The following is a 144179-nucleotide window of genomic DNA, read 5'->3' on the forward strand; positions in this document are numbered from 1 at the left end:
ATGTTTTAACACATTCTGGCCAAATTGGTCTCCGTGTTATATCGAAATCGTGTAAAAATGGAGTTCAGTGTATTTGTTTGTTTAATTTTTATATGCTTCGTGGCTTGGGACAAGTTGCTTTAAATGATATTTGAATATAATTTTCTTTAGTAGGTAAGAATTTTGGCAAGTGAGTTTCTGGCCCTTTGTTTTTAAAGAAAAGCCCTGAGTATGACAAAAGTGTTTATGTCAGATCCTAAGCTCCACCCTTCGCTACTGCTGGAACTATATGGGTAGACTACATTTAGTCAGAGGGTGTAATGGAAAAACAAATGAAACACAGAAATAAAATTCACAACTTTACTCATTCTAAGGCTCACAATATTTTCATTCTTCTAATTTATACTAGTATTCTGACAGTAATTATAAATGATTTCGCCAAGTACCTATAGTCATTACATCGTTTTATGGCACTGCTTTTTCGAATACATATTACTGGTATGAAAAACCATGATTCTTTTAAACACTATTAACTACAATCGACATGACAAAAAATAAAAAGACAGTATTGTTTCTCACTCAAAACTTACAAGATCGCCACTAACAAAATAATATAACAAGTTTTTTTATTCGAGAAATTCCATCTGGACTTTTAAAACGCATAGAAATGGAGGGAAAATCATTTTGTGACATATTGGTAACATGTGTTTCGTAAACTAAAAGAGTGGCAATTCAATTAAATCATATAATACAAGAACAAGTGGCTTCAGAATCGTGTCAGGATATCAGACGAGAGTCTTTAATGCTCATCCCGCGGCGTTTCAATTTTGTTTTTGTATTTTTTTTAGTTTTTTTAAATATGTTTTTTGTAACAAACTCTCGGTAAAAAAATGTTTTAAACACATAAATGTATCGTTTACATAACAGCAAATATGCCACGCGAACGATTGATTCCCTGCGAAGAGGTGATCGCGCTTTAAAAAAATTAGCCGATTTCCATCGCAGAGAACTACTTTCGCAAGAGGTAAATTTGGGAAGAGCATTACAGATAGAAATTTCACTTAAAAATAGTATATATAAATTACAATTAATTATTCAATACGAGTGATATTCGCTAGGTTAATATTGTATTTTATCTTATTATTATTTATAATATAATAACAACATGAAAAGTGGATTTAACAAGACAGCCTCCCACTCCTGACTGCACTATAGAGTCCCGTGTATTGGCAGTGACACTTTAACGAGTTGAGTCGATCCGACTCAACTCTTATAAGACGGTTTACCGCTAATCAAGTCACTAAAGAGGATGGGCTAATAATATAAATGAGAATAAAATTAATATTACATAATCAGTTTTGTACAAATCAGAGCTCAGGAAATAACGGTTTATGATAAAAAAAAAAGGTAAACTAGCCGAGGTCAAAAGTTTTATAAAATTTACCATGCTATGTTCATATTACAGGACCTTACGGTGTCGAAAATACTTAAAGACAGTGGCCTTATGTAAAATATAATATATCACATTAAAGATAAGAATATATGATGGAAAATTAGATAAGAAAATCGATTGTGCTGTGCGCAATTTCTCTATGGGAGGTTTCAAAACCGGGATAGAAAAAGAATTTCATAGTAAATACCGAGCAACAAACAAATAATAAACTGAATTTTCATCACAAGAACACAACCATTACGCGAATACAAAATTTTTTAAAAGTCAAATTACCTGACTTCTGGTTATGAAACAAAATTAAATAAATAGCACGTAAATTGCTTCAATCGATGGATGGTACGTAACATTAGCAGGATTACAACTAAAAGTAGTGAACTACAGATTCACCGGAACGAAAATCGTTCCACAATAAGGATTGCTGTCGTCTTTGGGATTTCACTTTCATCAGTGAAATGATTCACCGTTGAGAGCTGGATCGTTGAATTGCTGAGAATCATCAGTATTATATTACATTTAAGACTATAAAAGATTGATAAAGATTACTGAACCGTTGTAGGCTTATTGAATGTACAATAGATAAAGCACGTAGTCAGTGAACATTTCGCTAACTAAATATTTATTATTTCAAAAGTGAAATGTGGTATATAATAATGATAATAGAGCTAACTATACAATAATCATTTGAGCAACTTTGTTTTGCCAAAATTATTTATATTCCATATTGTCTAGTAACGTGCATCAGAACACCGGTACGTTCGCATTGACACAAAATCAACGGTGAAAATATAGCAAATCAGGTTATATCAGTCGGTAAACTGATTAGGTTTTCTAATCGTCACCATTTAAATTGAAATAAATGCTCAAAGGACGTGGGCATCGGAGGAAACTAAACAAATCATTATATACACATGACTATGGGGAGAAATACCATTGTGAAAAATTAGTATTGTTACATTTGCGAAACTATCTACGATAACCTACAGTAATAATCATCCGAAATAGGTTTTAGCATAAAACTTTTCTTCATTTTTACAAACTGTCACTGTTCGCAATTCTTATTTAACCGGTTGAAATAATAATATAAATCAACGAGCGTACTTACAAAATAACAAATAATAATAAATGTAGAATTAATACCACGAAAAAAGCTAACATTTACACCGGCAAATTCAAGAAAATAAAAACACATTTCTCATTTCTTTATATTAAGTATAGACAAGATTGGTTTTAAAGCCATATTTTACTTCGGAACTATTTTTGCCAAATATCCTCTTCTATTTATTAAATTAAAATTTTTGCATTATTATGTAGGTGTTTCCCACAACGCATCGTTGTTTGGCATGCAACAACTTGCACGAAATATCATATATCAAGTTTTTTTTTTTTTTGAACAATTTGTTTTATTTAAAACTCGCGTGTTGTTGCATGCTGAACAAAGACATTTTGATTGCCATGTAGCAAAACAAGAATACATTGATTAAAAAATAACTATTTAAGTAATGCAAACATATACACGTAAAGAAATTGCTTTTAAATGGGAATCGTATTAAGTAATAGATTAATGATCATATTTTACAATAATAAAGGCACATTGGCTCACAAATGTTACGTCGCAACTGTAACAGGTAACATTTATTGATGGAATTAATGGAGAGTTTATATTTTACTTTCATATAGAGAGGATTGCGACATTTTTTTCATATAAATTTGAAATATATGAAAAAAATGTAGTGAATTGAGTGCAGAACCACTCTCATGGGTGCTGAAATATTGTCTGTGGTAATCTAAAGATGTACTGCGCTAAATCATTATTGCTTACGGTCTCCAGTCATTCGAAATGACTGAAAGTTTTATGTCATAAGTGCAAATATATTCTTGTCTACAGTTAAAAGATATAACTCGAGATGAAAACGGATATTTACAATGAGAATCTTTCACTAAATTCTTACTATTTTAATTATACTGAACACATTTATAATACACTGGTTTAATCATTTAGGTAAAATGGGCGGAAGAATCAACAATCCGAATCGCTTCACACTTTATAATGTTTGAGGAAACTGATTTCTCGACACTTCAAATAGTTTCATTACAAGATATTACATTTTATAATACGTACTTTATTATTTCCACCTTGTAGTGTGTATATTACATTTGGACCGTGTTACACGTTTGAAGAACAAGTGACATTTGTAATGCTGAAAGCTGTATGAATTTTATTACTTACATATGCGATCGGTGATGTGGCTAAGTATTAATTATTAATCAATTTCTCTGAATATTATGTATGTACAGTACACTCTCAGTAATCCGAAGCTTGATTATCCGCTGTTATTTTTACTAGTTGAAAGCACAAAATCAAGCTCTATAATTCGCCGGTATTCGATTGTCAAATTCAGTAGTCCGCCGCGTACAAGTATACAACGCAGATGAGACAGGTTTGTTTTGAAAACTTCTCCTTCGTAAAACGTACGTTCATCGCAAAGAAAGTAATGTACCAGGGAGGAAAGTGGCCAAGGACCGCATCGCAATTACACCATGCTCCAATGCAACCGGAACACCCAAAATGAAGCTTTTGGTCATAGGGAAAGCCAGGAATCCTAAGCCATTCAAGAATATCTGCCTCACTGAACAACTGGTTGGGTCAAGTGATTTACTGTTTAATATTTAGTTAATAAATATGTATAATTTAGTAAAATACTTTATTTTGATTATAAATAAAACCGTAATTTGCTAGTACAAATTTCTCATAAAAAAAAAAACTATTTTGACGAAATACCTGTTTTAATTTTTACCATATTTTGTATGTATGCACTATAATCCGCCGCTTTCACTAATTGGACACTTGTCTGGTTTTTGGGGTGGCGGATTACTGGTCGAGTACTGTATATGTTTTGCTATAAAAATAAACTTTCATTAACAATAAATCTTAAAGGTTTCACTATTATTTGCCATTCATAACTCAGATTGTGATCTATAAATGCATGACACGGTCCATTTTGTCAGATAATTAATTATGTCGACGATAAGACATGTCTTTCCTGTTTTTCCACCAAGAATCAATACTATTAAAGTGATCTCTTTCCACGGGCAAACTGATATAAATTTTAAATGTTTTGAATGCTGCAATGGAAAAATTCAGTCTTGTTATTATAATATATCAAAATAAATATTTAAAAAATGCTAGATTTCCATTTTTTATTTTCATATTTTCACAAATCAAAAATAAAAATGTAGTAAACACTTCTGCCATACCGAGTATAGATAGTACGTACTTTGAGAACTCTGTGACCAAATTATTGAGATGGTCACACCAACAGTTTTCAAGAAATCTTAGTGAGCTTATTATTTCACATACCTCCTCTGCGGAAGGAAGGCTTTAGGAAGGCAGTAATAGTATGAATATTGAACATTTAATTGTGGTTGAATCAAAAATAAAAATCTTTTGCAATTGAAGATGGTGAAATTTAGTTTTTCCAAGCTGTTTTCAGTATTTATAATTGTTATTGACAGCAATGCAATTACCACAACAAATATTAGATAGACTAGATAGAGAATGAAATCATAAAATGCATCACAATATCACACATATCCAGTTAAATTATAACATATCTATTTACTTTGTAATTCTTTGTTAATCGAAAAGAGCAATGAAATTAAACATGATATAAAAGTTGAAATACAAGTGATGCATTAAATTTAGTATTGTCCCAGGTATCCAAAAGAATTAGATTACCCCTACCTAATGTAAATGAACATCAAAACAAAAATTGATCGAGACATTATTATCATGAACATGGATAACATAACATCAATTGCCTTACTAAGAAAGAATACGGTGACTTATTTATAATGTATGATTGTATTATTTAATATTTTCACTCGTTAGATATGTTTTTATTAGATTGCTTTGAGTGTTGTAAACCAAATTCATTTTTTAGTATGGCAGTATTGAGGCACGTGTGTGCCCTTTGAAACCTGTTAATGGCACCCGCATCTTTCTATCACTGATAATACCAAAACTTGAATGGCAAACCGAATAAACTAAACAGGAAAACATACGAGAACTTCTTCATTAATATTTTTACGAAAGACTTTTAGTTTCAAATATTTATACAAAAATAATATAAACCTTTTAAATGTTTTATAACATGCAAGATTAATTTTTATTTCAATATACTTATTGACCGCTCTAGGGATTATAACAGGTTTCAGTGGGCAACATTTCAAGACAAATATTGATATTCATAATAGAATACGGTTGATTTTGGTCTTTGAATAGTGACATGGTGAAATTATTTGAAAGCACATGACGTATAAATGACAAATATTTTTATTAGCTACGTACATAATAAAAAAATAAAAACAACACTCTTATTGCTTGATAAGGTCCAGGAATCTTGAAAAGTGGCGTGTAGAAGGATTCAAACGAGGCCGGAGATTCATTCCCAGGAGTTTTTCACATTGTCAGTTTCCACTACTCACAAAATCCCACACTGCGGCATCAAATTGTTCGCAGCTAGCAACCGTGCGACACTTATTCATCACTCGAACAATCGTATTACATATTATATTATACAAACAATAATATAATACATCGGGTTATCAGACTTATTCAGTGAATCTGAATCCACATATTAATATTAACTTCAGTTGGATTTACGAGAATTTATTATTGCGAGGTATAAACAGTTCAGTTAATTTTATTCGGGGAATATCTTTGTAAGGATTTCTGGCACAAGTTAAATTGATTACTGAATTTAAAGAGTGAAATTAGTACGTAATATTATTATAAGCTTGTTGAATTATGAATTAAGACCTCAGACATTTTCAGAAATCTTTTTTGAAAAAATGATAATTCAACTGTCGGAAAAAAAAAATTAATCCTTACTGAGATGGCACCCGAATCGAATAATAAATGAATCGAGAAGATTGCATCGGCGGGAATTCGAGTTGGAAGATTGTCTGAATATCGATAAGGAGACGGGACGAGACCGAAAAAGATGTACGTCGAATTACACCGGCACCTCCTCTTGTTCTTTTTCTCTCTGGCGAACGGCCACAGCAGTCTCGACGAGCAGGTAGAGACATTTGAATTTGTCTCTATCAGCAGAGGCGGGGACAGGGTTGTCCGCGAGATGTGGCTGGTGAGGGATGCAGTCCGGTGAAGGCGACGGTGAGGGTGGAGAGGGGGAAGGTGGGGTGGGGGGCGGTGATGAAGGTAAACGAGGGGGGGAGGGAGGCCGCGCCGGCATCACCTGAAAAACAACAAACACAATTCATGAGAGAACTATAAGATGTTTCATGTCACAATTATTTTCAATATTGTACTTCGATAACTTGCACATAATAACTAACTTGTCTATGTCTACAGACAGGTTGATTTGCAAAATACTTCTGGTGTTAATAATTATCTGAAACCGATTACATATATTATTGTTTTTAATTAATGATATTTAAAATAGAATTGTTGATAAATGATCTTAATCAGGATGTGTAGAACTATTATTTTTTGACAACTTTCAGTATATATTCTCAAGAGGCTAGATTCCAGCTTGGTGGCACAGTTTGTCATCATATGGCGCAACGCACACAGCCAAGACACTGGTATGAGGCAAACTCCTGTCAAAGCAGATAAACGTCATTGTACATGCACCCGACAAGAAGCACAATTTGTATTGGCAAAAATATTGGGTACATTCATTATCAGTTAGAAGTACACAAATGCATAGTGTTCCAATTGTTTGCAAGTTATTTCTGAACCTGAAATGCCATTTCATTATAATCACCACCATTAATTTTCATTTTCGCTCTCTCGTGATCTGACAAGGATATGCCCACCACAGGCAGGCGATTATGTGTATTACTTTACTGGTTTGGAAGGCGACTCACGCGCTGTCTAATAAATGGTATGGTAGTGAGTACTTTTTTAACTACACATAAGCGGCATTCATGATGTGTACTTTGAAATATGTTACACAGAACATTCAGCGTGTTTTTTCAACCAAAAATGTTACAACGGTACATTAAGTTGCATGTGTTTTGTAAATGGCAACCTAATCACATTAATAATTTTAACGTGTTGCAGTTGAGACAAGTTCTATGTGCGACCCGACTTAAATGCATTGTATTGGAATACATATTATTATTGTGGAACAAAAAATATATTACCATCGCATTGAGAATCCTCAGAGGAGGGAGAGGGGAAGGACTCTTAAACACCATTTGATTGGACAATTGCTAAAAAGGAAAGGACACGCAAGGGGTAAAATTAAATGGAAACTTTTTTAAATGTAACTTTCAATATTATACAATAAAAAGAATATAATCTTTAGAGAAAAAACAATTTATTAATGAACCACAGTCTACAATATGTCAATTACATTCAAGTAACAGGCTACAATAACTTAATGAAAACAGAAAAAAAACAATACAACATTCTGAGCAGTGTTTGCACAGCAAAAATAATAAAATGAATGATCATTGTTAATTGCAACACAAAATAACATTTCAAATTACTGAGTTAGTAATCGACTCAAATCAACGGGGCAAAGAATAAGCGAGTTCCACTTGCTTCACATCAAACACATGAAAATCTTTTTTTTAGATAAATTACTCAGCAGGAACATCTCAACTTCTCATAAGGACAGTAGGTCTTGAACATGAATCCTCGGGATGGCGGGCGGATCTTGTAAAAACCAATTCGGCTAACCGACACAAAAGGGAGCGGCCGCTGCAATGGTGAGCGGGCGTCAACAGGTTCAAGTCCTTTTCTGTCCTTTACGAGGAGTTGGGATGTTTCTGCAAGTTATACATTTTCATGGAAAAAGATGCATTAGAAGAAAAATATTCATACGGGGCAGACTGTAACATTCAAAGAGATTACACTTTTTAATTCAAAACCGAAAGCATCTTTTGCTACAACAATATACGACATATTACATACTACTGGAGTTCACTAAAATATCTACTCTTTCATAAGGGTGTTTAACATGTAATGCAAAGATATATTATCCGCTAGCAGAACATAATGCGTTATCCAGTGTGCTGGATACTGGAGTTGTTTAATGGGCCATAATCCAATGGAAGCAATAATTTAAAGATGGTTTACCCCAAAGACAATTCATGCTTTATTGACCTTTGACTTGGAGTATGTATTTCCGTTAATTAAGGATGTCCGCCATGGTTACACAATAGCCGCGCGGCTTAAGCGTCGGCCTATCGCGTCCTGGGTCCCAGGTTCAAATCCTGGGTCTGGCAAGTACACATATTGTTTTTCAATTTGTGTGTGAGCCACGAGTATGGACCTTATAGGTTGATCAAGTGGCTGACATCCATTTCTCGTAAAAAACAAACCTCCATTCTGTGAAGGCCCATATTATGATCTTATTAGGAACGGACATGGTCGGATGATTTAACATACTAAATCTGTACATCTTTTTGAAAATACTATATTAATAGCACCAACCAAAGATATTTATTATGATCTTATTAGGAACGGACATGGTCGGATGATTTAACATACTAAATCTGTACATCTTTTTGGAAATACTATATTAATAGCACCAACCAAAGATATTTATGCAAATTATTGCATTTTTACACATTAAAAGTTAAATAAAAATAATAAGCTGAACAATTTTGCAAATGCATGAATGAAATTTATCTTTCACTAATTCAGTGGTTTTCAAACTATCTCACTTCCGAATCACATTCAATAGCTATTTTTTGAGGTGTTTGAAAGTGAATTCAAAATCGTCTTTGATTGCGAACGTAATGTCAGAAATACTGAGAGAAGAGCAGTTTAAATATTATTATCGTTTGAAGAAAACAATCAACGAGACATACGAATATCATTGTGAACGTGCATCAGCGCAATGAATGAAGTTTCTTGAACCTTGGGGACTGCTCACACACTTTGAATACCACTGAACTAATTGATAACAGATAATATGTCCAAATAAATAATTGGGATTCGAAGGATAGTTTTGTACGGAGGGAAACTAGAGATGAAGTGAGAATGCGGGAGACCAACCTGTACGCGAGGATGTCGGCGCGGGGGCGGTCCGGCAGCCAGCGGATGCGGTAACTGGGGGAGGTGCGCGAGCTGCGGGTGTGCGGAGCCCCAGAAGGGCGGTCCGCTCGGCAGGATGTTCTCCGTACCCACCACCATCGCCTCAGAACTGGAACTGAATATTCACATCATTATTATTAAATAAACTCCCGAGAAAATCATCTAGGGATTTAATATACGAGGGTGTGGGTCAATAATTCCTTAGAAAAAAGCATTAAAACAGTTTTTATTTTTGTATTTTTTTTTATTTCTCAACATAATCTCCTTGGAGCTCAATACACTTGGTTAGACGTTTCTCAATTTTTTTTAAACCGTCAGAAAAATAAGTTTTCGGAAGGTCCTCAAAATAAGCATTTGTCCGATCGATGACTTCTTCATTTGAAAAAAAACGTTGTCCACTTAGCCATTTTTTTAAGTTTGGGAAAAGGAAAAAGTCACTGGGGGCTAAATCTGGCGAATACGGTGGGTGGTCGACCAATTCGAACTTCAATTCTTCAATTTTAGCCATTGATCGTAAACATGTGTGAACACGGGCATTGTCCTGATGAAAGAGGATTTTTTTCCTGTTTAAATGAGGCCGTTTTTCTTCAATTTTGTTTTTTGCTGGTCCAATAAAGATGCATAATAACCCCTGTTATTGTTTTTCCTTTTTCCAAATAGTCAACGAAAATAATTCCACGTGCATCCCAAAATACAGTAGCCATAACCTTACCAGCTGATTTTAAGGTTTTCGCCTTCTTTGGACATGGTTCTCCTTTCGCAATCCACTGCTTTGACTGTTCTTTCGTCTCGGGAGTATAGTGGTGTATCCATGTTTCATCTACAGTCACAAAGCGACGAAAAAATTCATCCGGATTGCGTTGCATGAGCGACAACAGGGCTTTAGAGGCCACCACCATATTGCGTTTATTGTCGACTGTGAGCAAACGCGGCACCCATCTTGCAGAAATTTTTTTCATGCCCAATTTGTCATGTAAAATAGAAATGACGCTACCTTTTGAGATCCCTGTAACCTCAATTATCTCACTCAACTTTAATCTTCGGTCACTTAACACCATATCGTGGATTTTATTGATCATTTCTGGTGTAGTCACCTCTACAGGACGTCCTGAGCGTGGTTCATCCTTTGTTGATGTACGACCACGTTTAAATTCATTTAACCAGTTATAAATAGTTGCAAGTGAAGGAGCAGATATGCCGTGAACTAAATCCAACTCATTTTTTATTTCCTTTGCTGTTAACCCTTTTATATTAAAATGTTTAATAACAGCTCTAAACTCAATTTTCTCCATTTTTGTAAACAAGAAAATTTTTTTTTAAATGTACGAGAAACACACAACAACCCGACCAATCTGATTGAAACTTCGCAGCATACTGAATCGGTAGTGCCGCTGCATGAAAACAAACCGCTTACAGTACTAGTCGCGCCACCTGTCGGCTTTTCTAAGGACTTATTGACCCACCCTCGTACAATTTATGGGGTTAGATTATTTAAAATGTCATCTAACGCGTTCCAAAAGTATGCCATCAAGAGTTATAGTCTATTCAAGTTGCAAATTGTCATCAACAACTTTCTTGCTTAGCACTGTCGATATTGTAAACATTTTCTTTTTATGAAAGCAATGCAAAATTATATAGCTTCCGAAACACTCTGAATATCCCATTACCAACAGGTAAAATACCTCCTCCAATTCCCATGCAGCATCTACACCGAACAGTGGTGAAGGGTGGAGGTAGGCTGTGATGATCCGACATAAATAGTGCACACTAAACTTTGCTATACTTATTTGTTTTCATTTTCATTTTCATTTCAGAATGCAGATGGTACTGGTAAGTTTTTTAAATTCAATTAAACCTGTAAATTATTCAATTACCCTCTTGGCAAAAAAATGCTATCAAATTAAATGTAGTTTGAACAGATCACGCCGTTAAAATTTTGTGAGGTTTAATCAAAACAACACTCCCATGCGTAGTCACTGTTTGCACATGTTTTCCATTTGCTGTAGTATACAAAAAACATGGGCATTTAACATATTTTTACACAATTTATTGACAATATTTATTTGTTTGTGGACGGGTGTATGTAGGTCTGTTCATGACTTTAGATTCATATCTACATTCCATTTACTTGTAGGCAAATAGTCTATGGAGGGGCATAGTTAGTTACTACAAAGTTTTAAGTGTCGATTTTTGGCAAAAAGACACTAACAATGAGGTAGTGTTCTACATTGCTTCATTATATAATATCATCATCATCAGCCGGGGTCAATCCACTGCTGGATGAAGGCCTCCCCAAGCTTTCTCCAACTCTCTCGGTCCTGTGTCGTTCGCTGCCACGTATTTCCGCCGAACTTTACCAGTTCATCAACCCAGCGGCTTTTAGGGCGACCCTGTGGCCGTTTCGTACCCCTTGGGTACCATTGGATGACGGCATTTGTCCAGCGGCCGTCCTTTCGGCGAGCAATGTGCCCCGCCCATCTCCATTTCAGCTGTTTGGCAACGTCTATTACATCGCGTACTCTTGTCTGCTTCCTAACCCATTCGTTTCTCTTGCGGTCCTTTCGCGTGATGCCCAACATGCACCTCTCCATGCCTCGCTGTGTGACTCTTAGCCTTTGGACATCTCTCGTGTTGAGGGTCCACGTCTCGCAGCCGTATGTGAGCACGGGTAGCACACATTGGTTGAACACCCTACGCTTAAGACATAATGGTAGGTCACTCTTGAAGACACTATTCAGACGTCCGAAAGCACTCCATCCCAGCTTTGTTCTTCGAGCAATTTCATCGTGCATGCTTCCGTCTATGGACACCTGCTGTCCGAGATAGACGTAGCTGCTGACTTGCTCGAGTAGGGTGCCAGAAATACAGATAATCGCAGGGTCCGAAAAACAGTTACTCATCACTTTTGTCTTTGAGACATTTATCTTTAGACCGACCGTTTGACTGACATCCGCGAGTTCTTGCATTCTACCTTGGAGGTCTTTCGGGTCCTGTGAGAGTACAACAATATCATCTGCAAAGCGCAGGTGACTGAGGTGCTCTCCATTAATTGGAACACCTTTTTCCTCCCAATCAAGTCTCCTAAATAAGTCCTCAAGAGTAGCGGTGAATAGTTTAGGTGAAATGGTATCACCTTATAACCTAACACCTATATAATATAACACACAGTAATTTGAACCTTTTAGTATTACGCTCGTGATATGTATAGGAGTAAAGAGTGTTGAACTTACCCTCTAGATGCGGGATGATTTTCTTTATCGTTTGTACCATAACGTATGACAGATTGCCAGACAGAAGGATCGTACTTCACTTCTTCCTCGCTGGGAGTTGAACTCGAATACTCTTCCTGTTCCTCGTCACTGCTGGAGAAACAAAACAAACAAAAGTTAAATCAAATATGCTGGACACAACATGTCGTCAGTGAAATTATTGCTACAATTGGTGGCCAGAAAATAAACAAATTTGCAAATGATACTACACTAATCGCTGCTGATAAAAGACAACTCACAGAGCTGCTACACCGGGTAGAGGAAGAAAGTCACAAATACGGCCTCCTTATTAAGAGCATACTTCAGTAAAACGGCAAATAATTTTCAACTATAGGTGCGAAGAAATTTCGGACTCGCCGCCAATCGGAGAGTGAAAGCGAGCTGTGAACACGTCTATTTGTTTTGTGATGGCGTCGGGGGAATTAATTCTTAAATCATGTAAAGATAAATAAAAAACGTTATCCATTTACTTGAAAAAGAAAACATGTCAATGAATTTATTATTATTATTACTAATAGAACAATAAACATAACATTAAAATGGACGCATGTTGAATTTTTATGACAAATTATGTTTTGTTCTGCATGCGTCGTTTGCACAATCTTCGCGTCGCGTAGTCACGATCGTTTTAGACCGTGCTCCAGCTGAAGTGTAGCCTTAATAGGAATAAGACTAAGTTAATGGTTGTTGATCAGGCTAACTTTCTACCAGCAGCAAGCATACTCTAAAACCTAGAAACAGTGGACGAGGTTGTGTATCTCATTTATGGAAAAGGCGGATGTGAAGCAGAGATAAGAAGATGAAAATAGATTGCAAATCGTGCGTTGACACGTCTTACCACTCACTATACGGAAGAATTGGGGAATTTCAATAACCACGAAAATGATGCTTGTGCAAACATTAGTGATATCCATATTTTTGTTCGGTGTCGATCGGATAACGGTAGATCGGATAACCTGGAGAGATTGGTGGTTTTGGGTAGCCTCCAGGGAAAACAAAGCAGAGGAAGAGCGTCGGCGCGCTAGAGCTTACAGAGGGGGTAGACTTCGCTCAGGCCTGAGAGAAGCAGAAGATTGAGTAGGGTGGATAGTCTTGGTCGCTTGGAAGAAGACGGAATTTCAAGGTGGTCATGATTCTCAGCCACAAGGGAATGACCAAGAAGAGAGAGAGTGAAAAATAAACAGCTGATCCAGAGTTCAATGGGGTTTCAGAACTGTCATGAGGAAAACTTCTTCTTTCTATGCCATATCTGTTATTGGCGCTTATTTCGGTTATTTTTTCCAATTACACCAAATGGCGCGAATTGATTTATTACTCCATCCTACATAAAGAAATTAAACGTAAAAGACTAATGACACCATTAAATACTACGAAATTATTGGGCATGTAATCATTACTAATATTTACATCAGCATAGTAAATAACAAAGATTAAATTCTATAAGAAAACAATATATTCAGTTTTTTCTGAAATTGTCAAGTTGAGCTGATAATATGATAGAATAAATGGCTATACATTACTTAGAATTACTAAATCTTGCATAATATAACATATTATTAATACATTTGATCACTATCTAAGTGTGTAGGTACCTATTATTATTATTTTGTTTATTATAATCATTTACTTCCCGTACAACAGGCAGTCTTCTCTACTGAAACAGACAGTTCAAATATACTGCAAGTATTTAAAGCACATTTCTCACAAGGTTAATGATCAAGTACAAGTTCTTTAAGCATGCCCACAGATGTCAGGACTTAATACAGTGTGGAGTTTTAGTGCCTACGACTAGAGTTGGGTTTCGAGAATTTCCCGACGGGAATTCTCGAGATTTTCCATCCCGAATCTTAAGAATTGAAATTTTTAACATTTCGGGAAATCCCGGATCTCGAGAATCTTTTCTCGGGATTCGGGATTTCTTTATTATCACATGTTAATTGAAAAAAAAACGATTTTATATATGAAAAAAGTGGACAGAAACCACAAAACGTTCAAGGACTGATCGGGGAATTTAACGCAATTAAGCCAACGTCGACTCAAAATGAGCACAATTTTTGCATCAGGGAATTTTGTTTTCCTACTTCTATTTTGTTTGTCTTTACATAAATAAAAGAAATCATATTTTTTTGGAATCTATGTTTTACACTGATTTTAGGATTTTTAGAGGCTTTTTTTAAATTTCCAGATTCCGAGATTTTCTCGGGAAATACCCAACTCTACCTACGACAGCATTCAGTATGAAAAGTTGCAATGTATCACAATGGATTTGTCATGTTCAAGGAGTTGAGAATTATTTACCTATAGGCCAGGAGGCCATCATCGTAGTCATGGTCCTGCGCAAGCTGCGCATGTTTGGCAGAATGTGAAGAGACATTGCTGGCGGCGTCCCAGGGCCTTCGAGGAGCAGGCGCAGCCCCTCCTCCCTCACCGGCTGCAGGACCGCCTCCACCTCCTCCGGAGCCACCCCCGCCGCCAAGCTTCTTGCCCCGTCGGGATATGGTGTAGTGCAGAGGGTCGTGACCCTCACGTCGGATCATCTCCGGCAGAATGCGACGACGCGCATTTATGAACCAATTGCACACCTGTTAAAAGAATCACAATACATAGAGTACCTACATACACAAGAGCTATTTTATCTCTGCAATAAACATCAAAATCGATTTCGGGAGATCCACAAATTTCAAAAGGTTGGAAGTCACTGTTTAAGATCGTTCATTCATGTCACATGAATCAGTGTGTGGAATCAAAATTATGGGTATGTTACACACCAATCTGTAATCACAGTGAGCCAAACATTGGATAATTGTGTTCAAGGTCCACATGGAAGAGTAAAAATCTATAAAACTAAAAGAACTCGATAATAATTATTGCACTATTTCATAACTACCTAACTAATGAGTAGAGTAGGATCAAAAAATAATATTCGTTATGCCTGACGACTTTCAATGTTTACTGACCAAAATAAATACCATAAATTTACAATGATGAATCGGCAAAAAACCGCTTTTATGATCACAAAGAGGGTGGAGAATTATTTAAAATACCCCGGCTGCCCTCGAAGATAGGAAAGCATGGGATCAAACTCAGAATTGAGATAGTAAGTATTTTTGTTTGATGTGGCTGCATCAGGGGTACCATGAAGATATCTTGGGCTGATCATATTACTAATAAGGAGGTCTTAGGCAAGCCAATAAGATACGAGAATTTATAGCTACTATTATCAAATGCAGGAAAGCTGCATATTTTCCGCGCGAGACGTATGATTTAGTCGTACTCATAATGCAGGGAAAGGTAGACGGCAGCAGAAGCGTAGATATAATCATATTCTCTTGGCAATATAACATCCGTAAGTGAGTCAATGTCCAAGGCTTTGGGGATCTAAGACGACTGGCATAGTGTAATGCAAGTTGGTAATTGAGTTGAAGATTGAAACAGAATTTACTAAGTTTAATAGAAGATGGCAAATACTTGTTAAATAGTTTTGTCGAAGTATGAATTTTCAATAAGTATTAATATTTACCTGCAATACTGTAAGGTTAGCCTCTTGACTGAGCGTCAGTTTCTCCGCATCCGAAGGATAAGCATTGTATCTGTGGTCGTACAGCCATCGCTTCAATATTTTGACCGAGTGCTTGGGGAGGTTCCCGCGCCGCTTCCTCACGGACGCGGACGACGGCTGGTGTCCTCCGGCACCTCCGCTGGAGCGCCCGCCGCCAGAACCCCCGACCCCTCCGACGCGGCCTTCCTGAGAGCCATCCGACCCCGAATCATTGTCGTCTGTGGAGGACGTGGACGGAAATCTGTCCCGTGCTAGAAAGAAAAAGAAAGCGAAACGTTAGTGAAGAAAAGCTGAGTCAACTAGCCGCCACACGAGAGAATCAGTTACTAAATACTGGAGGATACAATTAACTTAGTAAGTATTCTAAAACCAGATCACTGTCACAAAACCTTCAAAATGACATGTAGAATACGGTGTTATTGTCGGTCCAGCGATTTGTACGTTCGATTGTAAGTGGCGAAGTCAAAAGCAAAAAACAAATAAATCGACACACGATTTGTTTGATATTTTGAATTCCACCCATTATCTCGCCGAAAATGACAACACAGTACAAAAATCGATCAATGGGCCATATCAAGCAATCAAATTTAACGATGAATGAATACAAATGTTTTATGGTAAAACAACCACAAAGCCATTATCTTTTCTCATTCATTCATCTCGCGCTGTTCATGACTTGAAATTCTAAACAAATAATAAAATAATCTGAACGTTTTTGATGATTCCAAAGGTCATCCACAATTAGTTCGATAACTAGGCCTGTTATAAAATATTGTGAAAACTTATTCATAAAACAAAACACTGAATCTATTTATCGGCTAAATATGACCATGGCGCTAAAATAAAATTATCTTCTTGATAAGATAATACATATTTTCAACAAATTATACTAAACGTCAACATAATAATATATTACTAGTGGGGATCGTCGTCACGCCAGCTACCATTCCTTTGCTAGACGGGCACCAATGCAAAGTTCCATTATCTCAGATAGTAACCTAGATCGACGACACTCGTGTTTTTTTTTAATCAGGAATCTGTCCGCGATGAAGATTATTAGTAAAGGTGTGAAACCGAATAATAAAAAAAGTTAGTTTTGTGTGTAATGAACTGTACTAAATAAACCACCCCCAAATTGTAATAGAATGTATTGTCATCGCATTAACGTATGTGTACCGAATTTCAAGTTTCTTCTGTTTGTACGGGAAATAGGCGAAACGAGACCAGGAGAGCAGATTTATAGCTTACTCTTTTATATTATAAAGTATTCAGTGGATTAATAATAGCAACATAAAATGGGCGATTCGTCTTGAAAATGTCAGTAGGTAAACTACCGATATGCTTTGTGTCGATGTAAATATTATAAATGCTGAAATAACTGAAGAAAGGAAATTTAAGTAGAACCGCTCGGAAAATAATATACTTTAAAGATGAATTTTCCCCACAGTTTTCGCATGCCAATAACTTCGACGGTGGGGCTCCTTTTAAAGATTGCGGCAAGGAATGAAAAGTAGGAAAAAAAACAACTCCGAAGAGAAGGAAGCGCACAGTGCCCGTCTGCATCGCAAACATTCTTTAAACGTCTTCTAGTTCTTAAATTATATCCACCAGACCAACGAAAATCTATGTACGACAGTGGTGGAGAACCTATGACACGCGTATTGACGAGAAAAAACCTATAATAATAATAAATGACAGATCACATTGTATAAAAAATATCAGGCAAATAATCTTTAAGAATAAGCAATACATACGTTTAATGTAAATATATAATTGTATATATAGGTCGGCCCTTAGACTTTATGCGTCACATATAATATCATCGCACTAACCTTATCAGGCGGCGGGGAATGCCGCGCCGCGAACCTCTAATTTTGATCGATTTACAATGCTTGAGACCACTGTAGCGAGAGAATGCCTCATCTGATCGGAGGGATTTTGGCGTCAATTTATGCGTAAAGAACCAAACTAATAAATACATTAATAAATAATTCCATTTCTACCCACAAAAATGACTGCACAAAATAAGAAATAAAAACTTGGTGAAGCTGGTAGTAGTAATTCTGGCAGACAGTTTCAAAATTGGTGGACCGAAATGTATGGCGTAATTGAAAAAAGCGATAAAGCTATATGTGTGCTATGTTCTGTGAGTGGTATCTAGAACATCAACCCTTTTTAAAATATATTTTTTAAAAACTATTTTCCTCCATAACTGTCGGCACGTCAGACAGTCGAAAAATAATATTTTGGAAATTTTGGCACGCATACGTAAAAAGGTTCGCCAACGCTGACGCAGGACATAGGAATTGATAATACATACTTACGATGTATTTATCCAATGATTATCAATTTCAACGTACAGAATAAAGGTTGTTGCTCGACTTTTTTTCAACAGCAAACCATTTCTTTTTTATACATATCGTACATATCTTAATATTATTGAACTATGTGTTAATTAATAAAACCATGTTCATTTCGAAATTAGATCGCTGAGACATTAATGCAATCTTCGATGCGATTTCACATTCCGTTTAGCGTTTACTTAGAAGCGTTTGTCGAAGATTACAAAAGCATGACTAAAAAAATATATATACGCACTCAAAAGAGATAATAACGTATTGAAACTGCTCTTTGCCTAGGGTAGTGGTAGTGACAGGTCCTCGCGGTCTTATATGCGAAATTATGCGGGAAATGTTCCGAGAAACACATAGCATGGAATATAACGGGATGAAACTATCGGAAAAGTTAGTGCATCCGGTGCTAGATGCATTTCCGGGAAATTTCATTACATCGCTGAACACGCTACACGGTGTTTGCAAATACACTGGGGTGCCATAATATTCTGTTAGGTCAAAACCTAATTGCGAGTTACGATGATAGTGCTAGTTATTAACTATTTACTTGGTAACCTGTCCACATTAAATAAATATTTTCGTGTGCGGGAAATCCAGTCTGCTAGGTGTTTGAATGAGACAACAATGAAAGGTGTGTAGTTATAAAACATATAAGTAGATAAGATTGTATAATTTATTCATAGTTCATCTTTGTATGGTGTTGGTTTAACTAACTAATCATATCTAATGAAATCCAATTCGTATGCATGCAGCTATATTTATGTATATATTTATGTACTACCTACTTATTATTCTATATTTAATAGATAATATGTCCACATTTGTGGATGTCCATATTCTATGATAACTGTCATTTTCCCATAGTGATAATCTCTTCATTCTTTTTTTATCATATCCGCCCCTTAGGTGGTGTAGCACATGGACACTACACGGCACCTACAAGAATCCCTTGTATGACGTGTTTGTAGAGAAATTAATTAAACATGTCAAAAATATTAATATGGTGAACCTACTTAGTCATTAGGTGGGTACTTTAGAAAAATATAAATATTCATAAAAAGAACAAGTTAATAATGAAACCCACGAATGATAAAATTCAATCAGTGGAATGGTGCTAAAACGAAATTAAAATTTTGGCCTTCCCGATGAATAAATTACTAAAGCCGGCAAACGAAAGCAAAAAAAAATCGAAATCAATCATAGCGGAATAGCGCAGTGGACTGGAATGAATAAAAAAAACTGGATAATATTCTGGCTGCGTTTGCGCGTAAATGAAAATGCATATTTCATAAAAAAAAACTTCCAAGTGTTTTCCTCGCCGCCGAGGTGAAATGCCTAATGGAAAAATGGAAAAGGAACGAAAAAAGGATATTTTTTAGTCGAAGTGGAGAAAAACAATTTTAGCAATCGAAGAAAACCATTAAGCAATAAGGGGTCGCTCGATCTGTACCTTTTCGAAATAATATCAAGTTACCAATATGCCAACAAAAATAATATACCGGATTCGTACTGTCCCAGCCAGAATATGAATATAACACCGAATCCACATACTTGACTAATATGTGAATAATTACGATTCGATTCCAGATTGACAAGCCATTTGACAATAATTTATCTCTTTTCCAATCGGCATTTCATTACATTCAAATTAATCTACACAGATACAGCATAATAATAAAAATATAAAAATTAACGTTATCGTGTTTTAATGTTTGCGGTATTTGTCAGATGCTAGCGAAAATATGCAACAAACGAATCTGCAGTGCGAAATTAATTATGACTAATTTTAACAGATCCTGTCTAGTAAAGGAGAATTCAGCCTAAAGGAGAGTTGAGCCTATTGATTTCCTACAACTTGGCTATGAGTTACTAGAAAATAATTTGTATCCAAGACAAATTAGGAATGAACCTCTACCAAAGTATTTAGTTAAACCAAGCAAATGTAATTCTAACTGGCGTACATTATCATGCAGTTAAATAAATCGGCATTTGACATGTATATCATTGTGCAAATGTGTAAGTAGTGTTTGTAAAAACTGTGATCATGATACTTAAAGCAGTTTGAACCAATGATCAATGGTTTGAACACTTGGCTTGTTGTCTCTTTTTTTTTTTAATAAATGTGTACTTAGCGGTTATCGTTATTTCATTTATTCACCTACCTATATGTGCAACCTACACTGTTTCTGGATTAACCATAATACTAAAACTAATTAAATATGCATATATATGGTAAAGATACCAATCTGGGTGATTCTATACAAAAATGCTACTAAATAAAATAATTTAAGCCAAGGAGGATCCAAAGAATCGACAATTTTGAACACATTGCACTACCCGCTATTTTTATTTTTTCAAATGGGACGAACCGTTCTACGACCATGCCAATGGCATGGTACAATTATTGCATTTTCAATCAATCCCTGATTCGGTCTTGGTTTTATTAAAGAACTCAGAACAATTTTTGGTGGGTTATAAGAAAAAAAATTAAAACCTCGACAAAAAAAAATTGACCTTATATATCTTTGTGACCCCTAAAACCTATTCCAATTGTCAGAATGCGTTCCGCATATTATGTATACGAAAAGTCTATGGGATCCTGCACTAGTATTTGGTTTCAACGCAACGTTTGCGTTCCGGGCGAGATCATTCAAGTACAAATAATAATATTCAATAAGATAAATGCATTTTCCATTCAACTGTGATAAATATTTATCAGTATCAATCAGGCTAAGCAAAAAATTAAGAAATAAGTAAGTAGGTAGGGTAAGGTAAGGTATTTTGGCAGTATAGGTAATTTGGCAGTAGTTTTTGAAAAAATGACTTTTAAATAACTTATCGCTATATATGCTTCAAAGACTCACTGATAGATGGAAAAATATCTAATAATATTAAAATAATTTACAGACGACGATTATCACACGCGTCTTCGCTGGTACAAAACAGTAAAGCGTTTGTCTTGTTGAAACATACGTATTTTGTTGATTTCAAAGAGACCTGTCTTATTTAATTTACTGTAATGTCATGACTTTTACAACTGAAATCAATAAATTTATACTAGTGCGATTAAAAAATAAACGTAGTTTTTTTGTTATGCAACTATTTTGAATGTAACATTTAGTGTTTTGCTATGATTGCTTAGCTAATAGTGTGAAAATATTAACTTTTTAACTTCAAAATTATAAGTGCCCGTTATAATAATTTTTCAAAGGTAAAATTTTATTGATTTTATTTGATTTCTAGATAGTATAAAATACTGTTGTATGTATTACGACATATTTAATGATATTTCATCACAATTGAGTGAAATAAGACTATTGCCAAATTACCTATCATGCTTATACTACACACATTTGCTATTTTTTTTCAGCATAACTTTTTTTTTTTTGCCTAATTCTAATAAAATGCTGAACTATTTGAAGAATGGTTGAGATTTTTCATACCCAGTATCTCTCAGATGTCAGAAAGAATAGTATTACGTAATGGATTCAGTGTTCGTTTTGCTATGTTCCTTATAATGTACGCTGCCAAGACGAGTTCACAGAAGAAGATATTTTCATGTGTGATAAGTGCAGTGGATCCATGAATTCGGATAATGATGAATAGTAGTTATAAACGAAATAATATTTTAAATATTTGTATACTTTATCATAGTGCCAAATTACCTAACCACTATTGCCAAATTAAATATACTATTGCCAAATTACCTAGTCATTGATGATACATTAATAAGTTTAATATTACGTTTAAACAAATAACTTTATCAATATTTTCTTCTACTCATACATTTTTAACATTATAGTCTTTATGTGATTCCTTAAAAAGAATAAAACTTTTTATTTTAAAGTGTTCATTTTTTACATTTACTCAAAATACTGCCAAATAACCTTACCTTACCCTATCATAATATATTTCTAAAGATTCCAACGAGTTGCATGTCAGCATAAAATTGCACCGTTCAATAATATCGACTCCTGCAATCTATTGCAATTCCAACATTGCATCCGGTGACCGCTATACGTACCCACAAACACTCAGATTTAATCATGATAATTTCACAGGCAATTTTCAACGAAAAAACTGGCGAGCTGTCAAATGCAACCACTTAATTCGATTAAATTGCTCACATGATAAAATAAATAATAATATGTACCAACCAGTGGCGAAGGGTAGGCTGTTAAGATCCGCCATAAATATTGCACACTAAACTTTGTCAGTCATACATACTTGTTTTCATTGAAATAAGACTACATTTTACAGATGGTGTTGGTTAGTTTTTAAAATTCAATTAAACCCTGCGAAAACGAAGCCATAATAGATAATAGTCAAAAAATACTCGTACCTATATCTATAAAATATCTAAAATTATGCAATTAAATCATACATAAATTTGGATATTTTATAGATAGAATAATAATTTTTATCTAGTATAGTTTGGTTTAGGCATAGCTTGATGAATTAAAAAAATGAACCAACAATATGTGTAATACGTATTCCTAATCTAACGAAAACAAATAAATAAGAATGAGAAAATATGCACAATTTTGTCATATCGCCTAAAATATACCAATACTATTACGGTTTAGTTAAGACAGGGTTTAATTGATTTTTAAAATCCAACCAATACCATCTGTAAATTGTAGTCTTATTTCAATAAAAACATATACATTTGACTGAAAAAGGTTAATGTGCACTATGTATAGCCGATCTTAACAGCCTACCTCCACCCTTCGCCAATGGTACCAACATTACGAGCCAACGACATAACGGAACATTTTAATGTCCAAAAAACATAATGACAAAATAATGTGTTTAAAATATGATACTGCAACCCGGGTTTCGCCTTTCGGTATTTTCATGCACTATGCGCACTCACCAATTGCAAATGCACACTGATAATGGATACAATCAATTATTGTTTATGTAGCAATTTAATACAACAAAATAAGGAAAAACCTTATTAACTTACTAACGTCACAATTACGAAAAACGATGTAATGGTAATGTAACATTCATTATCACAATCGGTACTAAGTCTGGACGAGAGTTTTGGCCGTCTCCAAGAAATTTATCCACTTGAATTTGGGGATGCTGTTTCTTCTACACAGTCTATCGAAGAAAAGCCTCTTGGTGTTGTTCGCCCTTGAAACATTTTCACGTGCGCGACGACAGCAGTTAGATTTGCCGAATTTATGATTGATTACTGTTTTCCCAATAAGTCGATTCACACAACACATCTACATGACTATTGTACAACAGTAGTTTTTTTTCTAATGGGGATTACAATAATGTTATGAATGAATGCCGCTAATGAATGACTATCACTTTACTATCAAAGCAATTATGTTCACGCTTTATAAATACAATCATAAAATTGTAGTAATATTATTAAACGTGTCCAAGCATATGACCAGGCTGCTTATCTATCTGTTTGTTTACATGACAAGTAAACATTGCGCACTATTTCATTACAGCTGGTAATAAAGAGCTCATTCATAAAAATCGGAGCAAAAATGAAACGTTGCAAAAAAGTGCACGGCGGCGCAGCGAATCGACGCCTTTGCGTGGTCGTCACTCACTTAATAGCATCGCAGTAGTTTATAACTAGGGGTCGCAGTGAATGGCAAAATGTGAGTAGTGCGATGCAGAATTCATATAAAAATAGACATAATGTCGAAGAACAAATATTCTGGATAGGTAATGCCTTCCAATAATATTATACTTATAAATTTTGCCACATAATATATTATGGAAGTCTTCGCAACAGACATTTACACGCTTTATTACAGATAGAGACATATTAGATTTGTTTGTCTATCTATGTGGTGGTGAATATTGTAAAGTACGTGTATGTGTTTGCGCATCTCATTCATCCGCACGGCGCACTGATGTCCGCCGTCCAATCTGTGGCGCCGAATCGTCCTACAAGAACCATGATTTCATTTCCGCATATGTGAAACACTCAAGATACTATAGCCAGGGGTGGCCAACCTTTTGCATACCATACGCCATTTTTTTTCACAGACGAGTTCAGATGAGCCATACAACGCAAGCACCCTTTCTACCTTCTTACGTTCACGGTTGGGGTTGGAAATGGGGATAGGGGTAGGATCCGCTTCGCTTAGGGGAGGAAAAAGAATATCTTAATCACGCAATTAAATTAATTAATTTATGTTAGTTCAAAAAACACATGTTTGTTGGAGCACCAATCTTCAATAGTCAGAAATGACCTCTTGGACGAGAGGGTGATCGCTGTGATGGTGCTACAGCTGCCGGAGAGTCTCGTTTGGTGAAGATAACTCTGGACCACAGTTGTTGGATGTGTGTGAGAGAGAGAGGTTTGGATTTCGCTAGTCTTTCAATGTTTGGTGTTAAATTTGTTACTGAGAGCAGCAAAGAATTCTTCTAATTTGAATCAGTTATTCGCGACCTTGTTTTGCCTTTAATCAATTTCATGGATGAAAATGCTTGTTCACATCTGTATGTCGATCCAAAGCGACATATATAATTTTTTGAAAATTTTCTTAGCTCTGAGAGATGTACACAGGGTAATGAACGCCAGAAATTAATTATATCAGAAGCATTTTGATCAGGAAAAAGCTCATCAAATTTCATTTTCAATAATGAATTTGTCTTTAAATCAATCAGTTCCATTTGTATGTTACTAGGCATCTGCATTACATTATGTTCACTAAGTGAAATGGGTTTATAGATGCGGCATGCAGTTTTCTTCTTTAGAAAAATCATGAAAACGACTTACAAATGACCCTTGCAATATCTTGATTTTTTCAATATATTTAGTAAAATTGCTATTATCCGCGTCATATTCATTCTGCTCTTTCAAGTGTGGAAATTGACTCAAATCCTCATTTTCTAACTGAGAGATGAACAGGTTTAATTTAATTTTAAATGAACTGATGCTATTTACTAAGCTAGGAAATAATTTATTAAATTTAGATCATTGAGATGGCTAATATAAATGCGCCACGGTTTGGCTACCACTGCTATAGACAATGACTTTGAAAAATTTAATAATGACACTCTGAATTACTTCTAAAAATATATTTTGCAATTCAGAGCAAGATTGCGCTGTTTTCACTAGTAATCCAACGTTAAAAAATGTAGTCTCCGCAGTTCTGCTGCAATTTACTTTGAAATTAAACGAGTGGGCGTCGCGCCGCGTCGAATCGAAGCAAGCGACGACCGGGTCCGCGGCAAGCAGGTATTTCAGGACGGCGATTCCTGAATGAAGCAGTGCAAAAAACGTCACCGAACCGCTTCAACTGAAGCTCGTAAAATTTTTAGTTTTACAGGAGATATTATGTGTACAGAGCTTCGAGTGAAACGGGTAAACGGCATATAAGTGCGAGTGAGAAAGCATTCAACATGCTTATACCTCATGTCCATGCGTTAGAGTAAGATAGAAAGTAAACATGTCAAGACGGCACTATTGTCAATGTCATGAAATTAAATAACATTTTTATCCATTTTGGTAATGACTTCATATTTAATCAGTACTTACCGTTAACGTTGCATGATTAAATCATTCATTGTTAAAAAACGTAACCAATTAATCTTTAAACACGCTAGTTACGTCTCCAATATAACAATATTACAACAAGATTACAACACGGAATTTCCGTTGTATTTTGCAAACAAACATGTGTGTTTCTGTATTACAAAATCACAATAAATACATCCTTAAATGAGAATTGAAACACAAAATAATAATTTTAGCGGTAATATGTGGTAATAAGTGGTAAATGTAAAACAATAGATCAACAGCTTTCTCCAATATTACGTACGATACGAGATCTGACGTTTATTATGTCAAACGGAGAGTTGCAAGCGCCCCTACCGTCAAAGTATGTGTACTACCAAAGCCTGGCCTAGTGACACCCAGCGGTTGACTTTTTATATGCTACAGTTGAAGTATGTTGTGTAAATGTTTGCGCAACTGGTCACTTGTGCTTCATAATGCTTCAGTCGGGAATCGCCCTCCTGTAAGAGGCGATTCGCGAGGCGAGATCGTGCGAAAGTGCTGCTCGGCGAACATTATTTGTTTACTTTACGCAGAGCGGTATAAAAACGCAGTATGTTTGTTATGAACGATCTGGGTCAACACTCATGGCGATTTTAGCTAAGAGTCAGGTCAATCGGAAACACTAATCAATTCGGACGCGGAGTGTGGTGGCCGGAAAATCAGATTTCCGTGGATCGCGTGATTAGATATTTTACTTTGTATCGCTTTTCTCAAACAAAATAATATATACAATTCGCCTGACAATTAATATAAAAAAGGAACTATGTACGTTACTCGAAATTAACGCAGTCACCGGTACTACCTGAAAATCGTAAATCGTGTTTATGTCACTGATGTAATCGCATCCTGACAGTTTTCCTTCAAGCGCGGGAGGCGATCGACTGTCAGATAGTTCTAAAATCTTAAACTGACGCGTATTTTGCATAATGTGAGTGTTTGAAGTGTAAGAAGTCATTGGAGCATTATCCATATTCTTAACACTCAGTGGATTATCTTATCGCACAGGTTAAACGTTTCAAGGGAGGCAAATAAATAATACATTAAACAAATGCGTATGTAAATCAATTTACTTACGCAAATTAATTAAATATGCATTTACATATTTTTATTTTAAATGTTGATTCGCTGAATTTCTATCGTAGGGGGCCTCAACATCGGTCGACGCACCAAACCGCCACTGACTTGTGATGATGGCACCATAAACCTACACAGTTGACAAATAACACAAGTTCAATGGACCGGTTTTTAAACTGAATGTTATGATTCTTCATATTCCCCACTTAAATTATAATTAAATTACTTTCATTAGGTCGATTTTAATTCTGTAATGTCAGTGAAGTCACAATATAACGTAAACACAAGGTAAACAAAATATACCAGATTGACGTTCTGTCAAAATGAAAATAATTTCGCCCTGGTTTGAACCCATGACCTACTGATTGCTAATTGCTAAGCTAGGAGTATTTATTATGTTATTGTATTATCATGTTGTCTGACTTGCATAATGTGATTGATGTTATCGGTTGACTGCTATCAGTGTGCAAAAATTATCTACTAATACGAGGCTATGCACATATTACTTCAATATATTTATAGCTACGATCAGATGTTAATTAACTCAAGATAAGCTAACATGATTTCTAAATTGTATCGTAATTAGTAGGTACGTATCTTGTACAACTCATATAGAGTTTATCTTCAATTTCATTTAATTATATACATAAAATCATATTTATTATGGGCGGAAAGGGTTTTTTTATTTTTGAAAACAATAAGTGCTATATGAAGAGCAAGGTTGGAAGTTGGAAGCCATTCAACGTTAAATGGTTAGGTTCCATTTTTATCAGAGCGTTGGACCAGACCCTTTTTTGAGTTGCTCCGCTCCGGGACCTAAAACTTGCTCCGGCTCCGCTCCAGGGTCAGTTTTAATAAGTATTATTATTTGTACTTATATGTACAAATGTTAAATAAAAGTAGTTTTAAAATAATGGTCATTTTATTATTAATTCTATTAAACAAAACCGACAGCAAATCGGCTCTCATTATATGTCTCTTCTGTCAAAAAAGTGAGGTTATTTATTTAATGTCAAAATATACTAGCATTTTCATTGGATTTTAGGACGAAAATTTAGTAATAATAAAAAAAACATCCGGTGCAGTGGAGCACTACAAATTTTCGGTGCTCAGGCTCCGCCCCTGCTCCGGGTAAAATCCCATTACTCCAATGCTCCGTGCTCCTCTCCAACGCTCTGATTTTTATAACTCTGATAATGTCATCAGTGTGCTGCTGCTACACTTTTGACTTCTATTCAGCTCTAACGTCTACAACTGATTGAAAAAGTAGTTATCGTTTGTACACGAGTAATAGATCTACTTTATTCGTATATTATGTATGCATATTATAATACATCGCATAGGCTAAGGGCGAAAATGAAATACAACACGGTACCCACACAAAAATACAGTACCTACTTTTTTAACCTAGATCATAGAAATCTCGGTTGGTTGGTAAGTGCCGATTTCATTTGAGTTCTCCCCTATTCCTAATCAAAGTGGCATCTATGTAGGGCAGAAAAAAATAAAAGAACACTGGTCGAACGGCACAACCGTAAATTAGAGTTGTTACGGCGTAATAGCCTTCGCGGAGGTAGTTAATGTTGCCCGGTCAATTACACAAACTGACCACTAAAATCATAACGCCAAGGTTTCGCGATGCTGACTGCACCCTCGGGGGCAGTCAAAATCGTTCATTATAAATACGATCTAAAAAGCAAATAGGTTTCAGTATGCTCAAAATCTACATACAATTTTTAAACAGAATTAATAGAATGTTACTTTACAGATAATTTTAAATATTCGGACAAGTTTTGTTCCTCAATCAGATGTTTTCAATCGATTTAGTAACTTACGAATTAGTGTAGAATAAGTTACATTACTAGATTTTTTATGAAGCATAATTGGACGGTATTATGCAACACTCCCACGATGGTCGCGCGGATCAAGCGTCGGCCTATAGCGTCGCGGGTCCCAGGTTCGAATCCTGGGTCTGGCAAGTACACTTATTGTTTTTCAATTTGTGTATGAGTCAGAGTATGGACCTAATAGGTTGAACAAGTGGCTGAGATCCATTTCTCGTAAAAACTAAAATCTGTTAATAGAAACTCCCACTCTGTGGAGGCCCATATGATCCTATTAGGATTGGACATGACCGAAAGAAAAGAAAAAAGAATGCAACAAGGAACCAACCCTTAACATGTTAAAATATGAGTTAGTGCTATAATGTGGTTCCCATGGCATAAGCGTTAATTCGTTAGGAAAAAATGCCACGCGTGTAGGATCTATCGTTGTAAGAAGCAACCAACATTCATCTATGCCCTATGGACTGTTTCAAGTTTGCAACAAAGAACCAATCAAAATGTTTTTGTTAAAAAATGCATTAATTTCCTCAGATAAAGAAAAAGCTAAGTACTCAATATAAATAAATAATTACTTTCAATATTTTTGAACTCCCAAAATTCGTTCATTAATACCACATTCTTTACCAACACATACAACTTAAAGGCATTTATCTCAGAAGTAGATTTTTGTGGATTGGTTCTTTGTTGAACAATGCCGTCCAAGCCATTAGGCCCTTGCAATGGATCATAATATACACATTGAAAAAGCCAAACCACATTATCGATATAGGTATAACTGCATTGATTATAGTTTTTCACGTGGATATAGCAGGTTAAAAATTCAATAGTTTAGAATTCCTAAAAAAGGGATATTAATAACTACGTAAAACACATCTCCCCGTTCATCTGATTATGTAATGCAAACTCAAATTTAACACATTGATATTGCTAACTAATTGAACGAAAACGCATAATATAGTGTACCAAGTGAACGCTGAATTTCTGGAATAACTTAATATTTTTAACTGATTGTATTTTACCTATACATGCATACGCAAGTGCTTACGACGTCGAAAGGCAAAGTCATGAATATTATGGTGTATAAATTTTAGATTTTCGCATGCTAATAGCAGTTTAATATCAATAAGGATTCCTTATAATGTGGAAGTAGGTACCTACCTACATTAGTAGTTAATATAATATAAACTATAGAGTTATTCCGGGTGCAAACATTAAAAAAATTGACAATCAGATGTATAATTGTTCTATTTTTAGAATTCGTTGGATTATAAGTGAATTTGAAATGTTTATACACCATAATGTTATTAGATTTTATTAAATTTAACAAAAAAATACATATTCTATTACATCGCGTGAACAAATTTAATGATAATTAAAATAATGAATAAAATTAAATTGTCAGATCGCACACGCCTACGCGCGGAATATCACCTGGCCTTGCACCTATATCTTCCCCCCACTCCCTTCGCATTGTATTTATTTACATTTACCTGCCGAAAATTTTCGCTAAGGTCAAGCCGACGCAGTTCGCAGTCGGAGTGAACGACCGACTACTCCAAGTTACGAGTCCGTTTCGCCGAGCGACTCCGGTCGCTTTGAAACGAGCCATTTGGTTATTTTAAAAATATGTCTTAACTTTGATAGAATAGATAAAATAGGAATCACTAGGAAACTGTATTAGCAAAATGAGAGGACCATAATTAATAACCCACATGTAAATATTTATTTTATGATTGTTTTTGATGTTTATTCGCTCCATTAAAAATGTTTATAAGGTAATGGTAGTGACTGGGGTCGGGTTATTTCGAAAACACAAAAGAGGGACGTACTTTAAAATGTGAAAAGTGCCTAATACCATTAAACAAATTAAATTAATTAGTAGGCTACAGGTGGACGATGATCAATGTGCGATAGATCGGCATCTTAAGCGAAACGATATATATTTAAAATTACAACTCGGTTTCCTTGAAAAATACGAGAGGAAATTCGCCGAATTTTATAGCTATAATAGAGCGAATAATCATGTGATTAACATTGAAATCAAAGTGTTCACTGACATATTCATTTGAAGCCATTGACAGTGTGACAATATTCGATATAACTTCTGAGAACTCCTTCCCCCATTGCCGAGAATCGTGATCACTGTACGTTATATAAAAAAATAAAATTTATAATTACTCGTAACAAGACTATAGGTAATGCGTTTTATTGTATTTGTAAATACACCTAAATAATTATACATGTCTGTATTTAAAAAAATGCGCTCAGCTTTCGTAAATAGTTGCTTACTGTCACTTTCATCCACTGAATACTGTTGTACAGTTCTGCAATGAAATGAATGAGTGAAGAGCAAAAGTATTGGAGAACTTCACGTACGTTCGTAATAAAATGGAATAATACGATATGTCACTATGTTATTTCTCACTAGTCCGTGCTAAAAAATTACAGTGTTACAATTACTCAGAAATATATAATATCACCTATAATACTAAACTTGAGAATGTCAAGATCGTCGAACTTTAAAAGATAATAGTTTTTTCGCCGGTCACGTTTTCGGAGACCTTGGTGGTCTGATCGATTAAAGCGTTGTTGTTTTTTTTTTTGTTGATGTAAGGATTTGAATATGACCACGTAAATTGACAAGACAATAATTAGATTTTAGAAGTGGTTAGAAAAGAACCAGTGATATCCTTTGTTATGATATGGTGTACGCCGTACGGAAATCACAGTTCTCCGTGTTCGGAAAATTGTACGCATACTGCTCGCCGTGACGAATCGGCTGTATAACATTGAGATGAAATCCACGTCTAAATATAACACATGATACGTAATAAAAACCACTGGAATATAAGGGAGAGGCAAAAGAAAATATGTAGGTTATTAAATTATAAATACAATCATATCGTATATACAATTCAGAATGATTCAAAATTAGGTTAGCAAGTACCTAGGTGCTCGCGAAATTCTCCACAATCAACGCGCCATTTTTATTTCAATGCCTGTTTCCGGTACGTACAATTTACATGTAACCTCAGTTCTCGTGAGACTTACCGCATTTTCACTGTGCACAGGATTTTATAAGACATGGGATGGTAAAATCAATAGTATTACAAAGCCAATGGACAAGGCCGGACCTGATCTGAGACATAGGACAATTTTCCTGAACCGATTTTTTATATACACATTATTATTTGGCGTTAATGGTATGATAACGTAAATCTTAGTTGGGGAAATAAATTAATAGAGGGATTAATTATTAGAACGTGGAAATTGTAGACAGCATTTAGTCAGATACTGTGGGAGAAAGAAAAAGGTCAAGAGTTGGAATAGAAGTGGCGTCGAGTGTGGACAGTGCGAGATAAAAATAAAAGCGAACAAGAGCCATCAGCGACAACGGCGTTGCGATAGCAATAAAGTCAAGTCGGGACAAGAGCCTCCGCTTGGCTAGTGTTTGCGGGGTGAGTTTGGTGGAAGTGGGCGAAATATGAACCCGGTATACTATTGTCAGTGGCGTTTTTAGACCCCCTCATTCATTTAAAGAATAATATAATTGCTACAGTTTAGTGAAGTCATTCCCAACCGGGTGCCGCGAAAATTCGGAAAATCTTGTGAAAAAGGGTAATAATCACAAGATTTAACGTGACCTATTTTAAAACACTACATTATTTTGAATGTTCAGGTGAGATATTGCGCTATAGTTATTATTGAAGTGGCGAGAATTTTGTGGTAGGGATATTTTTCGAGCAACAAGGAATAAGGAATAAAAAATAGATGTACCAACCTACCAAATTATTGGATTTAACCGCCTACTACACACTGATCGCTTTTCAAAATCTCGTTAGTTTTGAACAATAATTGAATAATCGTTCAAGATTTTTATTCGAAATTGTTAATTACCTACATAAGAATTTATAACAGTAAAATCTCCCATGCGTTGGTTCGGAACGGCACAAATTTAAGGGAGGAATGTAACCAAAACTTCATTTTTAGGAGTAGATTCCATGTTTGTAACATTTTTTTGCCTGCGACGATATGTATTAATTTGCATACGAATTGTGACTAAACATAGTAAGAGGTGGCATTCTGAGTGTATTTTTCAAACTTTCCTTTCCTTTTAAGTTAGGGGTTCCGCGAGATTTTACAAAATGCTTAATGGGTTTCGCGATACAAAAATGGTTGGGAATCACTGCGAATAGCTTGCTTAATCACCGTATTCTACTGTGCATATGGATGAAGATAGTTTAGTCATTAATCATAACACTTTTGTTTGAATGAGTCTCCGGATGCTGTGACAGTCCAACGAATCTTTTAAAATCAACTGACATCATTATTGTCATAATAAATCATAAAATTTAGTTTCCGACATGTTACTTAACGCACCAAATTGCTTATTTTCCGTATTATTTCATTTGTTGAAATGTTATTCCGGAGAATCGTTCGGCAACTACGCCACTGGTAGCGAATGTCAGGGGAGAATAGGAAAACGAACGGGATCGCTTATAGTAGAAAATGCCCCGGGAAGTAATAAGAGGTTTTCATCGTGCATCGATTATTATTGACTGAAGGAATATTAGGACAATCGCATCACAACTGAGAGAAGGATTAGCCCTGCAGTTACCATAATAACTAGATCCTAGTACTTAAAACTGAAAAACTGGTTCGAGGGTTGGATTCGAGTTTTTTATAAAGCATATAAACTATAAAGATACTTATCTACGTATATACCTAAATTTAAGTAGGTACATATATTATTATTTTAGATATTTCATAACTCAAAAAGTAGGAATCCGTGCTATTTTTTTAAAGAATCTTTACCAAGTGGAGCATGAGCTATGAATACCGAATATGATAATTTATCGACTTTCCAACACATTAGTAAATTGAAATACGTCACAAATACATAAAGGTATAGAATCTATATAGGCGAAATCGACTCTACTTGGACCGGAAACGAAGAGCTTATTGATACAGTCGTCAACAGATAACTATTTACATTCATTTGTATAACGGCAAGGTATACTATACCCAAAGTAGATGACAACATATACACGTTAAGATAAACAAAACCGCAAACATAACATTGCACTGTCAAGAAGTTGTCAATAGAGAGGACCGGTAGAGCCTTAACTCGTGTGCCAGCGTGCCTTCATCAGCTTGGTGAATGGCATCCAGAACATCAGTGGTTTATATTTCTTCGCATATACACACCACCTATTTAACGTTATACTGAATCCTGCATGGAAGTTGTTGATATATTATATTTAATTATAATATAACAAATGACGAGATTACTCGCAGAACTGAATTAGGATATTGTATAGAGCGGATGTGGGTGCCTGAATAGTATCTTCAAGTGACCTTCCATTGAGTGTTCAACCGATGTATGCTACCAGGGATCACGTAATATAGATATGAAACATAAACCCTTAATACCTATAATCCTAGTGGATAAGGGAGACAAGAGTGCGCGATGTGAAGGAAGTCGTCAAGCAGATGAAATAACAATCGGCTGGACATGTAGCTCGACGAGTGGACAACCGCTGGACAATTGCAGTCATACAGTGGTACCTACTGGGCATTCGACCACATTGACACCATAAAACCCGCTGGATCGACGTAATCATAAAGTTTGTTGGACGTATGCGTCAGGCAGCTAAGTACTAGACACCGATAAGAGTGGAAGGAGCTAGGGGAGGCCTCCATCAAGCAGTGGATCGACCCTCAGTGATGATAATATTTGTGAAATAGATTTGTATAATCATTCTAAAAAATATGTAAGTACCTATCTTAACTCACATTATTTTAAAAATAAGTATTTCATTATATGGGGTTTTAATAAATGTACCTACTCTTCAGCGATCAAATTTATAAAAGAATGCTACTTCTGAAGAAATTAAAGTTTTTCAGATTTCAGGCGAAGCGAGCTTCGAATACAAGACGTATAAAAGCACCGAGAGAAGATAGTTCCAAAGTAGAAAAGCTCCGTGGAAAGTCTTATAAGAGGCTGCCGCAAATTGCGTTTCCGTGTTCTTTGATCGTCTTATATACCTATATATGGAGGAACTCGTTCGTTTTCCCGGATGCCCTATCATACATTTACATATTATCATAGCCCTTATAATATTTTATGAATTGCTGCTCATTCGTTCATGATACAACACGTATGGTATGAAAAATTATGCGATTTAAGTTTAAGGTGGAAACTTCGGAGATCTCTTTTTTGGGTATTCGTATACTCCAAGCCACTGTGGAAATTTTCTATCTGTATCTATTAATTAATCTGTAACGGAATATGACGGTGTCTATATGCGAGCTAATGGTTCGTACAATATGTGACATTTGGTGTATCACTGTACATAATTATTTTCAAAACCATCAGATGCAAACCGAAACAAAAAATGGACCATTTGACATTCAAACTCACAACGCTCACCCTTTTGATACATGTCCCGTCGATCGTGACGTCCATCAAACGAAAAACATTAATAATCACGCTTTATGAGATGTCCTAAATTCCTGTGAATATTCCTCTAAAACTGGATTGGTAAGTTAATGGATAGCAGCTGTCATATGTGAAGTCCATGGAAGGTAAAAAGGTGAGTTTAAATCCCACTGGTCCATTTTCGTATAATTTTATAGGTATATATATACCTATATTCAGTATTTAACGTTAAATAGCGGAAAGAATAAATACAATACTGACAATAATAATATAAGAATCCAGAGAAAGGGTTTTAATTAGGTTACAACGAAGGGAGAATTGTATTAATGGCCGACAGTAGTGCACTGTCTGTTTGCAAGATACATGTAAATTGTACGTATGCATTATGGCCGTAAACACGGATTCAAATACAGATGGCAGAATATCATTGTGACCGGACGACACGTTTAGTTCATCATTTCACCGAGCGGTAATTTATACGCGTATTAAAAGCATCTGCCGTGTATTTGAGATGCTACGCTTATCGGTAGACACTAATGTTATAATTCGATTTAATTAGAACATTCGTATCAAATATCTGGTAATATTTTTGTACCGAGTACCTACTCACTTACCTGCTTTTGGATCGTTAAATACGTCGCATCTCAAATAAGCGGCAGAAATTTAAAAAATGCACACAAATTAACGCTCGGTAAAATGCTGGATCACCGTGTCATCCGGTCTCAGTGATATTCTGCCACCTGTCATTCGAATAAATGTTCATTGTCATAACGTATACGTACTTACTGACAACTAGGGATGTCAAAAAAGTAATAATACTTTCTTTCAATATGACGTCCTCACCTACAACTATGTACAGCATGGTTTCCCAAACTATGGGTCGCGACCCACCAGTGGGTCGCGAGCGAATATTGAGTGGGCCCTCGCCTGAAATATTAAACATTTGGATATATTAAAAAAAAATACTGAATATATTAAACATCTACTGGACGAAGAATTCATTCTCAAGCTCACTTATTTGGCGGATATTTTTTTGAAATTAAATGAACTTAATTTGTATTTGCAAGGATCAGACATTTTTGCAGTTCACGATAAAATTCGAACGTTCATGAAAAAAAAAGCTTATGTTGAGGAAAAGTTGTATTGAGAATGGCAAGTATGATTGTTTTAAAACACTTGAAACTTTTATTATTAAAAACCAAGTGCAGCCTAAGATGAACGTACTGTCTGAAATTTCTAGTCATTTATCACTGTTAATAAATAACTTTGACGACTATTTTGGGGAAGAGATGAAAAAGTTTGATTCGTTGCGTTGGATTGTAACCCATTTCAAGACGACTTACCAACTAGTATGTCAACAAAAGAAAGTGAAGAACTCATTGATTTATCAGAAGACACGTCACTGAAAAATAGTTTCAATCGTAAACAGTTAACGAAATTCTGGCTCTCAGTTGCTGATAATAATAAAATTATCCTTGCCTGTTCGATGAAGCTATGAAAGTCCTCCTCCTCTTTACTACCTCATATCTATGTTAGGTCGGATTTTCGGCTATGGTTAACATTAAAACTAAATACCGAAATAAATTGGATATATCAAACTCACCGCGATTAAAAGTAACTAAAGTTGAAGTTGGTGCTAAAACTGTAATGAAGAAAAATAAGAAACAAATACATCCTTCCCATTGAAATAACTTTGTAAAAAAAACCTTGCAGGTGTAGGTATAAGTAATATTTTTTTTTTTATTTAAGTTGTGTTTCTTATTTCAACAGTCTTTCATTCATATTGGTAATACTTATAAAAAATATTTTTTTTATTTCAATTAGAACAAATAAGACAGCATTAAGTAGTTCCACGACTCGCCACTAGGGAATCTGAGCATTACCAATATTTATGCCCTCTTTTCTCTAAGACAGCTAAGAGGTGGGTCCCAAGATTGGAAATTTTTGTTAGATGGATCGGAGCCCAGTCAACTTTGGGAACCACTGATGTACAGTTTACTGGACTTGCTACTTGCAATAGTATGATAATATATGGCATGCTTCTTGTCTGGGAGATAGTGCAAAGCGAATAGTTGTCGCTGCTAGCTAACGTGATTATATTACCTTTATCCGTGAAAGCGCTTTTCTGCTACAGTAAATCGTCTCGGAATAGCGATTTTACTGTACGTTAATACTTTCTTAGATTATTCACGCCTGAACCTTCCATCACTCACAATAACTACAGTTAAATTAAAAATATATGTATAAAATATATATTTATTCCGTAGAACAGTGTTTGCGAACCTTTTTGCGTACGCGTGCCAAAACTTCCCAAATATTATTTTTCAACTTTTAAAAATCCTATTTATAAAATGATGGTGTTCTAGATACCACAGACAGAACATAGCACAGACACATTTATCACTTTTTTCAATTACGCCATCTATTTCGGTCCACCGATTTTGAAACTGTTTTATGTGAAATTTTGAAACTTTCTTATTTTGGTGCAGTAATTTTTTGTGGGTAGAGATGAAATTGTTTGTTAATGTATTGATTAGTTTGGTTCTTTGCACAAAAATTAACACCAAAATCCTTCTGATCAGATGAGGCCTTAGACTATAACATCTAGAACGCCACCCATTGCATTGCTAAATGAAGCTGCGTGTCGTGCGTTTGGTTTGTGGACGAGCGAACGCATTCGTATACAAATGTTTGAGACCATAGACCATTTCGCTGGTGTTCGCCCAAAGTGCTCGCACTAGACGCTCGGAATAAAAAAATATAATTTTCTATTTTTTTACGTTATATAGTATTTTTAAGCGGTCAAAATGCAAACATTAGGTAAAAATATCCATAATTTAAGTTATTTTAAAGAAACACTAGATCACTTGATATTAAAATATATAATAATATACAAATAAATTATCACGAAAATGTATCAACTTACCTATGAAACGTGCTTATCAGTACGGCTACCACATTTTAATACAACACACATAATCATCTTTTCTACTTAATTAACTAACAATATTTACCACTGACGTTATGTTTAACACAACAAATAGCAATTTTAGCAACACGCGCTCGCAGGTTATCGACGCTTAGTCAAGCAACAAACTAAGATTTGGCGGCGACACCATAGCAAATGATCTCACACATCTGTAAACCTTTTATCTTACTCTAGCGCGTGTCGCAGAGATTAAAGGGTGAATACTTTCTCTCTCGCACTTATGCATCGTTTTTGTTCAGGCCTTGGATGAGGCATTCTCTCGCTACAGTGGTCTCAAGCATTGTAAATCGGACAAATTTAGATTTAGTTCGCGGCGCGGCATTTCCCGCCGCCTGATGAGGTCAGTGCTATAATATTATATGTGACGCATAACGTCTAAGGACCCACCAATGCAATTATATATTCACATTGAATGTAATTCTAATTTTTGAAGGGTGTTTGCCTGCTATTTTTTATAAAATGTGTGCTGTCTTTTATTATTATTATTATTATTATTATAGGCATTTTTTTCTCTTCAAAGCGTGCCACGCAAAATCAACTCGCGTACCACTGGTGGCACGCGTGCCATAGGTTCGCCACCCCTGCCATAGAAAATACCAACACACCAACAGCACAGCGCTGGGATTTTGAAACACAACTACAGAGACGTTGGTACTGGATTACGAGTATTACAGCATCCCTAAATGGGTAGTCGGCTCATTAAGCGCATCCACTTGTATCGGTTTTTGGCGCTGTGTGCCCTCTGCGGCCGGGCCATTAAATTACAACAAGAATTAAATTACTGTCTGTCGCCGTGGACTTTCTTTATATTGATGCCATTACATTATCCAAACTGCCGAAACGGGAAACAACGCGAGATGTATATGTGCTGTAGTAGTGCCTACTTACATTACCGGGAAAAAAAGAAACCCTTTACGACCATACTGAATATGAATAGACTGTGTTACGTACTAGACACGTCAATATAAGTGTTATCAATTTAAAGTTTAAAGAACACAGTAAAACAAATTCACACCCTTCTTACATCAGGAAATATGTAAATAGACTTCTAATGTTGTGTATTACATATATGTATAACTAGGCAGATATTTGAAACAAAATAAACATTTATAACACGGAATAAGTTTACCTATGAATGACCAACATATTGTATAAAAAAACAATGATTATAGATTACTCATGTGCATTAGTTGTTTCACTCGTGAGCGGATAACATAAAGTCAGCTGAATGCAGAACTATTCTAACTCACATTTGAAATCTTTTAGATGGGAGTTCTTTGAAACAACCTATTTAAATGATTTATTATTTGTATATATAAGTGTATACTCATATTTTGGTAGGACTATTGATGAAAATCATAATAATTAATGTGTTTATACAAATAATAGATAACTTAGATAAGATGTTTCAAAGAACACTTCTGTAAAATATTTCAAATGCCAGTTAGGATAGTTCTGTATTCAACTGGCGATGATATTGACTTTTTTTGAGAAATGGGACCAGTCTCAAGAAATACAAACAAGAATTTATAAAATATGACCTTCCTCAAAATGAGACATCTCCTCAGCAATAGAGATCGTAGCAAAGGACGACGTCGCATGTAGTCGCTTAATAACTTCCATGATTCGTATGAGTGCAGCTCCGTCGAAGAAAAAGACGAGTAATGGATGTTAGCCGTCCGCAAAACTTCTTGGAAATTAAAACAGAAATTGACAAAAACCAATTTTACCCGACGCAGCACTCGGTACACCTGTCACATAAGAAATTTGGACAAGGAATAAAATTTAACATTCCAACTATTCCCACTCATCAAAATATAAAGCTTATAGTGAGTACTCTCGATCTGTAAATAATACCCAGTGCTGATTTCGCCTGTTAAGACGAACATTTACTACTGTTCTAAAAGACTGTAAAACCATTAGTATAATTTATGACGAGATAATTTTAGTAAAATATTTACGATAAAAAATTATATTGACAATCTCTGTGATCGCAAATTTGACAAGAATTAGGCATTTTATTATTCAAAAAATCGGCAAGATTAACACATTTGAAGATGATTCTAAAGATATTTATTATAAGCTATGTCTTTGACCATTCTAACTTTACTTAAGGGGGGACATCCCCCCTTAAGTAAAAATTGATTGAAATCCTTCATCTAAAAACAGAAATTTAAAATCGCAGGAATATAATGCGAGACTCAAGAAAGAATCTTTGATTCCCAGGGTTGACCGTCGGGTCGGGTCGCAGATATGCGGACATATTAGGGATTCCTCGTGGTGTTACACAGCCACAAGGCCATCGGAACGCCTGCTATGTATGTTTTGACCGATTACTCATAGGGACGGGGAAATTTACATAAGGGCGAACAATGTATGCGACAGATCGTGCATATAAAGAAAATACACTTCAGAAAGCGGATATGAAAACAGTAAGTGTCAAATTGATATTTTTACTCTTACTTTTTATTTATGGGGAGAGTAGTTTAATAAACTATTTTTTTATTCAATGAATAATTCACAAGTTTCGAGAATGTACCATCATTATAATATTATTGAACATACACAATTTGAAAACTTGGTGTTTGACTAGAAAAAAAATCTTTTTGAAAAAAAATACAACGCTCAGCGCGACTGGATCCCGCATCCGCCGGATTCGCGCCAATGCGCTGTACCAATTGAGCCATGTACGTCCAATCTAATTACGACGAAATTATAGAGTAGTTGCATTAATGTTTCGGGTAAACGAAACGTGCATTCGATATTGGTAAAATTTCAGGACAAAGGGTATTTCTTGCGTTAGTATATGCCCTGGTTGTCATTAAGTCATTAACCAAAATTGGCTTCAAAGTATTGGTCTATGACGAATGGCTTTCGCATTTCTATTTTATTGATATATCATGTAGTTTTTTCTAAAGATGCCTATCGTAAAAATAGTTTTAAATCTATGCATGGTCAGGAAAATGGTGGTAAAATATATCACCGACAAGGTCGTATATGCTCGGCCGCGCGACTAAATGACGAGTTTCGATGTTAGTGCTAGTTATTGCTTGGAATGCAATGTAACGTCATGTTCCCAGTAAATGAAGAAATTATTTAATTTATAATATAAATATGAAACAATCATTTTCTACAAACAGTTTACCATATTGCATTCGAGGTACAAGAAATAACTAGGACTACGATCTAAATTCAGTTTCGTGCTGCGGCCTGAAAATAGTGGGTATTGTACCGCAGAATAAGCTGACGAGTCGACTTATATTCAGTCATTCACGCTTGCATAAAATATTGCGAATAACGGTGGAGCCATCATGTTACAACAATAATAATTATCAAAGAGAACAGCGAGTGGTCTCTTTCGCGGAAGGAATAACCGGTCCATGCATGTCAGTGACTGGTTCCAGGCTGGAGACGCGAAGTATTTTACTTCTGGATTCCGGGCGGTGGGCCAAAGGCCTTCCTCCCTCGCATATTATTTACAGTGCTCGACGATGCGTTGCTCGAGTCGATATAATGGTGGGTATAAATGTCATTTTTAGTACATAATTACCTCCTTATCATAACGGATGACACATAATGAGATGTTTATAACAGGTATGTAGGTACCTATACTATATTCACCTTCCTTCACTTACTAGGTAGTTCGCAATGTAATCCGGCAAGATGAATCCTCAGCCTACCAGAGGCACCCAGCGGAAAAATAGGAAGTTTACAAAATGACACAATTTACTAATAATTTATAAGTACCTAAAAGTATTTTAATTAATCAATACGGACCTGACTGAAAACATTAAAAAGGAAAGAAAACATAAGACAAAGATGAATTTAAAATTTGAATTTGTTTAATAAGTATCCCATCTTATCATATGGTTATGTTTATTATTAAAATTTATTTTATTAAATTTCCTCGTATATTATGTAGTTATTATGGCAAACATATTTTATACAATTAATAATTTTAATGTATTTTATATTTACGATAATTAAAATAACTTTTTTTTTTATTTATTCGAATCTAATTTAGGTATAAATAAACTAACAATATTGAAAAACTGGATTAGTGAACCTATCAGGTGAACATAATTTTGACATTACCAATTTTCGTAAAACTACATCGAAGTGGTATCTATGTATAATGTGTTATTGACTATTTTTTTAATAAGTAGGTCAAGCACGAGTGAACGATGACCAAAGGGAACTTCCGGAATCTTGGACTTTTTAATGGGTCCCGGTTCGGGATTCTCAAGATTCAGATTCCCGGTTCCAAAATAATTAGGTCCTCAGGGTTCAGTTCAGGTTTCATTTTCAGCTCTGGTGAAAACTGGTCCAACATTCCATATTTAATGATTTTGCAAGAATGATTAAACCACGCTTATATAAGTTAGCGCCGGCGTCTAAATGTATACCAGTAGGTACAATTTATTATTACGTCAAGTATGTAGCTATTTCAGTTAACGATCTTTGGCTAGCGAGGTGATACAGACGAAACGTAAATCAAAGGAAATGAATAGAACGATGAAGTAGTCACTATTGTACATAAAGGTAACTGCCAGTATAGTACAAACTTATTGGGATTATGCAGTGATTATTGGAGCTATATCTAGTAACAATAAAAGCAGACATAATAATAATCACAGTGAATCTAGTTTGGACAGTGTCCAATTGTTTCAACGAGCAGTTTCGATTATTGCAACACTGCCAATGGATTTAGCTTTATTAGACATTAAGAATGACTTCTCCATACTAAACAAGTAATTGTCCAAATCTTGCATTACCATCAGGGAACCTAAAAATAATGGGAAGTGGGCTATTTTTTTCAGGTGGAACCCAGGTGGAAAACTTTATGGGTTAGGTTAGGTACGCGTGTTAAAGAGTAGGTGTTATTTTCAATAGTTACTTCTATATTCTTGAATCTATATCATAACATAATCTGCATTCAATTTTGTCACGCAAACGAACCGCGTATTCAATATTGGTAATATTTGAGAACATTCCGGAGGCTTTGTATTTCTAAGGTTTTACTGCCTGACTGTCATTAAGCCATAAGGTGAGTGGCTCCACATTTATATTTATTAATCTGTTCTGTGATTGTGATTAGATTACGATATATATTTAAAAGAAAAAAACTGTCGGCAGTTTTGATTAGTGATCGTTCATAAACGACGTCACACGATTTTTGCAACATCGTCTCACTTCGTTGTTTGAATTCATCTCAATCGCTAAAAATGATTAATTTCAGTTGCATGTAGATTATAGAATATTTTATTCTGAAAAATTAGTATATTATGTAGGTATATTTATTATGTCAGTTTTGTGACGTCCATGTTCCTCAACCAACAAATGCCACATTATTAAAACCCTATCCCCCCCCCCCCCCTAGAATGCAACGTCATAATGGAAGAAGACCCCCGATTATGACACGCTCATGATCATGATCGCTTTCACAGATTTTAACCCAATACATAATCAAGAGTTTTAAACATTCAAATCAAAAATCCAGACTCATTATTGACACAGTGTACGAAAACAAAACGAGTTCTTTTAAATTACATTGGATGTGTTCGTTGGAGCAAAGTGAAAATACCGCACGCCTTCGCAGATGGTGTTTGTTCGATACGCGACATGCCAACACTAGCGCGCTGCACTCTCCTGGCAAGTAGGCATGCAAACAAAATAAAAACAAGCAAGGCGATGGACCTGCCGAGGCACTGCACGACAGGGCAGCCTTTATATTGGATATGGATTTATATTGTGTGTCATATTGCATAACATGAATCGGATTCCCGGATACATCTGAAGATGATACACGATTATGTACTCACGTGACAATTATTAATTGATGTTACCTATGCATTAGTTTTGATTGATTGAATTTCTTATAACTTATAACATAAAGCTCGCTCAAATTTAAATACCTACATACTATTTATATTAATGAATTCTGTGAAGCCAGATATGTTTGAGCATATCATTTACATAATAATCAATAAAATTAGCTGTCATAAATATGTACTAGACAGAATGTTTTTTAACTAGTGTAAATAATGCCCTGTTGAAGCGGACGAAACTTATTTTTTATCAAAATAAGTGTACAAAGTATTAAATTATACATAAAGTATGTATTTATATTCGATTACATATACATTTTAATTAATGCAATGTCTTGCGGCCAAGAATTGTCAGTTAACAAACACCATTAAAGTGGCCCTCACATTGGTAATATTGTGTAAAAAACGTGACGTTGACTATGTAAATAGATAGAGTATTTATAGACCGATGGTCAAGGCAATGACAATTCTGAAACCAAAAATACCACTTAGGATAGAAGGGTTGATGTTCACGACCTGCGACATTTTATACCTACCTATGTAATAATTAATGTCAGTGGCTTGGTGATATAGACTGGCAGGGCCAACGTCTTCAATAAAGAACTTGTACTATGAATCACACCTGACTTTTGCTTTATCTGTTTATAACAATATTCTCAATTATTGTCATGTTTCTTCTCATTGCGAACCTACTTAATTATACTTGTAATAATTAATGCACGTGTGAAAGGAAATGGGAAACGGAAAGCCAAAAGAACGTTGAGTTTTGGCCAAGTTTGTACATTATATTATTATAATTTAACATATTTCTGTATAAAATTCAGTAATCCAGCAGATTTCATTCAGATCGTCACATTTCTCCTTTACGCATTCATTTATATTATGCATTATGGGTAATTTGGCATTTTCAACTAATATTTTGAATTTCCAGTCATATCTCCCATTTAATTTAGAATACACCAAGCCATGTTTTCGCCAATCATACAATCATTACCATGGTGGACAATCGAAAATTTTCAAATTAGCATTGATGCATATTTATTGTTTGATTGTTTAAAATTGTTTTATTTCAATCAAAATATATATATATTTATTTATATATAACGCAGTCTCTCATCCTGTCCATCAAAACCGAAAAAAGCTACTGTTTTAGATACTACTAATAATTTCTCTTTATTACACAATTCGCTGGCAGTAACTACATACAGTATACAGCAGTGGTATACAATCTTTAGTCTATCTCGAGCAAATTAAGAATTTAAAAATTTTAGGCGAGCCACACAGGCGATGAAAAAATCAGCATTTTTTAAATAATTTCCTTCTTATTTTTAAATTCTTGAAACAATGTTACTGATGCAGCAAGCATTGCTTCTTCAATTATGTTGCCGTCGGCAAAGGGTTTTTTGTGCATTGCAAGTATATGTGCAATCTTAAATGAAGCAATTGTAACAGCTCTTGATTTAGTTACAGACCGATGTAAAATGTCGTTCTACGTTACATTTTTTTCCAATAGCAACTGTTGAAACGCAAATCAAACAAATACATTTGCTCTTCCCAATCTTCTTGAAAATTGTAAGTGTATGTCCGTTTTTTTTCTTTTTCTCTGGCTCATATTTAGACATAATTATTTGGGTAACTATATGATAAATATAATTGTCAAACTGACGCTTGTGTCAGAACGCGCTTCGTCTCGCCCATAGACTAATATACCTCTTACTCTCGCCTTTTCGCATATCGTCGTTTCCATTGCAAAATTGAATATCTGCAAAATCTCAAGTTTTCAGGGGAGCACAAAAACAGTTTACAAAATGTATGGCACTTGAATCAATTCAAAAAAGGTTTTCATAATTTAATCAATAATGCAACTTTTGTAAATTGTGTTATTTTGCATGTGTGTAAAGGTGATTTTTGCGGTTTTAATTATACAAAAATGTCAAAAACGCATATTTTGCAGATATACAATTTTGCAATGGAAACGACGATATGGTGATTGCCGACGAGGTGTTGCCACAGTGAGTAGCAATTTTGCCAATTTTTGACATACACTGCGCGCTTAATACGTAATCTGAATACGCGAGCCACATTAAAACGGTACGGGTTGGGCACCGCTGCAGTATACTATACGCATACAGTATGACAGATTTAGCTTTAAGCGGAGTGGTAGCCCTATCGTAGACGACGGGTAGGTATGTGTAACACATTCCTATGGAGATAGTATGTGTGGGTGAATTGGCAAGAAGTGTCGCGAATTTAAAGCATATGGGGCGTGAAGCAGGCAGACTCCAGACTCGCCCCCACTCGAATAATAATAATATTTTCTACGCCTCTGAGCCAGACGATAAAAATGTGAAGTTGAGGCCATTACAAGACCTTTATAATTTTAATAATGGGCTGTTTCCTCGACCAAGAAAAGTTAACGTGGAAAAGGTCTTTCACGAGACGCGCATCGCATATTTTCAGCGATTTGCACCCAATAAGTAAGCAATGAGCAATATTAACAAATTTTACTGGATAATTTTCTAAGCCATAGAACTCATGTCTCTCCATTATAAATGTTTCAGCTTTAAATTGGTGGCAATTCATGATACATAGAAAAATGCATTATCACTTCTTATAACAATTAATTTACGACACACGCATCGCGACTTACACAGTGAGCTTTATCAACTGTGCATACAAATATTATGTACGTCGGAGTTTACGTAATATTATAATTACTTATACTCAATACTGTGTGGGAGAAAGAGCTTAAAGACGTAGAAAAAAAATATAGATATTAGGAAGCAACTGATAGTTCAAAATTCCCAGAAATAAATTAAAATAAATTGCAATTACATAATTATTCAAGCGTTAAAAATCCTCACCAGTTCGACTGAATTGTAATTTATGATGTAATGAGTGTGATCACCTATCTTTTCCCATATAACCTTATTCTACCGCCTCCACACAGGACACATTGACAATAAAATAATTATAATATTACAGAAACCCAAATGAAAATTTTCAAACCCTCACCATGTGAACCAAACACGTGTCGTCAAATATTTTGTAATATGTCACCAAATGGTAAATACATATTTTTGTTTATAAATAAATTTTGTTGGTATCTGCCCACTATAAAAAGATATAACATTACACTAATATAGGAAGAGACGAACAAATTTGCCATACACATAATAATAACCGGAATTATTAGGATTTTCCCAATTTTATAATTAAATTGTAATTAAGCAGATATGTTAATGAATGTATATCTAAAAATCTAAATCATAATTCATGCACACAATGAATAGAATGGGAAGCGAAGGGACAATGTAATACCAAATTCAATAAGCATTCAAATTATAAGCTAATGCATTTTTAACAACCAGCGAAAAATTGTACACATTTATTGTACAATAATACAATAAGCAAACTTATATAATTATTATTCGTTATGATTCAATAATAGTTTAAGAAAAAATATTTGCACTTACAAGTATCCTGACGCCGTTTAGCAATAAAGTTATCTAATTTTATCTAGTTCAAAGTCACAAAAGATAGTCGCCGATATTAACGAAATTGGTAAAACACATTGCCCGGAATTAGATGGATGCGGGTGCGTGTCCTGCCCGGTACCAATATTTTTTAATTTAACATTTCCTGACACCCCGGAAGACAAATATTTAATAACATAATATTATGAAATTATAAACTTTACTATTATGATTTGCTAATTGGTTTCAATTTGTGTTTTAGATAATTCTTAGGTTATCCAAGTTTAAACAGTCGTTACTGGTAATTACACAACTTATTCATAATGGAAACAACATTAATTACTAGCAATGGACCTATATAAATAAACACAACAAGGCCACGGCGGAGTTGTCTGTTTGCGGTTCATTTCCTGCGATGATTGAATAAACACAGTGAAGTCCTCTCGAGAAAGCCCCAGCCGAGGGTCTTGGGAGCGAGCGACGATGATTGCCTACGCCCTACACAGGGAGTGGGGCACAATCGTAATTAACCCGAGCCCTCTTCAGTTTGCTGCCATTTTTATTCAAAAAGGCCACCCGCCGTTTTCATTCACGTTTTCTAAAAGAAAGTGGTGTTCGAATAAGACAGGGGGACAAAATAATAATATGCGTTAGAAAAAAAAATCATTCACCTGTATTCGTAAGCTAGAAGATACCGAAATGCGCAAACCGAATAGGTATATTATTTATATGTAATATATAAGCGAGTAATTGAAAATTTTCGCGGTTTTGGTGGTTCATAAAAAAGTTGTAAAAAAAAAAAGTGTGGGAAATAAAATCGAATGCATTTTTTGAATTGGAGACTTGTTAAAGACACAATAACAGTAAAGGTGTCATATTTAGGACATGAGAAATAATAGCATAAATATCAAAATAAATGATATACGAGCCTAGTTGGGAGAGTGTTATTCAAAGAGATTGGACTCCTCCCCCAGAGGTAGCACACAAATGTCAGTGTGTACTCGTTTTGTGAGAGAAAGTTCTACTTCTCTGAAATTAGGTACACTTTGCTGCAAATGGGCCATACTTGGACATAAAAACGCCCCACTGAGTATTTTTTTTTATCAACACAAGCTTACAACCAATTTATGATAAACGTATTTTCATTATAAAAAGTTCCCGCAATAAAAACTTTATTAGGATTCAGGGTAACAAAAAATTATGCAAATGGATGTAAGTATTTTATTTTTAATAACACAAAAAACACAATAATATTATGAAAAATTATACACAAATCAGTTAATAGCAAATGGTTAAATATTGGAATAAGAAATATGGTCTTGTTTTTACATATTGTTCTATATAAAATAACATAGCATTATTGTTTAGATAAAACGGTTAAATAAAAAAGACAAATAATTACAGTTAATTACAAACAAAAAAAAAAGTTTATTATATTACCTACGTATTTACACATGTGTATTTTGAAAATATTTTATGAAATAAAAATATAACATGGGTTCGTTTTTGACATATTGTGTATAAAATTACTTGTTTATACAAACCTATTAGAGACAAAATACAGGTAGGTATGTTGAAAATTTGATTATATAGTTAATTACAATATTTTATCTATTTAACTCAGTTTTTTAACTCTCATTTAACTTTAACACTCATTTAACGTCACTTTCCGAGAAATGCTTCCCACACAGTAATGAATATTTATATGTAAACAATAAAATCTATGTAAATAATGAATGTCATTAACTAGCACTAACAGTTTTTACTTTGAAAAAGATATCGTATATTTTGGGTTCAAAATAATATTATGCATACGGCCCTGGATTTTTCGCAATAAACAACCATTTGACGTTTGATGTAAAAGTTTTGAATTGTTATTGTAAAAGATCTTTTAGGAAAAACTATCAATGTATAAATAATTAATAGTATGCATATTGTTCCGAAATGCTGTTACTCATTTGTATTCTTCCATTAATAAACATTTTTTTACCGAATAATAACGTATAAATCGAGAGAATAACAAAATCATATCCGCCATGTTGTTTTACCACACGAACTTGAAGTAGCTCCAGAATACCAACATTACCAACTGTCTTTCTCCGATTCGTATTTTTTAGTACATAAATGATGGCGTGTTCCCTCTCCAGTCTTTCAATCTCTTTGGTGTTATTTTATTTTGCAGTGTACCTACAAATAGTATGATATATTAAGCAGATTACATTAATAGTTTTAATTGAACTAAATAGGCATATTATTATACACAATGTTGAGTTTCATTCGGTTAGGAATCATCGATGTAGTCTGAAATCGTGATACGGGAAAAGTTATAAGCACGCCGAAAAAATACTCTTGAGCCCAGTAGAATGTTAAATATAAAATAGGCGGATAAAAAAGTTATTTAAACATTATTTCAAAGGAGTTTGCATAAAAAGTTGGAAATCACTGCTATAATAGATACGAAACAATATGGCTAAAAAGCATTGGCTCATCTCGAGTAGGTACATTTTTTTCCCGACCATGTCCGATCTTAATAGGATCATATGGGCCTCCACAGAGTAGAGGTAACAGATATTGTGTTTTACGAGAAATGGATGTCAGCCACTTGCTCAACCTATTGGGTCCATACCCTGACACACACAAATTGAAAAACAATATGTGTACTTGCCAGACCCAGGATTCGAACCTGGGACCCACGGCGTGATAGTCCAGCGCTTAAGCCGCGCGGCCACCGTAGGTGTCATAATATGTACATACTTGCTGGTTATTGGATATCAATGCAAGCGAGAATAATTTGTTCGGAATGACTTATTAATTCACCGAGTTAATTACCTACATTACTACAGTTTAATACTGTCAATATTTCAGTTTTCTAACATGGCCTACTTCAAGATTATTTTCATGTATACAATCATAATATAATTGTTTTTGAAACAGATATCTGTTTAGTATGTATCCCTGCACTGTCAACCCGAGAACGAAATGGTAGATGTCAAAAAAACATGGATTTACCTTGAAATTATAAACGATGGGCATAATTGCATTGTATACAAAATTACTTTTATAATGACATAAATGACTGCTAACAGAAGAGCAGAGTAATGAATGAGCAATGGCCCCACAGAACTGAACAAATTAAAAGTAAGTGGCATATTTAACTAGAAATAACAGGTAGGCAAAGCTACTTAACGAATACCTTTTCGAAATCACACACATAGAAGCAGAATTCAAGAAGAATAATGTTTTCTGTACAATGTGTTTCTGGCGAATTATGTATTCATTATTCTAGTCAAATTAATTAATCCGGTGTACTTATGTATCATCAGTCGTGTGATAAACTATTAATAAACGAATACACTGAAACAAATAGAATTAAAAATCAATTTATTGCAAGTATCTAAGTACTCGTAGCTACTTTGTAATTTTAAAAACCATTTGATAGAAGTTTTGCGGTTGTCAGACGCCAGCTCTTTCGGTACGCGGTTCGCGCAATTTAGTTGTCGAATTCTCGCGGAACTTTTCGCGGTCGCGGTTTGAGGCCGGAACATTTTTGGGTTTGCAATAAAGTTTACGCACAGCCAGTTATCAGAATTAATTCAGGTGTACGTTTTTTCGAAACGGGACTCTTTTTGGGGAGTTGCTGCTAGACTGTTAACATTTCTGCTAACATTTCCAAAACATCTGATTGGATGGCAAATAAGTAATTATTCGACATACGACATAATAATCTTACTATACTCCGACAACATAAAACTGAACCTTTTGATGTGTGTTCGGCTATTTTTGGCCACTATACGAGCGTATAATAAGGAAACAGCCAATATTACACGTAGAAAATCGTAAAAGTTACTTTCAATATGAATAAATTATTAAACTACTGTCCACAACAAGATCTCGACGATAACAGAAAGTCGCTTTAGTCGCGCCTAGAAGATTTTTTGTGTTGTCATTTTTTGAGAAAACTCATCCGGCGAAATTAGGTTTTTAATTATTTATAACAATAATTCTATGCTCAGCAATTCACTTAGAAGCCCAATTATTATTCGATAATTAACAATAGAAAAATAAATTAACATAATTTCACCTTCTTAATTATTAGTACCTATTATGATAGTTAGGTTAAATACTATTGAGTATGGAAGGAAATAAATCATTAGACCCACATTAATTGATTATATCGCTGCAGGTATTTATTTATTTATAAAAACAGTATTACGGCATTACAGCTATTGGCCAATGCGCCATAATACATAATAGCAAGTAATAAAATAAAAGTATGTATTAATTAAATAATTAGAACACAAATTTTTACTTAATAAGTAGAAGTGAAACAGTATACATTAAAGATAACCTGATCAGATTTTTTTAAAATTTTAAAATAATGTCTTTTAACTTTAACTGGTATTTTTAGTGAAGTTGTTATAAAAAGCATACTGTGAAAATCATTTTCTATAAAATTATATATCTACCTATCATTACTATTCGGTCACATTAAAGACAATAATTTCCCGTGCTTGTCTTTATAAAGGTTTTTTTTGCAATACCCCGATCGAGGTGGGGTATTCATTATAAAACTGTAAATATACTATTGTATCGTGTACAACAGACTTTTGGCACACAGACGCAGCATTTACACACTTCTGCGCAGGTCCGTTTCCAAGTTGTTTAGCTATAGCAGTTTTTTACTGGACGAAGACGCTCAAGACTCAACAAGAGTAAAACTGTGTTTATTTTCACGGATATGTCCGAATCATCACGAATCGCTACCGTTAAGGGGGAGAGGCATAGAAATTCATTATCAAATTAAAGCTTTAAACATATTTTAATCGATCGATACCTATCTAAATACAATGGGAAAAATAAAATATATTTTTTTATTTCAAAGAGAAAGCGACAAATTTGAAAAAATGGCTAAAAATAAGGGTTTTACTAAAATAAATATTTATTGTTCCAAGTAATTTCTTGAAACAAAATTATCGATTTAATGTTGTTTAATAAGTTTTCTTGGAACTAGTGAATCTCTTTTGTCAATTCATTATAGTTTTAATGTTTTTTTTTCAATCTAAAATCAATCGATTTTTACGAAAAATAAAAATGTTCAATTTTCAATAATTGCATCAAGCGAAAACGTGGGCCTGTTCAATATATTTTTCTTACTTTTTAGATATATTTAACGTAATATTTTAATTTATATTTATTATGTTATTTACTAATTTCAAATTAAATACAGTCGTCAAGGACGTGCTGCCTCTAGCGGCAACAACGTGCGATACCGAAATAACTGTCATCTGTATTAGATTCTAGTTCGCATGAATAATAGGTACCTACCTCGTATGTAGATACGTGCGGTTAGTATGCATGCACATGGTAATATATTTTATTACGAATGATCTGAAACAATTTGAGAAGCCGTCTTCTCATTTGTTTACTTGTATATTGATAAAACAAAGCAAACATTCATCAGTCAATTTCAATACACTGCTAGCAACGTTCCCTCTAATTTTTCTATTGTGTGTGTGCGGATCATCAATTCACGCATTTGAGCAGTGGCGTAAATAGGGTTGGTGTCACCCGTCAGCCGATGTGGTAAATTTACATCCCCCCCCCCCCCCCCCCCCCCCCACAAACAAACACATACAATTTTTCATTAAAACTTATATTGTTAAGGTAGGTATCTATTTATTAATTTCAGCGATTTTATATAATAATAACACTAACAACGATAATTTTTGAAGTACCTACTTAAATAAAAAAATAGGAAATAAAGAAAAAAAGTAAAACGCCCGATCTGGTCCCACAAAAGCCAATTTGTTGCATTTAGAAAATTTGCGGCGTCATACTGTCAACGTGAAGATGTTTTTACTTCCTTAGATAATTCATAATTATCAGCTTTGTATGAGCTACCAAAATTTTTAATTTTGCTTATGTGTTCCTTTCTTTCATGGCCACTCTTGACTAGTCATATAAATTCGGTTAAAGCACACTTGAGTGCATGGCAACCTCAGTTTGGGTAACTCCTAGGTAGGTAGGTAGGCTCCTGAGACATTCTCAGTTATAAAAAAGCAATTAGACGAAATAATGTTCGCGCTTACGTAGTAGGTAGGTACAAGTTAATTTTCCTGAATCATCTTATATGAAAAGACATACATATCCTGAAAAACTATCGCGTTTGATATATTATATGCATTGAATTCTATTACCACTTCAAGTGAATGTGAACGCGAATTTTCGCAAATGAATCTAATTATTACCCCAATAAGCAGTGGCGCACCCAGGATTTAATATTGGGGGGGGGGGCCAAAGGAGGAGAATGTAAATTAGTCCCATAGGCTCTTTTTCTTCTTCACAGCCTAATTTATCGTTTATCGGTCTTTTGTCTATTGCACTCGGTGTACCTAGACCATGGTCCCCACATCCTGAAACGGGCCCTCAGGCTAGGATATTTGGCGGGCCCCCTACCTACCGCTAAGATTAAAGGCAGTGTGAAACACTACATTAACGTTTTTCAAATTGTGTTTTAGTTCAAATTAAGGGTACTTATACAGTGAATTATTGACGATTTTTAATACATCTACTTTAATAATGGAGCTGTCGAGTATCGACACGTAATAATCAAAAAAATATATTGCACAATTATATAAGTAATTGAAAATGTTCATGGCCATGAAGTGTAATAGCGCCGCAGGCGACTTTTTCTACTATTAAAGCTACTTTATGATGTGTGTTTATATCACTTATCTGGTCAACCCGACACGCCGGGCCCCCCACAACCCGGGCCCCCAGACTAGAGCCCTGTCAGCCCTCCCCAGCCATGACCAACACCACTCCTGAATTAAGTTGGACACCGATAATTTTTTGACAGTTCATTAGGGATTGGGTTTCTAAAATTTTGTTTGTTTTTTTCGTTTTTTTCAAAATTTTTGTGTTAGAAATTAAAATCTAAGAATTTTTTCTAAAAAGGGTGCTGGAGAATTATTACAAATCATTTTTTTGCCGTGTTTTTATTTGTCTAAGCCCAAAGGTATAGTTTATTGGCTTTCAATTTCAATGTTTAAAATCATTCTGATAATTTTCATGTTTGGGGGATGCCAGGGCCCCTCGATCCAGGGCATATCGACTTGGACACTAAAGACGTACCTAGTGCGTAACGATTAGGTGGCCAATCGACATAATTAGCATACTATTTAAAAGTGGTAATTAAAAAGCAATTATCTAATCAGCAGTCAATGTGTTAAGTAATTAACATACCTACTTAATATATATTCATCGAAAATAAAATTGATACAATGTTTGTAAGTAGCTACATAAAAAAAAAACATTACTTATAAAATATCTGCAAACTAAATAATGTCAAAATTAATTATAAAATTAATTTGGGATATACCTACCTATTCAGATTTAAATAATTAGATCAGTCCTTATTTGGTTTCACTTAACCAGTTTCCAATATTTGTATAAGTAATCAGAAGTATTTACCTACCAAAAATAATCTCGACTGGCATATTTATACCTAGTCACAAATCAAAACTGGCGCAACGTTGCTTTTTTGCGATGGTCCGAGACCACAGAAAAGAAAAAAAAATATTTCTGAGTTCCCTGTCCAGCCAATTCAGCCAGCATTGATGGCAGCTAGCATTGATATATTACTAGGTATGTACCTGCACGACTGACAGATGCTTTCCAAATAAACCCTGCAGTGTGCCTGCCTACATTTATTATTATTACCTACGTTTTGTGAATGCCAGAAAAAATAAATTATCAACACATTCGACGTACTGTTTTGAGTCCGGTCTAAATTCTATTCAGATGTTAGGTATATTTTCTTATGATGAGAATAAATTATTATTGTCAATGTTTTGGGTATATTTTCTTTTTTTAGAATTATTAATAACCATGTCCTTGCTTTTTCTTACAAGGTGGTTGTTAGTAATTTTGAACAATCACAAACACCCAGGCTTTGAGAAAAACACATAAATGTTTTTGTCATGACTGGGAATCGAACCCAGGAACTCTCGGGTGGAAGGCGAGCGCCTTACCAACTGCACCACGAGAGCCGCCTAATTATTTTCAAAACACCAAACCGGCTGTCATCTTCGGATTGTTCTAATAATGTATTGATAATATTTATATTTTTACTTAGGTAACCTAATCATTATTTTCTAAAAATGTGTTGTAAAATAGTCTATGACGCCATTTTTATGGAGATCGTGTGTATGGTCTAATGATTCCATACCTAATTAATTATCTTCATTACTATGAGAATGTCAATAATTCACAGATTGTTATCACATATAAATATCATTACACAATATTATTATATGTATATATTTTTTTAATATTACTATAAAATCCAAATTCTAATACAATCCAATCCATTCCAATTAAACTCACATAAGTAATTATTATAAGGTACTACCAGGTCGATGGTCCACGTATATTTTTATAATAATCTGACAAAATATAAAAAAGTCCGATTGAAATAAAATGCAAAAAATATATATACCATTGTTTAAATAATAACTGTAATTGTATCACCTGTTTTTAGATTTTTTATTAATATATAATTACATTGACATCTAGATAAGATGCCTCGAAGATTCATTCAAATTGGATTGTAATTGGAATTAGATTCTGATATAATTTTGACCTATATGCTTTGTAATTCGGGGAATAGATGGCTCTATAAAAACGAAACTTTTGATGACATCCCCCTTAAATGGGCGACGTGTGATCTGTCACCTTTGAAACGGCATCGGCCGAAAGGCGGAGCGGCATCGTCTCGTTATCGCGGCTCATTCGAAAGCAATCAATCAATCGGACGGGACACGTACGAAAGGGACAGGCGGGAGATGCGAAAGGGACGGCGCGATACCAGCAGCATTCGTCCAGACACAAAAGACCTCGTCGGGATGCAGCGACGTCGCCGAAATAGACACGCGGCATGTCAAAATGGCGCGAGTGGCGACTGACGAGATGACTGTGGCCTAAACAAAGAGCTAATCAAACTTATTGCCGCGGCCCAAATTTATTCATCACCTGTATAAAATAAAAGTCACCTGTCATGAAAGCGAATTAAGTTTATCGAGTTTGTTTACACTTTATACTCAGCAATGTTATAATATAATATGTAAGTTTCAAAAAAATATACATCGCATGCAACATTCTTTATCCAGTATATTATGGTATGTCCACGACCGGTAGTGCTGCATTTATCACCGACGTCCGATTTTCCCGCACACTACCTACCGGAAGCGAATGTTAGAGGAGTTTTGTCTTGGTTGGAGTTGGGTTGAGTTGGAGATTTGTCATAAATAATGCACACACTAAACTTTGTCAGCCATACTTATTTGTTTTCATTTAACAAATAATACAATTTAGCAGATCGTTTTTAAATTCGATTAAGCCCTGCCTAAATGAAACCATAATAGATAAAACATATTCTTCTATTTATTGGCATATTTTAAATATTTAATAGACAGAAGAATTTTAAGCTACAATCTATTATAGGGTTTAATTGAATTAATAAAAACTAATTAATACCATCAGCGATTTGTATGCTCAGTTCAATGTAAACAAACAAGTATGACTGACAAAGTTTAATTTGCACTATTTATATCAGATATTCACTACTACCTAGGTATATAGGTAATATTTATACAAAACTATTTAGTATAGATATTTTTTTTCAGTAATTAATTAACGGCCCAGTTATGTATTCTGACAATTTATTAAAATAATATGCGAAACGACGTAGGCCTAGGTTGGCCGCGGAGTTCAGTTCAAGAAACGCCGACGTAACGCGACGACGGAAACGTTGGCCGTCGCGACGCCCTTTGCTGAAATACAATCAAGGAACGTAGGTACTCGAGAATCTACGTGAGTCATTTATGTTTCGATTTAGAAACGCCGTGTTTACAATAATATTTTATAACATCGGTCGCAACATAACGCATACAATTAATTGTACTACTAACTACGTAATCTGCCTTCTCAAAAAAAATATATCATGGGTTTAAGCATAAAAATGTTTAAATATTTCAACTAGTATATTAATACAGAGACGTCGTCAGACATAATTAAATTTATTGGTTTGTGATCAGAACCGCAGTCGTATGCTTTAGTTAGAAAGATATCGGAGAAAATTCACATTTTAAAAAAATCGCGAACTTTCATATCAATAAAACAAACGGTACCTATTGTAAATCATAAAACACATTATCCACAGAAACAAAATCACAAAGGCACGAGGGATCCTCAATCCACGCTAGTGCCTTTATCATAAATTTGTTGGATGGCAGAAAGTCAGCGAGGAAATAAATTCAAATTTATTTACATAATTGGATATTTGGATATAAATAAATAAGGGATACCTTTTAGATTAAGTACATACTGGTTTATAGACTAGTCAGTAGATTTATTATGTAATTTTAAGAACTAGCTATATTCCCGCAATGTTGTGGAGGGTGTAATAATGTGAATTGTAAATGTTCACACCATAAAATCGATGGTTTATGATGTTTTTGTGTAACATATTCTGTTGATATGCGGAATCTCCCTCAATCGTTGTCCGTGTGAACATATCGCAAGTAAGAGAAATCTCAATCCAGCATCCAAACTATATACGAGGGTGGGTCAATAATTCCTTAGAAAAAAGCATTAAAACAGTTTTTATTTTTGTATTTTTTTTTTATTTCTCAACATAATCTCCTTGGAGCTCAATACACTTGGTTAGACGTTTCTCAATTTTTTTTAAACCGTCAGAAAAATAAGTTTTCGGAAGGTCCTCAAAATAAGCATTTGTCCGATCGATGACTTCTTCATTTGAAAAAAAAACGTTGTCCACTTAGCCATTTTTTTAAGTTTGGGAAAAGGAAAAAGTCACTGGGGGCTAAATCTGGCGAATACGGTGGGTGGTCGACCAGTTCGAACTTCAATTCTTCAATTGCCATTGATCGTAAACATGTGTGAATACGGGCATTGTCCTGATGAAAGAGGATTTTTTTCCTGTTTAAATGAGGCCGTTTTTCTTCAATTTTGTTTTTTAGCTGGTCCAATAAAGATGCATAATAATCCCCTGTTATTGTTTTTCCTTTTTCCAAATAGTCAACGAAAATAATTCCACGTGCATCCCAAAATGCAGTAGCCATAACCTTACCAGCTGATTTTACGGTTTTCGCCTTCTTTGGACATGGTTCGCCTTTCGCAATCCACTGCTTTGACTGTTCTTTCGTCTCGGGAGTATAGTGGTGTATCCATGTTTCATCTACAGTCACAAAGCGACGAAAAAATTCATCCGGATTGCGTTGCATGAGCGACAACAGGGCTTTAGAGGCCACCACCCTATTGCGTTTATTGTCGACTGTGAGCAAACGCGGCACCCATCTTGCAGAATTTTTTTTCATGCCCAATTTGTCATGTAAAATAGAAATGACGCTACCTTTTGAGATCCCTGTAACCTCAATTATCTCACTCAACTTTAATCTTCGGTCACTTAACACCATATCGTGGATTTTATTGATCATTTCTGGTGTAGTCACCTCTACAGGACGTCCTGAGCGTGGTTCATCCTTTGTTGATGTACGACCACGTTTAAATTCATTTAACCAGTTATAAATAGTTGCAAGTGAAGGAGCAGATATGCCGTGAACTAAATCCAACTCATTTTTTATTTCCTTTGCTGTTAATCCTTTTATATTAAAATGTTTAATAACAGCTCTAAACTCAATTTCTCCATTTTCCATTTTCCACAAGCATTTTTTTTTAAATGTACGAGAAACACATAATAACCCGACCAATCTGATTGAAACTTCGCAGCATACTGAATCGGTAGTGCCGCTGGATGAAAACAAACCGCTTACAGTACTAGTCGCGCCACCTGTCGGCTTTTCTAAGGACTTATTGACCCACCCTCGTATTTCGAATGCAGCCAATATAGCGCGGACTGTTGTATCAGAAGTCATGCTGTTAAGTTATGTATGTTAAACACTTGATTTATACAATTGTGTAATAAATGAATCCAATAAAGTATTTTAATATTTCTAATGTTGCACTAATTATAGCAGCCTGATCAAACCGTGCAATGAGTAGCCAAATATAGATCTAGTCTGAATTTTAGACTACAGTATGTCAGCATACCAAAGAGGTCAGTTGGAAATAAAGGATGGAAGTCTCAAGATGCTCAGTGGTTTGTATTTCTCCGCACTCACAAAACAGCGAGGATTTAATCCCTACTGACGGATGCTCTATGCATATTGGGTATATGGGTTAGGCCAGTGTTGAATATGCGGATTAGCACTACAATTTATTTTACTACGAGTTTCTCACACTAGATGCCTACCATTCACATCAGTTTTTTCCTATAGTCTTAGTTATCGAAATAATTTTAATGAATTTAAGAGAAAAATTACGATAAAGCGGCACATTTGATTTAACTAACTAAAAGAAGGCTTTCACACCTTTCGCAGATTTCACTAGAAAGACACGTCGTCCATTGCGTAAGTGATTCAACGACATACGGGCTTCGTGAATATCATTGATTTACGTGCATAGTCAGTCATCTGAAATAGAATGCGTTAAGTGGAAATTAATATCCCAGCAGCCATGAAATGTCACCGACAGTTAACGGGCCGAGGAGAAATAGTGCGGGAAATAATAATTCGAAGATGCCGACACTACGATAATAATATGATATTGTGACGAACTGCACATGGAGATATTGTCATTTGAAAAGTGGCTGACATACGGAACTTGCATAATTTTACTTCTTAGCAAGTCTATCTCAACACTTAATATGATACTGCACAGTTGTTAACGAAATTCCCGCGTCAATCTAAATAAAAACAGAATATTACACTCGTATCTCGTGAAATACATGGGTTATGAATACAAAATATTCTAATTTAAAAGAAAGGCCCATTATTATTAGCTTGTACCACAGAACAGATTAATGTTTAACCAATGTTTTGAAGCAGGTTACTTACTCCAGTCAGTCCATAAAACCCAAGTAAAATAAAGCGTGCTGATATTGATGCGCGTTCCGTTGACGCGACAAACTTTAATGCAGAATATTATTATATATAATACATGCGTAACTATTCAAAATATCGTATTCTTAAACGCGCGTTTAAGTTTATCACATATTTTTCCACACTCAAGATAGATAGCCAGTTATACCACACCCACTCAGCGGGGTTTTAAGTGTTCCATAGGTTGTATGTACATACAGCAGACTAAACAAAATACCAAAAACTGATATAAATTTTGGACTTCAGCAATCTCAGCCTGTAGTAAAATATTAACATCCCTTTTGTATGGTAATGGTTTCGCTGAGATAGCATTATTGCTCGTGTACCTACGCAAAATCTCATACAATACTTAACTGCATGTTTGGTACCATATGACGTCGATTATATGCAGCAATGGACAAGTTTTAGCCAAGTGATCCCATTTTAATTAGAGCAACCCTTGAGAATTATTGTGAAATTTCGAGGAACCTGTAACTGGCTGACACTCGGCAAGGATAAAAAAAATATATTCACGATATTATATATGGCTTGCTGGACAAACATTTCAAATATTGAACGTGAAAACCTTTATTTTAACGATGACAAGTTCCATTGTTTATGAAAGCTCTTACGGATTCTGGCGGAACATTGTTTGGAAATCACTGCCTGGATTAGTAAAAAATATAAATGATGTGTCCGCAAAATTCCACACTATAAGCGACAGCATATTTTGTTATCGACGAATTGTACGCAGAAATGTTCAATCAAAAGCGTGACTGTAGGACCCAGTACATATGGCCTTAAAGACGTATCTATTTTAATGCGAGAATTTGATTCATAGCCAGTAGTAAAAGTTCCATCCAGCGTCCTTCAGATTAAATAATATATTATCTATTAATGCAACACCGAGAGCTGACTGATGTATCTGAAGAGTTCGAAGTCAAAGTATTTTTAGAATGATACTTTGCAACGGTGGCATATTGAAGAAAATAATTAAAATATAGGTTCTCCGGTCGATACGTTGAAAAGCTAGTCTGTTTTTAATGCGGCAACCGCTGTACGACCTGTACGTGTATGTAGGTACACAGTTTCGTGGGCAATATACAGGTAAGTGTACTGACAAAAAGATTATATTCAAATACTTACAAATATTGTTCCATCAACATGTAAATACATTAATAGGGAATGCTAATTGTTATTTTGGTTCTAACTTCCTTCTAACTAACTTCCATAACCGATTTTTAAAAATAAATTTAAAAGATTATTCTAGAGTCTAGACCAGGGGGGGGGGGGGCAAACTTTTTGGATGGAGGGCCAAATTCAAGAATTCAAAATGAGCGGCGGGCCGCAAGTAAAATACCATTTTTAGATATACACTATTTATTATCACGAAAAATAAACATTACAAAAAAAATAATGAGAAAAATGAAACTGTTGTACATTTTTTTAAATTCAGGTGTTAATTTTGTAGTTGATATTTTCAAAACAGCTTGTAAATGGGCATCGGAGATATTTGATCGAAAAGAATTTTTATTGGGGTTCATGATCGAAAATGTTTGTTCACATAATATATAGGTTGATCCACAAATAACGAACATTTTTCTTGCACAATCTTTAAGTTGGTCGAATTTGTCTGAATTAAGGGCATTGTAAAATTTGGAGATTTCTTCACGACGATGCAATTCTCTTAAATCAGTGTCACACTGCAGATCAATAATCTCAAGTTGTAGCTCTGTCGGTACACTATCAATATAATATATTGAAAATGAATCGCGTACTATTGCTAAACTTGTCTCAATTTTTTGGAAGTCACCAAATCTTTGTGAAAAATCGTCATTCAGAGCTTTAATAGTTTTACCATATTCTTCAAACTTATATTCTGGTATATTCAGCAACTTCAAAGTTGGAAAGTGGTCCACGTTGTTATTCGATATTTGTCGAAGGAATAACTTGAGTTTTAATTGAAATCATTCAAACTTTTTACCATATGGGCATATATTTTTTTTCCTTGCAACGCGGAGTTAAAAGTATTAAAATGTGTCGCGATGTTCAACGTAGAAAATAGTGGTTACATAGTGTGAGACGAGACGCAAGGAAGACGTACTGAGATAATACATATAATTATGAAAAACAAATTCTTCAAACTTTAATCTAGTGTCAATATTTTTTAAAAAATTATAAAAAAGTTATCCGTAATCAGTAGTAAAATTAATGATGGTGGGCCGCAAAAAATACCCGGCGGGCCACATGCGGCCCGCAGTTTGCCCCCCCCCCCCGTCTAGACAGATATTAAGATTATTTACCATTAAACGTAGGTACCGATATTTTGAATGCCTCAAGTTTCCCTGTCTACATTCGGACATTTTTTCGTTTGCTAGATTAGATGAACGCATCGCAGTACATGCGTGGCGTGCGCATTGCTTGCCTCAAACCGGTTTCAAAATGACAGTTTTTTTTTATGAAAGTGTCAACGAACGTAGTTCCATCACATATGGATTTCTGTTATGAAATGGTCTGTGAATGAAAGATTTTTCAATTACTTGCATAGTAATCTCGACAAAAGTAAGAACATTCCATGCGACAACATTTTGCAACTGTTGTTTAAAATAGTGCAGTAGACAGATGGACGAATACTCAGCACCAGTGAGGACAAAGAAGACAGCGTGGATACATGGTAGCAATATTTCGATTCTGAACACTCTCTATTAGCATAATACCATAATAAGTAAGTACGTAGTAGTTTTGGCCAAAGATAACAACAGCCCATCAGTGTTTTCTGTTGTTCTTGTACCTATAACTTCTACTACAGGTTAATAGCGTAAAAGCATTATCTCCTAACGTAATATGTTAATACGTCAGGAGATAAGGCTTAGTTAGAGGGTAGAAACCTAAAACATATAAGTTTATTTTTCACATCCCTATATTGAGCATAATAACATTAATCAGTTGTGTTGTCTTCTTGTTCTCTCTCAGTAGCAACGAAGCATAATGTGCCTCTACAGATTGGGTAAGGATAACCCTTTATATATCCCTTTTTTATATACTAGGAATCGTTATTAACCATTCGCACAAGCCATTGGATTCTTACACGGAACAATTAAAATATAAATGGTTAATGCTTCAGCTTTAAAATCGCAATGAAATCATATTATTATTGTATTACAGCCGAATGAGATACTTATAAGATTTTTACATATTCACGACTCAATTACAGTGTGCATATGGTGCGATCGAAGCATTGGACTGTTGGACATGCCTGTTATATACATAGCTTGTGTGGAATTGATAAGGTTAATTTTCATTATCATGAGTAGCAGTGAACCATAAACAAATCGTATTATTGCAGTATGCAAAAACAATACAGTATTAAGAAACATATAATTAATATGAATGATGTTAGACATTATAATATAATGCTGGGTCATAAAACTATCATAATATCCCGTGTGACAGTCGGTTGCGATTAGTAACCGAGAGCTTTAATACTGAGGCCAAGTATAAATTCCCAGCATCCGACAGACAGTATCACACCATTGCCTCGGCGACATCTTCGAATTAATTAACAAACCCACAAATAGTATCATGTTGAATGTCGTAACGGTGTTTGAATATAATTTTCACGTAGGCATATTTACAATCAGAATTAATGTCAATATAACACAATATATTAAAGCTAGGTACACACTACCAATAATCTTGATTGGGTATAATCATAAAGCAACGAATTGTACTGAATAAGTATGCCACATAAAATTTTGAACTGTTTTTAATACCCAACATAATTCTATGGTAGAAAGAGGATGATAAAATTACATTTGAGGTATGAAAAGCCTACACGGTAACCGATTTAAATGTTGGAAAAATATTTTTTAATTAAACAATAAAAATCCTGAATGCAATTTTTTAATGTGAGGACTTTGAAAAAGACAATATTTTATAAAGGTTATGTACACCCAAGGAATCTTCATGTATGCTGATAGTACGATTTTAATCAGTGTCCCCCCCCCCCCATAGAACACTGGATAATCTCTAAAATTACAAGATACCCTATAGAAGTAACAATATGTGAGCAATTTTAAGTTTAATTCAATGACGGCTACCAAAAGCTCTGGCTGCAGGGAAGGCAGATAGATACCTACACCTTAATCTGAATTATGGGCAAAGTATAGTAGATTTTTAAAAATCCTTCATATTTAGTGGAACGTGGGTTTACGAGAAGCATCGTCCCAAATCCTGTAACTAAAAAAAAGAGAAATTGATTGCAAATAACTAAACGCAGTGATTTTAGAATGCTGCTGACTAAAGCAGAGCCGAACATTAATGAATCGGTAGCAGCACACCACGTTGATTCTTCTCATTAGGATTATTTTTTATGCTATTCATAAATGTTTCGATATCTTAATTTCCTGTGCGAATGTTACAATGGTTGATTTAAATTAAATTAATAAATTTATAATTTAAACATCGGAGTATATGTTACTGCCAACTTCTTTCTTTACTATGTTCCGTACATATAAAAAAAATGTCGCTGCGTATTGCTACTTGTTTGCATAAATAGTGTCGATTTTAAGGGGGCGTTTGAGTATTTATTCTGAATAGAGTGCTGTGGGCCAAATAAGTTTGTGAATCTCTGAATTCCATAGGAATATATTTGGAGTGTTTATGCGTAATTTTATTATCGTAAGAAAACCGAGCAAAATTATTATATTCATGGGCCCCCACATCGTGAAGCGGGCCCCCAGGCTAGGATCTTTGGCGGGCCCTCCTACATATCGCTAAGGATAAAGGCAGTGTGACGCTATACAGGAGCGTTTTTCAAATGGTGTACGTGGTAAAATTAATGTGTATATTTAGTGTTTTGTTGTATATTTTAATACATCCATTTGAATTATTGAGATGTCGAGTATTGGTACACAATTCAAAATTGTATCGTACAACTTAAATAATATTATTTAAGGAAAATAGCACCGCAGGCGACTTTTTTTATACTATGAATGCAAATTTGTGATGTGTGTTTATCTCACTTATCTAGTCGACTCGACTCGACTCGCCTCGCCGGGCCTCTCCTGAGCCCGGTCCCCCTGGCTAAAGCCCTGTCAGCCCTCCTTGTAGAATTAAACAGTTGTCACATTATCTAACTGCCTTCCGATAATTACTTAGTTTTCATATTGTGGTCAAATCAGTGAGATAAACTTACATAATTTAAGACACTATTTAACAAACTACTTATAAGACGAATAATTATCTCAGACAATACTGATAGTCCTCGTTGCTTGGATGTGAAGATAGTATTGTCTTATGCTGTATGTTTCGTCTTGGACAGGTCGCTTGCTTGCCTGTTGTGCAACGAGACAATAAGGTCCAACCGTCGATAATAATTCTTTTGTGGTAATAAATAGGTGGCATTCGCAATCGGCAACGGCGGCCGTGGCACGCTTCCGCGGTAATGATCGGCCATTACGCAAAACGCGAGACGCCGGAAACCTGTATAGAACCCCGCCACTCAACGTTGCATAGTATTACAGAAAGAAAGAAGGTGCAATCTGCATTGTGGAGTGCATCTGTATAAAATTGCGGGTCGGTATGAATGCATAAATAACACAAAAATTAGACACGATAGTTCATAGACCGTCAATGGGAGATTTTGTGATTGATTATTAAAGCCTTTAAAATGGTCTGATACAAAATAAATGTCAATTCGTTCGACTAATTTGGCATTTGTAAAAGTACATACAGGCGGCCCTCGTGGTCTCGTATAACACTGGCTTTTCAGACCGAGAGCTACGGACACCATTCCTGCCTAGGTAAGAATATAACTATATGAAGATCTCTTCACAGAGTCTTGTTTGTTGGTATGGTTTTAGCACTGTGTTTTTTTTTTTTACAAATACATATGTGTTTAAGGTTTACCGTGCTCTTCTTTGTCATGGATATGCTCTGTTAGAGGTGACGACTTTAGTCTCGGGTATCTGCTCCTGAGACATTAACAGGCGTAAAATCTTCTGATACGCTCGATTAATACCGGGGCGGTCGGTTTGAAGGGGTCTATGTTACTATAATACCACTATTTCACTACTGTAATCGAATCTTGTGGTCTGTTGTATGTTAACTATGACCGCCCACCGGTGAAACTTAAAACTGCATCCAAAACAGGTGTCGTTACTTATTACTAGGCACATGTTACAGCATTCAACGATTTTAAGTGTAAACTCACAAATTTGAGCGCACCCGAAGTATAATAATAAGCCACTAATAAAATCTGTATGCGACAGGTAAACTATTGCGGCTATACATTGCCCATTTTACAAGAGACAAATTTGTGATTTCTCACGCTTTTTGATATTTGTTTTGTATACTTTCTAGTTTAAAAGTAGTTTTTTTATGCTCAATGAGTTACTTAATGCTATTAAACATGTTACAGAGGACGAAAAATATAACGCCAAAACAGTAATATCGCAGTCACTAAATGTTGACTTTACCTAACTCTCGCGAAGAGAAATTAATTTTCTTATACATGGCCAGGGACTATGCACTAAATGTACGTACAAAAAAAACTAACCAATTTATTATATAACATAACGCGAGAGCCGTTATCAAAATAATACACCCACAACAGCTTAGGTAAAACGGTAATTTATTATTAGCAATTTGGTCAAACGCCGGATAGAAAAACATGCACATGTAATTCCATACAAAACGGCTACGGAAATAAATTGATGCAATTAAAACTACGTTGAGCTTTGTTTGTTGGGTGTTTATTTTACGTGTGTTTTATAAACAGCTACTAGTTAGATTAATGACATAAATGGACGTGCGCGTTAATAATAGTGAACATCGTTAGTTTTGAAGTTCATGTTAAATGGTATAATTTTATTCGATTCATTTTGTATTCATCATAATAATATGAAGTGTCGACTGTGAAATGAGGTTCAAGAAAAATATACCTACTTACAAATAATGACAATTAATACTACTTACTTATATAATGTAATAAAGGTAATAAATAAAAAGCCTCCAGCTTATTGATACCTAGATACTGATATAAGATACTCAATCAGTGTTGCTAATCGTACTTACTATAATTATACGCAAACAGTATAATTTTGAATGATTCCAGACAAAAAAAAGTTCCTGGACCATAGTTTTTTTCAGAAATATTATAATTTTTACCTTTTTACTATAATCAACATAGAATAAGATGGCAACACTATATTAAAAAAACACGTAACATAATTTTAAAGTATAAATAAATACTATGTATGTACTTTAAACCGTTTTGTTTTACAGTTTTGAATACAGCAATATTACGTTTATTTCGTTTCATTCCTACTTATACATTTTTAATACACATAGTTTTGTTAAATATATTCGGTAAAACTCTCTATCTGAGTTTGTAATTAACAAGCAATTTGAAGTAATTATAACATTTTGCCATTCAATGTATTTATGTTAAAATATTTTTTTTGAACATGTCCGATCCTAATAAGATCGTAATTATGTGCCTCCACAGAGTGGTTGTTTGTATTAACAGATTTCTGTATTTACGAGAAATGGATGTAAGCCACTTGCCCAGCCTAGTCCATACTATGGACTCCGAACACAAATTAAAAAATAATGTGTATTTGCCAGACCCATGATTCGAACACGGGACCCACGACATTATAAGCCGCTCGGCTATCGTGGGCATACATAACATAAAATAATTAGAGAAAGACAAATGTCATAAGATACTTACTAATTATTTATTAAAAAATAATATTTTTAATGGCAGTTGATTGAAAAAAAAATACATTAGGTATGTATATATTAGTGTTCGATTATTAAAATAAATGACAGGTGGGCGCATGCCCTGTTGCATGAATCAGCCAATATTATATATTTAGACTAGAACATAATAATATTATACACGTTATTGTATTATTGTAAACGTCAATTCATAAAATATTTTAATAAAATAATAACGGCATTCAAATTGGATAGAAACAAAACACAACTTACACTTTCAATAGAAAACATGCGAAACCGTTTTCCTATAACACTGTGTGCGAATGCTCGTACAATTTTAAAAAACGAACGCCTATTATTTTATGATGGAACGCTTCGTTTGCGCGTCATATTTTGTCAATTGAAAAAAATCAAGTGTCGTGTATTAAAACATAGAAAAAAAGTTGATTGATATCAGTGAGAGAGCGGCCGTTTAAATTTATTTTGACGGAGCTAATTTGTCAGGGGGTTATAGACCGCTGTGATAACACGGCTTCCGTGACACCGAAACACCGACCGACTACTGGAACCCGGCGAATCTGTCAAAATCGAGAGATAACATTAATCAGGAAACTACACCCCACCCCCGGCCGTCTGGCGAACGATTTTTTAATCGAAAATAAAAACTATTTCAATGAGAATCAATTAGAGCCGGAATTTTACAACGATTGCTAAAGATAGATTATCAATTTAATTATATATTATACTAAACATAATTTAAATGACGGAATAATTAATGCGAAAGGAATGGGGGCGATAAAACCACTCGCACAAGATAAACTCTTTTGGGCCAAAGTAACTGGTTAAGTAATTGAGCATCCACCAGTGGTTATACCTCAGAGTAACGATATAAAGAGAGTGGCTATTGTTCGGCAAAATGAAGCCGTGTTTCTTGCGTATAACGCACAGTAGAACCTAATTTTTATTATTATTAACTGAACTATGAAACGTTCACCCATCATGCTGCTTCTTAGTACGGTTATCAAATTTAAACACAATATAGTTAACCATATTTTCTACTAAATTAACTAAAAATAATAACCATTTATTTACAACACAAAAACAATAAATCTCAGCAACATGCTCGTAGTTTTTAAATGAATGTAATCCAGTCAAATCGATATTTACCGGTGACGTTTACAAACATATTTAATTCAGCCGTAGAAATGCCATCTTACTCTAACGCATATTGCGGAGATATAAGCGTGCCGAATGCTTTCTCACTCGCACTTATGGTTCGATTTTGTTCAGGCCTTGGGTTATGGTTATACCTCTAGGTGTATATCACTAGAATCAAAGCACATAATTATTGTTGATAGAATACATTACATATTACAATATTTCCAGTAAATAATATCAACAAACATTACCGTTATTATATTTTTGTTGATAATTAATTACATTAATGACACACTATACAGAATACATCCAAATATTATTGAATCAACTGTCATTAATTGAGAAGGGATATATAATAACGGTTGCATTCTGACGGTGCTGCTTTACGGTAGCGAATCATGGCACCTTACGAAGGCTCAGAGCAACCGTATACTGAGCTTCGAAAACAGATGTTTGCGACGAATACTGGGTGTGCGGTGGTATGACTTTAGGAGCAACGAGGAGATAAGAGAACGTACCAAGCAGCCTCTCATCACGCTGAAAGTGAAGAGGCGACGTTGGACCTGGCTCGGCCACGTGCTGCGGATGCCAGAAGAGAACTTTAACCTGGCTTGCCTGTTCTTCAAGCCGACCGGATTCCGGCGTCCTGGAAGGCCGCTAAATACAATCTACAGAGTGTATACGGCGGAGCTACGGGATGCTGGTTTGACCTGGAACGAAGCAAGAAGACTGGCGAGCGACAGGGATTCTTGGAGGCGCCGCGTGGTGTCCATATGCTCCAGTTAAGGGGCGGATATGGGCAAAGAAGAAGATATAATAACTTGTTTGCAGGTTAAGGTTAAGGTGATTATTATTAATAATAATTATTACATTCAGATGTGCACGCACGTACTGATATGATATGTAATGTAGGTATTATTGTTTAATTATTAATTATTTTACATACAGATTTTATAACGCCCAATAAAACTTATTGCATCAACATTCATAGTAATCAATCATAACGATAACTAATTTTATGATGTAAATAACATACAAATACAACATAAACATGAGTAACGTGACATATCAATATTTTTTAGCGAGCTTTGCAAGACGCGTCAGATTGCTGCAACGAAAGTCAAGAGATCCGTACCCCAAATAATTACTTATTTGGGGTACAGACAATTGGCACAAAAACAAAAGAGTCATGCGAACGAATACCTAAGTGCTCGTTGGCGTGCGACCACCCGTTGGAATTGGGATGGAGCGTTCGTTACCTACGCATCAGACTGTCTCAATCTTGTACTATCAATTTGTCGAGAGAAGCAAATTATCACTACCATCTCTCTGGATTGATTCAGCCTTGGGTGGGACGGGCCAGATCTTGACCTTCGCTTTGGGAGGCGTGCGAAGTCTGTTTCGATTGCTTGTCTAGTAGGTATATGCAATATTACTTCAATCAAAATAATATAATTGATTTATGGACAAACTCGCTTCTGCGCGAAATGCAGTGCATCATTGAAGTGAAAATATTGAATAATTAATTAGGAAAGGAGATTTAATATTACAAAGTATTTTGCACTTAACCGTTAAAAATAGGTAGTATAATATCCATACGTATAATGGCACACTAAAACTGTTGGCTATACCATAATCGAGTGTGGAGAAATATGGGATAAATTACACGTGATAACATGCATTAAAGTTTATCACGTTAATAGAACACGCATTCAATATTGGTGATATTTTAGAACAGTGGTTCTTAACCTGGTTCGATCGAACCCCAGGGGTTCTGTGAGTAAATCTCAGGGGTTTGGCGAGAGTGGCACTTGCCAAGCTGAAGCCACGCATTTCTGAATTGGTCTCTGAAAGGCAACAGCAGAAGCCACACTGATTTGCAGTAAATATTCATTATTAGATTTTTGTTTTTGTGTGAAAATCATGTTTTAATGGTTTTGTTCTTTGAACACAGTGATGTTGATGCACGGTTCGTTTTGTGCACCAGTAAAATATATACCTGTTTTTAATTTGAAAAAAAATCATATTTTATTTTTCCAATTAAGAAAAATTCGGTGAATGCGCATATGAAACTGGTAGGGGTCAGTACCTCCAACAAGGTTAAGAAACACTGTTTTAGAACATTCAGGTGGGCTCTTCTAGCGTGTTATGGGCTGATGTCATTATGCCGTAAACCGAAATAAACTTCGAAGTCACATTTGGTTTACAATTTGATGACGGTAAGGCCACATTATGATACAGACGTAACTAGTGACAAAAAAAATATTCAATATCGTTCACTACTACTCCGAACGTTTAATTTATTATACCTTCTTACAATCACCCAGAAGGTAATACCCCGCTTACACATGCATGGATTTACTGCTGACAGTAGTCGTACTGTCGCTTAGTCTTAAAGAATGAGTTACGAGTTATGAGTTACGATAGTTTAAAATACTCACTATTGCTGCAAATAAGTCCATGCACGTGTACAGGAGCCATTACAACGTTACCATCACTTTTGTAGTAATAATAGTTTAACTCGATTGTCTACACTTAGCCAAGGCTGTGGGTGGTGTTTTTCATATATTTATTTATTTAGCAAGAAAATGTAATATTATATTGAAATAGATTCTTGCATCGACATTTTACGCATAGGTAGTCGGTAAGTAAATACTTCACCACACCTATGTACAAAATAAAAGCAGTCTATGAGTTAAGTATTACCAATTTGAATCTCGCTAATCAAGTGAACAAATAATATTAATATACAATGGCAACTAAGTAGATTGGCCTGGTGAGATGGGGCCTAGCAGTGTGAACAGAGTAATTACGGGAACGACAGTGGCAATATTTCTTTCACGCGTTATCACGAAGAGGTGTGTTGGTTCTCGCATTATCAGGGAGGATCTAACTCGGTTATCACGAGTCGGAGGCGCCCGCTTCTCCGTGTGGACAATCGCAGAGTCGACCGCGACGTTGTTACCAACTGATTGAAAATTTCCCAGAGAAGCGGCGTTAGCGTATATTATGCCGTATAAATAAACAGTGATAGTAATGTGAAATGTCACATGAATGTTAGTTACAATATTTATTATTTCGTTTCCTACCGGTTAGGTGTGGGAAAATTGACACTACGCTGCCTGATTTCCAGCATCACATTTTTAAGCAAAATGACTTTTTAATGCCATTTTGTTCTATTTCCAGAACTCTGCTTACTAACCTAACCTATTAGTCAGAATGCAAACATTGTGAAAGGGTTTGTCGATAATGTCGAAAATAAATTATTCTTTTATATGCAGAACACAGTTTTTATATTATAATATATATTTGGTTGTGCAATTATTTCAACGTGATCTTTCACAAATTACTCTCCTGAGAATTTTACTGAAAGTGACATAGAACAACCTGGAAATAAGGGAGCGACCATAAGACAAGAATATTAGGTAGGTATTTCGTATCGCTTACTTGATCCATGTGATATACGGAAATAAAATATATACAAGTATGGAGCCACTCGAGAAATCGAAATGCAAGTCAACGTAATTGGTAGCCGCCATTAGCTTTTAAATTATATAACGGAACAGACAGGCAACAATAAATCATATTTTGTTTATCGATATCGAGAAAATAGTCAAAGGTCAAATATTTCGAAATCACAGGTAAGGTAGAGTATACCTAATATACTTCATAACTTTGCACACTTTTTACATTTATTTTCAATTTATTTTCTTATTACGTATCTACATATTATATTAATACAAGTAAATATCATTTGATTTAATTTTATGCGAGGTAATCAGGAAACGAGGCGTATCAGTGTAGTTAAAAGTGCAGTTATAAAACGTATAGGTACTCTATTTAAATTTTATTACCTATGGTACCTACAAAAATATGCTATTGCCGTACGAATATAAGTGGTGGGGCATACTGCAAGAAGCCGTGCGAAGCGTACAAGGCGCAGGGGGCATAAACGGCACTTGTTTTGCGCACCTCGCTGCGCGCAAAGTGAAGGTTTTTACGCCTCTCAAGCCACGCGCGCAACGCACGGCCACTCGCAGTGTGCTTTGTCGCTAAAGCTCAATTAAACTGAATTGTGTTATGCACTTAATTTAATTTATGTATACCTACATCGAACTGGCGTTTACAACTACATTATAAATAGTACTGAAACAACCTTAATTATTTCACTATCAAAAATATGCATCGATAACCATTGTTAAAAATGCACAATATATCGATAAAATAAAGAAAAATATAGCAAGATGATTTATTTAAAGACTATAAATTATTTCTTCACACTTTGTATTCAGGTCAAAGAGAGAAATACATTCAGAGACTCTAGTACTGAATAAGATGACAACCCTGCGTACAATAACTCCTTATCGGTTATTGATACCATAATGAAATAGGTATATAAAAGTAAACAAAAATAACCTAGCTGCTCGCCACAAAAAAAATACATCCGCAGGGTTATGCAACGCGGTATATTTTCAGCCAGATTTCCTAATACAAACAATATTATGCTATAATATTATAATATAATAGGAAAACAGTGGAAATGGTATGGTAGTGTTGGTGCACAACAATAAAAAAGTTATCCGAGTCCTCAGCGACGTCGCGTTACACACACACTTGAGGACTATAAATAAAATTACGATTTGTTTGCAGTGCGAAATGTCACTTTCTAAACCGGCGTGCGTGCCACTGACTCGATGCCTGGCGGAAAAGCGCCCAACTGGTTTTCCTATCATTGCGCTACTCGCTAATAAGAAAACGCAATATTATTGCGTTGGATGCACGCACTTAGGAAAATTAACTCGTGATTACTGTGTGCAATTGGTGTATTGTATTTGTTATATTTGGAAAGTGGTGAGAAGAAAAGTTCTGAACAAATTAGCAATAACGAGACCTAGTCGCAGATTAAAACATCACTGCATCGAATGTAATACGTTCTCGGTTATATTATATTATTATCTTCTGATTAATCCATGCCGCTTCTGATCATACATTTTGGAGGCCTTCCGGGACGGCAGAATCCGGTTAGCTTGAAGACCAAGCAGGTCAGTTTGAAAGTCTCTCGAGGCATCCATAGCACGTGTGCGAGCCAGGAGCAACGTCACATGCTGCATGGTAGGACTAATATATCATTAACCCATGTTACTTCTAAATTCATACCGCCGCGAGCATCTGACATCGAAACTCAGTTTACGTTTGTTCTTCGTCTTCATAAGGTATCGTATTCGCTATAAAAGCACCATCAGAATGCAATCATTATTATACCTTCTCTTGATCCATCTACACATATCGGTCCCTAGTCCTTCGCTACCATGTACCTACTTTGATTTCAAGATGCAGCGGGGTTTGGGGTGCGTCTACGGCAATGTGATCCGATTGAAGTACGAACCTCTTCTTCGGGTGATAGTATTGAAATTTTACATGATTGTATATTGTGACGTTGCAGACGTCACCAACGGGCTAATTAACCATTGTAATTAGTGGAGAGGTTTTTCTCTCGCGGGCAACACAAAAATCCTGCGATTGGCACTTCAAGCTTCCGGGTTGTTTGAGTGGTGGGGGGATCGATGTCAGGCGATCGAATTTTGTTTGGATTTCCGCCTTTTCTGGTTGACCCTTGACACGAGTGGACGTGGGAGGAGCACATCCCGCATAGCGGAATCGCTATGCGGCTGTAAATACATTTCATTTTTTAGTATTAATTAATTTTAAGTCTTTGCTTTAATTATAATCTCACTCACATGTGGATATTTTGGTTTAAGTTTAAGTTAGTTGCTGAGAACTTATTGTGTTAGAATTTCAGTTAGCAGACGCTGATATGGTGTCTTTTGTATAACGTAAATATTTATGTATTATAACCTCGTCGTTTGTGAACGGTGGTGATTTTTCTATGGCGTCATGTCGCCATTTATGTATCATTGACTTTTAATTGCATTTATTTTAAATACAGTGAGGTTAAAATTATCACGGTGTTTCATTTAATTTAATTGTATCCCGTAATATTATGTTCTTTTATGTTCTTTTCTTTCATAGAAAAGGCTTTGGCGTCCAATAGAGTCAAGTTTTCAGTGCTCGCAATTAACCGCTGCAGCGGTATGGTAGACATTATCCATCGAATACCAATTGATTTCGATGGTCCTTTCCGTAACAGGATTGGAATTCATCAGGGAGATAGTGTGGAAACCCAGTACCCTGAGCTAGCGGTGCCTGTTCTCCACATAGCTTGGATAACAGTGTTGAATGGTGGTTAGATGTTATCATTTAACATTTGGCGCTTCAACGCGGTCTCTCTGTTGAAGATATATCGTAAGATTTTATCATATCGTTGCAGTTATTTTTACTATTATATCCGCATGTGAAAGTATTTTTGTATTTACATGTAATAACATTATTTTATCCACATGTGAAACTCTAGTTACATTTAGTTATAATGAAGTATCTTAAAGTCAGTGTGAAATAATGTGTCGTTTCGATTTGAGTCACCCTTTTGTTTTTATTCTAAAGGGAATGTGTGTGATTCAAACAAATTTTGTGCTTGTGAAAATTCACGCGAGTAGAGCGCTACGAGCGCGTGCTTCGATCACGGCATAATAAGTTACTTCGATCACGGCGTAATAATTACTTCCTTTTTCCGTTTGTGCCTTCAAGCAATTAGGAAGCATTTTTTTCTTTGCGCTCCGTTTTCACTAATATTTTTTAGCGAATGTTTCAATTCTCCAGTTTTTATAACAATCACTTGTTACAAAAGTGTTCATCAATCATTGCTCATTTTTTTTTTTTTCTCAATAATTGTGGCATTTAATTTGAAGAAACACGCGGTTTTCATTTTGAACGCGTGAGGCTGGAAAGTGTGTGTTGGATTTCGTAGCTTGATAAACGGCCATTTTGCATTCGGCTCAGATCCGAAAATTGCAAATCCAACTTTATCAAATACATCCTTCACATCTTTTCAAATGTGTTGTTGAATTGTATAATGCTTTGTTGTTTCCAATCAAATGTCACAGCTAGATTCGTTTGATTGAAAACGGGCGTTGGCGAAATTTCGAACCGGCATTTGCGGGTTGAAGCTAGAAGAGGGTCTTTTCATCTTGGCACGTGGCGACGACAATCGGAGACTTCAAGCAGACTTCCGCTGCGATCTTCTTCGTGGACATAGGAGATTCATCGAAAACATCCCCACGAAGCTGACGGCAGACATTGGACATTTCCGGTAGAAGCCCATGCAGAGAAACAAAACCACGCTCGCAAACCAAAGATGAAAACATCCCCATGAAGCTGACGGCAGACATTGGACGTTTCCGATAGAAGCCCGTGCACAGAAACGAAACCACGCTCGCAAATCAAAGATAAGTACCTACCTATTTCGGTGACAATTTATGCTGTTTTTAGAAATTTCAAATTCATAGCTTATTTTCGCTAGAATTTTTTCTCAATTATTTCACCATTTCCATCTGGTGAGGGTCAGGCTTTCTTCGACTTCCGAAAAGTTTACGTTCCCAGTGGGTGGCTTAATATTTAATAATAATTTGGTAGTTTTAAAATTTAATTTCGCATCAAAATTTTTTTTTCATGTTCGGTGGCGCTCAGCTCAAGTTTTTCGCTTAGAATACGTGACAAATCAATCAACACAGAATTTCACGCTTGACACTCTTACGCATAAGAGGCTCACGAAATATTTTTTTTTGTTAGTTCGTCTGTGCAGCGACAATTTTTATTTGAAATTGAGTCATGATTTTTAATACATAGTTAATTTCATTCGTGATTCGTGATTGATTCAGATTCAATTTCAATTAAAAGTATAACTCTTATACTACTAGATAGTTAAGAGTTGAATTTTTTTTTTTCTCACAGATAGTTCTGTGGTTTGTTCATCTAACTATTGTTGTGGTGAATTAGAAAATATTTAGGCAATTAAGTTAGTACATACAACTTCGTGTATAAGTCAAATCTTGATTCATCAAAGATGGATGAAAATGGTTCAGGAATTATTAACCTTCCAATTGATATGGCACTCTCGTGGCATGTTGCCACATTAAAACCAGCCCTTGAGGCGCGGGGTATTCGCCCAGGTAATAAACTCCCACAGATGCAGGAGCAGGCAGACCTGTGGAACAAAAAACTATCTATGGCATCCTCCAAGGAAGGAGCACGAGTTTTAGACTCGCCTGCCCCAGCCGTAAAAGAGATGGCGGTCATAAAAAAACCAGCCATAAATTATAAAATGCTAAGCTCGTTCAATCTACGATTCAATGGAAATACGTCGGTTCATGATTTCATTACACGGATTGAGGAAATAATGGAAAATAGGGATCTACCGTTCTCAACAATGTTTATTTATTTTTCGGAAATATTAGAAGGTAGAGCGCTCGGGTGGTTTCGTTTTATAAAAAACGAAGTCAATACGTGGGAGCAAATGAAAGAGGCGTTATACATACAATTCAAGACGTTTAAGCGCATATCTTTACTGTTTTATTGGCCTGGCATTTATAACGATGTACGTAAATTTATTAAAAACTGTAAAACATGCAAAGCATTTAAGCATACTACCAATGCTCCAGCGGGATTAATGTCAAATCCCAAGGAGGTAGATCGCCCAATGCAATCATTATCCTTGGATTTAATTGGTCCATTTCCAAAGTCTAAGGAGGGTTTTATATATATACTCTCTGTAGTAGACATCTTTTCTAAGTTCGTATGGCTGCATCCATTGAGAAGAGCCACTACGTCACCCATCATTAAGTTTTTAGAGCAGGAAATCTTCTTAAAATATGGAGTACCGAACAGTATTTTATCTGACAATGGCCGACAATTCATTTCAAAAGAGTTCAAGGCATTCTTAAATAGGTTTTCAATCCCCAAGCTGTTCTTAAATGCTGTATACTCTCCACAGAGTAACACAGTAGAAAGGTATAACCAGACAGTCAACACGTCATTGGCTATTCTAGCAAGCAATGATCAAAGACTGTGGTCAAAATATCTAAAGAATGTTCAGACTGCGATCAACGCATCAATAAACATGGCAACCAAGTTCTCGCCCTATTTTCTGATGCACGGGCGCGAGATAATCCTAGATGGTCGTTTCCACCTCCCAAAAGATTATCTCAAAGCCAGGGACTCAGTTCTCCCTGCAGCTACAGGTCATGATCAATACGCTAATCGTTTAAAAGACCTACCGTTTGTATTCGAGATCGTTCAGGCTCAACTGTTGGAAAATTTCCAGTCAAGCGCTAAACGATACAATCTAAGGAGAAGAGACGCTCAGCTTGTCGTGGGACAGCGAGTGTGGCGAAAGAATTTCGTGCAGTCAAACGCGGCCAGCTTCTTTTCGAGCAAGCTGGCAGCTCGTTATGTTGAAAATGTGGTCTTAACCAAAATTTCACCACTAGTCTACGAATTAGGTGACACCACAGGCAAATCCCTCGGTCGTTTCCATATCAAAGACATTGCCAAGTATTAAAGTTACCAATAGTAAGGGTATGCTTTCGTCATAACCTCTCACATTTTTTTTTATAAATAAGGAATGCCTACGAATTGTGAACGGAGTAATCGTGGTGTATTTTCATAATCACAGTGCGCGAACACTGATTTGATTTTCTTTCACACCATCGATTGCCTCATTTATACACCATAGACCGGCCTACTTAGTTAGTACCGTTGTCTTGTGTCTCGTCTTTACAAATCGGCATCGCAGCTGATTTCTGATTTGTAAAGGCAAGACAAATGTATTCCTTACACAGAGGTTCCTGTGAGATAAGCGCTTTTTCTGCTTATCTTTTGACGACTGAAGGGGTGATATGTGATATCACATATGCTAGATGATTATATCATCCAGCGTTTCATTTTGCGCTCTGTGTCACACTGACATACGCAAACTTCGATATGTTAGTACATATTTTTGTAAGTACAAATATTACATTCCTGTGATAATCAATATGATATAATTTCATGTTAGATTAAAATGTGTAATATATTTAGGATTACATTAGGTTAACTTGTGCTGTTTTTCTAGTGCACCACACAATGTTAAAGATTAAGCTTTATGTTATATTAACAGTCAAATAATTTAATGTTATATAAAAATGTTATATAAATATCTTTCACTGTGAAAGTATTTTGACACATGTCAATTAGTTAATTGCCAAAGCTTTTAAATGCAAGATGCATTGTTCTATTTGCAATATAGAAGAATATATTTGATTAAATTGTCAAATACATCTATTTGATTTCAATTCATGTAGGATCGTGATAGGTTTATCACCTTACATTGTTGTAAAGCAGTTTCATTTACTGTCTTTGTATACATAAAATTGTTTTAAGTTTCAGTCGCTGTATTCTATTGTACGTGTTGTCTGATGCTGGGACGTCGTGCGGAGTGCAGTTGCTGTCGAGGTCAGCAGGAGTTTGTCTGCGAGTGACCATCGGCATGCCAGCCGCATTTGTACGCTCCACCTCCTGGTGACTTCGGCACACTGCAGTCCGAAGCGGTGGTTCACGAGTCCAATAGAGTTAAGTGTTTTAAATTGTAATGTTACCTAGTTATTGTAAGCGGTGAGCTTGTGTGTGGACCTCCACAATGATGTTTTCAGTTTCTTCTGAAAAAGAATATCCGTTTCTTCCTTAAAAGAAACGTATAATTGTTGCTAGTTTGCGACACATCATAAATTCTACTGACTCACGCAGAGTGAAGTGCCTTGCATTGGCCAAGAATTCTGGTGGAGTCTGGTTTGTGAGTGGAGATGACCGCAAGTTTGATATTTGTTTTATTTTAATAATAGTAAAGCTAAGAGAATTGCAGTTGTGCGAAAGCCAACGAAATGGGATTCATGCTTATGAATTATGCCTGGTAATTTGCAAATCGTGTGCATGGCGTTGAAGTTTGGTTCATGCAAACGATTGACAGACGACCCAGCTGGGAAAAGCAGTGTCCTGTGCTTAGGTCTGGATTTTGTCATGTTTTTTTTAATTTTTTTGTAGTAATTGAGACCATCAAGTACTCGTTGATTGTGGTATCTTGAGGGGTTTCGTACCAACAGCTCTGAGCAGAGGTCCCATATGCAATCTCTAATATAGCATAGTAAACTAAGTTTGGTTCAGCGAGACTTGAACAAACGGGGGTGCCTAACCTGCATTTTCTAGAGGCTTGTAGCATCATTTATTTCAGAAAACAGCTTGGCATAAAGATCGGGCAATACGATGATGTCAATCGACACATCGCAAAATTTTATCCTAAATTCAGATACAAGTCTGAAGGAGGCTCGCGTCAGTGGCAAACCTGAGCAAACTCTGTTTAAATTCTTGATAATGTCATGTTGTTCATAGGTGGTGCGCAACCCATGCGCATTAGCATAAGATCATTTTAGTTATAAGAAGCGCCAGGGGAGCGTACGCTCGAAGAACGCATGAAGAACTCTTAGCTTGTCTGGAGGGACTTCGCAGTGTTTGAGGCGGAGTAATTTATAAAACTAGCATGTAAGCACACACATCACAGGAGTAGCGTAGTCTCGAAGAATGAGCCTTGGCTGCTGTCGGAGTCCCCACCATACAACGCTGATTGCAGTTCATAGGGTATAGAGTCGTGCGATTAAAATAACAATATAAAGCTTCCGCGCGATTAATCGGAGGTATCTATTCATGTATAAAATATTTAAGCCTACGTGGCATTAGGACTTTATTGTATTGTAGTTTTCTTGCAGGGAAAGGTTTGGGAGAGTCGCCCGCGACCACCGTCTTCAGCTGCATCACATTTCTTGTGTTTCTCTAGAACAAACCCCTCTTACTGTTTTTGCTTAGGAAGCAACAGTAAGAAAGCATGATGAGTTAGCAACATCTTGCACATTTCAATATTTAATATTAAGATTTCAGGTAAGCTTGGGCTTCACCCATGCCGCAATACCAAGGAATGGTCGCTCCACAAGCAAACGAGCATGATTTGTTGTAGCTTGCTCAAGCATAACAGTCTAAAACGGAGAGCCTTTGCTCTCAAATAATCAATCTAGTGCATGGGCACAATTATTGTAAAGCTATATTTTGCTTAACGATATTGTAAATTTCTTGTTTTAAAAGAAAAGTATTATTGATTTAAACTCAGTAATAGGGGTTCACATACAAGGCCAGCGCAAGGTGACAATAGCATAAGCAATATTGTATTTAGGTGTTAGTAAACCCTCATTGTTCGAGGATGCGCAATAAGTTTCTTGTATGCTCAATATTGTGTGAGCACCTCACTTTTGAGAACTCTCAGATCCAAACATGTACCTGAATGGTCATGTTAGTTTCATTTAATTATATATAGGTTAAGTTAAAATGCAAATTTAAAAAAAGGCGAATGTTTTAACACAAGGTTAACTGAGGAGGCAAGAAGGAATCAAGGAGCGCAAAGGCAGTCTCATCCAGAAAAGGATCCAGAAGACTCTTGGATCAGCGGATCGACTGCTTCGCCCCGCCACCACTTTTCACCCGGACCAAGCTTCCACCGAACCCAGTTGGTTGTCCTGCGCCACTGAGGGACCCGCTTCCAAGAAAACGAGACACCCTTCCTTTATTCAAGAGGAGACAGTCCGCCATGAGAAGACCCAAGGAATGCTGTGGTCACAAACAAATTGACTCTTGCGGCGTCAATTTCTCCCGACTGATGGGGTATTGTGACGTTGCAGACGTCACCAACGGGCTAATTAACCATTGTAATTAGTGGAGAGGTTTTTCTCTCGCGGGCAACACAAAAATCCTGCGATTGGCACTTCAAGCTTCCGGGTTGTTTGAGTGGTGGGGGGATCGATGTCAGGCGATCGAATTTTGTTTGGATTTCCGCCTTTTCTGGTTGACCCTTGACACGAGTGGACGTGGGAGGAGCACATCCCGCATAGCGGAATCGCTATGCGGCTGTAAATACATTTCATTTTTTAGTATTAATTAATTTTAAGTCTTTGCTTTAATTATAATCTCACTCACATGTGGATATTTTGGTTTAAGTTTAAGTTAGTTGCTGAGAACTTATTGTGTTAGAATTTCAGTTAGCAGACGCTGATATGGTGTCTTTTGTATAACGTAAATATTTATGTATTATAACCTCGTCGTTTGTGAACGGTGGTGATTTTTCTATGGCGTCATGTCGCCATTTATGTATCATTGACTTTTAATTGCATTTATTTTAAATACAGTGAGGTTAAAATTATCACGGTGTTTCATTTAATTTAATTGTATCCCGTAATATTATGTTCTTTTATGTTCTTTTCTTTCATAGAAAAGGCTTTGGCGTCCAATAGAGTCAAGTTTTCAGTGCTCGCAATTAACCGCTGCAGCGGTATGGTAGACATTATCCATCGAATACCAATTGATTTCGATGGTCCTTTCCGTAACAGGATTGGAATTCATCAGGGAGATAGTGTGGAAACCCAGTACCCTGAGCTAGCGGTGCCTGTTCTCCACATAGCTTGGATAACAGTGTTGAATGGTGGTTAGATGTTATCATTTAACAATATATTAAAATAATATATTATGTTCGTCGTGTTTACAATCAATTAAAACATTGTTTACAATGCCGAACGTCTGACCTGCTTTCATTAAACGAAGCAACATAAATATACTCACAAGTTAGTGCAACTTGCTAGTGTGTTATATTTACGAATATAATAGGAACACACGACGATGCAAGAACAATACAAGAATAAATTTAGTATTGATATGGCTTATGTGCAACAGTCAACAAACGAGAAATGCACTCGTCTCGTATATTATCGAGATGCACCTAAAAATGTCGTATGAAAGAATTACGCGAACATGTTTGATGGCATGAATGAAAGACCCGGGTCTTAATATTTGGTACAAAAATAAAAACTTAAGGCTAAACGAACGAATGAGGCTAAGAAGGCTTACTTTGCTAAAGAGAAGTTGGCGAGGCACTAGTCACGTATGAGTTTATCGAGGAATAAATGTATGTAAGTAAGTAGATAGGTACTTGCTATTTATTTAATATATTTTATTTTGCTTGCATTTAATCAGTTTAAATGTAGCGCTCAAAGCCATTAGACGCAAAACGATAGGATAGCATATTATTTTGATTAAGTGCATACAAATATTTATTTTGTTTTCCCGTGTACAAATTGCTTTGCGAAGTCTACAATTATCAGAGATCAATTATCAAAGCGGACATATCGGGTGCATTTAGTGGGCACGACACTTTCACATATTATATTATTTACTCAAGTAAACGGGACTACGATTTTTTATTCAATAACGGTCATGTTGACAGTGTGTTTAGATCGATCGCCACTCTCATACGTAATATCACTCATATTCAGTCATATACCGCATCGATGTGACAATATACTATAACTTCCTGCGAATTTTAATTTTACATTTCAGTATGTACTTATTAATTGTCAGGCAGGGACGAAGGGTGCCTATTGAAGGAGGATGGCCTGTAGTAGGTAACTGAAAAAGTCGAAGGACTTAAGGGAAATGTAGTTTTATAATATTGTTTTATCTTCGGGAAGTAACTCATACAATTTACTGAACATAAAGTATTATATTTTACTTTGTTAGATATTTTGCTAAAATTGGCGATGCACAACCGCGAATCAAACATGCGCTAAACATTCACGGCCTCATTAGTCAAGTATGCTATCCATTATACCACAAAGTACGAAATCCGCGCCGCATAAAGTAAGGTAGAAAATAAGGTAACTGTATAAAAAAAATCGATGCGTACTTACGTACGCGCGTTAGAAGTTATACTTCTTTGGCGTAACAAAACAAAATAAGCCGTTACCTGAGTCTATTAATATTACAGTGGTTTAGGTTGATGAAAACGTACGCGATTCATCTGTGTCTTATATAGCACATGATAATCGTAATTATTGTGTTGGACCAAAACTCATCTTTGCCATACAGCAGTTATAATCGATTCAGAAGAGCCCATGATGAATTAATAAAAAAAATCAAATTTTAATATATTTTTGAATTATTTACCAACTCAACTTTCACAAAATTTATTTATTTATTGATATATAATTTTACTCATTAATAATAGCCTCAAATCTTGATAGGTACACAATCTTGACAATGAAAAATAAATATACACTCCAATATAAAGTTTTATGTATATAAATTAACACTGTAGATTGTTATTCTCCAGAAATTTGTTTATAAACATATATATTTATTATGACACAATATTGGTTATTTTTATAACACGTGCTGTTTACTTGGTTGCATTGAACGACTAACTAAAAGACACTATGCGCACGCGCGTGTACCCCTGAGACCGAAATGAATATAATCATAATAATAAATTATGTGTTGCATCGGCGCGCGCAACTTCGTTACACGCCAAATATACACTCTGATCTGTTTTCCTAAACGCGCCAAAAGAAGTATCAAAAATTACATCGCTGTAAAAAGATCAAACTTCACAAAGTTAAAACTGTTGATATATAAATATTTTGTAATTGTGATCATTGTCGTCATAATCACAAAATAAAAGGATTGCTGAATAGAATAGAATAAAATAGAGTTAAAAGCAAAGAGAGCATGAGACATGAGATACAAGGAAGGGCCGTGGATTACCTGATCTTTTTCAAGCCGAAGAGTAATTACTTCTGCAACCTCGCAACTGACAACTAATATTTCTGGTAAAACGATAGGCTAAAATACAAACAGCATCAGGACACGTGATAATATGACGTTGTGTGCGTTTTTTTTTACAAAACATTAATGTGTATGTAGACGTCTCCAAATTCGTCGGAGCCTACCTCGCTAGACCTTTCATAGTATTTGTTTATGTTTATAGTTTTATACGATAGGATACATCCGTCTAAGTAAGAAAGACGACACTAAATTTATACGTAGACAGATGCCGTCAGTGGTAAGAAAATTAAATATTTTTTATACTATAAATATCTACTATCAATTGCTATATATTATTTGACGCGCACGATGGCCGGGCGGCGTACGCGTCAGATTATACTATCGTGGGTACTGGAGTTCGGATCCTGGAACTGGCAAATACACATTATTGTTGGTAATAGCTAATAGGTTGAGCAGGTGGCCAACATTAATTTCTCATACAAACAAAAATCTATTGATACACACCTCCACTCTGTGATCTTATTAGTATCGTACATGGTATAATGATAATAATAAAGTTATTATTTAAATACGTTATTGGTGATTAAAAAAAGATGTTTCCAAGAAAGACGGTAGGATTTAGTTTAAATAATCACCCAGAATAGAATCTTCGTTATCAGGCAATTTCGACAGGCCTAGAGCAGAATTAAACCAATATTTCAAAGCAGCATCGACTCTTCGAAATACAATATTAATGTTATGCAAATAAAACACTTCACATTGTATGCCGGCGCGTTTCGAATGCAAAGTACCAAAGTGCAAAACGAGAGTCGAATTTATTATGAATGGGGAAAAACGGACAGAATGCTAATCGACCGGCGAAATTATGCTAATCGATAGGCATCACGGCAGTCACTAAGCCACCGTCCAAAGGTTCGGTTAAGTATCCGCCAAAATTGGCTCGTTCGCACCATGCCGTGAGAGTATGCAGTATGATAGTGCATCATCGCGATTATGAAATGGCGCAATGGAGGCCGATGTATTGTTATTTTGGGATGATGGGTAATATCATTTTTAGTACAACTGCAGCATACGAAGTTAATTTACTTTGATAAAATAAGGAACCAACGACACTCCCTAAACTAAACGTACAGTTTGTAATAGGCAATGAGCTATTGAGGAAACGATATAATTCAATCTGATATGTAGGGAGCGGATTTATATGCAACAAAAAACATGATTATATGCATGCACGTATGCGCTTAAAATCAATAAAATATGCACCAAAACCGAAGAAATATGCAGTTAAAAATTTACCCAATATTACTGACAAAAAATCGTTAATAGTTAATAAATTAAGTAGTTAATAATTTTTCAATACGATATCAGAACAAAAAAACACAAACAATGGATATAAAGTTAATCAATTACAATTTTCAAAATAGTTTTTTCACAAGTACAAATAATTGAATAATAAATGAAATGTAAACCAAACATAACTTAAAAAACAAAACGACACACTTAACCATTCCTAAATAAATAGGAACTATTTTCTGTTTTTTGCCCGAAAAAAAATACATTTCATTCAATATTATGCTCTAGCATTAAATTTTTCCGCATATGTATCTGTCAGTATTTTCTTTATATGCGGAAAACGACCTCTCAGCGTCCACAGAGGTGATTGGGCAAACTTTAAATAAAAGTGTCCGAGTTGACTTTGCTTTTTCTGATAAATCCACAACTCGGAGATGGCATTAAAAATGCAAGTGCATCTAAACTATCTACCTTCCTAACTTAGTTATATTTCGATAAAAAACTATAATTATAAATTCAAAAGCTCTAAAATATGCATTTATTTGTGAAATATGCTCTAACGTTTCAAATATGCATTTATATGCACAATAAAATTTTATTTTTGGATTCTGTGTCTTTCAAAACAGATTTCTGTGCAACTCTCATAGCTGTGCATACACCCTAACAAAACATGCACTAGCATATAAATCCGGGCCCTACTGATATGAGAGTTTTTGACGTGGAAGTGACTGAGAAAATTGTCTAATTTAGTTATGGTATTTATATTCGTTATTTAAAAAAATGCAGTTCTCTTCAGTGGACAAAGTTTGCTGACAAAATAGTTATAGATTTTATTCACAGGCGCCACTGCTAATATATAATAATATTAAACATTAAATGGAATCGATTAGGAAAGTAATATGTACATTAAAGAGTTTACCGTCATGCACTTAAAGGCTAAGTAATGGATTACATGTAATTTGTACGTAAAACATTTTACCGTGGTACAATTCGCGGTGAGCTTTATTATCGGAAAGAGATGACCGTATACTATACGGTCTCCAATTTTATTAGATTCAATATGAACATTAATTAAATTTTCATAACTGATTTTGGCAAAATTCATAAATTCAAGAATGAAAACCTAATCTAACCTAACAAATAATCCAGTATGTAGGTATATCGGCTATTTTCAAAATTCGTTTGCTGCTGGCTTCCTGTAAAAGTGTAAACCGACAAGAACCGTGTTATATTTAGACATGAATTTTATGTCAGTACTATACGACCCAAAGACATTTCACGGTGAAGTGTGATACGGCGAACTGCATATGTACAAGTTTCCGGACACGTAAGTAATGTGCATTTAAAAAATAATAAGAATGAAATGGAGGGTGTCGTGCCATTTTAGGTAGTACATCGGTTATGCGTGTAAGAGCTCCCAAATGGTTAAATCCAGTCCTGGTTATTTTTTTTTATATGTAATACTAAACTGCAAGGGATAAAAGAGGATGAATACCATTCACAAAATTTTGGCTAACGCACGACAGTTGTAATATAATATTCGGACGGTCGAGAAATATATTATTTTCGTGAGAGACAATATTATTCAAGAACGGAATATTTTTTCAAGCGTGTGACAAATGGCGCTATAAAATTAACTCAAATATTCCGCCGGTCGAGCGTTTGAATTAATTTGGTTGACACGAAAAATTGAATGAAGTCACCGTAGACGCGAAACGCATCGAAACGTCCCAAGAAAATGATAATTTATTATGTGAATTTTGGGAAGATCACTAACGACAATTTAGTTGGTAAATATTTTAGTCAGGCGTCATTAATATAAATACATTTATGTGTGTGAAAACGCGGGATGCAAATTACTGTAAGAGATCCCCATTGACATTGAATATGTCACGTGTTTTTTAAAGAGACAACCTGAACATATAAGAATTTGATGTGGTTGTCATGTCATGTTGTGGACGTGTGCGCGTGCGGCATAAATGACACTACTCTACGTCTTATACTGTTATAAATACTTAGGTTTTCAGTCAATCCATAATGTATACCTCCTAGAAAGCATTCTCAGTCAAATGTAATATGGCCGCAGTACCTGTTAAGTACCCACATATTAATAAAAATCACAATACGTAACTTGGGAGAGTGGCGAAGATTCCATACTACCTTAATAAGAAAAATAAATTTTAATGACCTAAAAACATTTCAAAACTAAAAAATACCAACTCCATCGGGCAAGTATTATAATTTAATTGAATTTAGGATTTACACACAGATATACTGTAGAAGTATATCGAATCTTCTACAACATAATATGCAAATACATGCTTGGAATATTCCAAAGTTTTTTTTTGTTGTTGTATGGAGTTTGATGATATTAGCACAAGTTCGATTGCCGTTTGGGTATCACTTTTTTTTTGAAAATATCTTTTATAAAAAATATTATTTTATGTTCAGTAAAATACTGCAGATAAAATAACATCGAAGTCTGGCAAATATATCCAAGGACTTATTTTCACCCATTCACCACAGCCTACCTTCTTTCAACAGTCACCCTTCGCCAATAATACGTATAATTTTCTACGCGTGTCCTGCGCGTTTCGCAAACAATAATTAGAACATTGATAAATTTGCCCAACCGGTGAAGGGGCTGTGCATTACTGGGTTCATGGTAATTATATACCTAACACGAATTCATGACAATAATTATTATACTAATTGAGGCGCCGAGCGCCAAAGGAGCTCAAGCACCATTTAACAAAAGTGCTACAAAATGGCCGACAAGTTTTCAGTGAATTTATTTTTTTAATTTTAAACTTGAATGATGAAATGGACCAATATTTTTAAGCAAAGCAAATTTAAAAAAAATCAAAGTATTATTTGCAATAATATTTAATGAAAAATATCTATTGGATTCCAAAAAAAATGGTGTTTGAGCTCCTTTGGCATAAAGAAAAATGAAAAAAGGTGGCACTTGATACATTTTTTTGTTGCATAAGCTTCTGTGGCATTAACATTTTAAAACTCAAATAATCGCATTAGTTTAAAAAAATAAATCATTTAAAAAAATGTTTTAATGTAAGGGTTTGGATAGCAATAAAAAAACATTTTGATATAAACAAATTTTATTATGCCAAATAAATACTGAAAAAATGGTCAAACTTGTTATGATTGTTACATGAGTTTGTTTGGCATAAAATTTGCCTTATAATATTAAATACGTTTTTGCCATTACAGCGATGATTTCAAAGCCTTTGGATTATTTTTTTTTGTAATAACCGTCTATATACCCAATATTATTAATAATACTAAATCAAATCGTTACTACAAACTGGCTAAAATAACAAAATCATTATTCAAATTTAACATCATCATTTTTTCTCAAGGATTCGGGTGATTTTTTAAATACTTTTTTTAGTGTATATCAATCGTAATTGGATATAAAATAAGATGAAATTAGAAATAAGAGTTATTTTCCTTCATGGAAGTAAAAGTTTAGTGGACATAATTACTAAAATTACGTTAATAACCATATTTCAAAAGTAATCTAAAATATTTTAAGCAACAGCGTATGTGAAAGAAAAACGGATAAAACATGTTAAACGTACTGTGATTTTCCTCGTTTACAGGTTTAACACACATCGGAATTATTTTTCTAATCCTTCTTGAGCTCATTTTTAGTTTTCTTCACTGTTGAGAACGTATATTCAATAAGACAAATCTGACAGCTGTTTTGGTCTCGCGCTCTCCATAGAATAATGGCGGATAAGCTTCTATGGCGTGCCGACATAACGACCAAAACAATTATGCCACAGAAAATAAATCTCTATTGTAAAATATCTATAATTATTTGAGCGATAAGACTTTGTGGCATGATACATATCGATTTATAGAAAAAAACCTACATTCAAATGTCAAAAATCGTAAAGTTGGCGCTTGAGCTCCTTTGGCACTCGGCGCCTCAATTAAAGTACTTATAGACATTTAGTATACAACAAAATCTATGAATTAGTCATTGCAAGTAACTGCGTGTAACTTGTGAGCAGCATTATTTTATTAGGTACGTACATCGTATAGTAAGTGATGGCGAACCTATGGCACGCGAGATGATTTTGCATGGCACGAGAATGTTGATGTTGAAGAGAGAGAAAAATATCTACAATAATTGAAAAAAACTTCAAAGTTTTACAAATAAATGTAAGTACCCTATAATTATATAATATTTAAGAATAATGACGACATAGCCATGCAAATTTTCTTCAGTTTTTAATAGTATTTTTACCAATACCTATTTACCAATCGCAACAATGCGCAAACGGAAACGACGAAATTCATGCATAAATGACAAATTGCATTGTATAAAAAATAGCAACTCTTCAAGAATAAGCATTAAGTTTAATGTAAATATATAATTTCATAGGTCAGCCCTTAGACTTTCTGCGTCACATATTATCGCACTGACCTAACCAGTTGACGGGGAAGCTGCGTCGCGACACTCTGATTTAGATCGATTTACAATGCTTGAGACCAATCGGGGAATCAAAAATAAAAATATTCAACAAACAAACCTGATTAAATTTATCGGCAATCGTTCAAAAAAATAAAAAGCTGGTTGTTATATTGCCTCAAACACAATCGCTAAAAATGAAAAACCGTGCAATGATGGGGGAATATATGAAAGAAGCGTGGTTCATTGCTTCCACGATCTCTTTGAAATTTTTGAAAACAAGGAAAAACATTCAAAGAATAAAAGATATGCCTTCAGCTAGAAAAGCGGTGAAAAATAGAATTTCTAAATAAAAATTATTTTTCCCCATGAAAAAATGCTCGGCACGTCAGACAGTAGAAAAATAATATTAGGGAAATTTTGGCACGCGTACGTAAAAAAAGTTCGCAAACCCTGGTATAGTATGTCTAGCGAAAGTGAAGTCGCTGCGAATTGTTATCCTAGTTGGGTTAGACCGGCTTCTATGTTGGTAGGCAAGCTAATATTCCGGCCGGATAGGTGCGAAAATTCAAGGACGCGCGAAAAAAACTGCGGCGATTGCCCACAATAAAAAGTTATTGCGAACGCAGAGACGGCGGACGCCGGAAAATGGCGCGCAAAAAGCGACGGACGGAAGGTCACGAGTCGATCGCCGCCGACGCCGCTGTCACGCTGACAGCGCGGGAAAGCGCGTCAGGTGGCGTCCGGCGCATGCGCATTTTCTGCGAGGATATCACATTATTTTCACTGCACGGATTGACCGGAAGTAAACGATTCTGAAGGATGTTGACTAATCTCCTTTGCACAGTTTTATATTGCCAATAATCGTGCAGAAGTAGCTGTACTCTACAGTAACTGAGCAATTCGCTGGGATTCTCGAATACGAACCTATCTCCTTTCGTACTAAAATAAATATAACATACCACGTTCGCTATACTTGGAAATACGAGTAAACAAATCAAAGAGTGAAGCTTTAACGAAAATGAAAGTAATACAATGTATTAAATGTGTCGTAATTCGGTCGAAGTGATACCAAACCACAAAGTAATTAATAAGTAACATATTTCTGTGATAGGTATCAAAGAAATTCACAAAATAACACATAATTTATAAGGATAATTTAGTCTTTACCTGTCGGGAGTTTTAAAAGACAGGTGATTAATTATTTCCATACATATACCTACTTACCTACAAACAATGTTCAACACTGAACAATATAAAGCTATCTATAGGCGCGTGAGTCTGTTTCCAGACGATTGGATAGCTCAATTATTTCATTACAGTACCGAGTGGTAATTCTTGTAGTAAGTATTAACTTATTTAATACTGCCGGCGTAGAAACTTTCCCTCGTCCAATGGCCAAGGTCGTATATTTAAAACTGGCCTGTCGAAAAATTAACAGACAGCACCGCGTATAATATGTACCTAACTACAATTTTATTGAGAAACACCTAGCATCAGGGTAAAGAACATTAACGGTGTACAATTATAAGATTTAAGGGTACTATTTAAATTGAATACAATAAATATTGAAACGGTTGTATACATACAAATAATGTCTCGAATATCAAGGCATTTTCAACAGCGCGCACTGCAAAATATGAATGATAGTTCGATTTTTGTTTTTAAATACAAACTGTAATTTCGATAATTAATTATTTATGAAACAGCGGGTAAATTGTAGGCTGTTAAGATCCGATTTAAATAGTGCATACTAAACTTTGTCAGTTATAGGTACGTATTTGTTTTCATTGAACTAAGACTACAATTGTTTACAGATGGTGTTAATAAGTTTTTAAAATTCAGTTAAACCCTGCGAAACCAAGCCATAATAAATAGTCAAAATTTTAAAAAATAACCAACAATATATTGTGTAGATAATATCTATTCCTAATCCAACGAAAACCAATAAGTATGAATGAAAAAATGTGGACAATTTTGTCGTATCGCCCAAAATATACCAAAACTATTATGGTTTGGTTTATGCAGGGTTTAATTGATTTAAAAAAACTAACCAATACCATCTGTAAAGTGTAGTCTTAGTTCAATAAAAATAAATATGTATGACTAACAAAGTTATATGTGCACTATTTATGGCGGATGTTAACAGCCTACCTCCACCCTTCGCTACTGGTATACATACATAACATTAAGTAATAAGATGAAAAAAGAAACTAGAAACGCTACCTATCAAAGGACATGACAAGGAAAGAGAGGAAGACGCCAATTGGGTTATTGTAGCGGACGGCGGTCGCAGTAATTTGTTTATTTCCGGTTAGTTTCATATTACGTAGCGCAGCGCGAATGACCGACGTCGCGTTTTCGATAGCCGAAGCGCGCCCAGTGTCGTGTCTCAATCTTGAAAGTGTCCTAACGGATCACATCTCGAAACACCGCGAATCGAAATCGAGTGACCGAAATCGATGAAATCTGCCTGAGTACCTATAACCAACAGCCACACGTCGGGTTAAGGCCCGTTTCAGACGGGACACCGGTGTCGCGCTCGTATATAATAAGAAGACCTTTGTATTCGAATAAAAGGGTCTTTGTATTATGTTTATGATCGCCCCGAGCTAATGAGTCAAAGCGTGTATGGTACACTTTTCCGTCGGCCGCTACATTCTCAAGCCGCCGATACACATGTTTTTATGACCGCAGCCAGTTGTATGTTCTAATTTATATCGCGAAATTATGCGTTGACTCATTAGCGCTGGGCGTTCATAAACATAATACAAAGGCCCCTTTATTCGAATACAAAGGCCTCCTTATTATACACGAGCGCGACACCGGTGTCCCGTCTGAAATGGGGGTAACGATAACTCCAGAGTTATCAAAGGGGTCAAATTAAATTGCTATCGGCGATAAGAAGGCATTAGAACGTTTACTTATTGGAGGGCCCCAAACGACACAGCACCCACTGACGTTTGTTAAAAAAATATTTCAATGGCGGTTTGTGACTTTTAGAAGTAGACGGCCGGCCCGCTCTAATACTATAAATATATACTCTGGATACCCAATCGCACTGTTCTAAAATTCCGGAACATTTTGCGTCCAGACTATGCTTCAGCCGGGATTCAGGACAGGGCCATTAATTACCAAACACTTATCACAAATCCTTGGAATGATTGTAGGTACATACTGAACTGAGGTATTAAATCACTTTTATTATATTGAAACAGTGTTATTCTTCTCATCGTGATTACAGCGACTTCTGGAGAAATAAGTGGTACAATTGCCTGTTTAATATCTAGTCCATAGATTATTATAATGAACAAAATATAAAAGAGGGAATCGTGACCACTGAATGCTGCCTCATCTCGCTTTGTACTCCATCAGCTGTGGTTCCGTCGATGGTAGTGGAGTCCCATTAGCATTGGGGGTGTCTGGTGAAATAACACATTATAATATAACACAACAAATAAATAGACACTATAAATAGATATTACAGAACGGTAAGTACCCAAGTAATTGTTTTATAATATGGTGAAGGATAATTTTTAAGCAAACCTATCCGGGCCTGGGGTTGCCTAATGTTTAATGAATAATGATTCTGGGCTATACGCGCGGGTGTGTTCGGAGTAAAGAATCCGTCCCGTGGATCGCGTGCCGATGGAACATAAAAGTTTGCGGCGTTTCGGTAAACGGGACCCTCACGAAAATAAAATATTGCCTGCAGTGACAAATGGCGGACATTAGAGAGGAAAAACCGTTTACAAGTCGGCGCTTATCTGCAAATTTCCCAACAGTTTTTCATTTCACTCCGTTATGCTTTTACAAGATTGCCCCGGCAAGGCAAATGTTTGCAATAGGCTTTTAAAACATCATCAGGGGCTCTTTGGGGTATTAATTATTAATTACGGCGACCACAGTATGTGCAAAGGACCCTTGTCTAGCAAATTTTATGGAACCATACAAATTGCGCTCATTCAAATCAATAACTATTTCGATCACATGATTTTTAAAAATATACTAGATTCCTATGGTGATAACCGATATGCCAGCCCAAAAGGAAACCCCCCATTCTACCTAAAACAATTTATCCGCGATTTTTTGAATCCAATGTAAATATGCCAACGTCATAGACGAGGCTGCTTCTTTCCGGGTTACATCTGTGTTGGCTCAACATACGATATTGTGACATTTATATAATTCTGAAATTATTAAATCTCTCGATTTGTACCTACCTTGAGAGTGGATGAAAAAGCCATTCGCAGTTTAATGTAAATATAATATAATTACAGCTACATAAAAATAGAGCTCAAACACGCAAGCATTGGAGTAGAATAATTAATTCAATACACTTATTATCCTACGAACACTTTACACATATTAGTGCATTTTTTATTAATTTTAAATTTTATCAATTTTTCAGAGGACAAAGAAATAGATTGGGTTCCATCTGATCATATCCCACGTAGTAGTTGGATACAAGTATTGGTGACATGACAGCGAGCTATCCAAGCAGCGGAGGTCGGAGGGATCACGAATTTCCATTTGACACCTCATTAGAGCAGGTGTGGTGTATTGAGAGTCCATTAGTGTGTTGACTTAGCCGAGAGACGTAATATATTAATAATAAATTATATGAAAGAGGTGAGATGCCTTACCAATGACATGCATAAATGATTATACATATTTTAAAATTCCGATAATTAGTTAATAAGTTTCAGAATATTAAAATAGGTACCTAATTGAGATTTTAGGTCAACGTCTGTAATTCTGCCAAGATGCTGTTTTACAAATTGATAGTATAAAAAATACGGAGAAACTAATATACTTCCGCAATATTGGCGAATAGTGAATAATATACACATGCGTCCACCATACTACCTAGTAAAAACTATTCGCAATTGCCAATTATTCGGCAATAAGTAGTCTTGATTTGTCCAATATCATAATAAAAACACGAGAACGTGTAGATACGAAAAACCTAGTAAACCTGCCTATATCAAATGTTCAATTAGTTTGACAAAAATTTCATGATTTTCATTGACATTGATTTTTCAACGTGTTTGGTCCAAAACAAGGACCATTGTCATAAAAAATCTGTTAACATAACTTCCACCATGTAGCAGCATGTAACTTATGCCAAATAAGATTACCAACCAACATAGTTGATTAACAGACGCGATATTTCATAATGCTGGCTAGTGCGCGGTTGACAAACTTATTTGGTAGCATCACATTCTTCTTCCTGGCGCCACACGTATAAATGAGTCTAGGTCTGTCTAAAGCCGCTTCCATCAAGTTCAGGCACCCAAGGCCATTAAATCCAATTCGACACTATCCCTCCATCTTGTACAAGGTTCTTCGTTTGCCATCCGGTTACCGGAATGTCAGTTTCTTTGTCATGCGTCCACATGGCCCAGCTATCGAAGGCCGAATTTGAATTTGTATATCCGTCCCCACCCTGGTTGTGCCATTAATGGGTCCGAAGAAATCGTGCAGCAAATAGGCTCAGCATTTCAATGTTCTTAGTTTATGCACCAAGTTTCCGAGCCATTTTTTTCGACCATGTCCGATCCTAATAGGATCATATGGGCCTCCACAGAGTAGAGGTTTGTATTAACAGATTTATTTAGTTTTTACAAGAAATGGATGTCAGCCACTAGCTCGAACTATTAAGTCCATACCCTGACTCACACACAAATTGAAAAACAATGTGTATTTGCCAGACCCACGATTCGAACCTGGGACCCTCGGCGTTATAGTCCAACGCTTAAGCCGAAATTAAATAAAGATATGAAAACTAGTCCGAGTATAAAAGTATCGCCTTGGACCAACGCGACATTTGTTATTTAGCGCAATTCTTCTTGTAATTTCGATTTATAAGTTACCCTCACTGTTAATCAAGATAGATAAAAATGTATAATATAAGTATGTATAATCGTTGAATTCAATTTAGCGCATAAACCCGAAACAACGAAAGAATTAATATCACAGAACAATAAATAATTAGGCAGCAAAAAATGCAGTTTACTATGTTGTTGAATCGCGAGATGGTGTTGTGTCGATATACGATGATACCTAGATGTAGAGATACCGACGATTAAGGTGATGTCTCTATGTAAAGTTGTTATCGAAAAATAGCTAGAAAAGTTTATTAATCGGTAAATATATATTCAAAAGTAATGAGAAAAATAAAATAAAAAATTAAGATGTATCGTGGAGTTCTATATACCAAAAATACGTGTCAAATTCGGTACATTTCTATCGGGTGGTAAGAATGAATGACATAAGATTTATTATCAAAATTACGATAAAAATGTACGTAAATCTATTACCTAGGGAAACGCTAAACGTTAATTGGAATTTATTATATCCTTATATCTTTTTTTTCAAATTTAAAAAACATCGATTTAGAGGTTAGAAAGCATGCAATTAAAATCGAAACGTCTCGGTTCAGACATAATTTATCGCAAAAAACGCTTAGCGTTTCTATTAAAAATATTATTTATTAATTTTTAGGCTAGTTATTTAAATTTAATCTTGTATTTTTGTATATTAACGAATCGATTGTAAATAAAATGAATATTTGACAAGACTTTATCGACATATGCTGCTAACGCGGAAATAAATCGAACTATTTTTGAAACAGTCTTGCATAGATTAAAAAATACATACACACACACATACATTGAAAATAAAGGTTCGCCAGGTACGAAGACAAAAACTGTGTTAATTTTGCTGTCAATAATTTTTGTTTGCGATATTGGAGCATATGTCAATGGACTACATATATCAACCTCCACTTTCTGAAATAGTGTTGTGTAATTATTTCAGATATTTATTACTGTTTTGACGTACCTACCTTTTATAAAGCGATTTTAAAATAAATATAGTTTCATAATAATATAAAGAAAGCATACGAGCGAAAATGCCTAAGATACTTCTGACACACATCAAATTTAATCTTTGTCTAGTAACTGTACAATTTATCCATATTTATGTTAAGTGTTTAAAATGTTATAAGTAAAAAAAAATCGTCTATTCACGTGGTAGTCGCGAAAATTATGAACAATATACAATGTTAAAAATAATAAGAATTGTTAAAATTTCTAGTCACAATATTATTCAAAGACAAATTAACCCGATCAAAACAGCCTCGACAAACTTCCACTTCACTAACTTTTGTTCTATATGTTTATCCTGGATACAGCGGCAAACACATTTTGAAAATAGCCGATATACTGGATTATTTGTTAGTTTGGGTTAGTTTAAGTTAGATTAGGTAATCCTAACAAATAATCCAGTATATAGGCTATTTTCAAAATGTCTTTGCCGCTGTATCCAGGATAACCGACTTGTACCCTAACTTTAATTACATACATACTATTGTACTATATTTGGGCCATCAAACGTTCATTCCTGTCTACGGCCTTAAAATTATTATCTACGTGCCTATATAACTGTATGCCGTCCTGTCAAAAAGTGGAGGTTGATAATTTAGTATGTAGAAAATAGAAGTTATTATTATTCTCCATAAAATATAGGGTAAACAATTCAGTGAATGAACACATAAGAGGTGAATTTGAAAATAAATTAAATTAAAAACGATTAAATGAACTAAGAAAATTATAACAATAGGTAGGTACAATAAATTGTGTATAACCGTGGAATTACTAATTTTATGCCGTGATGCTTTGATAGTTCAACTTTTCATAATATTTGGATCACTATTTAGTTGCTCATTTATCTGCTACATCATAAAGTCGTAAATATTGTTTTTTTATGAAGCAATCATAAATACAAAAAATTAAGATCTACTTTTCAATCATAGTAGATACCTAGGAATATGGTATAGGTGTTGATAATTTTTAATTATTTATTCGAGATCTTCAGGGAATTACCTAGAAATCACTGGGCCAATAAGGTTTCTTTTTATATCTCCAAATCCATTTCACTTACACATTTATAGGTAAAATAAATAAAACTATCTTTTATTTTATCTTGCACTGTTCTTTAAAATCGACATTAGATTTTTTCAAAGAAAGAACGTTCTGTCTTTTTCTTAGAATATTATGTAATCAGTGGTGCACTTACTTCAAATTCAAAATTTTTTTCTTACGTTTTACAATTTTTTTTTTAATTTGTCACTTATTTTGTCCTTGGGTTTGCTTATCAAGATTTGTTCGCATGTTTATTTACGTTTTTTCTTACCTCCAACTTCTTTTTTATTCAATTCGTTGCGTGTCTTACTTTATTCTTATCTCAGATATAGTTAGTTAGTTAATACAAACCGTCCACTCTGTGGAGGCCCATATAAACCCATTAGGATCGGACATGGTTGAAACGAAATGAATTGGGATGTCTATATAATATCGACATTGTCATAATTATAACTACAGTCGAACTCGGTTATTACAATCTCGGACATAGCGAGATCTCGGATGTAATGAGGAAACAGTCGTTGACATTTGGTATATGATTTTCTCCATACATTTTTATTCACTGTTATAACGAGATACTTATCGGATATACCGAGCTAAAATACTGGTAATGTGTTGATCGTTTAAAGACATTTAAACCCTAAGCAATAAAATCCGATCGGACAGGATGCCGCCGGGGACAGATTACGTTTATGACACTAGTCAAGTGTCTAATTGTTGTTTTCGCCGACAATAAAAATACCTATTCTCTGATATAACGAGTACCGCTTATAACGAGCAAATTCAGCCGGTCCAACCTTCCTAGTAATAACCAAGTACAACTGTATATTCCTTATTTTGTTTAATAATAATTCGAATGGCATTTGTTTTGCTATTCATTTCATATCATTCTTTTATTCCACCTCTAGTAGAAATTCGATGTAATTGTCAATTGTACAAGATTAAACTCAATCTTATAAACATTTGTACTTAAATGTTCATTTACTACTATAAATGAATTTTACTGTAGAAAAATATTTATATTAATTCGTATTGACAACGTAAAAAAATCTGGTTCATTGACTGGACAGGATACCCTTGTATTGCCACTGTAAAAATAACTACGGTAAACAAAATGTAAAAATCATAAACACTTTAAATCAAATCGACATGTTAGAATTGTAAATATTTTATGGGGAAATATTAATTGTAAATATTTTTACATAGGTAAGTAAATATATAATAAATTTAAATGCATTTTTATCAAACTTATGATTTTTAATATGTGGCGACACACAATATTTTATTTTATATTTTATTGCCATCTGGTTGCGATCGACGAAAGTTTTTAGTAACACATTTTTAGAAATTCATGGTAGATGCCTGTAGATGCCTTTAGATGGCGTTGAAGTCACATTTGATCGTAAATTGAGGCAAAGAATTCGCCTTAACGCGGTAAAAAAATGGTGCGCTTTGATGAGATGTCGATCCCACGAGACGTTTCAAGGATATTTTGAAAGAAACAGACAAAGAATACACGAGTTTAGCTGTAGCAACCATTAACAGATAATTTGAAAGCGCAGCTGATGATAGAAATAACAGGGAATACAGTACATGTATTTAGTAATAGGATTTAAAAAAAAAAACATGTATAAATTTAATATAGGTACTTGATACATGCATTAACAATAATGCTCCGTAATGACCAGTATACACGGGCAGATATAAAGAGTTGTAAATGGATATTATTATAAAAGTGGTTCAAAAACGGTATCTAAGGCTGGTATTATACTACCAAGGATTACTACCTATTTCAAATTTAGGTATATTAATTATAACATAATATCTTATGACAGCATAGTATTATGCACACTGCGTAAAATAGGTACCTAAGTATTTTGTAGAAGTTAAGTTTTAAAAAATGGCCAATGATTAGTATGCATATTAATATATTGGCTTGTCCGTTTATGTTGTCAGTCTTTTATTTATATTTTGGTACATAATCTAGGTGGTGATTATTTTAAAGCATTACATAATTTTCGTATTCTACAAACAATAATTTTATTAATTTCTTGCCGTTTTTCATTTGGTATTGTGCTGTCAAAACAGCAGTGGACCCAGTGTTGCCAAGTATCCTGAAATTTTAGTAGATCTATAAATTGGATTATCGGTCGCATTTGTTTCATAAGTAAATAAACTTGCTAGATTTTTTTGAAGACACTTGTGTATATTATACTTAATAATAGCACGTTTTGAATGCCACTAAACATAAATAATCGTAAAATCGTTGATTTTTATACGTTTTTGTCAATCTACTCTATTTTTAAAATGCCGTCTGGCAACATTGCACATTCCTTTCTGTAGACTTGGAGCGGAATGCAGAAACATTGGCCTTAGTTAAGATTATTTCTATTGAAAATAATACCATATTTAAAAATTCTCTTTCCTATAGGTAAATTATTTTATAATTGTTAAACGATGACAAAAATATGACAACTGCATTTTATAAATGCAATAACTATAAATACATATTAATATTTAATTATAATACTCTTATGTTTCCGTTATACCTAAGTCATTATACGTGATTCCACAGGCACCGCAAGATATTTTTTAACATGGTAACACTAGCGTCAAGTGTCATTTTATCATCTGGCATCTTGTATTTCTGCGGGCTGGCGTATACAAATAAAATAATATTCTGCAAGTACATGCCAAACGAATGAACACTATCAATATCCATATTGAGATAAATTGTTAAATGAATATGAGTGTATGGACTGTTTTATAGCACGCGAATTTATTTTGACAGCAGCTGTCAGTGGTAAAATGGTAATACGGAAAGAGGCGTGTTCATAACAAAAGTTGTCTAAGTATGGTTAAGGATTCCTTAACTCTATACTCAGTGTAGTCTCTAGTTAAGTCATCCTTTGCGCGACTTATCCTTAGGATCGAAATCTTAGATTGTGCATGCCGCTCTTGTAGACCAATCTTTCATAAAAGATAATGTCGTTGTATTGCTTTTTATAAAATACATATTTTATAAAATATTCCTCATAAAAGATACTCGTTAAAGATATTTGACGGTCTAATTTCGAATACAGTGCGATATATCTATAGAAATGCATGTTGGGCATAACGCTCAGGATCGCCGGACAAGTCACATTATCAAAATATGTGAAAGACCTAAAGGGCGACAAAGAACCCGCTGGGTCGATGAGATTATTGAGTTTAGCAGAAGTACATTGCAATGAAAGACTAAGAACCCGGGAGAGAGCATGGGGAAGTCTTCACCCAGCAACGAAGCGAGAGTGACTGAGATGATTTTAAATAATAAACAAATATACCTACCTATATCTAGTCCTTTTTGGCTATGACGGACAAAATATTTCTAAATGTGAAAGAATTTCACAACAAAATAGAAAAATAATATTAGTCAGTGTTCAATTAATGGCGTTCGGAACCACAACACAGCATTTAATTAAATTGTAAGTAATATAAATAAACAATAACTTCAAATTACCTAGTTTCAATTATTTTAAGAATATGAGCTGTTTTAAAAAGAAAATCTAAAAAAGATCGTATTATCATTATAAGTAGGTACCTACCTACACTACTAAAGTCAATAAAATATTTATTATAAAGTAAAATCGCGCCTAGAAGTCAATTAATGATTAGCAATGTACCTACCTACTACCTATATATTTATCAATAAATTGCAGTCATGAACGTACAATAATTAATTAATGTTGACATATTAAATACCTACCTGCCTACTTACGCGGTAAAAACGAAAGTTGATAAATTTATATGTATGTTATAAGTTAATTAAATAACAATAACAAACTGCAAATATTACGATAATATTATTGTTTAGGTTTAGATTGATGCATGTCTAGTGTATACCCAAGAAAACCGCATGGCCGACGCGAAACTTCAACTGCCTGTACCCAGGTTGGGTTGGCAGTTAAACATTTACATTGTTATATTATTATTGTACAAAGCAATAATATTTTCCGCTGAATGCACCTAGAATCGGAAAAACAATGCAAATTATTATTCTTCTGCTAGTGTGAAATTCATTAATATGAAATTTCTGTTCGTGTCATACGAGCGTGTTCAATATTTTGATTTCCGTAACGTCAAAATCGCATTTTGAAGTTTGTAACGGGCGGCCATCTTGTGGCGTCTGTCAACCGAAAGAATCTGACAGAAGGAAACGCGGCACAAACTTCACCACCGATAGACTTTACGCCTGCCGTGGTATTCGTATGATATGCATAAAGAATTAACAATTAATTATAATATGGTATGCATATAAACATTTCGCGATTAATGGGGACATTTAATTTTGTAATATCATTGCCGTAATGTTCATATTTCAACGGAAAAAAACGTTTGGCGTCCTTTTCAAATGTCGCATATATCTGTCTCTTTCGCAAGCGCTGCGAGCGTACGTGATAAAATGTGACAGAAGAATTAGTAAACATGAAGCCGCAATAGGTCTTGACAGTTGAGACCAAAACAACAACAATTTGTAATTAACGAATGTCGGATGAAGACAATAAATGTAGTCGAAAATGTTAATGGTTATTGAAATCTGAGTAAACGGCAAAGCTGGTGATGGTAAAATTAATACTGTAGCGGCGTTAAGAAAATAGAAAATCGATAACGCATCTTTCAAACGAAAAAGAGCAAAAATAATGTTTTGCCTACAATGAAATTATGAGGCGATGAGGAGAAACGTATTTGTCGTATAACTAACTAAAACAAATTCAAAATCGTCGAGGAAATGTAAAGAACGCGTTATATCAAAATGGTGGTGTGGCACGAAGCACGCCGCGACCCACGAGGCGAGCGTTGGCGCCATTTTACTTTTATAACGACATCGATGAATTCTTCCGTAAATACGCATTGCAGCCTTTAATTATCCAACAAATCGTTCAATATAGATTGTGCACTATGTTTAGATCAAAGTTATTCACTATGTTTGACATCTAAACGTCAGTTTGACATGTACGTCAAAGTGACATCTGGCATGGCGGCCCGCCGCTTCCATTGTCGAGCGAGACTCACCTGGGGACAGGAGTGGCGGTCTCGGGGCGAAGCGAACGTCACGAGGAAGTTCCCTGGCCATGTCACGAACATCCCTACGCCTTTCGGCACCGGTTCCCACGGCCCCTCCCGGAGGCAGCATCTCACCGAGAAACACCGATACACATACGTTTCACAAAGTCACGATTCGGGACGCACACCACCGCGGTTGTGTGATCACAAGGTCACAGGTCACTAGCGCAACTGGACAACACAGAGAACTGGTTAAAATGTTTGTATTTGACAATTTAATGACATACACACAAATCTGACGTGAATGCACCGAACACCTCAAACGAGCGAGTTGACTGCGAGACAAACGGAGCGCGACTGGCTGCGCGGGAAGCGTGCGCGGCTGTTTCTCTCTCGCTCGCGCATACGGTGAAACGTCGGAACTCTCTCTCGCACGCACGCTATTCGAAGGGCGACTGTAGCGCCACGGGACGGCGCTTGTCGCGGCCGTTTGTGGACGTTGAAATGTCAAGTTTCCAAAAATACACCTTCCGTCCTGACGATTTGGATTGCTCCGAAATTATTTTTAAATTATTGTCGCCGACAAACCTCCCTTGACGTAAAACTCACGCGATTCGAAATGAATGTATAGTATAATTTTTCCTGTCCGACAAGCCGACCTCGTGATCTGTCAAACGGCGCTTTCGACCTTTTGCTGCTCGGCGCCGGCATATTTCGCGAAGGAAAGGATTATTATTTTTATAGTAGGTACACACATACCTCCACGCCTCGTAAAACTGAGAGCAACTGTGACCTGACTGACATAAAACGAATGTCACTATGACAGATCGCCGATCGGCATGTTTATTTACGCGTAGCAATAATAAAACAATACATAATTGATTTTTTATTGACGCAACTCAAGTTAATTATTGCATTCGAATATTTTATTTTTATTACCTACATACTTAATCAGCTAATTTATCCATCAATCACCGGTGTAGGTACAAAATCTTAATAATCTTATAAATATTGCGTATACTTCATCAATCATCCTGTTTGAATCGCTGGATGAAGGTATCCTCAAGTTCTCTCCGCTTTTCTCGATTCTTTGTTTTTCGCTGCCACTACTTTGGGGCGGTCTTTTGGTCGTCTTCAAGGCCGACTAAATTTAGGCCGTGGCACTGAATGTCGAAATACGATGGTAGTGCTAGATATTGGTTATCTTCGAATGTAATGCGGTAACCTGTTCGCAATAAATGAAGATTTTCGATTAAGTACATATTTCGTCCAAATTATTACTATTTATTTAAATATTTGTTAAGTATATTAGTCATCATTTTCTACAAACAGTTTACCATATTGCATTCGAAGTATGAGCAATAACTAGTGCTTAGTTTTTTTAGTACAGTTTTAGTAAGTTTACAGATTCGTGTCACGGCCTGAATATAATGGGTCGTCTTAATATATCCTTCGGTTACCACTGGATTATCGCATTCGTCTACCAGCTACGGACTACTTGTCCAGCCCATCTTCATTTAAAGGTTTTAATATATTTAATTAGGGCACATATTCACGGTTGCTCCCTTACCCTATCGACCACTTTCTTTCTTTACGTGTGATGCAACATGCTTAGTTGTCTGAATGACTCTGTTACTCAAACATAGTCTCTGCACATCTGTATTTACAATAATGGACCATATTTTCCGTACTCGTCGGAAAACAAACAATATACTTACAAATAGTGATGTCCTGTGGGGGTAGGCAGGCCATGCGTTGCGTAGGGGCGGCAGTCGACACCTACTATAATAGGGCGGTGAAATACAACTTTTGAGAGCAGTGGCGAATTTTCATGAAGTATCGACAACTTAGATTAAAATAATCGAAGTAGGTACTTATATAAATTCCTGACAACATAACCATTGTTGAATTGTAATGCCGTTATCATTATAATTATAATTTCTTAAGAAATTATGATTATTATCGTAACATTTAATGAGGTTGCCAATGTGGACACGGCTTAATAGGTACATATTGTTATGGCGGTTGATCGAACACCAATAAATTTCATATGGGTGTATTCAAACGTGTCAGCGCGACAGACCTCTACGTACCTACCTACCTACCTAAAACCACCACTGTGTAGTATTTTTCTAATTAAGATAGCCTGACATAATATATAATATTGGCAAATAGGTAGATACCTAACGAATATAATGGAGGTACGTGCACACAGAAGAGATTAATAATTATAATTCAGATAGGCTATACCCCAATACACTACATTTTGACGCAGGGTTTTGCATGTGTGAGTGTCCTTCGAAAATGAAACAATCATTATAGGCGTGTGTTGCAACCTTCAAATATACCAATAGTCAATGAGCGTCAGTGCATAAACCGACAGCAGTAAGTTATCAGAACGAAAGACAAGCTTAGAATGACGTATTCTTGACACGTGTTTAAGTTTATCCCATATTTTCCCTCTCTCTAGATCGGTTGCCTGTTACTCCACACCCGTTAGGTATATCAGTTCCCAATAATTCTGTTTTACCTGTACGTGCTTCATAATTCTACACGTAGGTACCTACATGATGGAAAACTCAGGGATGTGGAATCGGGGTCGTGATTTATGGTATTTTTGAAGGATTTGAAGTCGTCAGAAATCGACGCCTTCGTTAAATAGTTATTTTTCTTATTAATGTTACTTTCAGTAGTATTTTTTCAAGGTTTGACAAAATCTAAGTCAGACCCAGTTTCGTATTAGGAACCGGCGTCGGATTTTTTAAACGATCCATAGTTCTAGGAAAACACATCAATCTCAAAACTTACACATCCAGTATTCTTGTGGGACCTAGGTATTATATATGAGAACTTGCTGAATAGGCAATTTATTTTTAAATTATATAGATGTAAAAAATCCGTACTACGGTTAAGAAGGAAGCGATGACCTATGGTTGTCGAACAGTGGATGAACGATGACATAATGATCCTATACCATCGTGATAAGATACGATATAGGTATACAAGCAGAAATGATAACGCCTGGATTACAATGATTGTATTGCGGGTTCAAGACTTCAAGTCCCATTATGTGCAGATATTTTTAATAATAATACAGGTGTATTTATAAGGTTTGATTTTCCACATCCAATGCTTTTCGATAAATAAACGTATGTACTTCTATTGTGATGAGTCAATCGTCTGATGATCTATTTTATTCAAGATAATAAAATATTGAATTTGTGAAAGTAGGTAGCTACTTTGAAATTAACTGCGATTTTAGTCTGTCCGCAATCAGTTACCAAAAGGTAACGTTGAATTCTTTACAAACCAAAGGATTAAGGGATGACAGGGATGAAGGGTACTAAACCAGGGCTTGAAATGGACCGAAGCGCACCGGAGCCCGTTCTCGGTCCCCAAAATTATCGCCGTAGAGTATCGCCTATTACGTAGAGGCCCGACGCAATGACTGATTTTGAGGCCCCTTACGATAAAAATCGAACAAGCAAACTATAATTTTCCATAAATAAATCCATGTGATCAAACTTTTTTTTTTATTTTGTATAAATTATACAACCTTTAATCAACCCTAATATCATACATTCATTAATTTATTCTAAGTTGGAGGAGCCACTATAAATCTTATGACGAATTTATTGCGCTATATAAAATCCGCCACTACTACGTCTGGTGAAAAAATGAATATGACCATCTGAGCTACATAGGCCATAATATGAAAATCATCAGAATGATTTTACATATTGAAATCGAAAGTCAATAAACTATAGGTACCTTGGGCTTAGACAAACAACACGGCAAAAAATGATTTGTTATTCTCCAGCACCCTTTTTAGTAATATTTCTTAGATTTTAATTTCTAATACAAAAATTTCGAAACACTAATGTCAGGTTTTTTTAGAAACCCGTTCCCTAATGAAATTCTCGGTGTCCACCCGAATTCCGGAGTGGTATAGGTCATGGCTGGGAAGGGTTGACAGGGCTCTAGCCTGGGGGCCCGGGCTGTAGGGGGCCCGGCGTGTCGGGTTGACCAGATAAGTGAGATAAACACACATCATAAATTAGCTTTATTAGTAAAAAAAATCGCCTGCGGCGCTATTATACTTCATGACTATGAACATTTTAATTTATATAAATGTCCAATATATTTTCGGATTATTATGTGTCGATACTCGACATCTCCATTATTAAAGTAGATGTATTGAAAATCGCCAATAATTCACTGTATAAGTACCCTCAATTTGAACTAAAACACAATTTGAAAAACGTTGATGTAGTGTTTCACACTGTCTTTAATCTAAGCGGTGAATAGGGGGCCCGTCAACTACCCTAGCCCAGTGGTCGGCAAACTCATTAGTCAATACAGCCAAATATCAACAGTACAACGGTTGAGATTTTTTTTGAGAGCCAAATTTCTTAAACTTAAATTATATACGTAGGTAGTAAGTAGGTACACTGCTAATTTACTTAATAAACTTTAGTTAAAGTCCTAATTAACTTATAGGTAGGTACACTGAATAAAACTGAATATCATACGTAATAATGATCTTATTTATTAATAAAAATTAAATTGTAAGTAAGGTATCCATAAAATTGAATCATGACAATGACTGACATACTCAATGTGAATAATGGCACTGCATCTCCTTGTAAAGTTTGGGTAAGTCAGGTTCGTATGTTGTTGATTTAATTTTAAGCTTCCAGGTTCCATTTAAAGATTCCAGGTTCTCATCAATAAATCGATTTCTCAATTTACTCTTGATTTCCTCTCTTGGAAATCTTTTTACTAACCACTTTTACAAACTTGCAATATTAACATTGTTGAAAGATTTTATTCAGTACCTAATTAAATACAGAACTTTATTTTTCTTGACTCTTCTCCTCAGCTGCTTTCTTCCTTGCATCATCGACAGAATATTTAGCACAAAATTACCAGTTTTTAGTTGTAGTATCTCTCTAAATTTGAATGCGCCAATTTTTCCCGACACATAAATACAGGTCGGGAAGCCATTTAAGTTTTGAATAAACGTGAAGTCTCGGTCTCTTCAACATAACATTTACGGTTATCCTCTTCCATTTTCTTTGCTCCTTCTTTGTAGCCATGTCAAATATGACAGAGAGCATCTGTAGCAGAGCCGCACTCAAGGGGCCAAAGAGCCGCAGTTTGCTGACCACTGCCCTAGCCTGAGGGCCCGTTTCAGGATGTGGGGGCCATGGTGTAGGTACACCGAGTGCAATAGACAAAAGACCGATAAACGAGATATAAGGCTGTGTTGTATTGAGTAGGTTGTGTATAATTTAAATGCAATAATACTTTTTTTGTCCATTTTCAATTAATATGTTGGAACCTCAATATTAAAAAACGAAAAATCTGCGATAAACATTCTGCGAAAAGAACGACTACACCCACTACGGTGGTGTAAATCAAAAGAACATTTTTTTGGTGGAATTCGGAATAAATATTGTATTGTTGTTTTAATTTAATAAAACGCAATTTTTTTTAGTACTTATTCCACTTTTATTAAATAGATTAGGACCTGTTTCGTCCGCCTCAGAGGGACATTTTCAACTAGTTATGTATATCGCCATGTATTGTGAAAATATGTAAAAATATTTATATGAAGAAGAAAATGAGCCTATGGGACTAATTTACATTCTCCTCCTTGCCCCCCCCCCCCAATAATAATTTCTGGGTGCGCCACTGCATAAAATTAGATTATTATAAAATCATAAATATAAATAAAACTATAATATTTTCGGAAAATTATTTAGCTCTGGTTCGTAAAAAATTCCATTTTGAGCGCTAACATTTGGACAGATCCCTTATAAAATAGATGTGTCTGGTCTTATCAATCATTCATTCAGTATTCAGTCGTATGGTGTCAGGATGTTAATGATAGAAAGAAAAAAGTTTATATCAATGGGTATCTAGTGTTTTACGCGTTGCAAACTGCGTACAGACAAGATAGTGAGCACAGAGAATTAATAAAAAATATCCAGCGGTTGGAAGTCTCTGACAAAAAGGATATATATTTTTTACGGCATTGTTATTCCGAGAGGAAATTTTGAAACGAGTAGATGGGTAGTTGACAGGCGAGAGAGGCAAGAAGTAATCGAGTAGAAACAAAACAAGCCGAATTTCGTCGTACCGGCCGAAGAAAATGGCGACAGAGAATTAATAGAAATCATTGGGAGTCGGTTTATTTATAGAGGTGGTGTTTTATACTGGACAGTTGATTGATGTGGTCTGACTATGTGCACGCCATGCCAGTTGCAGCCGATGCATTTCGGATGCAAATATTGGTTTTCGGCTTTCTATTTATCCGACTCCGGGATCCACCATCGGTTGCAATTATCTCAATAAACCATTTCATTTCTTTTATTGTCAATCTTATTTACCAGCGTCGTTTACTTTACTCCAAATTGTTATACGATTATTAAATTTTACCGGAGTATATTAAAAATGCACATTATTTATTAATAATAAACATCTGTTTAGATTTCCCAGAACAAGCGCTCAACTATCATTCAACAATGTTAAAATGATGTCCTGTGAGAATATGTAGACCATGTATAGCTGAGTAGGCATTTATATAACTTACTTACATAATGCATCTGGCGAATTATTAAGTATATTGAAAATCAACATGCTGGTCTTTTGTACCATACTATCTTATAAATAAAATAAAATGTTACATACAAAATGATGCCTAAATTCCTTACCTCCATTAATTTTTAATTTTATGTAATATCTAATAAGTTTTAGTTGTAAAATTGTTCTTCGTCGATATTTGTTCTTGTAATAACAATGTTAAATTATGATATAGTTATATATATTTTAGAAATGCTAATTTTGAGAAAATCTAGCATTTTTTCTGCCATTTAGCATTATCTTACCCTATCAGGAATTTTTTTCGAATGACAGTTGGCAACACTGCTCCCTACGTCATTTTTTGTGTGCGTTTCCGGCTTGTTTCATGAATAACACGTAGCATAATATCTCAAATAGAAAATTCAAATTATACCAAACCCATATTGTTCAAAGCTGGCCATGTGACGTTTGACTATTCTTGTTCAAAAGAGCAGCGAAGTAATTAGCGAGCGCTGCGGCCGTTCTCCCAACTCCATTTCCCGGTCTCAGGGATTCGGACGATGCGGCTAGATGCCACTCCAGCAATGTCCTCTCTTGTCTAATTTCGTCTTCAAACAAACAACGTTGTTTCTATGTCCTCGGACTGATTTATACAAACAAACCACAGAAAAGAAAGAACACAGAAAGAAGTTCCCTGAAACAAGCCTATTCGACGCGAAACTTTGTTGTTTAAAATTTAAATAGGTTGCTATATTCAGACAATCCTTTTGAAACTACGACTATATTATATTGTAACCCGTTGTTTCACGGTAATATTTATTATATGAAAAAGTCTACTATAAACACTCTATTGCTTATTTTTTTCGAGGTATCATATGTAGTAAATTCTTATTGACGAACCAATATACTATTTTACTATAAATAATATTGGACTGACCGGGGTGCAAAAAATATGACTTTCGCTTGCCAGCTTAATAACTCAACCGACCTAGTAATCCTTGCGCACGTAGGTATATTAACTAATCCAAGTTTTACATGAAACATAATATTGTCATTAAGCACTCGCGTCATAAAGTTCACAAGGGGCCTCTAAAATTATTTTTTGATACTAATTTACATCAAAGCACATTTTTGTATTATGGTAATTGATTTTAGACAATCGGCTCGAAAAAAAACAAGCCCGGAAAATGATATCTTGTTCATGTTAGCAAGGGCGAATGACAACTGATCTTCTTATGTATCATATTCATCAGCTTGAATCTATCCACTGCTGGATGAAGGCCTCTTCAAGCTGCTTCCACTTCTCTCGGTATACGAGTTCGGAATCGTCTATGTTATTCGCTTTAGTATCGTTAATGTATGTGGTAATCCTCGTAAAAGGATTATGTTTAAATATCTACATTCATTCTGGTGAAAAATAAATCATAATTACAAATTATAAAAACTATACCATGTAAGTAAATATAGGTACCTATGGTTTGACAAATTATTTGTCAGGTATAATTTGATTATTCAATTGCTCGAGTACAAACATGACAAAGAATGGGTTAACATGTAATAAGTCATCCCCAGTCTTAATGGATTTGGAGGCCCGGAGCACTGACTGACTTTGAGCCCCCCACAATACAAAACAAAATAAAAACCATCTACTAAATTCCAACTATGTACCTACTAACATTCTAGTAAAAATGGCAATGTATCTTTTCCTTATCCAATTGTTATCGAAGATGGCAGCGGTCAGTTACACATACCGAATAATATTAGTGAGTTTTTTGTTGTTTTAAAGTATTTATCCCTTTATATATTTGTGTTATATGCCATTTTAATGATAGCTGCAGGGATTTTGTTAATACTTTGGGTAATATAATATTATACTCCATTTGTTATTTAATAATTATTGTATGACTGGTTTGGACTGTTTCGCGGCCTCCTTTTAAATCATCTGACGAATTGATTGCGTCATTTTCGCCGAAGAAAATCACCGCTGGTCATCATATAAATAATGCAGTAGGTACCCATTTGACGAACGTTTCAAATGATATAAAAAAGATTTTCATTATAATTTAAGATTTAATTCCTTGACAATAAAATTCTCTCGGTTTGAGCTGAAGACGTTGTGTTATATTCTGTACAAAACCGTTTCCCAAAAATGAATTGAATATTTAAGAGTAAGATTGGAAGAAATATTAAACAACAATGAAAATATGTCTTGGATTAAACATAAAAAGAAAAACATTTTTTGCATAATTTTAAACATTCTAAAAATACCGCATAATTTTTTGAATGACCCAATAAAACTGTAAAAAATCTGTCTGATTTTCTTGTCTTTTTTTAGTTTCGAAACTTCGGCGGTAATAAAGTTGTTAGGTACCTACCTACTGTATAATGATTTTTGAAAACTGAAACTGAAGTAGGGATTTACTGGAGAGTATATTATGAGTTTCCGGTTGGACTATAGTATTGATATATTTATATGGGTATATTAATTCAGCTTGGCGTGTGATCATTGATCAAATTCATACGTTGCAGTATTATATGTCGCTCTTAGCAATATAAATTTTAAGCCACACAGTAATCGTTATTTTAATTACCCCTTATTCTAATAAACGCGTGTGAGGATATACAAACAGGGATTGTGGTGTCTTTTGTAATAACACTAATAACTAATATTATTTAATAATATTTTTTTTTTTTTCACACAAAGGCGCACCTCCGATCTGCTAGGCAGGATGCCCAGTAGCAAACTTATAGCAAAAAATAATTTATAATTGGTGTGCGCATGTGGTTGACAGTGGGGGAAAGCGGCTTCATGAGATAAAAAATCATACATTGCAATTACAAAACATAGGTACCGTAACGTGGCAACTTCTGACATATAAGTTACCTACTTAATGTTTTTTTTATTATTTATGATTGATACACATGATTTAAGAATGAAAACTCTGTTTATTGCTGGTAGCAGTTTCTTGACGGAATATGATAGATACGTGTGCGATAGATTCGTTATTAGTAGGTAATAACAAGTTATTTGCAGGAAGGATTCTGTCCTATATCCTGATTTATATTCGGTAGCTTAAAATGGCTAAAAGCCATCGATGAAAGATATGAGTTCGAATCCCACTCGTTCCACTCTAGTGGTCTGTTTTTTAATGATTTCAAATAATAAGAAATCCCAAGTTTTACTGATGTTATCACTATTTTCAAATCCTTACATGAGAAAAGCGAGTGCTGAATCAGAATTGGAGACACTACCACAGCCTCTTGTCACATCAAAAGCGAAGAAGCGATGTTACGTCAAGCTTCAGATGCTTTATGGAAGTTTTAATCCGGTATTCCTTTTGTTCATGCCAACCGAAGAAAGGTCGCTAAGTATCATCCATAATGTGTATACGATGGAGCTACACTGACAGCTGACACGACGTGAGAAGATGCAAGAAGACTTTCGAGTGACGGTGATTCTTGAGACGCCGTACTATGCTCGCAATATACTCTGACCAAGGAACGAAAATGGAAGAAGAAGAAAATTTAAATTAATTCTGTCACTGAAAATCTGTCACTATCTGAGGTAATGAATAAAAGTATAATGATTAAACTCTAAAATGCCAAGTAATAAATGCTTTGATTTAGAATACAAAAATCGATTGCCTACCGTAACTCAATTTAGAGAGCGCTTATGAGCAGGTATTAATAAGGCCAATAGTTAAATTTTGTCGCAATTAAGCATGGCAGTCGTAGCATAGTGGCAATGCACAGGGCACGAAATCCAAGAGACGTAGGTTCGATTCCTGTCGGGTGTCTTACTTTTTTCGAAAAAGGATTTTTTATATTGGCTATACTTCTCGTTTTAGGAATTATGTAATATGTTCTAAAATGTCAGTTTAGTCAATAAACGATTTGGTTGGCTGTTATTTGTTTGACAAGTCCATCGGATAGGTACTAATAATTGTATGAATAAGTAGATACCAGCTACTTATGATGAGCACCTGATGTTACTATCCTCAGTGGTGTAATTACCTTATGGCAAGAGTATGCAAACTATTGGGTTCCAGTCGTAAAAGAGGCCCTAAATCTCAGTCTGATAAGTTGTTAATGATTTTTCTATTTTATTATTGTACGAAGACATGTGTATTTTAGAATAAAATCTGATACTACTTTCATTTTGGAGGATTTTTTAAAAATACTGTGGGGATGTTCACATGGATTTAGCATAAGGGGCCAATTTTTTTAAGCTACGCCATATACTACCTTGTAATGAATCAATTTGTCGTCTGGAATCCAGGCTTTGGAGAAGGCTTTACATTATATTTACTTCCCATCCAAAAATACTTTGCACTATGGCCAATACATGTCTTAAAACTGCGTTCTCACGGTTGATAGATGTGCAAGTATCGCGTTGAGAATGGAGACACAAATAAAACACGCACTGCCGTTACAAGTTCCAGCGAAACGCACAGCATTTCTGGAGAATCCAGTCCCGCTTAGTAATTTATTTTATCTTATTCTCGTTTCACAATGCGTGCAAAGTGCAGCCTGCAGAAGCGAGAGACTGCATCGCCGCGTCTACTGGAAACGTTATGCAATCATAACTGCACCTTTCGTCTTTCAATTGATATACCTACCTGCCACATATCTACCGTGAGCGATTGTACAGCGATTCAGCCGCCTTTTTACCTGTATGCGATGGAAAATGTAGGCGTATTACAAGCGTGCTAGCATTCAATTTTTTTTTTTTTTTTTTTCGACCATGTCCGATCCTGATAGGATCATATGGGCCTCCACAGAGTGGAGGTTTGTATTGACAGATTTTGTTTTTTACGAGAAATGGATGTCAGCCACTTGCTCAACCTATTAGGTCCATACCCTGACACACACAAATTGAAAAACAATTTTTGTACTTGCCAGACCCAGGATTCGAACCTGGGACCCACGGCTTTGTAGTCCAACGCTTATGCCGCGCGGCCACCGTGGGCGTTCAAAAAATATCTTTACACGATGAAGTTTGTCTATATATCATGGATATTATTCATAAAGAATATGTATCATATTAAGGTATGTCAATTTATTAATACACATAGTACGTATGTTACGTCAAAGATATTGAAGAAAAACCTATTCTATTCAGAGAGCTTTTACATAGGACTAATTTAACAGGGCTCGAAATGGACCGGAACCCACCGGAGCGCGCTTCCGGTTCATAAAATTTCCAAAATTATCGCTCCGTCTCGTGGAAATATTTATTTGACCGCCTGAGCTAGATATGTCATATAATAAAAAATCTAATTATTTTCATAATATTATCGAGCGCTCCGGTTTGTAAAATTTTCCATTTCGAGCGCTGACTAAGTAGCTATTATGAAAGTGAAACCGAAAAATTAAAACAATTCCTACTCATTACTCATTAGTGTATTGACATATTATATTAGGTCAATCAGTATATATTCGTTAGTTAATAATATGTATTATTATTAACTATCGAAAAACTCACTAATAAAATATTAAGTATGTAGGTGAGAATATAATACATTTATATATTTATTATAGATATACCTACTTTATAAAAATGAAAAGTTTCCAAGGTATGGTACAGGGTGCTGTGTAAAGGTAGAAAACAAAGAATTTTGGGTACCTTTGCGAGCTTAGTCTAGTCTAGATAATCTGTAGACTTTGGCGAAAAAACGTCTGTACCATTATGGTACCTAGTCTTTTCTCATCTTAGAAATTGATATTAATGACCACATAAAATAAAATACTTATCAATACCATAAAATAGTATTGTTGTAAACATCGTCGGGCGGAACGCAAAATGTTACAATCTTTCCCTCATAACCCAGTGCATAAGGCACTGGCCTATTACCCGGGGGCTCCGGGTTAGATTCTAGGTGAGGTCACAATATTATGTGTGTGATTTTCTCAAAGTACGGGTGTTGGTGATTATTTAATTTTTACTACTAACGACACTACTGTTTCACTACACTACTGTCATTGGCCCTCGTGGCCTGTGGTAGTGTTCAAAATAATAATAAATATAAATAAATAGTAAGTAAGTAGGTACCTAACCAAAGTAGGCGTCCATGTTGGATTAAGTGGTAGAGCGGTTGTTTTGTATAAATACGAAGCCGTGGGTCCTCCGTTCGACTGTTATGGACGAAAAGTTTCACACAATATAAGACTATTTTCGTCGATTTATAGTAGGTACTAAGTTTACCTAGCAAATAAAATTTATATTTAATACACGTCATGTCTATATAATATCATTGGGTGGGTACAAAAAGCCCATGGATCTAATTCTACCAAATACCAGACAGACCATAGCTGCCAAATTCACATGTTGCTTTTTCAATACGTATTTGTCGTAGATACATCGACAAGTACAAAGATATCAGGCATATGGCATTAAATCAAGCATTTTTAGACACCGCAAACAGCTTTAAAATTCTAAAAAAAAAAACGCATGAATCTACATACCTATGTTTAAAAATTAATATGCTGACAAACTTAGCAATAAAATAAAATGTAACATTATTTAAGTGATGTCCAAATTTTGTATCTGCATTAATTTTTGGTTGTATGATTATTTGTTAGTTGAGAAACATGAATTATCAACTGGCTTATTTTCTTAACCGATGGTATATTTTTATGAATGACAGTTGGCAACACTGGTTGAGAAAATAAATGCTGAATTACACTACCCGAGCGTCCCGAAAAACCTACCTGTAGCGGACAGCCTGTAGCAGTGACGTCCCGTGGGGGTAGGCAGATTGAGCGTCGCTTGGGGGCGGCAGTTACTCGAAGGGCGGCAAATCGAGGAGAATCATTTGGAATATATAGAAGTAGCTACCCAAACTTAGTAATAACGAAAATATCTTTCCATTAAAAAAAACAAATCACTGGTTTTATCGGGTTTGCGATATCTGGTTTACTTCCGTTGCCCTTCGACGCCCTTGGTGATCAGAAATGACACGTGCAGATTTGCAAATAATTATTCTGATATTTTGTCAGTAATGTATCCATACAACACATTTCTTAGATATTAGACTCATGAAAGGATGAATTGTATAAAAAATGAGGCGGCTTTTTGGCGCTGCCTAGAGGCGGCATTTTATTTAGGGACGTCACTGGCCTGTAGTGAGTGTAGCTATTACTTTCATCGGTTTTACTCTTATCTTGATTAGTAGACAACTTGGTCATATTATGTTTCGTTTAATAAATTGGTAAGGAAATACGCTTCACATATTATATTTCCCGGAAATGTTGTCCGGTCGATTCGTTTCCCCCGCAATCATTTGGCGCGTCTTCATCCGTAATGGCCACCATAAATCATTCTATTCATTATTTGTATATTTTCTTTTTATTTTGGCAATATGGTGCGCTTCACCCCTTAAGGAAATGGAAGCACCTACATAAAAATCATTACGGTGATCGATTTTAATAGAAATCTGACAAAGGCTGTACCTATGTGTATATGCCTCGATTGTATTAAGGCACTAAGTATCCAATTATTACTATTGAATGACGTCTGACGGCCACTATTAATCAGTGGCAAAGACTCGGTCTTTATAAAACAATTATTTACATTTCGGTACATTGACTAAGTAATAATATAATTCAATTACAAGAATTTGTTGAATATAATAATAAGTATAAAGGTATATTATTAATCTATTTTTTTTAATTCAACGAATAATTCACAAAATTTTAGATTGTAACATTATTTTATTGAATATAAATAATTTAAAATACACATATTAGCATTAGAAAAAATATTTTTGAAAAAAAATATGACACCCAGCAGGCTCGAACCTGCGGCCCCCGGGAAGCTATCCGTGTTTTAGCTTATTGCAACTAAGTTAACTAGTGGCTTTTATAATAACTCTCTGAAGCGCTTTCTACATTGCGTTACTTTTTGTCAATCTGATTTTGTATTTTAAATCAGAGTATTACAATAATTAATTTATTGTAATCCGTATGCATTGAAATCACTCTTACCTGTTATAAGTGCCTACCTATTGTGTTCGCACTCCATACAAATAGATACAGCTTCAAATTCTGTACTAGATAAATGGTAATTACATAATTTTAAGAATAGTAATTTAATAAATATCTACGAATTTTAGAATGAAGCCTACCAGGCTTGTATGCAACGGGTCCGGACCTCCCCCTCAAGGAATTAAAAAATGCATATTATATAATCGAATGTAATATTACTTCTTCTTCGCCAGAACTGAGAGTCATAATTTAAGAGTTTAACTGTCGAATAGAATTCTCAACCCGTTGACCCCTTTCCTCTTGGCATTCTAGGACACGCGATGCCCGTGTCAGTGGAAATCATGAATTGGTGAAGCCAACTGAGGTATTCATATCAAAAAGGCAAGACAGCGCGGACGACACAAATAGACATGCTTATAATTATTATACCATACGCATTCTATAATGTTTTTAACAATGTTAAAAATCAAAAATAAATTATTATGGAATAATTAACTACCTAACACAAATTTTGTCGTACTGACACCAATTTTATTAATTAGCTAGACCGGTTTCGTTCGCCTTAGTTAGAGGGACATTTTCAATAGATGAATTTCCACCAAGAATAGACAGTTAACACAATAAAATATATTATGGAATTAAAATGGAATTTCGAAATGGACCCCCCAACCATTTTGATGTGTGCGCGTCGTGTGCTTTTAATGATAATAAATATACCCAATCTTCAGATACATTATAAACATAAATTACATCAACGTGGTGGAAGATGCTAACAAAAAAACGTACGCTAAAATATTATAATTACGAATAAATAAAATAGGATTCCTTTCAAGTGTTACGGAATTCCCTCCTCGGAGAGAGACATTTTCTCTATTTCTTTTTCACTGTGAAGCATCATAGCTTTGTCTCGCACAGAATTGGCTCAGCATTTATGTTCTAATTTAATTTGTCTGTTGTTGTCGAGAACATCATTTTTTTATTATAATAAGTATATAAAAAATAAGGACGAAATAAAAACATTGTACGCTGCAAAGAAAGCTTGTAGTGGTATTCCATTCATCGTTCGGCCACGATGGGTGAAATGAGATCGCGAAACGGACGTTTTCTTGCGAAAACGGCCTTTGTCTGGTCAGTTTTGTAATATAAATAAACTAAAACCGTATTAAACATAATAACATATACAATTAACGTTGTTGCGCGTTGAGAGTGACTTGAGCGAGTTTTACCACAGTACCACCCTCGTAGTGAAGTGCTTTCACGATCATTAAATCACGTCGGGGTCATCACTTTAGGTATAAGTTACAAAGTCGAAAGGGTTGAATGTTTATAATCCGTTCACTAGGTTGTCGTTGCGTTTATTAGATTACCCGAAACAAAGAAATATAATATATTAATATTTTACAAGCGTGCGTGTTTGCGATACCGATACTGTCAGCAACACAAACGTATAAGTATCTAAGCAAACCCGCCCCGCATCACACTCGGTTTCAATCGAGCTATCAGAAGGCCCTAAGTCCCTAAGTTTTAATGTGAAGCATCAGCATTTTTTTTACGGCTGGGAATGTCTCATGCGCAGATACCCAAGACTGAGGTCTCCACACATTCAAGTGTGCGTTGACTGGTTTTACACAGAATAATGTAATAAAAAGTGCCCGTGGGAGAGAGGAGCACGGTGAACTAACAAAAAACAGTTGATTCTAATTAATAAATAAATATAGTGTAGAAAAAAGCTAAAATAATACGGATATAGTAAACTATCCGCAATAAGACGCCACATTTTTTTAAACGCAACGTAGTTGGGCTATGTAACGGCCAGGACGAACGACCCGATGTGCCCAACGGCTGATTTGCCCGACATGGATATTATATTATGTTGGTGGGTTGACTAGGCAGACTACAGCAGAGTACTGACCAACTTGCTGAACCAAAAGTATGGTGTCCAAATTGTTCCGGGTCCGACCCCATTCGGGCCCAATAGGACACGCGGACATGGTGGCAACCGAGGCCAATTTTGCGGCCTTTACTAAATGCGCCAGAGCGTACGGGGAGCGGGACACTCTCGACTCCCCTTGCGACTCTTCAAATTAAAGTCACTCTGATAGTTGCCATATAAATTAACATCATGCATTCGCACTTCGGTGCAAGGTTGCATCACCAGTCCCGTGCGGCTCTGCTCGGGACAAAATGAGGGCTTAAATTCTTTGATCTGGCACACGTAAGGGTTATGTTAGGCGGCCGCGTATGACGTGGCTGCATATACATAACGGGTGCGGAGGTGGGAGTTTTACACACCATGTCCAAATTGTTAAGAATTTATTATTCAATGTCCCGAAATTTCTGCCAGCATGATTTATTCCGTGATGAAACTACAACTTTTTTGGTAGAGCGGTAGTGAAAAAAATGAATATTATAAAATAAAAATTAATTTTATAAATTAATTTTGTAAATAGCATCTTATGGTTTTTGGGTTAACACCTTCTACATAAAGGTATTATTATATACCTACTAATAACATCAAGAGGCGCAGTATAATGAAAACTCTGTCAGCGATACAATTTATTGTTATGATTCTTCGTGCATTGTTTTTCTGCATTTCCGCGTTTTCGTGCATTGAAGTAGATATTAATGCAGGCTATATCAGGGGCGGGGTGATGAGGCGAGAGGGGCAGTTTTCCGAGAACCTCAGGATTTTAGGGACCTCAAGTTTAATCTCTGATAAGCTTGTTCACAATGCATATAACAAATCTCATTGTTAATTGCAAATATTTAACGTTAATTATTGAGGTTAGATTTTTTTACCATATCAGTGAGTGAGTAAATACTAAATTCGCTGGTGCGAAATCGTGAAAAGCATTCAATAAACATTTTATTATCTAAATTAAATGGATATATTAGATAATATTATATACCTACTGTAAAAAAACTAGCATTTTATATTTTCTTCTTCATAGTTTTGAATTTTTTAAGGGCTAGAGCTCAAAAATACCAGTTACGCCGGGCCTCAGTTTTCTTTGAAAGATCCTGAGGCTATAATAATATGTATTCCATTGCAACCATTCACGTCACACACTATAAATACAATACAAATAAAACCACATGAATTGATTTAATGCAAACATTTCAATTCCTACTTGTTTTATTATTATATACAGGAGGTATAAACAATGCCTTATTTCACGTCTCGGGGCCTCCGAACCCAAGTGCAAAAGAAAGCCGAGAAGTAGACAGAAAGAAACACATAATATTAATATTATCAGACGGTGAGAATTCCAGAAACTCTTGGCACGGCCAACCAGGAAATTTTACTTTTGCTTTTCACACATTCGCCGGGAGAACTTGTTGTGTTGTTATGACATTATTATTAGTTTAACGAATTGCCGAGATGCGGGAGAACTATCTCTGAGATCTCTGCTAATGACAACAGTTATGCAGCGATTATTTCATTTTGATATAACACAACAAATTATGTTAACACCTCCCTAATTGAAATTAAAAAAAATTGGTCAGATATAGTTCATGTAAATCGTATATAATAGACATTTCCGACATTCTGTTTACTCACGACCATAACAATTTGTTTTTTGCAGGTTCATAATACGCCCACATGGCTAACTTATGGTCTTTAAGTACGTTGAGTGCAAACCTGTATAGAGGGTGGGGTGGGGTATGTAAATACCTCGGTTTTCGTCAAAATAAAAATGCAGCCAACACAATGCAATTAATAGCTAAAAGAACTTTAGAAAAATGAAACATTTATTCTACAATCGAGGCGATTGCGAGTGATTACTGATCAGGTACTAGATCGTAATGTTCATATAAATATTAATTACTAATACAGACCCAATAATTTCATGGTATTTATATTTTATTATGTTCTGATTTAAAATGAATAACATTGTTTAACTTTAAATAATCTTTTCGTCTCTGTAATGTGTGTATTCCTAAGACACTCATATTATGTCAAGCCCATAGCTTTCGATTTCTTAATACAACCCAGAAAAGGTAAACTCGGGCTCCCAATTTTATTCCTTGCCACTTGGGGCTCGAAATCTACCATTCTACCAATCTATTAATACTATACAGTATTGGAAATTGTGCTTTAGCTGTTTGGTTAAGAAAATCGGTCAGAATTAAAAGAGAGCGGCTATCCAAATAGGTAAAAAATACGATACATTAATTGATATCGCAAAGGAGTTTAAGGAGCTGTTTTACTTGTTGGTAATGTCATCATAACCACTGTTTTACGATCAGTATTTTATTGTTTTATTATTATGTGCAATAATCAATGTTTAATAGCTTGATTCGATATTGTGAATAAAATCAACGAAGGTCATCAAAGAGAATGCCTATTTAACACTATTTTAGCATATTACGTTTTTAGTTAGGTTAGTAGGTAAGGTACCTACCTATATAATTTTTTTAAAGACCTAGCAAGGCTACTTGCTGCACTATTTATATTGAATCAAAATACACCATGTGAAAATTGGCGCTGAAAAAGGTAACATAAATGTCCACAGGAGATGTAAGTATAATAAATGGGTAAAAAAACAAAATACATTATTGGATATCGCTGCGTACAATGTTGATATATTTAATATTTTTTACAACGTTTTTCTTAGCTCGTATTCTAATTTGTCCGGTACAAATCTTGCAATCGATTTTTAACTAACTTCCCGACTAGCTAGACATTTGAAACTTTTAGAATATATCGGAACACGATGCCAATTAATTTTTTTTAATACTTTTAGCCATCTTTAAGTAGAATTGATTTCATTTTCATGATTAATATGTATATATACGTGCGTTACTATGGTAATCAATATAAAGTGTCAAAATGACATTTCAGTAAGTATATTTATTCAGTATTTATATCAAGTACAAATTTTTTTGATCGTTTAAGCAAGTCAAGTCAAGTTTATATGATTCAACAGAATATTTAAAAACGCTGTATATAAAATTTTTATCTTGTAATTATTTCTACTGAGGTTCGATCTTAAACTGATGTATTGATATCACAAAGGAAATTAGCAAGGTAACTATGTCAGTGTTACCCCGTTTCACACGCAGCGAATAGTATGGCACAACCATTGTTCGCTGAGGTGCATATGGAAAATGATCGCGCGATAATATTCGCTGCATATGAAAATAGAGCATAGGCGTAGGAGAAGAGGTAGATCAAAAATTCGGTTTTTATTATTAAGATGGCAGCACTGCACATTATTATACAAAAAAGAAATAAAATAAATAAATGGAAGCCTACTGTAATATCTACAATTAGATAATATTTACAGGTAGATGTTGCTGTACTAACCACCATATACTTAGTGCAATGGATTAGAAAGTTGCCACGTTTTATATATACGATGGTACAGGTGAAAAAAAATATTGGAGGAAACTAGGACCCACTTCGGATTTCCGCGCTGATCGTAACATGTGAAAGCGTATTGTGATAATTAAACATTATTTGCTATACCTATATTTACAATTAGTATGAATACCTACTTTGATTTAAAATACAAAAGCCGATTGCCAATAGTAACTCAATTTAGAAAGCGTTTCAGAGAGTATTGTAAGAGGCATCAGTTAAAATTTGTCGCAATTAGATAGGATGCATATAATAGTATTGTGGTCGATTTGCGTGGACGCGAATCCCTGGAGAGACGCAGGTTCGATTCCTTCTGGGTGTCGTATTTAAGAAAAAAAAAGTTTTTTTCTATTGGTTTGTGTTTTCTAAGTATTTTCAAAATTATGCATATTCAATAAAAAGAATGTTAGGTACATTCTTCAATCTTGTGAATATTTGTTGAATAAAAACAATAGTTAATTAAACCAAACTTTACTAAATTTCCTAGTTATGAATGTAATGTATTAGGTACGACAGGAAAAATATTGATATAATTGGTAGGTATTAATTTCTAGCATGACATCTTTTGATTTTGCATTGGATAACATATCGCAAGAGATGTCACACGATTTTGCGTGACAGCTGAGAAACATAAGATACGGTTGAGCACAACGCGCACAGTTAGCGAATCATTATTGCAATGGAAGTAGGCGGAGCAGAAAGTTCTTTGACGAATGTATTTATTGCATACTAGCGTATTATTACAATTATTAAATACCGGGCCCTTTCGCAGAGAAAAAAATACTTTCGATGTAAATATTTTAAATACCGATAAATATAATAATATGTAGATTGTTCATACTTTAATATTCTTCTTGATAAAGTATGTAACATAATAGTGTGTTTTTGAGGTTACATAATATTATTATATCAAGCTTTTATGAAGTCCTCCTCTTTAAATTTAAAAATAATGAGAACTTTGCTGTCCGTCATAGAAGATGTAATGATAATGTGGTGAAATGGTTCATAGTACACTATCATAACAATTATTAAGAAAAAAATTGAAAAAAGAAAAATCTATCTTTAATATGCTTTCATTTTCTTAAGACTAAAGATCAAAACTGCATCTTCGTGTTAGGGATATCAGGCACCAGTAGCTAAGGTTACGCGACTGATCAGTGCGCTAAATAAATATATGGACATTCTCAAAAATTATTTTATTGCTGATGTTTTTTCTTATAATGTATTTATGTTTAAGTACTTATTATTCGCCTTTCAGCGTTTTTCTTCGTTATTGTTTTTTTTAACACCGCAACAGGCCACGACGCCCAATTACGGCAATTATAGTACTGAATCAGTAGTGTAGTAGTAGTGAAATAATCTCAGAAAATCCCAGACTTCAGTAAATCACATCTGGAACTGACACCCCACCAGAAATTTAACCGGGAATGCGAAGCTGGTGCCTTACACAATGGGACTACAAACACCGTTAACTAATTTGATAATATACTACTCACTGTATTTTTAAGGCATGGTTTTTCTTTTTTAATTTTATAATATTTTCAAATGTCAATTTAATAATCCAAATGTCAATTAATGTGAACGTCTTGAATTATTCGAATGTCAATAATATGTTTACAAATATATGATTTCACGCATTAATTAACTTATTTAGAAGGCTGCGGAAGAGGGCAAAATCTAGCAGGTGCCACTGACTTCCTCATTCACACAACCAGCTACTTAGCTTAGTTATTCGTCACTTCAACCGCGGAATACTGCACTTTTCTGCGTACATTCTTCATACCCAGGCAATCCAGGCCTTGAGTGTAGCGATAAACATCTGGCCTGCATATATAACTAAACGTGTTCACCTACGATTAATTACGAGCAGTCGCAGCCACAATAATTGTTTATTGAATACTCGCGGCTTAACGGTAATAATAATTAGGATCGTTTTAAAGTAAAGAAAACCGTCGGGCCAACCCGGAAAAGGCAAATCAACCGGGACACGATCCTCAGTTAGAAGTCCTAACGAAGAGTAAGTACAGGGCTCAAAATGGACCGGAACCCACCGGAGCGCCGTTCCGGTTCATAAAATTTCCAAAATTATCGCTCCGTCTCGTGGAAATATTTATTTGACCGCCTGAGCTAGATATGTCATATAATAAAAAATCTAATAGACTTATTTTTATAAAATGCATATAGGTAAAATTAGATAACAACGTTTATATTTTCATAATATTATCGAGCGCTCCGGTTTGTAAAATTTTCCATTTCGAGCGCTGAGTAAGTAGAAATAATATTCCATTTACTTACATATTTATTTTTCTTTTATGGCGCGTACTAGTGCAAAATGAGGCGCGAAAAGTTGAACAGAAAATTTTAATGTAACCACTGGTTTGCAGTTTGCAAGTATATGCCTAATTCATAAAACGGTATACTGCAGAATTCATTTGTCGAAGAACAAGATGATGTATAAATTGAAAAGGAAAAATTGATTATTATGCGATACTTCTTTGAAACAAAAATTTCAGAGTGAAAGCATTGTTCCATTTTGATTGAATCGAAGTGAAGAATTTAATAATTTGTCAAGCAAAGCTATGCAAGTACTGCTACCATACACGAAACACCATATTCATACGAAACAGGATTTTCTGCATTAGCTACAATGAAATCTACATCGGGCCCGTTTAGTAGTAGAAGAAGAGCTACGAGTAGCACTCTCCTCAACTCTTCAATGACACATAGATTCATCGCATCCGTCGTATTAAAAACAAATTCATTTATAATATAATATACAGTAAAACCTTGTTATTATCCTGTCAATTACATTTTTAAAATTTTTTGTATTAATACCTTTTAACCATAAACTTGTCACTTTATGAAATAAAGGAGGGAAGTGCCAAGATTTTTTTTAAATGGTGAACGTAATGACATAATGTTTAGGAACCACTGGTATAAGATAACAATATGGTATTGAAAAAATGGTAGCATACGGCTCATATACTCATATAGTGGGATATTGTTAACATACCAAGGAAAGGTTTGACTTTCTTTGAATTTTATTATATTTAATATCTAAAAAAAAAATATAGATCTCTATAGCCGGGGAGTTTGAATATTTTTTTCCAGTCCATATTATTGTCCGGATACCAAAAAAAATATTATTCACAAGAGAGGCAATAATATAATATTATAAGCGCCGACTGCAACATTGTTAGACATTATTTAGCATGTGGATAGAGTATAGAGTATAGTAGAGAGATACCAACGGAACCAACACAGTCGCATTAATTTATTTCTTTTGGACGAGATCCAAAGCTCTCGTATAGATCTTTTGCGATGACAGACGCCGTATTTTAAATGAAATGTGAAAATGGCGCGCGCTCTCGGAAAACATTGAATTTTCCATTACCAGACAACAGATTTTATTTTATTATTTTTTCCGGCCGCTATTTGCGGCGCATCTTTCAGCTCAGGATTGCGATAATTACTTAAGGATACAAAATGTTTACGCAACAGGGATTCGATTCTATTTGGATTCATCGCATAAAGCGGATTTGTAGAATTCAAATCTCATGCCAAGGCTTAATTATGGACACATGTTTTGCCGTCATTATAAATGAGTTCAGTCAACTTAAACAATATTCCTGCTGTAATTTATTGCGGCCAATAAATAAGGTGATAAATCTTGTACGAAAAGGGTAGCAATGAATTGAGAATCTCCGTAGGATTGAATCAGTGCATTAACAAAGACTAATCTTAACTGATTACTAAATAGGTATTAACGTGGGATACCGTAATAAAATATAATATGTATTTTTATAATATGTATTTAAAAATAGTGAACTTTACAAACGAGAAACTTATACGTTCACAACATGACATATGTGACAAATAAATATTATGTAACAGTATTACTTAACATTATGTACACAAAAACAGAGTACCTACCTGATTAGCATAATAAATAGAAACATCATAAAAAGTATATCGAATGAGCTAAGTAAACCATATTTTAATATTTTATAAAACGACGTCCACATAAAGTCTTCCTACGCAAGTGGAAAATATCAATATTCTAAGTGTTTTGGATGAACACAATTACTGCCCTCCCATCACAATATCTTAAATGGGAGAGCTTTTGGAGAGAAACGACATCGTTTTACCAATTCTGATTTATTCTCCTTATAATTTGTTGGCCATGGAGAGAGAATACATGTCTTTTTGGACTTAAAATATTAGGGACATTCATATTTATCGATGCTATAGATCAGGTATGTCGAACTTCGAGTAGGCTATGAAAAACACGCAATGATCTACCTCACTCTTCCATTGCCAGTCTTCACCGTAAACAAACTTATTATATTTGACTAAGTATACTGAGGCGTTACAATACAAACACTTGTCTTTCACAGTCAAAAAGAAATACTCAATTTCCCATTCGTCGTGAAAATGATAGGCATTCGTTGCACTCATCGTCAAACTACTAATGGCACAAGGACCTCACCTCACCTTAGGGATTCATAACTTTTCTCTTTCTCACTCCTGCGGCAGACTGTGAGTGATGTAATACAAATTACGTGGTACGACGAGGTCACGCAGGCTTTCACATGGTGAATTCGCAAAAAAATGAATGTTTTATGGTTCCACTTTATCTCAATGAAATTGTATTTTAATATAACTGAATATTATTATAGGCAAGCTTTTTATATTTTCACGGCGGTTGATCATAATTCATCCAGCGATCAACACGTTGGACATGACTACTATTTTTTTTGGACCATGTCCGATCCTAATAAGATCTATATGCCTCCACATAGTAGAGGTTAATCTACTATAATGTAATGGTTTGATTTTCAAAGGGTTTAATTGAATTTTAAAAACTAAGAAACACCATCTGTAAATTGTAGTCTTATTACAATAAAAACATTTACGTATGCCTGACAAAGTTTAGTGTGCACTATTTATGGCAGATCATAACTGCCTACCTCCATCCTTCGCCACTGGTAATATTTGATCTACAAATACACATCTCAATATATTAGCATCTATTGACTGAACAGATGTTTCTGTAGCAGGACTCTATTATAAAGGCAAGAAGCAATCTTTTCGTACACAACGGTACAGACAAAAGGCACAAGCAATGTGGGTTAATCAACTAATGGAAATAACGACTGCGCAATATCGAAAAATTGTGAAAAACATTACAAAAAGGATATTTTCTCAAATTGTAATACGACGTTGAAGACGTTTATATTTTAATACATTATGCTTATCCACGTACTTTAAATTAAATCTCCACATTTTCCACGAAATGAATTAATTAAGAAGCACCTGCCGATTTTGAAATGAGGATCAGGAGAGGTGGTTGGATTATCTATGTTTTATGTAGAAAGAGATACAGCATTCTTGTGACTAAGGCTGTGGAGAGGATTTACAGAAATTGATATACACTATAATCAGGATACACATCTTCTAAGGTATTTCTACATTATATTCACTTCATCTTGCACTTCGCTTCAACTTTTAAATTAAGCTTTTAACACCGAGTAGTTTGGCGAATGCCATTGCATGTGTCGAACACACACTCGTCTAACTCTAATATATCAGCTCCGCATATATTTATAAATTTAAATATGGAATACAGCCGACGATGGTAAATAAATCATGTATAATATTTTACAAATATTTTTATGATCTGATCCAGGATCATCTGTCTATGTTATAAAGTCATAAATCTTATTTTTGTAATGAGACTTTTTTATTGAATAAGCTAGTATTTTTTTTTCTTGAATAGTTTTAACTATTAATTTTAAATGTACCTAATACATTGTATTAAATAAAATAAAACATAATATAATATAGTACATACATAATTCTGAAAACACTCATGAGAAAATATAGCCAATAGAAAAAATCTTTTTTGAAAAAAGGAAGACACTCGGCAGGAATCGAACCTGCGTCTCTTGGGTTTCGCGCCCTGTGCATTACCACTATGCTATGATTGCCATGCTTAATTGCGACAAATTTTAACTATTGATATTATTAATACTTGCTCATAAGCGCTCTCTTAATTGAGTTATAGTATAAAATTAAAATCCATTAGAATTTAAATTCAAAATCCATCAAGTACCCTCGGCCGATAGTATTAATATCTAACTCAACTAACTTTATGCGTTATAACATTTTTAATTTTTCACGGAAAGCAGTGTTGTCATCTGTTATAATCTTACAGCTAACCCATTTTGGACAGGAATATAAAATATTTACAACTAAATCTTAATACATATTAAATTTAAGGTAACTCAAAGTCATAAGATCACCAACGTCGGTTCCGGTTTAATTCTCGAAGGGGGGTCAATATGGTGGATTTCAGTTTAGATAATAAGTATATTAATTTAATTTTTAAAGAACTGAAACTGAACCCGAATCAATTTTTTCACAGGAACCAAACCGCTCTGAAGGAAACTTGATATTTACTCATAATAACAAATTAATATACCGTGTGCACTTTCATAATAAACCTGTTAAACATGCAATACATCACGAGTGACGTACTATAATGAAATCTTCCAATAAATAATTCGTTGCACCTGGGCCGGAGTCAAAATAATGTTGTGCGCTGCCTGTCTTCCGTCCGCTTCGCTCGGCTCTGCAAAACAACTTGTGTTCCTAGCCCACAAATAATAAATGATGATTGACATTTGGGTAGTGGAAATAAACCGACCGACTTCAACCCTCCTCCGTGGAGGGCAGTCAGCAGTGATTCCCGAAATGGATTAGTCAATGAAACTGAATATCGCCAATGGTTGGTTTGGTGTACACACACAGCGTTGCAGGTAAGTCGGTACCTACATAATATAACGTTTTTAGGAAGAATATTGACTTCAAAGTTAATACGATAATGTAAATTCGACATAGGTGTTTTCTACATTCTGTAAATGAAGTCTCTCCTTCATGATTCGTTAGGTATTACTATTACAAAAAAATATTAATAGTTATGTACCTATTTCTTTATGTATTAACGTGTTTAGTACCTATTTTAAGGAGGACAAGTCTGGGCATACCATTCAAATAATAATTAGGTTGCTTTGTTTACTTTTTTAATAATAACAATATTTTATATAGGTACAGTCCAAAAATAACATTAGTCCTTGCGAGGTAGGTATATATCTACTGTATGTAGGGAATCCAATCCCGAGCCAAAAATTTTATCCCGGGATTACAATTTGACGATCCCGGGATTGGCGTTTATGTAATTATAGATAATAATATGAAAATAAAAAGGATTTCAAGTTATACAGATTTATATTTTTATAAAAATCGATGTTTTTTAAAATGAATATAAAAAATATTAAAACTATGAATTAGTCAAAAATCTTTATCATAAAAAATAGAAAACTTAATAAACTAAATTTGATAATAAATATGACTATAAAATAATATGTAATAATAACGTGGGACCCCTTCACCAAATTCACATTTTATAACATTTTTCTTAAATTGTAGGTTTATCTTTGACTTAAAATAAAAAAAAAAAAAAAATTATTGTTTGCAGATACATATTTATTAATTAATACAGTTTAAATTGTAAATTATCAAAAAAATGTCTCAAATTGCAAGCTTCGTATTTTTCCGATATGTGCCTCTTGTAGAAAGGCTGAGTAAAGCCTTCACCTTAAATAGAACGTGGCGCGAAAAATGTTATACAACGATATAACGAGTAATGCTTATAACGAGCAAATTCAGTCGGTCCCATCTTCCTCGTAATAACCAAGCTCGGCTTGCATTTGTAAATCTGTATCAGGGCAGTTATTCTTATTGCACAAAAATCCAGATTTACCCCTGATTAGCGACGGGCAAAACATCGAGAGTGTCAACAGCTTTAAATACTTGGGGTGCACATCACGGGAGACGGCACTTTGCAAAAAGAGCTCGCTATCCAAATGACAATAGCTGGAGTAACATTCAATTCGATGCGGAATGTCTGGAACCCACGACTGTACTCTTTTAAAACCAATTGCCGCCTATTCGACGCTTGCATTCGGACGGTGTTGATTTATGGTAGCGAGTCAATCATGGCACCCTACCAAGGCTCAAAGCAACCGTATGTGAGCTTCGAGAACCGATGCTTTCGGTAGATACTGGGTGTACGCTAGTATGACTTTAGGAGTAACAAGTAGATAAGAGAGCAGACCAAGCAGTCTCTCATTAGTCATTACTCATTACATTGAAAGTGAAGGGCGACATTAGACTTGGCTCGGCCACATGCTGCGAATGCTTCAAGAAAGTTTCAACCTGGATTCCTGCATCCTGGAAGGCCGCCTAATACTATTCACAGTGTATACGGCAGAGCTACGGGATTTGCATTTATAAATAAACTCTGTGAAAATCTACCCTCATCTTCTTCAGTCATAGAAATCACCAAACTGCTGAAGTGGTAACAGGTTGACGTTGCATGACAAGTAATATACAGTGGTAACAATGAAACATTAAACGCACACATGAGGATGATGATGATGATAATAACAAATATCTAATACAACAGTGATATCATGTTGAAGGTATGAGACCAGTTTAGTGGGTATACCTACAATGTGATCACTTCCGATGACCCACATACCGGTTTTAGCTAGCGGTGAAAAACGGGAGTATAAAATATACACTTTACTATCCTGGGTTCTGACACCGGGTCGAATATTACCGAAGCGACATCGTGATATTCGAAATACTACGTGCGCTGTTATAGTAGTCCGTTAGGGATGATTTGGCTTGCACTGGGACCGCCAGACGTGGTTTGTAACGTTCGGCTACAGCAGTTACGGGTCTGACACAAAAAAATAACAAACTATGCATACTTCATGTTGATTATGAAGTTGTTGTAAATATCGGATAGTTGATCGCAAAACCATATTCAGTTGATTCTGACTTCTGAGAAACTTTTATACTTAGCCGATCTAACCGTTGAAAAAATAAGAAATAGCTATAATTTGGAAAGACCTCAGAAACCCTGTACGGAAACGTGTACGTATGCAGTTCGCCGTATCACACATCACCGTGAAATATTGTATCGGAAACATATGGCCGTATATTAAAGACCGTCCAACCTCTTTGGACCGTATAGTACTGACATATAATTCATGTCTAAATAAAACACGGTTCTTGTCGGTTTACACTTTAAAGGAAGCCAGCAGCAAACACATTTTGAAAATAGCCGATATACTGGATAATTTGTTAGGTTAGGTCATTCATGAATTCATGAATTTTGCCAAAATCAGCTGTGAAAATTGAATTAATGTTCATATTGAATCTAATAAAATTGGAGACCGTGTAGTACCTATACGCCATATGGTCATCTCTTTCCGATAGAAAGCTCACGGCGAACTATAGGTACCACGGTGAAATGTTTTACGTACAGGACTCGAATCTGCATCTATCGGCCAAATAAGCCACATGCGCCCTACCTAATTACGATTATAAATATTAACTATTTGTAGTAATAGTCATGCAACTGGCGCGCTTCTCAGATTTCGTTATATTTTAGGTACTTACCGACTTTTGTGAGTTGAACCAAGTTACTTGATGCATAGCCGGCGTCAGGACCTCTCATTTTTTTTAGTCTTAACTTGCACTTGCAATAATTTAATAAACTGTTTTTTTTTATTTAATGAATAATTCACAAGATTTAAAAAAAAATGTTGAAACCTTGAAAAAAACTGTCCGGCGCCACATTGTTCAATAAAGAATATTACATTTTAAGTGTCGTGAATTATTCATTGAATAAAAAAGTGGTTTATTAAATTTTATCTACGATTCAGTGAGATATGAATTAGTGCCTACTAACAATATTGAAAATATGTATATAATTTTGAGACATATATTTTAGAAAAATCCTACAAATAAGTGGACCGAATGGGATGCAAATATGCATCTTTAACTTTCCGGACGATGGGTCCATCTATTAAGCTTCCGATCCTTGCGAATAAATCGTAATAACTACACTACTTCACACTTACTTGTTTAAAAATGATATATTTTCAAAGATAATGTTATCTTCATCGTAGTTCATTTCAAGTTATTTGAAGAAGCTAAGCTTTTCCTCGATATGTTGCTAATAGAAGTCGCACATACAAAATCGCCTCGACTGGGACATGGTCAGATATCAAAACCGCCGGCATTGTTGCAACTCTCTTCCGCGCGTACAGGCGGGGCAATACCGAAAAAATGACGTCACGCGGCTAGCCGAAACGAATGACAAAGTAGCATCTGCAAATGTTTTGATACAATATTTTGCTATTCAACCTACGGGCCATGTCAAGTGAAATTTGTTATATGCGACAATCGGATGGTTTCTAACACAAATGTCGCACTGTCGCTATTTGCTGTAGTACATTAAATTTACATGACGTGTTTTGTGAATGACAATAAAATCACATCGACAAATTCGACGTGTTACAGTCGAGATAAGTTTGTATGTGCGGGAGCGCTTGGCGTGTGGTTGTATTTGATCTGCTATCTCTTAGCTACGTTACTATTGACAGGCTGTTGAGGGCTGGTGTAGGCGTATAGCTCGTTTATGAATATTCTAATGTCTCCAGCTGTAATCTTCGTTTTTGAGCAGCATATATAAGCCATAGGGCTAGCCATTGTTGGTTAGGTCCAGACGCTGGTCACTAACTTTTTGTCGTTGGACACTAATTGTCATTTTATTTGTACATTTATATTATACCTATAAAAAAAAACACTCCACACTTTGGCTAAATCTAATGTAATTTTCTTTCTCTTAAAGCCAGAAACTGAATCGTAATTCGTTGGATATGATGGACATTGACTGGGTAGCGATAATAAATAGAGAGAGAAAAAATATCGCTCGCTAACTGTTCAGTATTATGCAAATTACTTGCGATTAGAGTTGGGTTTCGGGAATTTCCCGACGGGAATTCTCGAGAAATTTTCGAGATTTTCCATCCCGAATCCCGAGAATTGAAATTTTTAACATTTCGGGAAATGCCGGATTTCTTTATTATCAAATATTTAATTAAAAAAACGATTTTCTATATGAAAAAAGTGGACAGAAAAACAAAACGTTCAAAGACTGATCGGGGCATTTAACACAATTAAGCCAACATCGACTCAAAATGAGCGCAATTTTTGAAACATCAGGGAATTTTGTGTTTTAAAAGCGTACGCGATTGTCAGACGCAGCAATTGACAGTCTGTATTTTTTGAAATTCTATTTTAAATAAGTAATGTTTTGAATTATCTTTGTTTTCCTACTTCTATTTTGTTTGTCTTCTTACATAAATAATAAAAAACATATTTTTTGTAATTTGTCTGTTTTTACACTGATTTTAGGATTTTTAGAGGTTTTATTAAATTTCCCGATATCTCCTGAATTCCCGAGAATTCATTTCTGGAAATCCCGAATCTCGAGAATTCAAGATTTCATCATTTCGGGAAATCCCGAATCTCGAGATTGAGATTTCTTGGGAAATACCCAACTCTACTTGCGATGCGACGTTAGTTTCTTTTTTAAAACATGGTATGAAATGAGTATCGAAATAATGCATTTTGAAAATGGAATGGTTCATATATCTTAAAATATCCCTTTAGTATAAAAATTGTTTACTTGATGAAAAAATTGATACTTTTATTTTAACATTGTATAATACTTAGCCAACTTAATATCGAAAAAAATGTTAGGTTGTGACTGATTTTTGTTCGAACGAGTTTGAGTGTTTGCTTCATTTTGAGGCTTAAATAAAAATAATATAAGAAAAACAAAGAAAACAACAACATACATTCGAAATTCTAATGTACTTAAGCTCTGCACTATTTCATTGAGCACTTTACTCAAATGGAATAGTACAAAGCTTAAATCCATTGGAATTTAAATTCAAATTCCTACGGTCGATAGTATTAATATACATTCAAAAAGTCGCACTGACTGCACTCAATGGCCTAAGAGGTCGCGGATTTCCAAACCCTGAACCATTCCATACCTACGTGAATATAATTGAAATTGGTGTGTTCAATTACTAAAATAATAAAACAACAGCAACGTTTTTACAATAACAACAAACAAAACAAAACGTTTCTTTAGCGATAATGTATCAAATAAAACTTCCATCGGCATTACATTTTATACCATGTCATGTGTTTTGTTTTGAGTGACAAATAGACAGACAGGCAGGCGAGCGTTACAAAAGAATTATTTATTTAAAACAACAGTTTCAGGCGATTTCCGCGCGAAAAAAAAAATCACTTTACAACACAATAAACTTTTGCAAACATATTTTTCGGCGTACCTAATTGAAACACCTGTTGCGCTTAATTCCAGGAGCGAAGCAGTATTTGAGAAGACAAGGTAAATCAGCATGTCCGCATCAGAGATAGAGCATACGGAATAATGTGGAAGTATATTATATATATTCAAGGGCTCGTCAAGCGGTGGTGTTAAGGGTGCAAAACACTCGGGCGACAAGAGTTAAAAAAAAAACATTTCTAATGATATTTAAAAAAAATACATACTCGTATTATTCAAATACATAAAATGAATTGTATGTTGAAAAAACTCGCCCTTGGCGCAATTTTCTCTTATAAATTTTGCTTCCGTGCTTCTTTCGATACATATCTGTCAATTTAAAATGCTCTACATTCAGACTGTTATATTATTAAATAGGTAAGATATTTTTTTTTTTATACATTTTGATGAAAATAAAATAATTGTTTCAACATTTCTTCGACTTCTGTCAAATTTACACTAAAATATTTATTGTATTTAGGGAGGGGGGGACTCTAGACTGGCAATCGGGCGGCAGGCACACTTGGTGCATCCCTGTATAGTGTATTATAATATTATTATGTACATATATTATATTTTCGAACTGCGCTAACTCCTGCGAGATGTCCGAGTTCCACATATATGTAAATATGGATATTTTACTTTACGAATGCACATCCTTTCTCTGCTAAACAAGATGCATAGTAGCATAGCAAAATTCAACTCTGTGCACGGATATTTGTGTTACGGATAAGGTCGTTTCCTAACCCTTCAGCAGTGGCGGTTTTAAATGTGTCTATTAGAAAAAAATCACACACTGACATGATTGGAAACCCTTGCAAATATTTTTAATATTTTAAAGATTCACTAACAGATTTAGCAACTGTCATTGTATTTTCGTTTATGCATGTAAATTTGCGTTATTTATATTGAATGTATTTGACGTTCTATGCATGCTCCTCTGAGACCGGCTAATACGTAGTCTTTCGAGTGTGCAAAATTTATTTATTCTACCAAAAGAGCATTTTCAGGCAAGCATTTGTAAGCTCGATTGGCATGTCGGCATTGCACGTGTGTGTGTGTGTGTGTGTGTGTGTGTGTGTGTGTGTGTGTGTGTGTGTTGTGCACTGTGCAGTGTACCGTGAAAACGAATCCGGTGTGTACCTATTATGCACAAGGTTCATCAGATCACGTAAACGCAATTATTACTATATTTTACTTACGTAGTTGTGTATGTATGCGATTGTATAACGGACCAATACACGCACAATCTCTACTACCAGCAATCATATTGTTACATCATCGCGAACGTGAACCATAATAACAAGGGTTACGTAAACTTTTCGTTTAGTCAATCAAATCCTGAAAGAGATAAATTAATTAACATACCATTACTGTTGTCACGCCGTACCATCATGCTTAATTAAATAAATTGATTTTAAGAACCCAGTGAAAACACTAACTTATTACTTTAAATTGAATAAATTAAAAATATAATTTGTTTACATGGAAACTCAAAAAGCTTTCCATTTCAAGAATTATAATCAAATTAATCCGCCTATCATAAAGATCACATCCCAACTATTGAAATATGTCAACGTAAATTAAATTTATACGTTTTATTAACTTTAAACTTGATATCCCGGTTGAATCTATTGACTATACATATATAGTAATTTGTTAAAGACAACTAATCTGTCAGAAAATAACTTACTATTGGTTATGATGAAAATCGTGAATTTAATTTTCGAATGGCTCGAACTGTTCGTTCTCATGTCCCTACTAGGCACACAAAAAATCGCGACCGTTTTCACGCTTATTTTTTAAATTCAACTTCTCTGTTCATTCTTCAACCAAGAATTCATTCTCTTCTATTGATATGTTCAATACCTCCATTCAGGCATAATTTGATATGTTGCTTCTATGTTACTGTACTTTTGTACTATTTTATTTCAAAGTCTACGATACATTGTATTTTGTTGTACATATATAATTTGGAAAAACACTTTCTGAGAGAGTATATTATAACCAATAGAAAAAATCTTTTTTTGAAAAAAGTAAGCCACCCCGCCCGGGAATCGAACCCTGCATCTCCACGGGTTTACGCCCCATCCGTCGCATTTAACAAATATGCTACGGCGTGACATACTAATTGCGACAAATTTTAACTATTGGTCAATTTTAATACCTACTCATCAGCGCTCTTCCAAATCAAGCTACTTTGGCAATCTATTGGTTTTTTCTATTGGTTATAATATACTCTCTTAGAAAGTGTTTTTCTAAATTATATATGTTCAATAATCAGAATGATCTTGTGAATTATTCGTTGAATAAAAGAAATAGTATTTTGTTGTGTTGTATAAATTGTAGAGTACATTAGTGTAATATTTAATATTATTATTCTGTGTGTTTTACCGTTGTATTATATAATATAGTTTATTTTAAAGTTGCACGCGCCGTTTATAAATAAATAAATAAAAAATAATCTAGTTAACTGTCAATTCTTGGTGGGAAAACATTATAATATCAATTAAAATAAAGCACATATAATGTTAAATTGTTATATATTATATCGATATCAATGCAATCCTTGTCCATCTTATCGGGTTCATTCACAATCCGTCTATGTCTAGTGGCAAGTATTAATTTACAACTCCCCGCCAATATCACTCGTAACGTCGTAACTCTGCGGTCTTTATGATACCCCCCGTCCCAGAATGGATGTAATGTTTCATCATGTTGTGTACCGTGCGATTTGTCTATTTGATTTATTACTTTTAAATATGTTAAGTTTACGATTGTTTTAATTTTAATATTTACATTAAAAATTTACTGCGGGTACCTTTTTCTTTCGTGTTTTACATTGGTAATTAAGTCTTTTTATTGTTTTCTTGACTATTTATAATAGTATTTTATTATGTTTTATGCCGCATTGGTAAATAAATGTAATACCATGACACAATTTTTCTAATAAATAAATCAATGCTACCTTGAAAGGGATTTTAATTAGGAGTCATTGCACAAACTGCATTAAAAATTGAAAATAAACACAGATTCGCGTGAAAGTTGTTTGATTTATTAAACACAGTTGAATTAATTTAGTATTTAGCAAATTTAGGTAAGGGAACTTTATTTACAAAAGTGAAACAATTATTTACATAATAATATTCCTAAAAACGCGTTGATAAAGGTTGAATTGATGATCACTTAACGTTATTAAGACAATAACAATCAACCATTAAATTGTGAAATGTATAGGTAATTAATCGCTCACAACGTTATGTTTTTTTTTTTCTTAAATTTCGATTTTCAGCTAAAACTGAAACTTTTCTTTTTTCTATAGAGCAAATTTTGAAGATTACTTTGAGTGCCTAATACCTATATAATTATTATCACCATCAATGACTTTGCCTCCTCAACCCAAACAGTTTCCTGGTCACATAAATTAGTAGATTATACGCTCGACGGTCCTCTGTTGCCATCGCTAATCCTGAATACCAATGCACCCAGCATCGGCGTTGACACTACCAGCCCTTCGAAGCCTCGGTCGTACAACACCTCTTAGCTCTTTAATATTTTAGCAAAATGCCAATAGCAGAATTTTCCAATTGATAAAAATGGCGAATGAAGCTATCATTCGGCACCAATATTTTCATAATTGCCGTCTACCGAAGTAATTTTAAGTGGCTTTAGTTTGAATCAGCACTAAGATTATACTTAATACTATCTATCGAGGGTACGTGATGGAATTTGAATTAAATTCTATTAGAATTAAGTAGGTACTTTGTATCCAAAAAGATTGTTATAGCTGAGAGTGGAAAAACTCATAGAAATATTTTCTGAAAGGGTACATACACCTGGATGGACAGTGCAATATTAAGTGGACTTATTTGATTATCAAAAACCTGCCCGGTACTGCTTAATATGAGAACAAATGTGATGTGATGTCAAATTTCCCATTTGGAAAACGTTAACTTGTTCAGTCCACATCAGTGCGTAATGCGAATGCAGCAATTAATGCTAGATTCACTTGTTTTAAAAATGTTCTTCATCGAGTATAGAATGAATACCAAACTTATCGAAATTCCTATAAGTATTCCAATTTGAAAATTGTAATATCCAGCGTGACAAAAATATTGACTTATACAATATATTATTATGATTGGTGGCATTTTATGTAGTAAGTAAAAGTTCAGTACCTCTGACACAAATGACGCAGAATCTAGTCAATGAATGGCCAAATGAATGAATGAAACGAGACAGCTACATCAATCCACTTGCAGTTTCACTCGTCTAATCGGATCAGTTCTAAAATAACAACATTATCGTGTAAATTTTACGACTGCGATAAAAAAAAGTTGTGATGCTACCGAGAATGGTACCCGTGATCCGAGCTAGTGGATGGCATTATAGCCACACCACGAAAGCAATATTATATGATTATTTAGATAAAATATACCGGGAGGAACTTACCTGTTTAAAAATAATTAATTGACATAACAAAACATTAAGAATTTCATAAAAAAATAAGTAACACAAGAAATTATTAATTCTTATACAAAGCTTGGTCTCACGTAAACATTGATGGATTATTATTGAGTAGATCTTGAATAAATACAATATATACCTACTTACTTACAAAGAAGTATACGTTTGTATCTTTATCACGGAGGAGTAATAATCTCTGGCTTGGAATTAAATCATAATATTTAACAGCACCCGAATATGATAAGAGGAAACTTTTCAACAGATTAATTTATAATAATAATAAAGCGAGTTGTCAAAATAAATCCAGTGCGGCGAATAAATTTAATCTGCTGCAAAGCCGAGTTAATTACGCTAAGTCCTCCTTAGCGGGTCTCGAGCGGCTAGCGGAGGGCAGGTGGGTACTTAATTACCTGCTTTTACCGTCAGATTCCTTTATATCTCCCCACATAATAGGTGACCTTTTGATCTTTGAAAGAATAATCGCGCCATAATGGCCAGGCAGTGGCGTAGGGCGTAGATGTGACATCGTTCGCACCTACTTTGTTACAGTATGATTACGGCCGATTAAAGTTAATTAGTATTAATTTAAAAAAATGTGTTTGACGTAAAAATCTTATTTCGCACTTCCCCTTCCTGAAATTTATATAGTAATTTAGTCAGCCAGTTTGGGGAGGAGATAGGTGTTATCCGTGGAGTGATAGTGTGGAAACAATGACAAGATTCCGAACGGCCTAATATATCAAGCTCAAGCTCGAGTAAAGACACGTTTTCACACTGTAGCTATATATGGCTGTAGATTTTACTTCGTTATTGTATTATTGATTTTCACGAGGTTATGATAATATATCCTAATACATTTTGTCAAAATTCATTCTTCATTATTGACTATTATGATGTGAGCCATGAAATAACTTTAGCATTATCTATATATATATATACTTATATACATACCTACTCATAACACAAGCGGGGTTCACACATAATCAATATAATATTAATTGAACGTAGTTATGCAGAATGTAGCCAGTCCACAATAATGTCGAGCTGAGATAATGGCGCTTTAGCAACAACATGATATTAAAAATGTAAAATTGTAAATAGTATTTTATTTCAAGAATATTTTTTTTGCGGCTTGGCTATTTTCAGCAGAACGTAGAGACAACCTTCTCGCATCTGATCTACAGCATATCTCATTTTTTATTTTTTGTGAACTGGCTACTTTCTGCATAATTATGTCCAATTGAACTTACTATTCTTTCAAAACTTTTATTGTTTTTATTTACCCCATCTTGTAACAATATGCAGTGTAAAAAGAGGGGATGTCAATGTAATGTCATTGTCATGTGCATTGTAAATTTGGGAGTACCTAAGTCTGAGTTTTTTTTTTATATTTTTGAAGGTAGAAAAGCTTTCTGTGGTTTTGTCTTCATCAAATGCTAGAAATAAATAAAAAAAAAACACCAATACATAAAAAAAACAAACAAAGTGGCAGAAAATAAGTCAATATGAGTGTTTATATGAAATCAATCTGTATTTCAATATGAAATCTTAAATTTCTTCTCCTGAACATTTTGACAAAACTGACATCCCTCTTTCTTACCCTACACCCTTCATATATTTTATAAAATATAGTATATTACACTGTAAAAGATTTTATAAAATATTCTTCATAACTGATATTTTTTGTCTAAGACATTATTTTGATAGTCTAATACCAGCCTAACAAAGATTAGTGGAGTTTTGAATTTATAGTTATGTATACTTTTTACTTCTACGATATTGAAAAATATTTTCTGATTTCCATGAGAAATATTTCCCTGTGATCGTAGGATTGAATTTGCGCCCATCAACTATACAATATTTTAGTTAGGTACATTTATATTATATTTACCATTACATTCCAGTCTCATTCTACCTCACTGTAGGTCATCTAAGTGACAAGGTTCATTAGGTTCTTTAAGCTAGTGTTCCCACAGATTCTCACTGCGGTTACGTCAACTAATATCGCGTTTAAATCTTTCTGCAGTCCTGCTACACAGATACTTACTTGGATATACTTGCAATCTTTAACCCAGAATCTGTAGAAAATAAAGTCGTAACTTTACTATTCTCTGTATAAACATTTTCACAAAATTACTTTGTTTCAACATTGTAAGTAACAAAAAGTAGGTACTTACTATATATCCATAATCAAGAGTTCGTCAGTAGAAAAAACAAGTGACCTTACTTCTTAGATTATAATATTACCTACTTAATTAATTACCAACGATCCGTTTTACATCCACTATGTGGATTCCTTTTCGGGAATTAGGTAATATTAAGAATTAGTTATAGTTTAGTTTCTGTTCAAATTGCCTAAACTAAATGTCTGCTCAATCGAATGTTAGCGTACCCAACATTCTAAGAAGGACACCCGGCGACTCAACCGCACGACGCGACAGCGATGATTGAATTGTCGCCACTTGCCGTTCACCTGAGATCGCGAAGGTAAGACGTCACTTGGGTCCTGCTCTTTTAGCACGCCTCCAGGGCAATTATTTTTAAGGTATTTTATTGTAATAATTAAATGTCTGGACTCCTTTAGAATCAAATGCCGCCTGTACAATTTTTGCATTAGGGCGGTGCTGCTTTACGGAAAATGGTATTTTTGAAAAAACAGTATCAATTTAATGAGATGACGTGCACACGCTTCGACCCGTACGCCACTCATAATCCCACCTCTGTTATCGAACGACTTTACCTGCTCTGATTAAATTTTATTATAGATAATCTCGTGCGATCAACAACGGTTGGATGTAAGCACGCGCATCTCCACCCGCACCTTATCCACCACTCCACCGCTGCAATCTGCCCACTTTACCTATCCGTGATGATTTGTTGCAAATGCGTTGTTTTATATTAATAACGGAACCTTTAAAGATAAAATTAGCACCAACAATGTAGTCTAAACGATGTGAAAGTTTCATCAACATTGTTACATTGTTACAGTTACAGTTATGACGAAACCAACAGATAGAAACCAAAACTGCAAACTATAGAAACGCCGATCGAGAAGAAAATATTTCTAAATCACAGATAGACAATTAATTTTTAGTGCCTATTATATAAGCCCAAAACCTACGCAATTTTGGAAATTTGAAGAAAAACCATAATTTGATAAACCACGTTTATTGTAAATCTTACAATATTTTTATTGATTAGTGAAATGAAAATTATCGTTAATGTACTGTGTATGTATTTCGATTGATATATTGATTTATTTATCATCATAGTCGACGTGGTCGATTGACAGAATATCCGGATCTGAAGCCGTGGCTGCGGTTTCAAATATCGCGTCTGGAAAATTCACATGCTGATTTTCAGCTCGAGGTTGCATCCATTGCGCATGGACTAATAGGTTTTGCACAGCAAACGAAAAAATACAAATTA

General features: G+C 34.9%; 1 protein-coding gene across 2 annotated transcripts; it reads right to left on the minus strand.

Moving 5' to 3' along the window:
• Window positions 1-6323: 6323 nt before the first annotated feature.
• LOC147074662 (uncharacterized) lies at window positions 6324-104417 on the minus strand. Of its 2 annotated transcripts, none has more exons than XM_085943742.1 (6): window positions 104068-104417; window positions 16296-16585; window positions 15074-15357; window positions 12737-12868; window positions 9468-9621; window positions 6324-6690 (listed from the first exon to the last, which is right to left on the minus strand). In XM_085943742.1, exons 1-6 carry the CDS (start codon window positions 104186-104188, stop codon window positions 6448-6450), a joined length of 1224 nt encoding a protein of 407 aa, XP_085799868.1. In that variant the 5' UTR covers window positions 104189-104417; the 3' UTR covers window positions 6324-6447. The 2 variants fall into 2 exon arrangements, with proteins under 2 accessions (XP_085799868.1, XP_085799869.1); XM_085943743.1 differs by lacking the exon at window positions 6324-6690 and adding an exon at window positions 7760-8233.
• Between the last annotated feature and the right edge of the window lie 39762 nt (window positions 104418-144179).

This window comes from Rhyacophila brunnea, unplaced genomic scaffold (genome assembly GCF_057557595.1).
Source record: "Rhyacophila brunnea isolate RB1 unplaced genomic scaffold, BYU_Rbru_1.0 scaffold_16, whole genome shotgun sequence".
Classification (NCBI taxonomy): domain Eukaryota; kingdom Metazoa; phylum Arthropoda; class Insecta; order Trichoptera; family Rhyacophilidae; genus Rhyacophila; species Rhyacophila brunnea.

Coding starts and splice junctions, on each gene's coding strand:
- LOC147074662 (XM_085943742.1), bottom strand. CDS start 104,188: ATGCTGCCTCCGGGAGGGGCCGTGGGAACCGGTGCCGAAAGGCGTAGG. Junction 16,586..104,067: donor ACCGCCACTCCTGTCCCCAG/GTGAGTCTCGCT, acceptor TTTTCTTTCTAG/CACGGGACAGATTTCCGTCC. Junction 12,869..15,073: donor GATGGCCTCCTGGCCTATAG/GTAAATAATTCT, acceptor TTGTTTCTCCAG/CAGTGACGAGGAACAGGAAG.